The sequence below is a fragment of the Amblyomma mixtum genome, chromosome 5 (genome assembly GCF_055824585.1).
Source record: "Amblyomma mixtum isolate Tamu chromosome 5, ASM5582458v1, whole genome shotgun sequence".
Lineage (NCBI taxonomy): Eukaryota > Metazoa > Arthropoda > Arachnida > Ixodida > Ixodidae > Amblyomma > Amblyomma mixtum.
This window is the reverse complement of record NC_143016.1, coordinates 4,413,657-4,556,482: the sequence shown is the minus strand read 5'-3', so window position 1 is coordinate 4,556,482 and position 142,826 is coordinate 4,413,657. Positions and strand designations below refer to the sequence as shown.

General features: G+C 49.0%; 4 protein-coding genes across 9 annotated transcripts in view; 3 read left to right on the top strand and 1 right to left on the bottom strand.

Annotated features, from left to right (window-relative positions):
• LOC149341195 (uncharacterized) overlaps window positions 1-27,102 on the top strand; it is a 40,173-nt gene extending 13,071 nt beyond the window's left edge. For all 3 annotated transcript variants that reach the window (XM_089543125.1, XM_089543124.1, XM_089543123.1), the window contains exons 2-13: window positions 4,635-4,776; window positions 6,897-7,117; window positions 9,056-9,405; window positions 12,714-12,861; window positions 13,767-14,072; window positions 15,493-15,654; window positions 17,008-17,133; window positions 17,858-17,985; window positions 18,981-19,149; window positions 20,526-20,678; window positions 24,614-24,794; window positions 26,948-27,102. In XM_089543125.1, the coding sequence (XP_089399251.1) occupies window positions 4,770-4,776; window positions 6,897-7,117; window positions 9,056-9,405; window positions 12,714-12,861; window positions 13,767-14,072; window positions 15,493-15,654; window positions 17,008-17,133; window positions 17,858-17,985; window positions 18,981-19,149; window positions 20,526-20,678; window positions 24,614-24,794; window positions 26,948-26,964 (1,968 nt within the window). In that variant the 5' untranslated portion in view covers window positions 4,635-4,769 and the 3' untranslated portion in view covers window positions 26,965-27,102. The remainder of the gene's footprint in view (window positions 1-4,634; window positions 4,777-6,896; window positions 7,118-9,055; window positions 9,406-12,713; window positions 12,862-13,766; window positions 14,073-15,492; window positions 15,655-17,007; window positions 17,134-17,857; window positions 17,986-18,980; window positions 19,150-20,525; window positions 20,679-24,613; window positions 24,795-26,947) is intronic.
• Window positions 27,103-35,784: 8,682 nt separating this feature from the next.
• On the top strand, window positions 35,785-48,497 carry LOC149341194 (phosphatidylinositol 3-kinase regulatory subunit beta). Of its 2 annotated transcripts, none has more exons than XM_089543122.1 (5): window positions 35,785-36,066; window positions 37,193-37,243; window positions 40,366-40,499; window positions 41,474-41,514; window positions 44,416-48,497. In XM_089543122.1, the coding sequence occupies exons 2-5, from the start codon at window positions 37,221-37,223 to the stop codon at window positions 44,755-44,757; spliced, it is 540 nt and encodes a 179-aa protein (XP_089399248.1). In that variant the 5' UTR covers window positions 35,785-36,066; window positions 37,193-37,220; the 3' UTR covers window positions 44,758-48,497. The 2 variants fall into 2 exon arrangements, with proteins under 2 accessions (XP_089399248.1, XP_089399247.1); XM_089543121.1 differs by having other exon boundaries at window positions 41,471-41,514.
• A 6,414-nt stretch (window positions 48,498-54,911) lies between these two features.
• On the top strand, window positions 54,912-62,525 carry LOC149341193 (single-pass membrane and coiled-coil domain-containing protein 4 homolog). Of its 2 annotated transcripts, none has more exons than XM_089543117.1 (2): window positions 54,912-55,292; window positions 62,286-62,525. In XM_089543117.1, the coding sequence occupies exon 2, from the start codon at window positions 62,288-62,290 to the stop codon at window positions 62,465-62,467; it is 180 nt and encodes a 59-aa protein (XP_089399243.1). In that variant the 5' UTR covers window positions 54,912-55,292; window positions 62,286-62,287; the 3' UTR covers window positions 62,468-62,525. The 2 variants fall into 2 exon arrangements, with proteins under 2 accessions (XP_089399243.1, XP_089399244.1); XM_089543118.1 differs by lacking the exon at window positions 54,912-55,292 and adding an exon at window positions 59,401-62,215.
• Window positions 62,526-74,686: 12,161 nt separating this feature from the next.
• On the bottom strand, window positions 74,687-139,321 carry LOC149341192 (uncharacterized). Of its 2 annotated transcripts, XM_089543119.1 has the most exons (10): window positions 139,101-139,321; window positions 106,617-106,916; window positions 99,520-99,603; window positions 95,373-95,555; window positions 93,921-94,166; window positions 93,615-93,736; window positions 92,717-92,764; window positions 89,474-89,539; window positions 78,844-78,928; window positions 74,687-78,093 (listed from the first exon to the last, which is right to left on the bottom strand). In XM_089543119.1, the coding sequence occupies exons 2-10, from the start codon at window positions 106,794-106,796 to the stop codon at window positions 78,064-78,066; spliced, it is 1,044 nt and encodes a 347-aa protein (XP_089399245.1). In that variant the 5' UTR covers window positions 106,797-106,916; window positions 139,101-139,321; the 3' UTR covers window positions 74,687-78,063. The 2 variants fall into 2 exon arrangements, with proteins under 2 accessions (XP_089399245.1, XP_089399246.1); XM_089543120.1 differs by lacking the exons at window positions 89,474-89,539; window positions 93,615-93,736; window positions 139,101-139,321 and adding an exon at window positions 125,588-125,721.
• Window positions 139,322-142,826: the final 3,505 nt, after the last annotated feature.

Below are 142,826 nucleotides of genomic sequence, written 5' to 3'. Positions count from 1 at the left end.
TCATGCACTCTGCGCTGAGTGAAGCGGTTGCAGGGAACCTTTAGGGAGGGAACAGTTTGAAGCGAAACGTGCGGTCTAACGAGGCTACTTTTCTCCCTTTCCGAGCATGCGCTCTTCAGTGTGTCAGACTGTTAAGGGAAATGGCATTTATCTCGACGTGAATAGCACCAAGAAGACAACCTAAAAGGCGTCTGTGCGTCTTCCGTCTTGTGTTGTCTACTTCGTGGCCTTCAAGTCGAGGTCACGTTCGTTTCATCGCGGCACCGACTGCATGCAAGGTCATGGCGCTGCTGTTATCGCATTTCATTCGCTGACGAACACGTGTCTTCAAACCGCTCATAGGGTCGTAATGAGAGGTCACTATTACACCACGATAAGGAATTGAAGCGAATAGGCAGATAATTACGGTGAAGCCGGTTTTGTGACCGGGAAAATCTGCTGATGAGAGCTCTGCGGGGATGTCATTGTGCGCTTATTTCGTGATACACCAGTCTTGCTAAAATCTCGAGATTCGCCGCGAAATGTAGGAACTTGGCGGTGCGAAATGAACCGGGTCGTTGGTTTACAGGGGTTTAACGTCCCAAAGTGACTCAGGCTATGAGGGATGCCATAGTGAAGTGCTCGGGAAATTTCGACCACTTGGGGTTCTTCAACGAGCACTGAGATCGCACAGTACACGGGTCTCTAGAATTTCGCCTCCAACGAAATTCGACCGCCGCGGCCGGGATCGGACCCGCGTCTTTCGGAAGAGCATCCGAGCGCTATAACCACTGAGCCAGCGCGGCGGCTATAAACCGGGTTGTCTTCCCTGTGGTCTACCCCGTCATTCGTGCGTACCTTGTTTCTTCACCGTGACAGCGAGGAATGTAACGAAAGCGCGACACTTCTCCGCGAAACAGAAGAGAGCGTTACAATCAGCGATTTGGGTTCAGATCCCGAGTTTTGATTGAATCGCGATTTCATGGTCCGTAGACATATTGCTCCTTCGCGTATTTGGATAGCTGCTCCGGATCGCTGACTGGAGCCGTAAGATCTCAAAGCACAGATCAACTATATCGTCCAAACCAGAAATTTGGACGAAGGTGTAGATCAATGGAGCGAGGGATCGATATCATATATTGCATATTAGACCGCTGCTGCTTCGTGCGTGCAAGCCAAACGCAGTTAGAAGCATATTACAAAGCTGGCTGGGCTCCTTGTGCACGTTGCCGCGGCGATTTCTATGGGACATGTAAGACGGCGGGATTCCGTGTTCTGTGCACGCAGCATTGAAGCCAATTTACTGCTGGTAACTTGAAGACGTGATAGTATTTGAATTTTGGGTAAACGCGCATTGTTTGGAATGCATTTAATTGATTCATCCGCAGTGATTTTAGTGTCTGGATAAATTGACTCTGTTGGATTGTTCAATCATGCGCCTTGGTGGGTCATCTCACGACATATAACATGCTCTGGCGCCTTAGTGTATTGACAGTAAGAGGCGGTTGGGGTGATTATCAGTCGGAATCTAATGGCCCTGAAACCGCGCTGGCTGTATAATGCACGAAGCGCGTGTTAACATATTTTAACTTTTTTAATATTTTAACACCTGCAGTGTGATCATGCTTTGCGTATACCAAGCTTCAATTTTCCTCTTCCTTTTTCGTGGCCTTGATGTCTCCCAATCTGCAGCAGCCTTATCCAAGGATGCATCTGCTCCAGACTGGGATCATCCGAATGTAGTAACAATCGTGTCAGCGCGCTGTTGCTCGCAACGGGGCAGTGAAGCGAGCACTTCGCACCCGGAAGCTGCGCCCTGGTTCCCTCTTCCTCGTTGCCGCAGGTTTCAGCTGCACCGTAGCTGTGTTCGATGTGTTCGATATTGGGTTACTGCGTTCCTTCACCCCCCTCATCCGCCTTGGCAGAAGAGAAAAGAAGTCGCGAAGTATCTATCGTCTGCTGCGCTCGACATCTGAGGCGAGTCATGCCTCTACGGCGCAATGCGTGCCTTCGCTTTTATTGCGCTTCTCAGAATGGGCGAGTAAATTAGTTAGAATTCCGACTTTAAAAGGCACGATCGGCTCATACGGGGTGGACGAACTGACAACCTGTGCAGGCTTGGTACAGTCTGTGAAGCTTCGTGTGATGTTCTTCTTGTTCATGCCTACATCCATCATGCAGTTCTCATTGCGCATTCGTTTCAGGTTTGCTTTGTTTTAGCTTATGCTGCACATATCTACTGAAAGCTCGGACTGCAATCTTTTTTTTTTCTTCGCGCAAATTAGAAAGTTTTTTTCTCGTTCAACTCCTATGGGGGCTGCCTGCGTAAATGTAAATAGCACCTTCTTAGTATGGCTTCACAACCCGGCTGTGCACAAGCAATATTTAAAATTCAGTAGGCTGGATGCATTTTGAGGACCTTAGAAGCAACCTTTTTTTCTTTTTGGCAAATAATGAATGCAAGAAAAAACGGTTTCAAAACTGTTACAGAGAAAGGCAGCACATTTTTTTTTTTTTTTTTGCGGCGGAAGTTGGCATTACTGTAGGCTTTGGTGTGCAATCTATGCAGAGGAGAACATATCGTAGTGATCTAATGAACGATGAATGAAGCGGTAGGTGGGATCTTTTTCGGGCACTTAAGCTGTTTGTAGTCCAGAAAAAGACAGTCCAGTGCTCCGTCCATGCGATGTTATCCCAGGAGAGGTCTCGGATGTGTTTCGTGTTAGGATTTTCGGTCAGATGGAGAACAGCCTAAGTGGTACAGGAGCTGCGCAAAGGCCAGTAGAGTGGTGTTTTGGATAAGGATGACAATTAAATGCCCGAAGAAAAGAGAATGTGAACAAGGGTGGGGTAAGTGACTGAACAGTGCCGAATTTATTTATTTATTTATTTATTTATTTATTTATTTATTTATTTATTTATTTATTTATTTATTTATTTATTTATTTATTTATTTATTTATTTATTTATTTATTTATTTATTTATTTATTTACAAATACTGCTTATCCCAATTGGGATTGTGGCAGGAGGGCTTAGTAAGGTTAACAGAACGCGGTCAAGCATAATCGGAACATTCAACTGGTCAGCATGTTAAGAAAAACAACAAACGGTAAAACGAAAATACAACCGAGCTGTGACGGAAACAATCAAATAACACATAAAATAAGGCTAATGTCGGTATTATTATACAAAGAATAACAAAGAATAACAATTTGCAGTAAAACGTTACAACACCACCCGTAAAGAATGGCGCATTCGCGTCGGCTTAGGGAAAGACTGCCAGCCATTTAACATCTACGTGGCGAAAATAGCCCGCACCAGCGGCTGAGTGGATTTTGACTCTCGGATGCTGAGCTCAATTTCACATAATCGAATCTCAACCATGCTAAACCGCATTTAAATGGGGGAGGAATGCAAAAACTCTCGCGTGCTGTGCGTCAGGAGTGCACTTTAAAGAGCGCACCAGCAGGTCGAAATCGATCATATGCGGCGTCCTTCATCACCACTCACTGCAGCGTATATTGCAGCCCAAGGCGAGGCGTTGCACTGGATCAAAAAGTTGATGAATTATCGAATTACTCTGCTTCTCCCTTTCAGTCTCACTGTTGTTGCTAACAAGCCACCAGAAACAAAAAAAAAAAGTACGCCTCCTGCACTTCTGTGCGAACCATTGTGCGAACCAATGGGCGCTTACAATGGGCCACATATACAGGACGTTTAACCTAAGACGTGCCACAGTTTCTTAAAAATAGGCGTTTTGAGTTAGAAGAGTGCTTTCTTCGGCATAGCATTGCCAAGCGACATGTGCTATGTGCATGTGCTAACATAATTATAAAGTGCTTTCTAACTTCGCTAGGTAAGGCGTGACAACGGTTTCATCTCTGAGGCGTGCTTTGTAATAAATGACCTGGACTGTACATCAAGAATACAGCAAAGATGTGCTAACTAGCAGGGCTGGTTAACTAATATCGAATAACAAACTTCTAACTATTCCTGTTAGGTTCCTGAATTGTTGAGATGCGTGTAGCCCACCGTAATATATATCCTTACCAGTTTTTGGAATTTCGAAAACGTGGTTACTGTGGCCCAAAAAATTTTGGCTATTTCGACTAGTTAAATGCACTGGAGAGGTAGCTTTGCCTGCAAGCTTTTCGAAAGCGCATGTATTTTGGCGCGATGTAGGCAAAATTTGTTGGACCACATCGCCGAGAGCAACCACGTTTTCGAAATTCTGAAAACTGGTATGGATAGTACTTACGGTGGGCTACACACCTCTCAGTAAATAAGGAGCGTAACAGTATTAGCTAAAAAGTTAACTATTCAATATTAGTTAACCAGCCTGCTAGTTAATACACCTTAGCTGTATTCTGGTATACTACACCACTGGCAGCGCTATGCCGAAAAAAACGCTCTTCTAACAGAAAAAAAGCCTAAATTTAAACATTGTGGAAATTCCTAGGTGAAACACCCTGTATACGTATCTTCAGACCGGCCGACACATGTTCGGGTCGGGCGCTCCTGTGCCCGGGCCTACCTGTGACAGCGTTCTCGTAATCGCGTTCCCTTTCGTTCGGGTCGCGCACGTATGCGGCACCGACGGGCGCTCGCTCAAGAGCAGAGGCCGCGTCAAACCCGATCGTTCCCCTATCTGCAGGCGGCGAGCTGATCGGCTGGCGTCACTCCGGCGTCACATTTGTTCCGGCTGGACGACACCCCTGAAGCCGGGCATTCCCTCCTCTGCGCTGCTCGCCTGCGCGCTTCGCCCGCCAGGCTCCTCTCGTCTTGACCCATGCCCGGTAAGTAATACTCTTGTTTGTATATGTGTATGTGAGGTCGGAACTGTCGTTAGCCGCTATTCTCACTGTTCTGCTTTCACGAGCACTGCATGAGGTAAATCAGTAGCTGGCAACGGTGCCATGGGTATAGTCATCTGCTGAATTCTGGTAACTGCAACTGATTGGAGAGGGACAACGAAGGGAAGCGTGCGCTCTGGTCTAGTCTGCAACGAGCAAGACCGCAGTTATTGCCGCCGCGGTGGCTCAGTGGTTACGGCGCTCGGCTGCTGATCCGAAAGATGCGGGTTCGATCCCGGCCGTGGCGGTCGAATTTCAATGGAGGTGAATTTCTAGAGGTCCGTGTATTGTGGGATGTCAGTGCACGTTAAAGAACCCCAGGTGGTCGACATTTCCGGAGCCCTTCACTACGGCGTTCCTCATAGATTGAGTCGCTTCGGGAGGTTAAACTCCCATAAACCGTAAACCAATTCTTGATTATTTCAGACGCATGGCGGTATCTGTGAATAACATGTATAGCAGGAAAACACAAACGAAAGGTGCGATGAGCTTAAAGTGCAAATAAATATGTGATTAGGCGATATATTTCACACCCTTTGTAGTTATTCTTCTGGTGCATTCACCGAAGTAGAGTTTTGCGAATATTAAGTTGTTCCAAAACGAGTGGAATACGATTAGTTCCAGTAATTAACAATGAAGCTCGGGTGCATTCATTTTTAACGGCAGTTTTAATTTCACTTGCTTGAACATTGAACTTGTTGAGCAATGGACCAGTAAAGGGCGAAAGGCATTGTTCTGTCCAAGCGTGTCACATGTAGCAACATCACTGCCGTGTTTACACAAATGACATGGCTATCTTGTCCTTATCACGAAGGCAGCAAAGTAACGCGGAAAACATGTTGCATGTTGAAGCAGCAACTGCGTTTGAAATTGTAAGAAATTACATGCATTGCGGAGAAAAGGTGTACAAAAAACAAAATATGTTCTCATGCCAAAAATTTTCACTCTTTGAGGTGACCAGGAGTCGCTCTGTTTGCGCACCGACGATTCCTGCAGCCAATAGGAACGCTTCTCTGCCGGTTACCCGGGTAGCTGGTGCATTGCTGTCCGCGTTTTATCAAGCTGGTTTGTATGTCTGCAACAACGAGCGTTTGACAGCTATTTGTGCAGATATGTGTGCACATATGTGTGCCACTTTTTTCTGTTGGTCCAATGGCCGCACGTCTCGTGGAGCGTGGTAACAGACGCTCTTTTATCCCGGCTTCCACAATTTTTCGCGTGTCACCATACATGCGGAGCACAAGCACAGGCGCCAGTGTAAGGTTCCATGACAGCCTAGTCATATACAAGTTTCGTAAAAGCGTGGTATTCGACAACGGTGCAAGGCTGCAAATCTGGCACCAACATAGCAGCCGTCTTCACAGAAACTCAGTGACGCGCAGTGCACATATTGGAGCTGTGCATCTAATGCCCTGCGCCAGCGTCTTTAGCAAAGCATTACAAAAAGCTTTAGTCCTTTGGAATAGTTTTACCGCATTACCACCTGCCCTCCACGACTCTAGTGGGTGGAATTCTGCAAAATCGAATGCGCAGTCGCATGCTGTTCCACCAAATGCACTGGGTGCTATGTCATTCTCTGCACAGCCGACAACACGGTGCGCGATGGTGCTGGGTTGTTGTGTGCTCTTCGCTGAGCCTCTCTAACTTGTCAGCTAACAAGTACAGTTAAACGTCGTTATAACGAAGTTGAAGGGGCCCGGAGAGAACTTAGTTATAAACGTAGCTTCATTATAGCCCGTGTTGACCAAGCTTCCAATGGGAATCGTTATTTCTTCGTTATATCCATTATTTCGTTATAGACCGCTTAGTTATAACGAAGTTGGACTGTACTCGATTTTTCTGGAATATTTTATACGCATAGGTGGCTCAATTGTCGAATGGAATAAACGTACGAAAATGTTATGTTTGAAATTTAGAATATTCGCGCACCGCCAATAAAAAGCGAAATGGTATTATATGCACGTGCCCCGCACTGTGGCTGTTTGTTTTTTATGGACGTTTTATTTGGCCCCCGATCGTCGGAGCTGCCTGAGGCATCATCGAACAACGCTGGCGATTCGCAGGTCCGTGGCAGCGCACCTTCGATCTCATGGCGCCGACTCTGGGCGGCGGATCCGACTCTACCGGAGGCCATGGGCGCGAGGCGGCGGTGGCATCCGCAGGCGACTATTCGGTGACCCCCTTGTCATCGGCGGCTGCTTCGGCGAAGGGCTCTGTGAACCCGGGTTTCGTCGCAGACGAGAATGGGCAGTGCGTCGCCGATAGTGTGTACGCCATGGAAATGGTGAGTGACGGCTTTGGTAATCGACGCAGGCGGAATTCCAGTAGTCTTTAGAGTTATACACTTTGTACACGACTTCAAGGAAGGACGTTGCGGAATCCGAACTGTTCTTCGGTGGTGCATACGCAGGACGAATGAGATAACTGCAGGCCACTCACCCAAGAGACAAGTTGCACTAGAATACTCTTCATGCAAGAAAAACAAAGAATGGTTTTATTAACGACGCCGTGATGGACACTGACATTCAGCCGTTCTGACAGACATTCGCGGTGGTACCAGTCGTACTGGCCAGACAACGCCCTAAATAGCATCCGGGTCCCGCTATGTCGTGGCACCCCGAACTAGCGTCAATGCCCACTGATGTCCGGCCTCGTGTGCCTTCTACGGTGGCTGCTCCCTGCGTCGCGTCCCTTTTCCCATTCTGTCCCATTCCGCAGGCGCTGCCGAATTCCCGCTGAATTGGATTATGGTAACGGGTTGCGGAACACGCTGTGCCAAATCCCCTCTAATTATTGAGGATACAGTCCTAGATGGATCCTTGAAGATATCAGTGCGAAATACCTCCACTGTGCCGATTACAACACATGTACTCTCCGTTCATTTCAGTCGGATGGCCGCATGAATGTTTCTTGCAGCATTCTACACGTTCCTATTTGCCCTGTTACAGTTATCACACGGATCTTCACCTACACGCACGCATGCACCTTGTATCGGTAGCAGTAGCATTCGCATTTCTAACAAAGCACCGAACAAATAAATGTGCATGGTCAAGAGTCGCGTGGTGTATACTTTGGCACCTGGTAAGAGTTGCAGCGCGCGGGCGCTTTCCGCTAAAAGCTCCGACAAAAGAGCCGCATTCCAAAGGCGCGCTTCATTCCGGCCGTTTTCCGCTGCTGCCTTCTTTGCTTGGCGCCACGTCCATCGGCCGTCGAAGTGATAAGATATTGACGCTCCGATGAGCGTGATCTCCTCTCGGTAACATCGTGATCAGGGCCTTGGAGCTCTAATTTTATTCTAGATAAAGGCGTCAATGGCAGCGCGAGATAGAAATTTATCTACGACGTGATTAGGTGAAGAATGCCGTAATTCTTGTTCCAACTTTGAGGGTGGCAACGGGGAGTGAAGATCTCTATTTCTATTTTCCAGCGCGTCGTATACGAGTGCGCGAAAAGCGTGCCCCAGGCGCTTGCTTGTCAAGTGTAGTCAGTGCCAGACAGAAGGCACTTCCCGACTACGCTCATTAGCATCGCTTAGAGCCACTTTCTAGATGTAAATATATGAAAGGGCACGAACGCTTTATAAGAATAGATCGGATGACTGTCGAAATATAAGTGGGGCATGCCTTGTATTTTTTTTTAACTAGTTTTATCGACCACTTTAGTCATTTCCGAAGGCTGACCCGCTGCGGCTGCTGACTTTGGAATTTTTGCAAGCTTCTGAACATAAATAACGATGTCGTTTTTCGCGATGCGCGAGGCCTCCAAATTTCAAAGGCATCAATACGCCTTCGAAGGTTTATATATAACTGTTAAGGATGCGCGTGAGTACGATACCACCTTAGAAGTGCATTACCATCCATTATCGTTAAAAATTCCATTTTTCAGTTCAAGTATTTCTTTCAAGCATTTGATGCCCATTACACTATGAACACTATCACCAATATTTTTACTTATTTTTCGGTAAGCTACAAGAAACTCCTTTTTTTTTTTTGTAGTAACCCCGTAACACCACAATTACTCGCGGGCTAATTATTTTAAATAATCTTACTTTCTAAGCACTATTACTGGGTGGAAAAATCTCGCTGATGACGAGTACACGACGCAGAACTCGTTGTGTATGACGATCAGCCAACTGTTTGTTTTAGTTAGCCTTCCGCGGTATTTTCCTTGCTGAGCCGGCATATGAGTTTTTTTTTTTGTTTTGTGTCGCTCCACGCTGCAGCAACCTGTAAAGCCCGTGACCTCCCCTTCCGTCGCCGCCGCCTTCGAGCGTGTGCCGTCTTTCTCCGAGAAGGCCCCCTGGAAGCGGCGTCTGCCGTTCTTCCTCAAGGTGGCCGCCGCCCTGCTCTTCCACGTCTACCTGGCGACAGGCATCGCGCTCACGTGGAGCAGCACTCCGGACTTCTGCCACGACGTCAAGTTCCTAACGGTGATCACCGTCATCGCCTACCTGTTCGTGGCGTGGAACGCGGTGGCCGCGCTGATCGACCGCTACGGGGGACAGAGGGCGGCCGATGTACGCCAGAAGGTCCTCGACTCATTCACGGCCGCACAGCAGAAGCGCCGCTGGATGTGAGTCGTACGTTCCTTCCTTCTTCCTACGGCCGGCTTCCAAGCTGTGGGTTCCAAGCTGTGGGATTGAGTGGAAGCTGTAGTTCCGCTAAGTGACGGTGTGGACATTTCAGTAATGAAGGATACAGAACAAGTATAATAAAGTGGTAGGGTTTTAACGTAGTTAAGCCGAGTAGACTGCGTAAGCAATTCCGCACCCGTAGCTTGAAATGTTCTTGAGGGTGCCAAGGTCACCTTCAAGGTCACCCTCCCATTGGCGCGACGCACCTCCGCACTTACCCGAGCTTCGTCCGATTGGCTGCAGCTTGCGCGACTCCGAACTAACCCGCACTTACCCCGAGTTACTCCGAGGCTTCATACAAAATTCATTAATGGGACCGTGTTAAACAGTGATTTCGCGCTACAGGCGTCTCAGGAGTACGGCATACGATCAGCGCTAGCTGGTTCGCGAAATGATAGACGGAACAATGGCGATGGTTGCTGTGTTGGTGGGTTAAGAGTATAGTTCACTGTAGTTAAGGGTATACCCGCGGTACTTATGTGGAGTTGGAAATCCTCCACTATCGGACTCATGTACTGTATGTAGCGAAGGGTTATCCATCGAGAAGGCGTATTACTGCGCTTGGCTCCCGCTTTTTGCTCTGTGCCGTCTTTGTTTCTTGCAATCCTGATTGTGTGCCTGTTTTGCGGTAAGGGAAATGCGTGTATATGGGCATGACCGCATTGCATTGCTTGATGGACTCGATAGCTGCACACGTTGCTTGATGCTGTGGACTGCGTTTGATTGGTTTTGAGGGTGAAGTCCATGATTCGACGTTGAGGATGAATTCTGTCGTGGTGCAAGACGTTGAAGTGGAAGTCGGCAGAAAGTACGATTGGCGAACTGCGAGTGTGAACCTCGCGAATTTCAGGATGTTTTCCCGGGAAGCGTTTGTGGCACAGAAGGGGAGCTTCACCCATCAATGACGAAGCTGGCGGGATGCCCGACACCTTTCTTCCCTACTCCCCACCAGTATCCTGGAGCGCTTGGCTAAACCCGTCGGTGGATAAACAGCGGGCTCCAGACGAATAGGGGACCCACCTTCTAGGGTTTTAAACTACCACCGAAATTAATCTTATTGGCGGCGAACAAGACAGCTGGCATTGTAAAATGTGAAGCTATTCCGAACCCGTGCCCCAGAACCGTAGTGGACCGTGACATCACGTGATAGAGACAGTGACATCACGTGATAGAGACGGTGACATCAAGAGGCCGCCATGGTTTGCGATACTTTCCAATGGGGCACTGGCACAGGGTGGAAAGCTCAGCGGTTGGAGTATGGCATAGATGGTGGAGGCCTGTCCCGAGAGTTTCTTGTATGTTTGGGCTAGACTGAAAGAAAAATTCTGTATTAAAAAAAGCAGAGAGATGCTTGCAAAGGACGATTATACTGGAACGTATATCGTACCTGGCAAACGTTTATTGCAGAGGGCTGCAGAGTGCAGTGTTCAGTACCGTTAGATAAGATCTGCAGTTGATAGTAGTTGCTTACGGTTCCTATTGAAGCTGCTGTCACAATGGCTTTTCTGCTCTGGCGACTGGAGTAGTTGAGGTATCACAGTGGCGAAACAGTCTTTCTATAGCTGCACACAGAGCAGCAGATAACAATAATTGGGGCAAGGAATAGCGCAACGCCGTCGCTTACGTCTTTCTGCAGGCTTAGTATTATACTTCTGGGTGTAACAAGCGATAAAATACTAGCGGGACCTTTGAACACCAGTGCTGAACAGAGAACGATAGCACGGGACGCACGGACACGCCTTAACGCTCTTCGTTTTAATCTCTGCGGGGTAATTGTTCGCGAGTACTGGTTGGCCTTTGTTTTTCGGCGAGAGGGGCACATGCCGCACTGCGCATGATTTTATCGGAAAAAAAAACCAGGCGGGCATGTATACATGGATGAGCTGTATTCCCTTGCCATCCGGAGACAGACCATCTTTTGATGAAAGGTTGCCACGGGAACACACGAGTTCTTTTGGTCCTATTGGTACGGGTTTCGACGGCAACGGTAAACTGCATAGTTGATTATTGCTTTTCTGACCTGCTGCGAGTTTGTACGGAACAAGTTCTGTTTGGAAGGTCGCTCTGGGCGTACGCGTATGCCTTGCATGTTTCCTTCTTTGCTTCGCAGCATCCGAACGGAGGTCGCTCGTATAAAAAGTTCGTCGAGCTTGGCTGGCAAATCGCCACCAAGAAGTTTTTTTCTCTCTCTCTTTTTCCGCCATCGCATGTATCGCATGCAGCGACGTCGTCGCGTGCTAAAGCCTGAAGTGTCGGACGTGAAATACTGGGTACGGCATACGCCACAGAGGCAAAGGACATTGCGGAGCAAGCTGTGTTCACGTGTTTTGTGCACCTACACATGCGGCAAGTAAACGACATAAAACGTCGGTTTTTCTATCTTCTGCCTTTCTCAAATCTGGGTTGAAGCTAGGACCGCTGGTATGAGCATGCCTGAAATTCGGGTGTCACTCAGCCTGGGACAATAATGCAGAGGAGTCTTTCCCTATTTGCAACTCTGTGACGTCATAAGGCATTGAACGGAAGGCAGAGATGCTCGTTACATGTGTCAAGCATGTCCGTACGTATCTCTCTCTATCTCTTTCCGTCGCCACCTTTTCTTCAACAACGGGGAAGCCACGCATGGGCCTCACTTGCTCTCAGGAGGCCCATGCTTTGCCTACACTGCTGCTCACACGTGCGGTTACGAAAGTTACCTGCAGAACCGTAGACAAACGCGGAGGAATCGTATTGAAGAGAGGAACAGTCGACACACGTCGCCTGTCGTTTCTTGGTGCGTTCCTTGTACAAACTTCCGCAGCGCGAAAGATTTTATGTTGCGGACAGCCAACAGCCATCGCCACAGAATCATCGAAATAGGCGTTCGGTGACGCTACTCGGGTTAGTTCTGGTTAACATTTGCCCCTTCGGGCTCGTCACGGTAACTAAGGAGTTCTGTTCCCGAGCACGAGGTCGTCGGATCGAATCCCACCCGCGGTGCCAGTGAAGAGGTACTTGGATATTTCAAAGCTACTCTCTTGAGCGGCCGCCTCTGGGCGTTTGTTTTTATTGGCCCCGATGAACGGACAACTTTTGTCACGGCATGTCAAAACGTGGGCGAACTCTACTGCCGCCTTCCCTCTCCTTTAGTCCCCTCCGTCACGCGTGGGGTAGCCAAAGAGGCAACACGCCTGCGTCCCTTTCTTATTCTCTCTCTCTCTCTGGTGTCTGTACCAGTTCCTCTGAGGCCGCGTGCTGTTCATCGCAGGCGCCCTTGCTTGTGGCTGCTGCTGTGGTTGTGCCTGCTGTCGTTCCTGGTGTACGACTCGATCAACGATAGCTACCGGCTCATCTCGCTCGGCGGTATCGTTGTACTCATCTTCCTCGGATTCGTCTTCTCCAATGATCGCTTCAGGGTGAGTGACTTTTTGTTTTTGACTCAGTCCCGATCTTATCGTTTTACCGCCATGCAGAATAATCCTCTTAGAAAGTAATTACTCATTAGCATCCACCTGAACGCAGCCGTACGGCTACAAAGGAAAGGAACTACCACCGGTGAAGCTCTACCAACTTAGCTAAGTAGGGCAGGCAGAATAAAAAGTAATACGCTTCGTACTGACAGGGCGCTGACCATGTTGTTCTGTTGTGCCTGCGCCGGTGGCACGTGTGGTGCCTCCGACCAGCTCCGCAACTCCCGAGTCAACTTGCGTCGTTGAACATCAACGGCACTGTCGCATCAGAGCTGCACACCGTGCTCGAGCTGTAGGTTTGCAGTCAAAGCAGAAATTAACTTGTGCCAAGAAGAATGCATACGAATAAACTCGGTCTTCTCGACCTGACACCAGGACGAAGGGGTGGGAACGACGCCTGCACTGCGCCCCACCTCCAACGCTCTGGGAAGCGCCTGTTATTAGGCCTAACAGGATACTGACCTGCAGGTGAACTACTAACTGAACTGCAGGAGAACAGGAATTTTCGCTGACGTCGCATCACGGCACCGACGTCTTTAAGAGCCAGTCCCTTGACTATCAGTGCGAAAAAAGTTTTGATGGTAGCCTGGCGCTCCCTGGTCCATCAAAGTATACAGACCTCATTTCTGGCTGAAAGCTTCGTTCAGAAATGGGGAGAAAGTTCTCGACACGAATGCATCGTTTAAAGCTTTCAAAAAAACTTTATCTACAGCAACCAGCAGTATTGTTATAGACCAGGTTATTTCCTTTTTTTTTTTTTCGCGGCAGCCAATTACGCTGTTTCTGAGTATCCCGCCTATTATCGCCGATGTCCGCGCATGCGCACTGACTTGGCGCGTGTTGCATTCTAGGTGAACTGGTACCAGGTCATGTGGGGCCTGCTTCTCCAGTTTCTGCTCGGGCTATGCGTACTGCGCTGGAGCGTGGGCCGAGACGCGCTCCAGTGTCTCTCCAACAAGGTCAAGAACTTCCTGGACTACACCAATCGGGGCTCCTATTTCGTCTTCGGCCACCTCGCGTCGGGGTGGAACCTGACCGACGCGCTCGGAGGCCTCATCACGGCCCTGCCGAGGGGGAACACGACGATGGACGCCGATAACGCCACCATCGAGGTTATCGACACCATCAAGTCGCTCTCCCCCGTTTTCCTCTTCCAGGTGAGGCCATGCAAAATAAAGCTGTTTCCAGAACGTGATTACTCAAGTAACTAGCTGGAGTAGCATGCCAGGCTCATAACCAGGCAGACCTCTCCTTTATTCATGAAAGTCTGTCTCTCTCTCTCAAGTAACTAGCCTTTCGCGGGTTGTTGTCACTTTATTTGTCCAAACAGGACCGGCAGTGTTTCGACTGCTGACATGATCGAAATGTTTTCAGGATTTCAAGCGCTTGCTGGGTTCGATGAGCGTTCGGATTTTATGCGAAGCTTACTAGCCGCACAACCGAGCTCTTTCTTGCTGCGCCGCGCGCGGCCGTGTAGCTACCACTTGACCTACATCGGCGCACCACGTGATATAACGTCACAACAGCTGTGAAAGCTGGGGCTCAACTCGTGCGCTCGCTTGCGGACGCGCAGCCTCCATCGGCGGCTTAACTCCCGCTCCTTCCGCTAGGGGCGCTGACGTCACAACAGCTGTGAAAGCTGGGGCTCAACTCGTGCGCTCGCTTGCGGACGCGCAGCCTCCGCCGGCGGTATGCTTCGCATCCTAGGCTTAACCATAGGCTAAGCCAGGCCATTTTTCTGACAATTCAGTTCAGCTTTCAGAATTGAAGCGTTCACAGTTTTGCAGGAATCAGATAGGCATGTGAGCCTTGTACTAGTAATCTAGCGGTGTTAGGATGGGTAGTCTAAAAGGTTGGCATTGCTCGGAAAAAGACGAATGTGAGTTGACCTATGACGCGAAGAAATCATTTGAACAAGGAATGTTATGTGTGCGTGGTGTGTAAACTGCGGTGCGTCGACACAGTTTCGTGCGTGGATCCCGGAACCTATGCTACACCGCCACTAACTTCAATGCGGTGATTACGAAGGCCTTTTCGGTGCAGACGTCATGGGTTTGAATCGAGTGGCGGGAAAAAAAATTTAAACGCAATTTTCTCAGCCAAAGATGCTTATTTTACGGCGACAATGGCAACACACCCGGAAAGCGCCATAGAATCGACTTTTGCTAAGAATAAAAATTGAATGCGGTTTCCCTCAGTCAATATCCCCTTAATGTTTTCGTGTCAGCAGCGCAGCCTGTCAAGATGACGAGTTTTTAGCCTGAAATCGCATTTTCTACTGCCATTTGGAGGAATTCAAAATGCTCCAGCCGAGGTACAATAATTCTCATTTTCTTCCTGAAACGTTTTCTGCCATGTCACGCTACTAAAAAAAGTATTGAAACTGGTGGCATCTTGGCATCTTTGTCGATGGCCCATCAGATGGTCCGCCACCGTCGATCCCACTATAACAGTGTAGTAGTGCTAGCCCATCTTTTTTGTGTAGGCTGCCCTGTGATACGAATGCGTCTGTGGCTGACGTCTGCTAGTAAGTTGTGCGATGACGCTTGGCGCGTTTTCTTCCTCTTCCGGTCGCAGGCGCTTCCGGTGATATTTTTCTTCAGCTTTTTCGTGAACATCCTGTACTTCTACGGCATCATGCAACGGCTGGTGCTGGTGGTCGGCAGCTTCCTCCAGCTCACCATCGGCACGACCGTCTGCGAGTCCATGACGGCGGCCGCCAACATCTTCCTCGGCATGGTAAGCAAGACGTGCGCACCGCGGCAGCCAGGAGCCAGAATCGTGCGTCCGGCTCACCAGAGTGCACAGCGCAACAAAGGGACATTAGGGATAAACTGAAGCGGGCTTGTTTCATAAGCATGTGGTTAACTAGAACAGAAAACTGGGCAAGTTGGAAATATTCATAAGCATGCTGCATTGCCCTCAAGACATTTTTTTTTCTTTAGGTGTGGATCTCTGAGGCTAGGCTACACAGTCATTCATTTCCAAACAGTTATCACGGAGACCTTTTCTGTCTTCACATTACGATTTCGAATCGGTTGGCAGAAAAAAACAAACTAAAATTCCACTTTCAAATCCATTTTCTCAGGAATAAATTGATATTTTGCTGCCGAGCAAACATAAACGTAGCCAGAAAGAGCCGTACAGCTAATTTTTGCGAAGAACAAAAATTCGATTGAGTTGTTTTCAATGTCCCTTTCTTGTCTTTGTTAGGGTTGTAGTATTCGTTATTTTTGAGCGAGAGGCACTGAACATTGACAGGCTGCACATTGACTGGATTCGGTTATACGAAACACGCTCTCTCAAATGGAGCTCACAAAAGGGAGGAAATTTTGATCCTTGCCTCCGAGCTGTGGGACAAAGCGAGCATTGACCGTGACAGATGGGTGCTGAATTGATGTGGTCAAGATCTCAAACTGCTTCATGTTGTCCGGTCACGTCCATAGAACATCGCATGGAAAAGGCTAAGTGCGTTTGGGTCACAGTGTATTAGGTTGCTTTTTTCGTAAATGGTGTGCTCTTTCTCTTTACGCGTTACAACTTCAATGAACTTACCGTAAAATAATTTAGTCGGACGTATACCCCTGTGGTAGTGCGAATTCCATGCGACAGCTGGGGTGGTGTGAAATGTCGATGCCAATCGCAGTGTTTAATAACTCCAGGTGTGAGGTGCATGGCGCCTGTAAGATATGCGAGTAAGCTCTATGTGAATGCCTCGTGACGTCACGAGATATGTCTTTGTGCTCGCGCCAGTCAGTGATTTACATGAACAGCTAACCAGCATGGCGCGTTCTTTTCACGTTCTTGCCACTTTGTTTGTATTCTGAGTGATGCGTCGCACCTTTTGTGCTACAACGCCAACGACAGCTCCCCCGCATGAGCAGGAAATGTGGCCTCAACAGTTGTCGCTGCAAAATGCTTGTCTGACAGTGAATATATAAGCATTGCTGCTGTAGCACCTGGCGCCCTTGGGTACAGTGGCAGAGCCTGCAAAGTGAGCCATCAACAGTGGGCTTTATCAACAGGATGAACGTATGTCCTGTAGGCGGACATGCAGTGTAACTGGCGTACCGCGTGCATGTATTACCGCAGTCCGAGGCTCCTCTCGTGGTTCGACCGTTCCTGTCCAAGATGACGAAATCCGAGCTGCACACTGTGATGACCGGCGGCTTCGCCACCATCGCCGGCAGCGTCATGGCTGCGTACATCGCCTTTGGGGTGAGTATGCTTACTGCCCGCACATCTGTAAACTGCGAGCAACTTAAGAACATGTCTGCTGAACCAAAACCTGTGTCGTTTCGGTTAGTTGGAGGTCCGTATCGAATATTCCGAAAAGCAGCGCAAGGGACGAGACATCAAAGATTGTGCATCCCTGTTGCTGCATTCTGTAACTTCGACCCCAACTATCCAACTCGTGATTTTAATGAGCACTACGTGCATGTGCAGCTTCCATTGCATGCGTGTTTTCCTGGGGAGTAAAACTGTTTTCAATACATTTGTGCAAGCAGTTGCGCCTAGCGTTTGCCCTGTGTGTATGGACCCTTTTTTTTTTCCTGCTTCGGGCACTGTCCTATCTTTCCATGCCAATCAACCTGCTTCAGTTCCATCGCTTTTAAAACGTACCAAACCGCTATCAGAGCATGCTTATTTTCAGTTTCCTTTAGTGCGTTCTCTCTTGCTCTGCTTTCCGGAATATTTGATAATCTGACAGAAGCAAACCTGCATTTAGTTCAGTGACACCTACCCGCCGCGGTAGCTCAGATGCTCTGGTGTTCAGCTGCGGATCCCAATATCGCGAGTTCGAATCCGTGTCGCCGCGGCCGCATTTCGGCGGAGGCGAAATGCAAAGACGCCTGTGAGCCGTGCGATTGTCAGCGCCCGTTAAAGAACTCCAGCGGGTCGAAATTAATCCGGAGCCCATCCCCTATTGCGTTTTTCATAGGTGAGTCCCGCTCACCTGATGACAGCCTCCATAATGAGCGCTCCAGCGGCGCTGGCCTTCTCCAAGCTTCTCTACCCGGAGACCGAGGAAAGCCAGACGCAGCGTGAGAACATCGAAATGCCCAAGAGGTGAGTCTGCCGTAGGATCCGCCTGCTTACTGCGAGTCTACTTGTATCGATACTGCACGTTGTTTTAAATCAAGACGCATGTATGCTTCGATGGAAATAGTATGTACGGAAATCGTTTTTGCATACGTGAACAGGGAGTTGATATGTAAGCACGAGTGCACTTTTCCTTTCTGCTTCGCGGTGCCTGGACACAGGTTCATGTACTCGTTTCTGCCATTGCACGCATTTCGAAGTGTACATGATTTGGTTTGCTTTATGGCGTTTAACGTCCCAAAGCAACTAAAGCTATGAGAGACGCCGTAGTGGAGGGCTCCGGAAATTTCGACCGCCTGGGGTTCTTTAACGTGCACTGACATCGCACAGTACACGGGCCTCTAGAATTTCTCTTCCAAAGAAATTCAACCGCCGCGGCCGTGATCGAAGCCGCGTCTTTCGGGTCAGCAGCCGAGCACCATAACCACTGAGCCACCGCGGCGGCTCGAAGTGTAGAGTTGAGTTTACCCGGCTTATTACGCAAAAATGCCAAACGTGTGCACAGATGACCAAAGCGACCTCTGAAAGTGGCCGTCCTCGGCAGCTGAATTCTAATTAAAAGAGGCGTGTTGGAAAGTTAATTGTGCCAAGCTGTGTTCCGCTTCCGAGTTTTCTGGCCGAGGCTTCGTGGTTTACTTTATTTGGATTTGGAGTGCCCCCACCACGCGCAGTGGGCACGCAACCGAAGCGACCGAGACATAGAGGCTAGCAGTGTGTGCTCGAAACACCGAATGCAGAGGTCAATATATGTAGAGCCGCTTTCCTTCGGTCGAAAAGAAGGGTACACCACCGCCGAATGTGGTCCGAGCGCCTCTGCGGCCAGAGCAATCTATAGCGGTTCGAGCGTCTATCGGTTCATTGCAGGGAAACCTTTTGGAAACGGATGGTACCTGCTGTGTTCTTGCTTTGCCCACCAACCTGCGAGTGTGCTTATAAACGACGGCTTGTCTTTTCCCTCGCAGCGAGGAGAGCAACGTGCTGGAGGCGGCGTCCAATGGCACCGCCATGGGGCTGCTCATAATCGGCAACATCGTGTCCAACCTGGTCGGCTTCCTGGCCTTCATCGCCTTCCTCAACAGCACGCTGCTCTGGTTTGGCTCCATCGTCACCCTGGACTTCCTCACCTTCGAGGTGAGCGCTGCTGGCCGTCATAGAAGCTGCAGTGAGCTGTATTGGGCCCAGTGTTCACAACGCTATTCACTGTAGTAGGAACGACTAGTGGTTCGCCGGTGGCTCGGCTGCTGTTTTTTGTTCATTTTCGGGAGCGAGCAGCTCACTTGCGTCAGCCAAAAGAAAATAACCTGTGATTGCGAACTCCGTAGCTCTAGCTTCCGTAGCAATGGGGCGCTCTACTGCAATCTAAGCAATACCCAGGAGAATGGATTTGTGCTTGCAGGTATATCCATAGGCAAGCACGTAAATTACTGGTCCCTACTAAATGAACAAGGGACGGGAAAACCTCAGGTTGCTAGAGCCAACGTTTCGACAAGGGGACTTGTCTTCGTCTGGGCGAAGACGAAGACAAGTCCCCTTGTCGAAACGTTGGCTCTAGCAACCTGAGGTTTTCCCCTCCCTTGTTCATTTTGTGATCGCCAAGGACCATCTACCGCACCCTCTCTCTACCATGGTCCCTACTAAGCCATTTTCGCTGTCTGCTGCTACGCTGTGAAGGGATCATATAGAAGGCTTATTGAAACTGCATATTTTAAAGAGCTTCAGAACTTAAAGGACAGTGAAATACTAAATACTTGCAGTATTTAAAGCTCGCTTTCAAAATAACACCTCCCGAGCTCACGCAGTTGTTGCTCACAAGGAGTGACGTGCCTCAGATGCACTTTGAACGATTCTCCTCAACGGTGCGGTGAAGATATAGCTATTGTATATATTTTATGTGGTTTAACGACCCAAAGCGACTCAAACTATGAGGGACCGCAGTGAAGGTCTCCGGATAATTTCGACCACCTGGTGTTGCGATAAAATGTTTGCGATAAAATGTTTTAAGCGGAGTTAATGATTACACGTGCACCATCACTATAGCAATAAGTGTCAAGAGTGTTAATATAGGCGGAACTGGGTAGAGCGCTAAACTAACAAGAATTAATTAAATGGTCTTCTAAAGCGCGAATTCATACGTGTTCGAACGTCATCGAAAGCAAAGGAAAGAGAAAGTTCGGCGTTCGGCTTCCGAGCTGTTGGTCGCGGAATCGAATCCCTGCCGCAAGCGGCCCCGTTTCACTATAGGCGAAATCCAAAACGCCCGTGTGCTTTGCGATGTCGACACACGTTAAAGAACCTCAGGTGGTCGAAATTAACCCAGAGCCCTTCAATACGGTGTCCCCGTGCAGACTGGGATATTAAACGTCACGTACCGCACCATACTTTCCGGTAGTTCACCACTCTGTCCCATTGTGTCGCGCTGGTTTCCTCATCACGGCCCGAGTGTTTAGCTGCACAAACCTCGGCGCAGACACAGTTGTTCCATGCCTCCACTTTCTCTTCGTTCCCAGTGGCTGCTGTCGAAAATCTTCACTCCGCTGGCGTTCATAATGGGCGTGCCCTGGAAAGACTGCGGCGTGGTGGGCGAACTGATCGGCATCAAGACATTCGCCAACGAGTTCATCGCGTACTCGCAGCTCGCCACCATCGTCGACAAATTGGAAGTGAGTGCTAATATTCTTCGGGTGGAGTGAGAGCGCGCTTACTATCCACTTTGTTGATTATGCTTGCTGCGGTGGGCGAGAAAGCAATGCGGGGTGGAGGAAAAGGCCGCGCGGCAGTGAGCGCACACGTGACAGAACAATGGTGAGCCTCTGTGCTAACATCGAGCAGGCGGGCCTAACGTCCCGCTTGCTCATCGCCAGGTAGTGCGCGCATGACGTTAAAGCAGCATGTGTGGGGGTCACGAGAGATATGCGACTTTGTATATACAGTGCTTCTGTGTTGTAAATATGTGCAGTGGTCGCTCGCGCGCGGCTGTTATTCGGACAGTGCCTGGACAGTCGCACCCGAATGGCGCCGCAAACTTGTTCACCTTTTTTATATATTTTGTATATACTGTAAATAATGTTTAACCCATCCCTTGTCGTTTCTCGATATCGCTACCCTCTGTATTTCTCCTTTCTATCCTCTCTCTGTCCCTTTATTTCCATCGGACTCTTGCCGCTGCTGGAAACATCTTTTCCTTCCTTTTTGTATTTTTTTATTAGTAAACCACTATAGGCGAGGAGACGAAGTAAATTAGGAGATGCTGCCCGCTTTAGGCCTGTGTTAACGCTGGTATGCGGCCGCGTAGCTTTGTTGCCCACCAGAGGTGCCATCGGGTCGCGGAGAAGCGTGATCAGAGATCAGAGGTCACCATGATTCAGTAGCGCAAGCTAGAAGGCAGGAGAAATGCCTTCAGACTTGTCGCCTTATACCCGTGCCACACGCATGCCGCCGCGGTGGCTCAGTGGCTATGGTGCTCGGCTGCTGACCCGAAAGACGCGGGTTCGATCCCGGCCGCGGCGGCTGGAATTTCTTTGGAGGAGAAATTCTAGAGGCCCGTGTACTGTGCGATGTCAGTGCACGTTAAAGAACCCCAGGTGGTCGAAATTTCCGGAGCCCTCCACTACGGCGTCTCTCATAGCCTTAGTCGCTTTGGGACGTTAAACCACATAAACCAACCAACCAAACCGTGCCACACGCGCAAAAGAAATGACAGTAAATGCTTAAGGCCTTAAGTTTGTTAATGCCATTATTTTCGGAGTTGGTGCTACACGTCCACTTTTAATGCCATTATCGAACGTGACGATGACGATAACGCTTGCAAGCTAGTCAAAAGTTTCATCTTAATATAAACATTCCTAATGAGCAGACTATATCGGGAATGGTGTTCAAATGTAATGTAAAAACGATTTTCCAGAAAATACGGCTGTTCCTGCTTTACAAGTCGAAAAAGTAGCCATAAACTCGCATGTCAGCACATAAGTCGAGAGTACCAGTCAATAAGGCTGGTTAAAATGGCGCTCTTCGCATCGAAAATGCGGTTTAGGTGCCTCATCTGGCTGAAAATTAAGAATTAACCATTTTATAGTGGGCTAGGCAGTTGTAACTGACAAAGCTGCATGCTTTTCTGCGTGTGGAATGGGAACGAGAGTACACATTGCACGGGCGAATGAGTTGTGGCGAACTCAGTAGGTCGCGAATGGCAGTAAGGCTAATGCCATTAAATTTATGCATGTGGAACCGCACGAATGCCATTAAAACTTAAGGCAGTAAGCACTTAATGGCATTAAATCTATCCGTGTGGCACGGGTACGTCCGAGGTGACATCTCGTCAGTACTAAATAATAAGACTCTTCGGTGGTGTGATTCCAATAGTCGTAGCGCTCGCACTGTCGCTAACATCTTTGTTTGAGGTAACCTGTGCCTCAAAATGACTACCTGCTAGGCCGATCAAACGACCAAAAGCAATCTCTAGGCGTACATGCGCACTCACTTCACTTCGAGCGTTGAACATGTAACTACAAGCATGTGCACAGATACTCGAAGTAACGAAAGTGTGCGATTAACAATAAAACATTAATTCACTAGCCATTTACCAGCAGTTTTCATTTTGAAGCATGCTCGATCACGCAGTTCTACAAGCTTTACTAGCACTCCACTGGCAAGCGTGACCACCCCCCCTGCGGTCGCTAGATGACGTCAGGAGGAGCCCGGTTCAGATATCGGCTAGAGTCACTTCATCGGTGCACTCACCGAAAGCGGCACGCCAGCGTACCCCATCGGAGAGCGCGGTTGCGAAAAAAGCCGGGACGTTAGCGCAAACCGACTCAGTGCTTTCACTCGAGCCAGCTCGAGACACAGGAGGAGATCCGCGCTCTCTTCCCGCGCCAGGTGCGCCGATGCGCGGCTGCACGTGTTTGTCGAGTACGTGCTTAACGGGCTTTGACATTTGCTGCCCACCTACGCTATATTCTCTGGTGTCTTATCATGCGCGTAGTCTGCCCTCGCAATAACACATCCTTCGAAGTCTTGATTACACGCTCGCTCCTGTCGGGCGGATAGACGGGTCACATTTCATGCCTTTGTCTCTGTTACTATCCCCTTAACAGCAGCGTTCTTTCTAGCGCCCTCCTTGTGTCTGTGCGCATTTTTTCTCACGTGTGGGCTAAATAGAGCGCTCGCTGCTGTCGCAGCTGCCACTACATCGATAACAACTCGAGTGTACTGATAACGGAACATAATGAATGGCACTATTACGCGGCGGCCTGGCAAGTATCACGACAGCGTTCGGAGCCAACGTGACAGCGTGGAATATAGGGAACTGAGGTTGCGGGCACGGCATCAGCAGATAGTGCAGATATGATCTACTTTTCGAGCACTTCAATGCCTATGGTTGAAATTCCTTCTTAGTTCCACTTGAAACCAATCTAGCAAGGCCTTGGGCATCACGCACTATGCAGACTGTGCATACGCTGTCATTTCTGTTTGCAAAATACACGTTCTCACAACATTACTCAAAGCGTATGTCCGAGCATATCGTTGAGAGTACAGTCGTTGTCGGATGTGCAGAGCGTACTATAAGGCCACTCGACTTAAAAGCTCTCTTCCGTCGAAACAACTTAAAATTTCAACGAATGTACTGCTAAACGAAGATGTGGCGGAATGATTTTTAATTTTGCTCTTTATTTATTTTAGGTCGTTGAATTTGCGTAAACAGACACTCAGTATTTAGTTAAATTTGCTGATTTGAAATTTCGTGTAAGTCTTAATTTCCTGGATAAATCTCCGTGCATTCTTTTTACAGTCCTGCAATGTCTGTGCAAGTGATGAAGAAATGCTCTTATTTCAAAACTTTTACTCCACTTTTTAAATCCCCGGACATAGGACTAAGCGCGAATTTCTTTGGCTTAGCTAGGGTTCGGGTTTAGACTGCGAATAAGACAACACTAGGTAACTACACTATTTGCTTCGTGCAAGCGGGCCCTGGAGTCCGAGAAGTGGGCCGGGAAGGCGATCGAACCGAACACCGCATGCGGGAGAAGGCCGAACCATATCATACCGTACCATATTTCATTTTACTCTGGTCTTGCGAGCAAGTCTTCTGTTTTTGTGGTGCTAAAGCGCTGTGCACCCTGTCGCAGGGTCTCGTGATGGCAGTCACGTTTTACGAGCAAGCCACGTGAACAAGCGCAGCTCTTTCAGTATGTCTTTCAGGACCTCGTTGCGCACTGGGAAACATTTCAAAGGATGTCCTCCTGGAGAACTTCAAGGATGTTAGAGCCACGAAACAGAGTTAGCTATTTCTTTTTTCATTTCAAAAAATGCTGCTGCAGCTTCGCCTATGATAGCCTGTTCGGAGAGCTCCGTTTATATCGTCTATTGTCTTCCAGACGCCTGTACGTCGGTGTATGAAATGTGGTGCCATGTCACGTATCCATCAATTTACTAATGTTCTATTTGTACTCGCTGCTTATTGAATCCTGTCATTTTTGTATTTTAGTGCAACGTTATTGTGACGTGCTCGGAGCTAACTGTGACGAGGCTGCCATTGGCTTTTCTGGGTAGGCTGGAGACTGGCATTGAACAAGCCTCTGTTTCTTTGCACACGCAGAAGCGCTCCGTGGTGATCGCCACGTACGCCCTGTGCGGCTTCTCCAACCTGGGCTCCATCGGCATCTGCCTCGGTGGCCTGGGTGCGATGGCGCCGGACCGCAAGGGAGACTTCGCCGCGGTCTCGATACGGGCCCTGGCCGCTGGCTCGGCCGCCTGTTTCCTCACGGCCTGCGTGGCAGGTACGCACACGGCTGCTACACTGTTTGGTAGCACAGCAGGCGTTGAGGCATTGAATGTTCCGGCGCTCCTGCAAGCTTCATGCACGAAGTCCGGGAAGTGAAGCGCAATCGCGGAAGGGGTTTTACGGCAACTAATCAGTCGCATCGTGGCTACAACGCCATGAGTCGTGGGTCGATTTCTGATGGAGGGAACACTTGAGCTCATGGTGGACGGACGGCCCTTTGAACCGAGCCGGTGACGGGCGCTTATTAACGCGACAGCGTTAAAGGCCTTGTCCAGAATATCCGCCGTCGGCGTTGTCGGCGTTTCGAGTGAAAAATCACGAGCATGACTTTGGCAGGTGGCGTTCAGAGATCAACCTAGGAGGCACATGGGCCACCAAGGTCACGTGACCTTGCGGCGTCATCGCAATCTGCCCACCGCATAGTGAGCAAACTGCCCACCGCATAGTGAGCAAACTGCCCACGTCTATACACAGAAGAGGACTCTGTGGTTGTTGTTTTGAAGTGAGTGGCAGTGTGGTCTAGTTTCAAGGGTCCGCCCCTCCCTCCAAAAAAAAAACAAACAAAAAAACGGTGAAATCACCGCAATTTACTTGTGCTATCGACCGGTGATGGCGATACCAGTATTTCATTTGTTTTTCTAGCTTATGAAAGTTTCGTTTTCGGTGAAAGTGCTGTCTTTGTAGTTGGCCTGCATCTATAGATTACTGCGTTCTAACAACAGTTTGTCCTTAACATTATTGTGAAAACTGGCTAGATTTTTTTTCTATTTGGAATATATTGCACTGAAAGATATATCGCTAATGGATATACCTGGTGGCTGTATTCCTGATATGTTCAAGCACTACTTAGACGCAATTGTATGAAGGGAACATGTCAAAAAAAGGCAATCACTCGGAGGTGCCTGTAGATTACATTGACTAATTTCCAAGCATGGATCGGGGATCCTCAAAGTACGCTATACAATGACGCTTTAGCACAGACACAGGCGATAAAACCAAGAAATGCTGTGTAAAGTGAACGCCTCAATACTTTTGTAAGGCAAAGCCTGAAGCATGGGTTTGTTATTGAGCAAGAAAAGTTTGACTAGACGCATTAACGACTACTTAGAGATGTCGAGCCTTATAGGCCAGTTATAACGCCAAGTTGTAACGTGCCTGTGGCCCGCTGTTTTGCTTGCAGGGTAAATTATATAGCCGCGAGCAAAAAGACAACATGCAAGGAGATATAAACACCTACAAAAAATAAGAAGAAAAAAGAGCGGAGAACACTGCTCACCGGATCGCCATAGTTAGCACAAAAATCTTGATAAAAACTTGCTAAACGTAACTGTGAGCGAAAGTCAATTGTATACGCAAGCTCAACAAAAACTTCAGGGCTGTGACAACGTTACAGAAATGCGCAGAGAAGCTGACAATTCAGGAATTCTATGGCAATGCACTGCTAGACCAAATGCTGTCGAAAAATTGACGACACATTTTGTTCGTGTGTGTCTGTGTTATAGTGAAAATTAGTCGTTAAATTCTGCCAGCTGCTCTTCAGCAAAATAGGCACGATGGAACTCAGTGACGGTAAACGTTATATATACGCTATCGCTTAGGCAGCCGCCCTTATACATATGCTCAATAGACTTCTTATAGACTCTGTTGCCTTTCTATAAATATCTCTTGTCTATTCATACTCTATAGACAAGTCTACTAAAAGTGCATGGCCATAAATCTACGGATTGTCTCTATGGGCTGTCTATAGGATTTGTATTGTCTGTAGACTAGTGTATAGGATGTGTCTATAGAAATTGCATAGACTTTATTGACAAGTCTATGGACAATGAGCGCTATATTGAAAACAGTGCGGCATGTAAACCTCAACGCCAAGTTCAAAAAGCAAGTAACTCAGCTATGTGTACGTTCTGTCGCTCTCGTGTACTGAAGGCCACACGGCAGTGTGGCGGTATATGTAGTCAGGGGCTGCGGAGCACGTAGGGGCCAGTACTGAGCGCTATTTAAGTTTTCCAATGAGACGACACATTATTGAAGTTTTCATGAGCACAGTGGCTGTTTTGTGGCGACTGTATAAAGTGCCGGACTTGTACTACCATGTCGGTTCCTTTGTCGCTTCTCCTAATTGCTTGGTTCCTTTTTTTATTGCAGGGAGCCTGATCCCTTGAGCTGCAGTTTTGTCAAGCCCGGATGCAGCTCCAGAGAATGCAGCCTTTGGTTTTGGTGAAGAAATATTTAATTTGTAAATATGATGTACATACATTAGACTTATGCTGTAAATAAAAGGACATTTTAATCATATCAGGGACAGGTGCAATGTTTATTCTTACGCTAAGCTCTTTGCATTAAGGATTGCTCTAAAGGCTTGTTTCATCATCATCTACATAATTACCTCCACTGCAGGACAAAGGCCTCTCTCATGCCTCTCCATTTCGCCTTGTCCTGTGTCAGACAGCCAGCAAAATGGGCACAAACAGAAGCTGACCGAGGCGCTCAGCAATATTCTGGGCTGGTTCCTCGGATCTTCTTCGCCCTCTGAACTAGTCAGATGAAGTACGTACTTGTTTCTGGGCTAGCTATTCATTTTATAATAAATTTGAATGGCGCAAGGGAATGAATGCAGGAAGACAGAAAGGCGCTCTCTCTATTCCTCTTCCTGTGTTCTTTCCCTTGCGCCATTCATTTTTTTTTTTTCCATTACATCCGCCGAACTGACCCTGCGCCAACTTTTAGGCTTACCGTTCGGAATCCGCACCTTCACCCTAACTGACCATCGGCTGCCTTTCCTTATGGTGTCTTCGACTGGTCGTTTCAGATCGCTCTAGAGCGCTCTGAGATGCAGCCGCACGTTCGGCTGGTCGAAATCAAGCGCTCTGACTACATTCGGCTGGTTCTTTCAGAGCGCCCGCCTCCAGCTCAGAGCGCTCTGAGGCGCTCCGAGAAAAAAGTCGGAGCGGCCCCGAGATGTGTTCACGTGACAGAGCCACTTCCGCCGTTTCGCGGAGACGGATGCGAAGCCAGGGTAGCCAGGGCACATCACGACCGATCTGGCGAGGCATTCTTACGCATCCGTTAAGCAAGTTTTGGCGCTTTAAACGTCCCTGCTGTGTGGCTCTGTGAGGGGAAATGTCGAAAAGCAGACGAATCATTAAGCTGGGTACGCCGTCTGTGTTGCTGTCACATCTGGGGGCTGCCGCGGCATATCCAGAGTGGTACAACGGGACACTAATTTTTTATTTTTTCGACGCGAGCCGGAGACGAAGAACTGCTGGGGCAGCGATACAGGTTCAGCGGCGACGGCGGCGTGGGCGATGCAGACTGTGTGATTCATGGAGGAAGGAAAACTAAGGCTTAAAAAGTCGGGCCACTAGCAACGTTGTCGTTGTTGCTAAGAAAACTCGGGCCACTAGCAACGGCGTACGGCGTCGTTAGCGTCGTTGTTGCTAGGGGCCCGAGTGTTTCTCGGTGGCGGTGGACGGGCTTTCGGCACGGTGTGTTCGGCCTTGCGTGTTAGTCTACATGCCTGGCGTCGTGACGATACGCACGCATCTAGGATTGCTTTTAAATGCGGCAAATAACCGCTCATTTGATATTTTGTTCGTCAAACTTGGTGTCGTTACGCGGAGCGATCGATGCATTGAAATGAATCTCTCGAAAAGGTGGCACTCCGGAACCGCGCTTCGACACGCGAAGAAGCGTTGATTGTTTTGATCAGCGAACTTTCGCACCTCACCAAACAGCACAGAAACATGAAGCCGCTCTCGGCGATGCTGAGCTGCGTTTCGAAGGCTACACGGCGGGTGTACGGTAGCCCGAGGAGGATGGTGAGCTGAGCTATAAGCGGCGCGCAATGTCGTCTTTCTTCGCCTGGCGTCGGAAAAAGTTCACCGCACCTGTGCGCCGGTCTGTGTCTAGGTGTGTGTTTGCGGGGAGGGAGGTGTAGGAGTGTAGCGGCGAGCGGCGCGGTTTTTTTTATACCTTTCTTTTACTGAGCGCTTGCGAGCCGCGCGCGAAACCCGCCCCGTAGCTCGGTGGAGAAGGAAGATAGGAAAGCCGAGCCAACTTCCGGTTGCGGGCGGCTTCACCAGCCGCAGCGGCAGCGCCACTGCGGTGTGGCGATTCCGGAAGTTAGGTTAGTTAGGTCCTTTCCCTCCTTCTTGCGCTTTCGCTCTGAAAACTTGCTGACCATTCGGCTTGACCGGTCTCGCTGTGCGCTCGGAGCTAGAGCGGCTCTCACGTCGCCAAATCCGAACCGGATCGTGGGAGCGACCAGTCGAAGACACCATTAGTAGGCATGCTCTGTTCTTGCCCGTTCCTTTCCCGCGATAGCTTTACTACGTGATATACCATAGGCTATCAGGATGCCATCTGGGAACTGCTGGCTTCAGGCGCGTATATCGAGTACCAACCGTACTGCGTCCGCGGGGGACACGCAGATCGTCGCAGCGTCAGATCGAAAAAATAGGCGCATCACCGCAATCCCGTACGCCCAAAAACTGCTGGAGCAAAAGAATGGCCGTATTTTGAGGGTTTGCGTTAATTTTTTTTTTTTTTTTTGGGGGGGGGGGGCGCAGAATTATGAGCCTTAAAATTTAATGAAATAGATCAGAATGAAGCCAATTAAAGACACTTTTTAATAATATCAGTTTTGTTAAAGTGTCTCATTATCAGATTGTAGTGTAGGGCGTCTTCGAAGGCGCTGCGTCGCGGACGGCTAGCGGTACAGTCTCGGTTCAGACCAGAGGCAGCGATCAGTCCAGCACACGCACGAGCATCGGCACCGTTGTCTTCGCCGTCTTCTTCCTTAAGCCAGCCGTCGAGGGTTCGGGAGCCGAAGGCCTGTCTTACAACTTCCCCTGGGCGAAAAGGCGCCATCCTGGCGGCCTAGGGTGATGTGACGACGGCGGGGTCGTAGGATGGTTTGAGGCGGTCGGTGTTGGCAATTTCACGGCCTCGGCGACGATGGTCAGTGGACGGAGTAAGGGATTCGATGAGGTAATTGATGGGGGATGTCTGCTTAAGAATGTGGTAGGGGCCCTGTACTTGCTGAGAAGTTTGGAGGAAAGGCTGGGACTTGAGGAAAGAACCCAGAGCGAGACCAAAGAGCCAGGAGGATAAGTGGGAAGAAGTGCAGAGGGATCGCGGGTGTGAAAGACCGGGCAAGCTGACGGCATTCTTCGGCATAAGTGGCGGCTTAAGAAAGAGTCGTAAATTCAGAAGCATCAGGGCGGTATGGGAAAATGGTGTCCAGTGTGCAAGAAGGCTCAGGGCTGTAGAGGAGAAAGTATGGAGAGAATCCGGTGGTGGCTTGAGCAGCGGAGTTATACTAAGCATAGGTGACGAAAGGTACAACGCGGTCCCAGTTGCAGTGATCGGAAGCTACATACATGGCCAGCATGTCGCCAAGGGTGCTGTTAAAACGCTCAACCAGGCCATTTGTCTGCGGAGTGGTGGTGGTGGTGAAAAACTTTAATCAAAGAGAGCTTGAGGGTTAAAAAAAAAAAAATAACCCTGCTGCATGGTCGGTATCCTTAGTCCGGGACACCGCATGACGAGGCCCCGTCTCGCGCCCGCTTGACCAGAGCCCTTTAGGACTCCAGTGTGGAGCAGTTGAGGAGGGCAGTCTCCCATGCCTCTCGGGCGGGGGGGGGGGGGGGGGGGGGGGAAGGGGTAAGGTGAGGATTCTGAGTACATGCCCACACCATGTGAAAGATATCGCAGATCTCTCCACAGTGCGGGCAGCGCCCATCTGTGTTCGGATCGAAGTGTTTTGCTATTGCAGGACAGAGAAGGGTTCCTGTCTGCAGGCGCCGCAGAGTTCGCTCCTCCGCCTTACTCAGCCCCTTGGCAGGTGCCGGGTAGAGACGGTGGCTGTCGCAATAATAAATTAGGATTTCGCGGAACCGCAGAAGCGGTTTATGAGCTTCTGAGCCATGAGAGCTAGGATGAGGAGCCCGGTGTGTGAGCGCTCGGGCGGCCGCATCAGCGGCCTCATTGCCTCGTAGACCCTGGTGGCCAGGAGCCCAGATCACTTTTGTACGAGTTGGATCGGCGAGAGCGCGTCTTAGAATTTGCGAGGCCAGAGGTGATATTTCGCCTGCAAGATAATGTTCACAGGCCCGGCGAGAGTCTGTGATAACCGTTTTCGATTTTGGATCGGCGGCAGCGAGAGCTATTGCGACTTCCTCCGCTCGTGTTGAATTTGGGGCCCGAAAAGATAGCCCATCGACATTCATTCCCCGGTGGACTACGGCAGCCGTGAAGAATCCCGCGGGCGACGGCCCTGTGATGTCCACGTAATAGACGCCCTCGTTATAGCCATATTGCTTCTCAAGCGTGCGAACCCGCGCTTGTCGTCTGCCTTCATGTGAAGCCATGTCCATGTTACGCGGGAGCGGAGCGACCAAGAGCATGTGGCGCCACAGCACCGGGATGTTCTCCGTCCCCTCTGGTATGCATGTGTGTTGGATGTGTAAGCGGTTTAGCAGGCGGCGCCCAGGCACCGTCTGCGATAGCCGCGTATATTGGTTCACGAGGTGGGCCTCCCGCAACTCCTGATAGGAGTTTACCACTCCCAACGCCTTCAGTTTGTCTGCGGATGGTAGGCGGAGGTAGTGCGGTGAACGATGTTTCATTCCTGAAGGAGAGATTCAACAACTTCAGATAGAAAGGCCGGACCTCTATCACTCAGCAACTCTTCGGGAGCACCATGGCGAAGAATGATGCGATGGAGGATGAAGGATGCAATGTCGTGGGCTGTACCAGATGGTAAAGGCGACGTTTCGGCGCAGCGGGTAAGATGATCGATGGCGACGATGATCCAGCGGTTGCCGGCTGATGTGCTGGGAAGAGGGCCGTAGAGGTCAATGCCAACACGCTCGAAGGGCTGCGCCGGGCAAGGCAGCGGTTGCAAAGGAGCGGCGGGTCGGCGAGGTGGGTTTTTTCAGCGCTAGCATGCGGTGCAGGACTGAACGAACTTGCGCACATAATGGTACATCCCACACCAGTAGTACCGATGTCGTAGACGGGTGAAGGTATTCAAGAAGCCATCGTGGGCACACTGGGGATCATCGTGGTAGGAAGAACAAATGAAGGAGCACAGATGGGTCTGAATGACAAGCAGCCACTTGCCACCATCCGGAAGGTAGTTCCGGCGGTAAAGAAGCTCGTCTCTGATGGCGAAATGGCGGGATGGACGACGCAGAGCACGAGAAGGAGGTCGAGACGATTGGCCAGATAAGAAATCCAAGAGGCAAGCGATCCACGGGTCTCTCCGTTGCTCGGAAGCCATATCAGCGGACTCAAGCGTCAAAGAATTCAGGGCGGATATAGAAGGCACTGCCGCAGACGGCAGAGGGGAACGTGAGAGGGCATGTTTACGGCCGGAACGATAGACAACGCGGATGTCGTACTCTTGAAGTCGCAGAGCCCAGCGCGCCAGTCGACCAGAGGGGTCTTTCAAAGACGACAACCAGCAGAGGGTGTGGTGATCGGTGATAACGTCAAAAGGGCGCCCGTACAAGTAAGGGCGGAATTTGACGATCGCCCACAGGATGGCTAAACACTCCTTCTCGGTGACAGAGTAGTTGGCTTCAGCTTTTGCTAGTGTCCGGCTGGCGTAAGCGACAACGTATTCGTCAAAGCCAGGCTTGCGCAGCGCAAGGACTGCGCCGAGGCCGACGCCGCTGGCATCGGTGTGGAGTTTCATCGGAGAACGAGGGTCAAAATGACGCAGAATTTGCGGAGTGGTCAGGAGGCGACGGAGTGTCGTAAAGACTTCATCACAGGCTGACGACCAGGCTGAAAGGTCGTGGCCGGAAAGCGTCTTGGTCAGAGGGTCGATGATAGTGGCGAAGCTGCGGACAATGCGGCGGAAGTAGGAGCAGAGGCCGACGATGCTGTGGAGGTCTTTTACGGAAGTGGGTTTCGGAAATTCTGCTACAGCTCGCAACTTTGCCGGGTCCGGGAGAACGCCATCCTTGGACACGACATGTCCGAGAATGGTGACCTGCCGGGCTCCGAAGCGGCACTTTTTTAAATTGAGTTGGAGGCCAGCGTCTGCCAGGCAGCGAAGAACAGTCTCAAGGCGCTTTAGATGAGACGAAAAATCCGGTGAAAAGATCACAACGTCATTTAGGTAACAAAGGCATATGTGCCATTTAAGTCCGCGGAGTAGGTTGTCCGTCATGCGCTCGAATGTGGCGGGGGCATTGCAGAGGCCGAAGGGCATGACATTAAATTCATAGAGCCCGTCGGTTGTGACGAATGCAGTTTTTGGACGATCGGCCTCTGCCATCGGCACCTGCCAATAAACCGAGCGCAAGTCCAAGAAAGAGAACTCCCCTGCAGGCAGTCGAGGGCCTCGTCGATACGAGGGAGAGGGTAAACGCCCTTGAGTGTAATCTTGTTCAGACGACGGTAGTCAACGCAGAACCGGATGGAACCGTCTTTTTTATTGCGTAAGCAATACTGCGCCAGGCTTCGAGCCATCGCGTAGCTCCCGGCGGTGGCCACGGTTGACCTTCAGCCGCAGCGAGGTCAAACAGATGGAGCGTCGTTGCCATAGCAACCGTTTAAGCCGCGCTCCACCAGGTGGCAGGACCACCGCTGCGCCGCCGCCGCTGCCGCGCGCCTAGTCGCGCTCTCGACGCATGTGTCGGAATGTGGAGAGAGGAGAGAGGAAGCGGGAGGGAAACAGGGAATAAATACGCGCGTTTGCTTCGGGCAAAACAGTTGTTGCTTGCTTACGCAACTTGCCCGGTCTAACCAGAGCTACACCTCAGCTAATTTTCTTAAAGGGCCACTGCCCAGGGTCCGGACATTTTTGAAAAACAAGCCCACTGCATAGATGAGGCATCGAAGATAACCTCGGCAAAATACTAGAGCCATGCGCGCCCCGAAAAGCTGCGAAAATTCAAATCAAAGCCCGCTCGTTCTTTCCTTCAACAAAAACGGGCCCGGCCCACTACTCTGAACCCCGTTGACGTCATGGGGGTTACTTTCGCTGAAGGCACTCCATTGGTGCATCGTTCTGACTGACGGGAGAAGATTGGGCGTAGCCTTGGCGTCGCGTCGTCTGCACAACGCTTTCCGCAGCGCCTTCTGTTCTGGCTCATGCCTACAAACCCGCATGAAGGAACAAAAAAAAAAAAAAAACTGCGGAGGGAGCGTGCGGCGACAGCCTTGAACCCTTGCCATAAAAAGTAAAACTGAGGGAGTTGGTTCGGCCCCCCCCCTCCCCCCCCCCTCCCCCCCCCCCTCCCCCCCCCCTCCCCCCCCTCCCCCCGCCGTGATCACCTCACGAGACGCTCTGCGTACGCGCTCCCTTCTCAGATTTTTTTCTTCTATGCAAGCCCCCTAAAACAAGGTTTTAATTACTAGTGCAGCAGAGCCTTTCCCTCGCTCGCCCACTTGACCGCTCCGCACACACACCGCTTATCTTTCGTGCATCTTGCGTACGCCTTGACTCCAATGAATGACATATGCTTTGGAGCGGAGAAAAGACACAAACACACAGAACACAAACACGCATGGAGAAAAGCAAACGGGCGGTTGCCGGGTCCGCGCTTCGCCGTGTGTTTCGAACACAATCGACTTCCGCCCCTCCGCTCGTGAAACGGTGGGGAGGCCCAAAAGAAAATGAAAAGGTGGCTCGTTAACTGGGAATGACAAACAGATGTATGAAAGGATGCGCTCGCTAACAAGTCTAGGTGGTCGAGCCGATCGCGCCTCTCGATCGTTCAGTGTGCGGAGAAAATGCAAAAACCAAGAAAAGAATTCTATTGAAGGCGTGGCCATGACGTCGCCCTGTGACGCACTCCACAGACACCACGCCTCCGGCTTACATCGGAGAAGGAAGGGGTGATTTTGCCTTGCCGAGCCTACTCGACGAGGAGCGGGAGAGAAAAATTTCGAGGAGGGAATGGAAGGAGAGGAGGCTCGCTCAAAGTGAGGTAGAGAGTGTTTGGGACCATGGGTCAATGATGCGGCGCTCAGCGGCTGACACGTGGTACGGACGTTGGCGCAAAGAAACGCTGACACGTGGTTGCGCGGCCTAATGAAGTTTGCTGGTAGTCAAACGAAGCTGCAAAACGATGCAGGACGGCGACAAGTTGGGCCAGTTGGGTAGGGGTCAGAGCGGCGTCGACGGAACGTTGAAAAACATCGACAGGATACGGATTGGCGATGGGAACAGGCGTAATGGACTGTTAGTAATTTTAAAAATGCGCTTTCTGAGTTAACTAGAGCACTCTTTTCGGCATAGCATTGTCACTTTTTAGCTGTTAACTTTAGCTGATACAGTTAGGCTTCTAATCTATTAGCAGGCTTGTAGTCGACCGTAAGCAATATCCATATCAGCTTTTAAATTTTTGAAAATGTCTTTCAAGTCGCCGCTGCAGCTCTGATAATTTTGCGGACGCACACAGGCGAAATCGAAACTGCGCTCTCGGAGAGAGCGCTACCCAAGACTACGAGCGTGCATTGTACATACAGCGGCGCTGCTGCATCGTGCTCTTTTCGCAGATCTAATGGCACCGCCCATGCTAGCCCATGCTCCCATTCTCGGACCGGTCGTCCGGTCCCTCAGATCGGGCAGATCAGGCGCGCGCAGGCCATACGCACGCGCACGAAACGCACCCCCGTGGTCCACGATGGTCGGACTGGAATAATTGTTATTATTTATATGGGGCGGATGAGGGTGGAAGAAGAAATAAGTGATTGCGAAATGTTATAACTGTCTCCAATTTCTCCGCGGTATGGTGGCTACATATCCGCTGTTATCCACGGCCACGGCCGGTGGGCGCATGGTGGACGCACCAGCGGCCGTGCACGGCACGGCTGTCCACATGCTGTCCACCGACGTGCGTCCTCCTTTCGGCCGCATGACGGCGCCACGTTATTAAGTAGATGGAATAAAAATAAAAAGGGAGAGCCCGCCGCCCGGCGGTGAATCGCTCGACCACAGCAGCAGCAGGCACAGCAGAAACTAGGGGGCGCTGCTCGCGCTGCTCTAGTTTAAGAACGACCTGCTGTGGCGGGATTTCGTGGTGGTTCCGCCTATGCCGCCTGTTCCGCATTTGCGGGGCAAACCGGGGTGACCGGGGCAAACAGCAGCAGTCGGGCGGCCCAGACTTTTTCCGCTATATACTAGGTCGCCGCACCCAAATAATGGTCGTCATGGTCAATGTCACATCCTTTGCAGCGCCTGTGACGTATCCTGGCAGTTGACAGCGGAGCCCTTGGACTTCGGTTGACAGCTGCGGCGAACGGTAGGAATGCGTGCAACAGGTGTTAGATGTATACTCTGGCGCCCTCGACGCGTGTATGCTTTGAAAGAAGCTCATTGGTTCCTTGTCGTGATAAAGGGCAGTAATCATGTGTAGCTTGCTTGGGAGCATAGCGATGGAGATAGATAACATTTTTTTTTTGTTTTCATTTATTTTGTCGCGTTTCGTAGTCGAGTGTCAAGACTCGCAGCCTTTTTTTATATATGCTTAATGCACTGGAACGCTTGACGAGCGCTGAAAGTATGCAATAGCAACACGAATGAAACAACTGCGGTCTGATTCAGTTGAATGCTGCCAAGAAAAGGACATGCGAGAACGACGCGCCCCGTATTTGATTGTAATTGTTGACGTAATGCACTGACAGCGGGAACATTGGACCGCATAGCAGCAAAACTGTTATGTTATATGCGCTGCCTGCTTCTTAATCAAACAATGCACTATGGCGGCTGCTGTTCACATGCAAGCGTAGTCTGAGACTGGTTTTAATTTCTAGTTGCGTGCGTCGACTGTAGAAAAGTTTTCTGGCAGGTGGAATATGTGATCAGCAAAATTTCTTCCCGAATAACCTACCTTTCTTAACATTTTGCGCAATTTAGAAAAGTTTTGCAGCATGTGACTTTGGAGGTATAAATTAGCGTGTGAAATTGACTAGTCATTATTTGCAGCAAAAATTAACTAGAATAAAAGCACGTTTAAGCAATGCATCTGGCCAGCACACAAGTTCAGAAACAGCTTTATTATATATGGGTGTGTGGTTGGAGTTGTCTGCGCTAATCTTATTAGGGATTCGTAGAGTACTGGTTCTGCCTGGATCACCAAAATGGCTCTGAGAACAGCTTCACGACAGTGAAGGTTGCTTGCAGGGTCTAGCGGTGCTTTCTCATGGCCACTCATGTGCATGAATGAAAGTTTTCTTTGTGGCTGCTGTGGCTCCCTTTAAAATCCCGGCACGAAGCTTTGACTACGTTGGAATTTCTATTTAAGATTGCAAAGGGGAAACCACAAGCAGTATTTAGAATAGAACCAATCTTGTCTTTTATGTGTTAAGCTGTGCTGGTGGATTAGGTCATGTTAACCAACTAGCTGACAGGCACCTTTCTGCACACAGGGCATACCTTGGGCGTGGTGTCTTCGATATGGATTGCAAAGCAGTCAGTGGGTAAGTAAAATATTACCTTGGCTTCTTGGCGCTTGAAAACCCACTAAGGCTACATGGGACAACAAGTAAAAGTTGCTCTAGTGACAAGACAGTTAAATTGCGGCTAGCACATGTTTTTAAAAAGCTTATCGTATGAAATTCATAGGATAAAAACGTTCTTGACATGATATATGAGAACATATAACCAACTAGTTGACTTATTTAATTTTAACTAGGAGGGATTACATGCCTGGCACCAACATGGGCGAATTTCTATTGCCAAGTTAGGGTGCTTCGGGGAAGCCTGGTGGTGTACTAAGAGTAGGGTGACAAAAGCAGATGCAGGCGTCAGCATAAATGCCTAAATGTGTGTTATAGATCGTAGTACTGGAGGCAAAAGACTGGCCCTCCTAACTCCTAATGTTAATATGGCATGATGATGCAATACACTGGATGGAGCACTCTCAAGTTGTACAGCTGGAAGCGTTTAAAAGTGGTGTATACTGCTCGACTTCATTGCAGTGCCGATTTCCAGCAGCTGTAGAGACAGTTGAGGTAGTGACTTCATATATATAGGCAGGTCAGTTTGCTTACGTCAATCTGTGCGTTGTGGCAGCATGCAGTATATTCCACCTTTGCTCCTAACAGTGCTTCATACAGAAAGAAACATCACATGTTTGGACTTATTATTGGTATAAAGGCGTGGACAATACTTTGGCATGTAAATTGGGTTCAGGGGTGGACGTTTTTCTTTTTTGCTCTATGTGAAAACTGGCCGATGTTGGCACCTTAAAGTGGCATCAGCTGCCCCATTTCGCCAGTGAGTATGAGCGAAACAAATGGGGAGGTGCAAGGAGAGATGCTAGTAGAAAAGAAAAAAGAAAGAACAGGACCATTTGTGCATTAGAATATAGATTTCCAGATTCATGTTCACATAGCAATGACAAGACTATGTAATAACTTGGTTTGATACATGGCAGACAAGCTGAAAAATGAAACGAAAATGTCCCATGTTCAATTAATTCACATAGCTGGAAATGGAAATGGCACGTTTAAGCTGTTATTAAGGGGCTCACGGCTGCCATAGGAATGCCCAGACGAAGTTGGCACTGGAGTTGTTCTTCAGAAGTGTGTGAAAAGTTGTGCAGAATAAATGCAGAATGTGCGATTTTGTGCCTGGTGGGTACATCATGAAATTCCAGCAATGACAGCGTTTGTCTTCCTCTCATGATGCAAACAAGGAAGCAAGGAGGGACAGAATAGTAGGGTTGGTGCGGCCCTAGTGGAGTCTTTGGACAGAGACATGCAGATGCAAATGTGAGCTCTCAAAGAAGACTCGTTGGTTTAGGATAACCATGGAGTTTTGTTTCATCGATGGTGCTCTATAATCAGGGTAACTGTATAGAAGAAATTAGGTTCTAGGCAGATTTGAGGTGTTAAGTGCATCAAGTAACGCTTCGCATTTTTATATCTCAGTAGCACTTGTCATGCTGCCTTCTTATTTTGGTGGTACTTCACATTGCAGAAAGTTTTAATATGAAAGCGATGCGGCAATCATGACTAGCGACAAATTCAAGTGACCAGGCACAGTTATGGGAATTCTTGAGGGGCTGATGCTTGGGCTTGTTGGTTCATGATTCAAGGAAAAAGACTTGGCGAAAAAAAAAAATGACAAAGACTGAGAAAGACAGACACACAATGTGTCTGTCTTTTTTAGTCCTTGGCTTTTTTTTGCGCTACATTTTTCCCCTGAAGCTTGAGGGGCATTGCTACAGTCATTCGCTTTTAAGTAATTTTCTGTCTTGTCCAAGCTATGTTCTTGGCAAAAATGACACATTGCAGTCTTGGGACACCAATCTCTGTCTAGCTGATTTATTGTTCTCCTTAGTTTTCCTTCAGTGATTTAGCTCCTGAAAATTGATGAGGACTTATATTCCGTTTCATACATTGCATTCAACACTGCCAAAGCTAGTACGCTTGTTCATGTAGGCGAAGTCCGTGCCCAAAAAGTAGTTCGCCATACAACCAAAGTGAACACAGGCATATTTCATTGCAGCAGATCTCAAGTACCGTGTCTGCAGCAAAAATCTGCACTTTGTATTACCTCTTGCCTTATTTTCATCCTCATTCAGATTTCGAGAAGCAAAAATTAAATGTGCCGGTATGATATGCGGCTTGTAGGACGAATCGCTCTTACTCCAGCGGCGTCTCTGAAGTAGTACAATCAGGGCAAGTTACAGCCAGTGGACACAAACACTGAGCTCCTCACAGCTTCAACTGTGGTTTTCAACTCTACCACTTCGTTTTAAACTGCTATTTGTGTTTGTCCAAACACTCACCGAAGCTTTGAGGATTACGAATGACACATGGCAGAGTGATATGGCTTCACGGACGCACTACTTCCACAGCCTACACAGCATTTCTTGCTGTGTATGAAACTGAGTATAGTTTGAATTCTAATGCTCTCTCTTGAGTAACATTTTAGGCAATTACCATCGTACATCTAGCGTCACCCAAATGAAAAGGTCTTTAAACCTCCTGCCCCTAGCTACCCGCCGTAAGCACTTCCACATCTGCCTATTCCATAAGATTTTCTACTCCAATTTTCAACTTCGCTGTCGATGGATTCAACCGGCACCGTTGATTTCTCACCGTCGTGATCATCAACACAAGATCACAGTGCCTCATTGTAACACAGTGACATGTGCGCAATCATATTTTCCGCTAACCTCTAAAGAATGGAATTCCCTACCCGCATCATTAACTAGCATCACTGATTCAACTCAATTTAGAAGAAAAGAAGATCGCTTTTGTATTTTATTGTAGTGTTGTGTTCTCCACGTACTAGTATTGTTCTTAAACTATTTTATTAATCTGTTCCGTGTTAATTTTGCTCACTTCTTTTTATCCTGCCTCAGTTGTTCTATAGTTTGTATGAATTGTGCTTTTTTTATTTTTCTTGTTATCAACTGCCCTTCCCCTCTGAAATGTACTCTGTACCCTGAGGGTATCACAAATAAATAAATAAATAAACATTGAAAAACTTTTGTGACCATTCTTTTTCATAGTGGAAAATCCTACAGCAACACTGTGCTAAAAAGATGAGCGCTGCAATATCTGTAGCACTCTTGTGTTTCATGCAGGGCGGATGATGACAGCTGGAGTTGGGACACTGACTTTGAGGATGATTCAGGCTATGAGGTGCCACTGCAGGCTGGAGATTATGAGCCTGTTGGCTGGCCTTCACAGCACGATGCAAAACTTGAGACCAAGCCGGGTAAGTTGGCACACTGGAAGCTGATCAGGTGATCTGGCTCTACCAGTCTTGCTAGAGGGCATCCATGGAAAATCACACTTTCGTGATCTACATTCATCCGGGTAGCAAAATATGAATGGTTGCCGCAAATGCTGACTTACAGAGCTGTGGTCATCATCTAATTGTATACCAACCATGCGCAATTGGTGTCCATTGCTGCAGCGTATGTTTCGAACTCATCATTGGCCATGTTTAGTCTACTGCACCTGTCTCTCGTATTACCCCCAGTTACCCCTGTCCTGTCCCAAATAGTGAGCAGTAACTTATTTATCCTTCCTAAGTGCAAAGTTGGGTGAAGAGTCGTGATGGGATCGAAAATTACGATGGGAGGCAACTTCAAAAGCTAAAAAGTAGCATATGCTTGATGAAAAATGTGATTTGTTTTAGCTGAAGCCAGAACACAGAAGAGAATGCACCTGAAAGTAAAGCTAGGGCATTCAGTGTTCAGGAAGCGTGAACAGTGCATACGAAAAGAAGGGCATATTCACAAGTGGAGTAGATCAGCAAGGATTGACAGAATATGCAATTTCGCACGTACAGAGTGGCCAAGGTATGGGATGGGGGCAATTTTACTAATACCATTTTTATTCTACAGTAAGCAAATAAAAAATCATTGTACGCTGCAGCTTTGGAGAAATTAAAAGTTAATTATCATTGCTAAAATTTAAATATTACAGGAACAAGACATGGTCAATGAATACTTAACGCAAAAATGACAACAACCTAGTTGTGTCCTGAACCTGCTCTCGTTGATTCACTTAGCACCTTGGAACACCAAATCATAATGATCTAGCCAGATGAGCTGTAACAACTTGTATGCCATGCACTCTTAGAAAAGGACCATGGTATATGCTGGGAAGTTGCTTTACAGGGTCCACAAGGACCGTAGGCATATTTTTACTTCGCATCATTTTTTTGTTTTTCCACCTCAGCAGCTGCCTTGAGTCGTCCGCTGCCTCCAGTGCCATCCAACCCGGTGAGCAGTCGTGTTGCAAGGTTTTCTGGCGTGCCTTGAAATTTTACCAGCTAGCATGGGGTCTTGAAACATCAAAATCGCATGGCTTTGACTTTCCATAAAATGCCATGAAGGGCTGGCTTTACTTTGGAAGAACATCTAACAAAAATGATTCTTTCTTTGAAACACTGTTGAGTGTGACACTGGCAAAACCTGTGGCAAATTTAATATTTCAAGTTGTTTTCGTCACAATTACAGACTGCTAATACTGGTATTTGGTTGGAATGCATGCTTGGCTCCAGACTGCTTTGGCTCACCCACGCATTATATGTTTGAAGAAAAAAAAATTTGTGTCTTGTTTTGGTAACCGAAACTTATGTATGTGCATGAAGTTTCAGCTCTTAATTTTCATATGATGGTACTGCAGCTTGTAGCTGGCACTCCGCTCCATGACAACACTGTTGCTGTTGTCAAATGTACCACTTTGACTGCCGTGCACATGACCAAGCAAGGGCTGCAAAACATATGCTTGTCTTTCAAAGGAATGTGTCAGCGACAACGTGGTACCTGCGTGGTGGTTAGGCTGCCATGCCTTTTTGCCTCAAGCAAGCAACCGATAGAATGCTCCGCTGGGGTGACTTTCGCTTATCAGTAAGCTTTGTGCAGCCACTGTGTGGTGCCAGTAGTTTCCGTGAAGACCACATTGACAGCGGCAGACATGTAAACATCATCCCCAGCAGCACTTTTCAGAGCCATAAAAGTTAAGCCAGAATTAGAAATGGTAACGAAAACAGTCAAGAGCTAATACCAAAACTGAAACGCAAACAAAACGACTGAAACACGAGCACAAACAATAAAAAATGTTAGTGGCTGGGGAGGAAATACAGGCTTGGCCTATCAACACTTCCAAAGAGTGTTCTTTGCACTTTTAATCCGAAAATCAACTGCTCTAGTATTCTGCCTTCCTAGCGTAATATATCTTCGTTTTACAGTTTGCATTTCTTGTCCGCATTTCATTTGATGCTGATAGTACTGTACTGACCATAGGAAAGGTGAGCCTTGCATAGACGGGGAGAAAAGAAAATTTATTAGAGGCCCCTGTGTTGCATTTTTCACCTAGAAATGAGGGCCCTGCCATGCCGTTTGGCCACCAGCAAGAAAGGCGAGAGTGGTGAGCATATCTGCTTCAACAGCAACGCCCGAGCATGTGCTGAGCAGTTTAGTGCGGCAGCTACTGCAAAAGACCCCTTCCACCTTGGTTGGCCGAGTGGCCAAGCTTGCTGCAGGCGCTGTTGCCATAACTACATTGCTGTTTTGCCAAAGAATCCCAGTGCTTCTTTGCAAAAAAAAGTACAAGATTTCCGGCGCGCTTTCTGCTATGCAGTTAGCTCAGAGAGCTGGGGGCCTGTCCCATGTTTTCCTTCCTCCGTGTTCATGGATGAGGCATGCCTGCAGTGAAAACAGTACTAGCTCCCAGCCACATTAACACATCAATCCATGCATATGGCTTTATACTGGACCAGAAGCATTCTTCTACAAGCTTGTCACCATACTTTTGTGTAAACAGGAGTGCAGTCTTTTCAAGTCCAAGGTGTGTGTGCGACTGGAGCTAGCATCAGGCTGGGCTTTGGGTAAAACTGTTCCCTGCATGAGACTGCATTCTTCCTTGTGCAGAGGATGGTAACATTTCTAACAGTGACAAACTGGTACTTCGCAACCAACCTATATATCTGGTTAGGGCAGCTGCATGGAACGACTGAGCCACTCTTATTGCCAACAGAACAGCTCTTTTTGGCAGCAGGGCTGCCACTCAAGAAGGGATGCACTTGCCGTGGGTTCTAGTTTGAGTCTGTTTTATTTGCAATGGTTGGGACAGGATTAGAGATGGCAAGAGAAACAAAATATACACAGAAAAAGAGGATTGTGGGGAAGGAGTAAGAAATAGAAAATTCATTCTGAATAAAGGAAAGACACACTATTTCACTCTTTGTGGACACAAACTCTGCTGAAAAGGAAGGGATGAAAGAGGAAGCAAAGGAGATTAAAAAAATTAGCCCTAGGTTTAGCATTGCTAAGCTTGTTTTTTTGCAGGCGAACACCACAGCCATGTACATCAAAGTGTGATTGAGGTGTCCACTGCCTCAGGGAGCCAGTTATGCACCTTTAATTTCCTCAAAATCAAGGGAATGTAAACTTTGTCCTGGTTTTGAGAAAAAGAAAGGCACATAACTGCCTCAATTTGTAGGTGAATGCCACCGCCTACTCACAGTGTGATTGAGGTGTCCACAAGATTACCAAAAAAGATTGTTGGAATTGGGAATTAGTACTTCAGAGTAGATGCCAAATGCCATTTGGGCAGGAATGTCAGGGAGTGGGGACCTGGCTTGGGTAAGGGGACCCCAGTTCTCACCTCTATTGGATACCCTGGCTAGGAGAGCCGGTTATCTCGGCAAATGTCCCGTGGTTGGTATGGAAGCATGCTTGGAGGTTGTGCACAGAGCAAGTGCTCGCTCTTTGCAGAGCCTGCAAAGGAGCTCATCTCAGTGAGGATCAAATTCAAATTTCCACGCTGTCCCTCTCCCATCAAAATTCACAACCCTAACTGACAACCTTATTTCCCTTTCATGCATTCCACTCGCCCAATCTTTTCCCAGTGCAGAGGAGGGGAGTTTGCCGGGAAGTGCAGTTTGGTTTTATTGCCATGTGTCTAGTCTCTTCCCTTTTCACTTATATTTTCACCTACAGGTGTGCAAAACTACAATTGACCTCCACTGAATGTGTTCTTTTATATTTGGTACTGGTTTAAGCCCGTTGTGCTATTAGCGGTGTAGGTTAAGGCTTATTATTCAATCTTTTAAGGCAGCCCCCCAAACTGCCAAATGCCATCAGTCGTGTGCTTATGTGTGTGTGGTGCTTCTGCAGGACGACCATTGGGGTGGAGACCCATCGTGGCTGGTTAATGTGGAGCGCGCAGAGGCAGAGCGTCTACTGTCGGGTGCACGCGATGGCAGCTTTGTGGTGCGCCCCAGCCGTGGAGAGGCGCCCTTTGCCCTGAGCCTGCGGTTTGGTGGGCGCCCCTTTCACCTGCGCATACGCCAGCGCGCTGATGGCCGCCTGGCACTGGGCAGTGAGAAACCTCTTGAGCGCACCTTCAACTCCCTCGCGCAGCTAGTGGCGCATCACCGTCGCGAGCCCATTCTGCTCACCTCGCGAGGGCGCCCCGCAGGACGAACAACGCTCACACAGCTGGCTGCACCCCGCTGATGGTCTGCCAAAAGAGACTGACTCTTGCTGACTCACTGTTCTCCTCTCACAGTGCCAACACGTGTGCCTTCCAAAGGCCAGCTTTTCTAGGGCACGAGATTGGGGCGGAGGATTAAGAAGTACTTGTACTGCTTACAGCAGCAGAGGCAATAAGCAGCAGTGCCTTCTGACAGGTGTCAATGGCACAAGAGCTCAGTTTTGTGACACTTCACTACAGACTGCCTTCTTAACTGCAACCCATGGCTGCTCTCTAATGCAGCAACCTGCTAGGTGCTCACACAGCCTAGTTAGCGCAGCTAACATGTGTTTAATCCACCCAGTAACTCGCTGTGCCTTTCAGAACCAGTCTTTATTTGCTATACATTTAATAAGTACATCATATCATACTCTGGCTTTGTATGCTGCCATTCTGCAATCCTGCAGTATCTGTACAAGTGCAGTTGTGTCACAGTGATTATTGTAGCTGGCAGCAGTGGCAAGCAAAGAGATGCATGTACCACTTTGGCCAGTCTGCAACCACTGGTGCCTTTGATGTGAGACAACTTCTGTTGTAGGAAGCAATTTTACCATCATGGCAATTGCACTGCTCTCTTATTTGCACTATTTGCTCTCTACCTTTATAATCTCCAAGGCAGGTGTAGTCTAGCTGTAAAACTAACAAGCGTGATTTCACTGTTGGTCATGGTGGTTGCTTTACACCTTGTGGCAAGGCTGGCTTTGGTATCAATAGCCACGGCCGCTCAATGGAGAGCGCACTGGGTGCGGCCCGTCGCGTCGCCCGAAAGAGCCGTATTGCGCCTAGTTCTCGTCGCCACCGCTGCGGCGCCACCACTGCGGCGCCACCGCTGCGGCGCCACCGCTCCGGGACGAGTCCGGGCGGAGAGCTGTGCGCAGCGGCCGAGGCAGTGCTTTCGTTTAGGCGTCTGCACGGTAGGCGCTTTATAATTTTAGCCTTTCTGAGCTGCGTTTCACACATTATGGTGCTACCACGTGCAAGTTTGCTATTGATAGCGTGATAGTGGCATGTCACGATCACTGCGCTTTTCCAAATCGCACGTGGACTTGCGTTTACACCGAGAATCTAGGAAGAAGTGCGCTTCGCCGAGCGGTCACCCATTCAGTTACGGGCGTTTCAACCACTGTAATAACTTATTACTTATTACAGTCTTGAACTCGGGACAATGTTTCGGGCCACTTATTGAACGTGAACTTTCTGTAAACTTACGTTTGTGATCGTAACGTTCTGTATTATAGTTCAGCCTGTTGCTCCGTTTTCGCTGGAAATAGTTCCAAGTGGGTACCACCAAGTACGAGGGTCATCCCAAAATTAAGGTTTGCAGTTCTTTTATAAATCGAAAGATACGTTTATTTTAAGCAAATTACAAATCACTTAAAAGGGACACCATTCTTCTACTTTTGCACATAATCGCCGTTGCGGTCTATGCATTTTTACAGACGCTGGGGCAGTTTTTGTATGCTCATGTCATATCAGCTCGCCGCTATGCCGTTGAGGAATCGTTTGACCGCATCTTTCATTTCGTCATCATCAGTGAAGCGCCTTCCAGCGTGTTCTTTTAGCTTTGGAAATAAGTGGTAGTCACTTGGTGCCAAGTCCGGACTGTAGGGTGAGTGGCTGATGACGTCCCGTACAAACTGTTCTAGGAAAGCGATGGTTTGACAGGCAACGTGGCGGCGAGCGTTGTTCCTTTTCTGCGGAATCGCCCGTCTGAGTTTCTAAAGGGTTTCACAATAACTGTCCGCGTTTACTGTGGAGCCAGGAGTCATGAAGTTTAACAACGATACCCATTTTCGACCCCAAAACGCAGATGCCTTTGCCGGCAGACTGCGCTTGCTTGAATTTTCGCGGCTTGGGCAAAGATGAGTGCCGCAAATCACGTGATTTTTGTTTAATCTCAGGCGTGAAGTGGAATGTCTAGGTTTCATCACCCGTAACAAATACAAAAATGTCTCCGTTTCATCTCCAGAACGCGGATGGAATTCGCAGGAGGAGTCAACGCATTGTTGTTGATGGTCGTCTGTGAACATTCGCGCAACCCGTTTTGGGCACACCTTCCGATATTTCAACTTTGCTGTAAAACTCCTGTGAATAGTGCTTCTAGAAACGCCAGGAACCAATATGCAGAGTTTGTCGAGTGTGATCCTCCGATTTTTTCGCATCATTTCTTCGACCTTGGCGACTGTCTCATCAGAAATTGACGGTCTACCGCTTCTTCGTCGTGAATTCCAGTGCTACCAGCTGCGAACTCCCTACACCACTTGCGGAAGTTTTTAACATCCATGCAAGACTCTCCGTACAGTTCCATCAACTGGCGATAATTTTCGATTGGTTGAACGCCATTTGCGTGAACTTCGCTCCTGGCGGTAGCGACAAACGGGAGCTCCATTTCAAATGGTTGTCGGGCCAAGACTGATAGTCCCTTTCGCGCTGAGTCATGGCTTGTTTGGAAGACGGGGAACAATGAACACAGCAATATAGCGAGCAGCCACGCATAGTTTCCCTGCGGTCGCAGCCCTTTGGAGACCTTACTTTTGGGATTACCCTCGTAAATATACTACTGACACAAACAGTTGCAAAACAAACAACACAAGACAGCCAGTTCAAACAGACTCCAGCAGGCTCGGCCAATGTTTTGCGTTTTATTTTGAAGCCACGTGATGCACCGAAGGAATTCAAGCCTATTTTACAAGCGAAGAACTTTCCTCGAAAGCGGTTTATGAGCAAGTATGATTTTTTTTTCCTGCGTAAGATTGATGTTTTCTGCCCAATTGGTCAGCAGTGGTCGCATTAGTTTGGTTAGAAAGGCTTTACAGATGTCCTCGGTGTGACTGCGGTCTTCTCTCTCGCAAATCAACTCCGGACGTTGCTCAAAATAGGGAAGAAGGGCTGAAACCACCATGTTGCATAGCTTGCTGCTTCTGCGGGAACTCATGGTAACCGATCTTCGGATCTTAGCGTTTGTGGTGCACAGCGGCACGCAGCAGTTGTTGGTGTCGCATGCGCTTGGTGTCGCATGCGCTTAGGACGCTGTCGACACAGGCACCGATGACAAGCACGCAGAACTAGCTGAACCACGCGGTCATGCAGAGCAGTTAGAGCGAAAACACGTGCTAACACAGCCAGCGCACTCCTTCCGCGTCGTCTGGCCGTCCGTGCCGGCGGCGACTTGTCACGGAGAGGTGGCGCCCCCGCGGAGAATAACGGCGGAAACTAGAACTTCTCCCAATACGCGCTCCCCCACCCATTGAGGCGCGACGCGGCGGGCCGCACCAAGTGCGCCTCCATTGAGCGGCCGTGCAATAGCACATGCACCTAGCTGCTTTATGAACGAAAGCACTCTGTTGCATGTTAATCTCAGTGTGGAAAATGGAAACAACAGGTTACTTATCTCCGAGGCCAGCCTTTTTAAGAAAGGATCTCTGTGTCTGACTGGACTTGCTAAGGAGTACTGCACAGTCATCTGTTTTGATATGTGTGCACCAGGATTTATTGTCAGCTTTATACTTTGGCGCTAATTTTTGCGCATACAGTTGTCTTTGTGTTTTGCATGCTTGTTGGAAGCCTTGTGCAGTGCTTTTTGAAATAATGTATTTAAAAAATGTTTACAGTCAATGTTTTGTGTTTTGCATGCTTGTTGGAAGCTTTGTGCAATGCTTTTTGAAATAATGTATTTAAAGAATGTTTACAATCAATGTTTATTAAATATTGCATACTGCTGCTATTTGTAGGTAATCTCTCTAGCTCCATGCAGCAAGTAAAGCTCTCACCCTCCTTAGGGAAAAAAATTCACCCACCAAGTGCTGCCTGAATGGGACAGGGCATTCCTTGGAACTGCATGCTCCTTGGCCCACTGACTGGCCCAAAGGTGAACATGCAAGTTCCTGACTGCAGTGTAGTACTTCTTGAGGCAGTATTCTGTATAGCTGTTGTTCATGGTGTATGAGCGCTAAGTCAGATTACTTGCGTTATAACATGGAACCCAAAAAATGTTTATTCACAGCAGCAGGCCAAGCATATACATGGTCTGTTCTGAAAGTAGTAGGACTCATTTTTTTAAACAAAATTTATTCAAGAGAATAGTACAAACGATTACAATTTTTCAAGGTAGCACCCTTCCGCACCTACACACTGCTGCCACTGAGTTTTACAGTTTTCGTACGCCTCCAGGAACGCCTGGACCGGAATGCTGTTTAGCTCCCTCGTCACGGCCTGTTGAACCACCTCTACCGATCCGTGATGTTTCCCCTCGAGCGTCGATTTTATTCTCAGGAATAGAAAGAAGTCTGGCGGGGCCAAGTCGAGGCTGTAGGGTGGCTCAGGCAGCGTTTCCGCCATGTGCTGGGCAAAAAATCGGGGTCCTCATTCAGATGATGAAGAAGATCCTACCGGTTGGCCTTTTCCTCCTCTGACAACACTCCCGGCACCAACTTCGCGCACGCTTTCCTCATGGATAAGTTTTCTGTCACGATCCCAAAAACTTGGGTTTGAGGAATGCTCATGTCATCAGCAATCATTCTGATGCTCATTCTACGATCACTGTTAAGTAAATGTTTCCTTCGCTACACATTCTCGTTGGTCTTGCTGGTCGAAGGGCGTCTGAAGCGGTCGTCTTCCTCCACTCTTTCCTTACCTTCTCGGAAGAGCTTGTGCCACTCAAAAACACCTGATCTACCCATGGAAGCATCACCGTAGGCCTCCTTAATCATGTTGTGAGTCTCTTTGCCCGTTTTACCAAGATTTACTCAAAATTTGATCGCGTATCGCTGATCCAGTAAACGCTCGACGATTCTGCGTGACGAGACGTTTCGAAAGGGGTTCACCGTACAAGCGACCTCCTCTCTTCAACGGCCAAGAGCCGACTGCCGATTTTCCCCAGCATTCCCAATATCCCCCTTCAACGATACTGCACGCGCAGACCGCCTCTCGTCTGCCTGTTCGCCCAGGAAAAAACCAGTCCTACTACTTTCAGAACAGACCCTGTATGTGTAGAGGTGCAACCTTTTTTCTGTGGTACAGTCTCAAGACTAGCAGAAAAATGAGGCAGTGGCACCTACATCTCTCTCCTTAAATGGTTTTGTTCACTTGCTATAAATTCCAGCAAGGTGGCGGTGGGTGATAACATCTTCACACAAGTCCACGAGATCACTCGTGCAGGCTGGGTAGAGTGGTGCCTTCAGGTGGCCAGTGCAGGTTGGGCAAAGGCAAAGTTGGTTGCACAGAAGTTTCATCAGGTTTAGATTGTTGCATACTTACTTCTGCGTCTGCTGGCTAAGCTGCCTATTCCTGGACACTTCACACCGGGCAAGAAAGGAACCAGCCAGTAACAGTTTCGTTGCTACATGCCACAGCGATTCCCAAACACATACAACCATGGTCGCTGAACAGCCCCGAAGATACAACCGCTACCGCCAGCATCCTTGATCAGCACGTCTTCCCAAGTTGCATAGAACTCGGAGGGCTTGGGTTCTTCACCTGTTGCACTTTGTAGTATCCCTTGCCTAGAACTCCAAATGGCCTGGCAGTGATGGAAGAAATCATTCTGCCAGTCCCGCAAAACGAGTGTGCAGCTCTTTTACAATGAGTACATTATTTGCTTGAATGTAACACGATTTTTTTTTACCGAAAATAGAAGTTATAAGTCGCCCCTCACGTTGTAATGGAATATTCGCGTTAAAATCTATTATTACGCAAAGAAAAAAGCGCGCTATGCCGTATTTACTCGCACATTGGTTAATGAATCGTGCAGGTTCGTCCCAAACTCCGGGGGAAAAAAATGAATAGAGCATTCGTCGACCAACAGAAGCTCCGAGCCACAAATACCGATCAATACATAACGTAGCAGCGGCAGAGCAGTCGAACTCCTCCCCGGTGTCTACGAACTTGCGCACCGCGCGGATTCCATACATCGTCACGACGAAATGCCATTAAAATCGCGCGACTTCATGATGTCGTAAAGGCCTTCGTTTCGTACTGTGAAAGTGCGGCAGACTCCTTCAACGTTCGCAGCGCCACCGATGCCAGATGCTGAAGCCTATTTCACTTGCAAGCGGAAACGTGCGATATCTGTCGCCGCGGCGCAAAAACCTGCATGTTTCACGTGTTCGCGGCGGCTCAAGCGGCCAGGGCGACGAGGTTCTAAGTAGGAAATTTGTCGCCGCGACTCTCTGCTCGGTCGCCAAGTTCGCTTCGGGTGCACGGAAAGCTTGACGCTACTATTGCTCTCGAAAAGGCGCTCTCGCTACTTTTCTCGGTATTGTAGTCAAGGGTTCGACAGAATCCTGTCTGGCGAGGGGGAAGCGTAGTGGTTAAATCAAACATACACTCGCCAAAGATGGTTTTTAAAAACCGTCGGTATTGCTATCTGATGCGCTTTTCGGCGAAATCGAAGACGAACACGTTGCCGAGAACGGCCATCGACGATCAGGAGGCACGACTTGCCGCTCGGTGAGCGAGTGGTACAAGTTGAGTTTTTATGACGATGCGTCGAAAGCACATCGCCTTGTTTGGACGCGCGGGCTTCCAAGCACAGCCACAGCGGCTCCCAGGAACTTGAGACATGCGGAACTCTCGCTTTTCATTTCGAGGGACCCCCAGCTTGATTCGAACGGGCAACGAAGACCGGACGCTGGTCATGCTGGTGGTCTGTACCGATGACTATAGTATATCGACCCATCATACATTTGTGACTCTAGGGATCTTTCCATCAGTCTTGATATGAAAGCTTAATTGAGAAAGTACTCGGGCGTTGTGGCAATTCCAAATGGAAGACTCTGCTTGCAGTAACAGCCAAAGGGAGTTGTAAACATTAATTCATCACTCTTGTATTGCTCGGCTTAAGATTTAGTGGAAGCCGGGCCGAACCTTTCCCAACTCCATGCGCAAAGGTGCTTGTAAAAGGTGCATGGTCCACCGAACTGTCCTATGAGTCAATTAAGACTATAGTATGTCGACCCATCGTACATATGACTCCAAGGATCTTTTCCATCAGTCTTGACATGAAAGCTTAGTTGAAAGTACCCGGGCGTAGTGGAAATTTCAAATGGAAGACTCTGCTAGCAGTAGCAGCCAAAGGGAATTGTGAACACTTATTCATCACTCTCGTATTGCTCGACTAAAGATTTAGTGGAAGCCGGACCGAACCTTTCCCAACTCCATGCGCAAGGTGCATGGTCCACCGAACTGGCCTAATTATGAGTGGGTGCATCCCCTTGGAAACCCTGTTCGCACGCGTCATCTGGGGGCTGCCATCTTGAGCCGGTGACGTCTCACGCTTCCCAAGCAACACGCACACCTTCGCGCTCTTGCATTGAAGCATGAAAGAAATTGCGCTATAGTCGCTGGAAGTTTTGCTGTGACCCTATCCGATGCATATTCCTGTGAGAGCCCTTCTCTCCCTTGCTGAGGGAGCTCATCTGGCAGCCGCCCGTTGCTTGTATGCACAATAAACCTCGTCGACCGCTTCAGGTTGGAGCCTTCCTAGCGGCTCCGTGCCGGTAAGTCAACAAAACTGCCGCGGAGTGAGGAAGGTACGCGTCTGATAAAGCAGCTAGAGCTGGCTGGGCGCGCGTTGCGTAATTGGCGCCCAACGTGGGGCCGGCATGGCGTCGGAGTAGGCCCTTGTCCAGCCCGAGTCCCAGGATGCGGACATATGTGTCCGCACGTGCACGACGAGGCCGCCAGCGCATGGAACGCCCTTTGTAGCGCCCCTCAGTGCCGAGGGGGTTCGACATTCCCAAGCTCGTAAGCCTCGGTGCCCATGAACCGGCCGATCGACGCGTCGAACTGGAGCATAATTCTCGCTCTACACACGCTGTTTTCTCGCTCTACAGACGCTGTTGCTTCACTTTCCAGCCACAATGGGTCGCAAGCTCGGCCAATTAGCCCGTCAAGCACGCTTGAGCTGCACAATTTCGGCAGTGCTCCCGCAGGTCTCAGTTTGCAGCGCGTGAAACCCCTCTGCAATCATGCGTTGCGATCCGCCAGCGTCCAGCGTGTCACCGCGAGCCTGCTGCGGGCCCTGCTGGAAGCCCCCACGGTATACATCGGCTATTCAGTCCGTGCCACGGAGTTCTGAAAGGGTTGCAACTCCATCACTTTGTGGTGCGACTGGCACATCGCGCGAAACTGAAGACCATAGAAGCTGCACGATGGTATCGACTTTTCGGCCCCGCTCGCTCGATGGAAGGGTGGAGGAGGCGGCTCCACACAGAATGCCTCCCTACTACGCGCGACGCATGTGGCGCCGTCTTCAGGCACAACATATGATCGAATCTGCTCGCACGTCACGGCAATGCAAGAGATGTGTACCTCCTGGCCAGCCAGTTGGCAACAGACCCTGAGAGACGTACTGTTTCAACAGGTCCGCCCAGCCTTCGCCGCTGCCTTCGATGAACCGCAATCGGGACTTTGATGTGCTGGCTCAGTGGTTAGGAGCTCGGCTACTGAGCCAGAGTTCTCGGGTTCAAACCTGGCCGCGTTACGATGGAGGCGAAACGCAAAAGGAGCTCTTGTGCTGTGCGATGTCAGTGCACGTTAAAGATCCCCAGGTGGTCGAAATTATTCCGGAGACCTCCACTATACGGCACCTCTTCCTTATGTTCTCTCAATTCCTCCTTTATCCTTTTCCTTACGGCACGGCATCGCTGGTCGCCCCGAGGCGTAGAAGCTCGAGATTTTAAAAATGTATTGTGAATGATCAGCTCGCTTTTGAGGTCTTGTGAAAGCTTGCCTGACAGGTTACAAATAGTGTATCTGGAAATCTTTCTTTGAGTCTTCTTATTCAATTCAATTCAATACTTTATTTCCAACGACTCGTTGGGGGTCATGAGGCAAAAAAGCTGCCATTGGCAGCTTGAGGCTGCCTGATGCCCGTACAAGGCAGCAGCATATAGCCAACAGAAAATTCTGAACACATGTTCAGTTACACTTTCACATAAATTGACTGATCGAAACACATTCGAAACACATCAAAACACAGCAAGAAAGCATACAGAACGAAAAACTGAAAGGCAATGAAAATACAGTGAATACCATCAGCTGCACAAAAACTGGGATGAGGAAAAAATTTCACGCGTCTGTTTTCTATTACACGCGCTTAAGTCAAAATTTTCACAAAGTCAAAATGCCACAAAAAAACAAACAAAAAGTCAGCTGCCACATCAGCAAAATCAAAGAAAAGGTAGACTGAGGAAGAGCTGTTTTACAATGGCTCTTGCGATGTTTATGTTTGTTCGGCAGCAAAAGATGCATTGAATGCTGAGAAAATTGATTGAAGGACCATTTTCTTCCCGCTACTCCCTTCAAACTCGTGACGTCAGGGCCGAGTAGGTCTCCGTGATCACCGTTTGCAAGTGAATGACAGTGAATTGGGAAGCGCTGTCATGACATAACCGCAGTTTGCTTGCGAAAACGGCAGGTGGCGGCGATACATGTATTTTTTTCCCCTTTTTGCTCTCATAAAACTGCGTTTTCAGTGAAAGGAGCCTCTTTGTCGTTTGGCTTAATTTCTCCTCATTGTTCCTTTGTCCCAAATAACGTTTTCAGGGGCTACCTGCAACAGTGTAATAGCGTGTATATGTTTCCATTTCAATTTGTAAGATGCTCTGTATCAGACTTATGCATAAGTCTTTACATAGTCGAGTAACTAGCTTGCCAAAAATATGGAGACCAGCAATGAAACGGCACTTAACTCGCAACCGATACCAATTGAGCGACTGTGACGCGCGTGCATCGCATATGTGTTCATAACGCATACCAATCGTTCATGTTAATTGTACATGAGACGTACCTTGGGGGTATACGTGCTCCAGCGACATCGAAATATTGTCCATGATACATCTTGAAGAGGTTGCATAACGGAGCTGGAGTTCAGTCTGGCGTATTTGATAGACGCTCGCCGTTAATTTCCGGAGGGAAGTGCGGCTCAATGACCTAAACTGGGCGACTTTCGGAATCCCTGCGCACAGCAGAATTGCTGCGCACTACTGTCGGCGAAAGCAAAAAGAGAACTGACGTGACCGCAGGCTGGCCTCCGGTCCAGTGGCGTTGACCGACGGACGCGCACGACAACGTGATGCGCTCCGAACCCACCAAACTCGCGGCCTCAATGACGCCCGCTTTGTGAGTGACGAACAGCACAGCTGGCTTCGTTAAGTGGCGGCGCAGGCGGCGTGTGCTGCGGCCGTCGTCTGCGCAGTTTTCGGCCGTAACAGACAGCGTGTTACCGACCACTCCGTGTAACTGTCGCGTCGTTTGCACTGCTCCTCTAGAAGTCGCCACATTCGCCACACTTCGAACTCGCATGCGGTCTGCGGGCGCTCCGGACGGGCTCGTTATTCGCAAGAGCGCTTCCAGCGTCGTTTGACGGCAATCAGCCAGCTGCGCCACGTCGCATCTGCGCGAAAGTGGCCAGCGAGGTGGGACCTGCAGCTGCGCGCGCTCACTGCGTGCCACGCGTGTGTTGTGGAGAGAACTTTGGTGACTGACACATCGCTCTGCTTCGCTCCAGTTCTATTCGGTAAGCGCCGTCGGACCGTATCGCGCACTCTGCCGTCCACCTGCGGTCACTTATTGCCCCTTTCTCTTCTCTATTTTTTTTTTTTAAGCGATGGTCTCTCGTCCTCCGGTCTGCCACGTCATTAGTCGAACCCGCGACCTAATGCTCAGAACAGCGCGGTGGTTTACGTTGCGTATTGAACGCACATTTACTTTTTTCGGGCTAAAAGAAAGAAGCGCAGCAATGACTTTCCGCGCATCATATCTAATGTCCTGGTTTGTCTGATGCAGACGGTTTTAATCGAGGTTCACCGCCTCTGTTCGAGCAGGATATGTCGGCCAGCGCAGTTTGTAGATCCTCAGGTGCGGGAGACAAGCTCCGTCGAGGAAGTCAGGACAGAGTTGACGCATCTTATAAAGCACATGTGGTGGAACACCTTCGGAAACCATCATATTCCTGACTGCTGTCCGATGCTTCCGCAGTTGGCCATTTAAACGTCATCCCGTTCAGCCGATGTATAAAGAACTTACCAAGAGAGAGCAAAATCAAATACTACTTTGCTGTCGACAAACCTCGGAACATGATTTTGTTAATTGGTTCCTTTTCGCGTTATTGACCGTGCGAAACGTCTTTGACACCTTCCGACCGCGGGGAATACGAGCGACACGAGTGTCTCACTCTCTCACCATGCCGCGCGCTGTGAACAGATGACACTGATCCTGCAATGCATATCCCCGCGTTCGGCGACCGTTGAGCCATCAGAGCAGCCGACAACTCGCAGTGACAGTTTCTCGACACTCGCCCGCGGGAGTCTGAGGAGCGACCCCAAAGCAGTTGAGTGAGTGAGTGAAAACTTTATTAGCTCTAGATTCGGATTGTGTTCGGCGGTTTTGAGATGGCTTCGTCCATCTTGCTCAAAGGTCGGTTGCCCTTAGTCCAGGGCTCCGCTGGATGCTGCTGCCAGTTTTGCTCGCCGAATCAGACCTTCTTGGTCGACCCGACGATCGCTGGAGAGCACTCCCTCCCATTGCTCCGCACTCGGGCTTGTTATCACTGGTACCACGCTTATCCTCTGGCATGCCCACGTTATGTGGTACAGCGTGGGGGGTTCTTGGCACCAAGGGCATTTGTCATTGTATTGTGTTGGATATATTTTGTTGAGTACGTGTAGGTTCGGGTAGGAGCCCGTCTGTAGCTGTCTCCACGCGACAGAGTCCTCTCTGCTAAGGGAGTTGTCCGGTGGTGGATACCGCTTCCTGCAGCCCTTGTAATAATTTAGAATCGCCGAATAATCTTGGGGTACAGGTTCGTTCCCCTCGAGGTCGCCTACGTTGGATGCTCGGTAATAAGTGTACCCTCGAGCTATCCTGTCCGCCTCTTGGTTCCCTGTTACTCCCGTATGTCCCGGCGTCCATACTATCGTATGCCTGATTGGTTCTTCGTTTGTTTGTCGTTGTGTTATGTGGCCCCCAGAGCGGAGTATGCGGAGCGCTCTGTGCCCTATTCTGCCGCGTAGGTAGTTGCGGCATGCTGTTTGTGAGTCTGTAAGGATTTTTAGAGACCGTTTAGACCGATAGCCCTCCGCTGCCGCTAGAGCGACGGCCGCTTCCTCAGCCTCGACTATCGTACAGTCTTGTAGTGATGCGCTGGTGATCTCGCGTAGGGTTGAGTCAATCACCGTTGTTACCGCATTGCTGTTGTGCTGCCCCGCTGTTCTGGTGTATGTGGCTGCGTCCACGTATACCGTCGTTTCTTGGGGTGCTAATGTCTTTTGTAGGTATTCAGCCCTTGCCTCTCTGCGTGCTTTGTGTAGGTTGGGATCCATGTTCCGGGGTATTGGCGTTACTTTAATGTGTTGCGATATTCGTCCGGAATTGTTTCTGTCCTCTGTATTTCTTGAATTTGATCGGCGCGGCCCAGTTTCTTTAGGAGCTCCCTGCCAGATGGGGTCTGTTGTAGTCTGCGCAGTTGGGAGACTAGTTGTGCCTCTCTCAATTCATCGAAAGTGTTGTGTAGTCCTAGGGCTAGGAGCTTTTCAGTTGAAGTGCTGTGAGGAAGGTGGAGTGCGGTTTTGTAGGCTTTGCGTAGAATCACGTCCGCCTGTTGTACCTCACTCTTGATGGGATTATAGTAGGGGAGGCTGTATGTCACTCGGCTGACTACCAGGCTTCTGACCAACTTAAGTGTGTCCTCCTCTCGCATGCCATGACGTCTGTGTGAGATGCGCGTGATCATGCGGGCCACTTGTAGAGTGGATGCTTTGAGTAGGGCGAGAGTGTGAGTGCAGCGTTGGTTTGACTGTATCCACATCCCCAAGATTCTGATGAGTGTTTTTTCCGGTATCGACTTCCCGTCGAGGTAGACGTTCAACTTTAAGTCGTCGCTAGTGGGGACTGTGCGATTTTGTTTTCCTCTCCAAACTCTTAGGAGCTCTGATTTCTCGGTGGAGCATGCTAGCCCTCTTTCTCTGACGTAGTTCTCTACGCAGGTGGCTGCCTTTTGTAATTTCTCTTCTTTCTCTCCGAGCGAGCCTGTGTTGACCCAGATGGTGATGTCGTCGGCATACATGGCATGGTGTATGCCGTCGATTGCTTTTAACTTATCCCTACCTTAAAATAGTCGGGACGCACAGTTTTCAGTGTTTCCTCTCTTTTTAATTAAACGCAATAAGTTAGCATTGAAGGACTCTGACGTTAGTAAGCACCGTACTCGCCTGCTCCCTGTAAACAATTTACATTTGAATTTCTTCTCTCATGTCGTTCCAATTCCTTTCTCAGCAGCCAAACGACAGATGTCGCAAGTGGGTTTGGGGTCATGTCAGGCGCACTTTTAAAAGCTGCGATATGATCCCTGCTTCGTTGTCTTGATTCACTCTATGAAGGCCCAATCACACCTGCGAGTAGCGTAGCTCGCGCGATGATGTTTAAGCCGATTCGTCACATTGGGAGAACTTCGAACTAAGTCGCCAGCGATCTGTTTGCGGCGGTCGCTCACTGACCGATTTTTTGCCATCATATAGCAGAGTTCCTCAGCCAATCCGCGGCGCAGCGAGGAATGACACGACGACTAGTGACGTTTATATCCGGATCCTTGCTTCACCGGGAAATGCACGCTACGGCGCGTGGCAGCCGTCCACGTAGATCCCGATTTAGCAGCCGTGTCGTAGCATACACGCTGTTGTAGCCGCACGTGCACCTTGTGCTGCATACGCAGTTCATTTTTTTATTATTTATGACTTAAAGCGTTGTAGCTGCCTCATGGAATTTTCCACACAGGGACGGAACTACGCCATAATTTATTTTTTCTTTGTAGACCGCTGGAATAAAAGAAAACATGAAGCTTGTAAAGAGGTCGGCGTATTGAACTTATGATACAGACGATACATCAAGTGTGCATAAGCATGCTGCCTTTTTTATATCGAGACGAATGATGGTAGTAACTTTTTTTTTCTGATTGACTATCAACGATAGCTAGTTTAGTTTAGTTTATGGGGTTTAACGTCCCAAAGCGGCTAAGGCTATGAGAGACGCCGTAGTGGAGGGCTCCGGAAATTTCGACCACCTGGGGTTCTTTAACGTGCACTGACATCGCACAGTACACGGGCCTCTAGAATCTCTCCTCCAAAGAAATTCAACCGCCGCGGCCAGGATCGAACCCGCGTCTTTCGGGTCAGCAGCCGAGCACCATAACCACTCAGCCACCGCTGAGTGGTTATGGTGCTCCCCTTATGGTGCTCCCCCACCTTCGTCCTTTGGACACCACGATCTGCTTCTCCCGGGGAGTCACTCCTGCTTTGCAGGAAGGACTTGGCTTTTGGCATTTTTTTATTTCTTGATGTAGTGACATGAAATTTTTTGAGCACATTAGAAATAATTCTTTCTTTTTCAATGCTGTGAACCTTGTACAGGTCCAAGTAGGGTGGGGGAAAAGATAAACAAAGCAATACGAACAAAAAATATCGAGGTATATTAATGCGCAACGAGAGGCAATAAAGAATAATTTCAATCCTCACTTCACTTTATTACCTTAAAGACCCTCGTTAGAGGGTATTACATAAGGGGTGGGGCACACAGAAATGAAAAACAGAATGACTAACAGATAAGTTGTAAGTTATATAAATATAAGATTTTCACTCAGCAAGTACACGCGTGATTTTTTCCAGGAACAAAGATTGGCATGTGATAGCAATTCCGAGGAAAAAAATATTGAAAGAATACACTGCGAGGAAAAAAATATTAAAAATGACCACTCTCACAAGACTTCACTGTTGTACCGCCAGAAAATTGTTTTATAATATATATTTTCCCTCTGAATCTTTTGAAAAAGCTGCAGAGTGTAGAAAATGTGGCAGAAGGATGATTGAACACTTATTGAGTTCCTACTGGCTTGCTACAAGTCAAGGCATTGTTTTTTTTTTCTCAAATTGCGAATTTTGGTTTTTAATTTTTGCGATGCAGTGTCCGTTGAGATATCTAGAGTGAGAAGAAAATTGCATACGAGAACTTTGAAATTACCAAATTTGAAAAACAAATAATGCCTTGACCTCGCCGTCTCTCGTTCACTCTCTCTGGGCCTTCGAGTTGATTCGAGGCCTTCGATTTGGTCTTTCTCACAACTCGGACTAGCTGCTTAAAAGGGACAAAATACTCATTGTTCCTCTTTGGCAACATGCCGATTTCTCAAATTTTAGGGGCGCTAACAAAATTTCCGCATGGACTTTTGAATATGGATAAAGTATAGCTAGCAGAATTTTCAGGTAACGATTTTTTTCTTTGATTCCTTCGTTATTTGCACATTAAGTTGAGGTATAAAGATGACTTTTGCGCCGTAGTAAGTGTAAAATAGGTGAATCATGTTAACTAGTAAGCTGGAGCAGTGATCACCGGCGAGCACCGCAGTGCGTCAGAGCTGGTCACGTGTCATGTGCGTCGCTGAGTAACGAAAGGTATGCTGGATGCTCAAAATTTGTCGAGCCACAGCGCCGAGGGTAATCGCGTTTTCAAAATTCTAAAAACTGATATAGAATAACCAGCTAGACATCTTAGATTTTAACCAATTGAGCGCCGAACTGTAATCGTTAAAAAGTTAACTGTTATAATTTAGGAGCTAACAGTTAACACAAATCACTATAAATTCCTGGTGTCTACGAAGAAAGGCGAAAGGCATTAATACATGTCACCATGTATAATTTATAATCGACCGCTACGGCCGCTAAATTATTTATAATCGAATTTCTTTTTCGTGCTGTTTTGGTTTCAACGGCCGACCGATGACTGTGACGTTTATGTGTGGTTAGAGGTCACGGGTATGAAAAAACTGCGATATAATCGCTGCTTCTACATTCACTGTCATTCCGGCTCTTGTGGAAGGCTGGCTTCAGCACTGTACTGAATTCAAATGATAAAGCAGCGATTTTATCGGCGTTTTTCTATGCCTCATGTGACGTACAGCCACTGTTTGACGTCACGTTCGGCTGTTGAAACCGAAACAGTGTGACAGAAAAATTCATTTATGAATTATTTAGCGGTCGTATGCGAATACCACATGGTGATTAATGCGTAGTAGTGTCTTCTGCACCATTGTAGAGAATAAAACACACCACCAAAATTAGATGTCTGTACTCCTTTAAGGTCATAATGACTCGCTGGCGACCGTATATATTTAGATAATATGCAGTTTGCCTTAAAAAGTAGTATTACTGACGCACCGTCAGAGCTTTAACGTATGACTGTGCGTTTCGCTTGCCGCAGAACGGCAGTCAGGGCGTTTACACGATGTCGAGTGCAGGTCGAATCGATTGTTCGAAGGACAGAGCTGGTTATGCGAAAATGCGACTCGCCTTCCTCTCTCGTTCAAAGCTTCCACCCGGTCTTTCCCTCGATTCGACTCGCATTCGTCGAGTTCGTGTGAAATACAAGAATGCGGTCCTACACGCTCCTGCTCTTGGCTCGAGCGGCTGCAATTGCAGCCCTCTGTCTGCCAGCTTTTCCTAAATAAGGCGGTCGAAGGGCGCCGCCATATTGAACGCTGGGCTGCGGGAACAACTGAACAGGAAATAGTTGATGTTCCCTCACGCTCTCCCTACATCCAGCAGCCCCGAACCGAGACCTACTGAACTAGAGTCCTGCACAGATGGCGGAGTCTACTGGAGCAGCGTGCGTCAACTATCGCTAGCTTTTAGGCCGCTGAGGGCGCTCGGTTGCCCTGTTCGTCCGCTATGATCATCATCACCGTCTGCCATTTCGTGCATGCTATTTAATAAGTTTATTTTGTTTTTCTCCGCTAACTTAACATCAGCAGTGAAAATAGCCATAATATAGCGACTTTTTCCGTCCTAGAAGAGTATAAAAAGCGTTTTCCTTTTTGGCCGCTTTCTTTTCGTCGGCACCAGCATGTCTAGCGTTGATAAATGGATGATAATGATTACGTGGGTAAACGATAAAACTGCCTTGTTTGAAACAAGATAATGAAGGAGGCTATTTTCTCAACAACAGGTATTTATATTAGCGCCACACTGCCAGTAATGTTTCTATCCTAGCGGCAAAAGGCACGAACTAGAACATGCGCGCTGGAGCAGTGCCATCTGCGCAGGTCTGTACTTCAGTAGGTCTTGCCCCGAACGTTGCTAAAAAAAAATCCGGGGGAGGGGCGCAAGAGAGAAAAAGAACAATCACGTCCTCTTCCCTTTCTACTCTGTGCCTTTTCGTGCCGCGTGGTCCAGATGGCGTGCGCGTGCACGTGCACGGTCATTCTGCATAAACGAAGAAGACGACGCTCCACGCATCCTCCCCCGCAGAATAGCTTATCGCATGTTTCTTGCGCGTCCATTCTGCGGAGAAACGCGGCTCCTTAGCGGCCGCGCCAATCGCGAACCACGTGACGACGTCGTCGACCGAGTGACTGGGCGCAAAAGCGGAGCGGGTCGTCGCAGTAGCGGCAGCAGCGTGAGTACACTGCGCCAAGCGGCGGCACTCGCACACGTCCTCGTCCCACACGCTGCCCCCGTCTGTGCAGGAATGGGGAGCCGCAACAAGAACAAGCCCCGGCTGTCGCAGCGGGCCAAGCAGGAGCGCCGCAAGGACATGAGCGAGATCCAGGAGAAGATGTTCTCCGTCGTGGTGCCGGTCATCGTCACCTTCGCCATGGCAGTCGTACTCATCATCTACGTCAAGACGCGGCCCCGCACCGACCTCTGAGCGACCACCATCCCTGCAGCATCACGCCAATAAACATGCACGCACCCGCACAACCAAACAGCACTGTCCATGGCCGCGTGGTACCACTGCAGGTATACTCACCACATCCGGCGCGCATGCCGCCAGCGGTGTGATGTGGTCCCGCGCTTCTCGTCATTTTGAAACGCTGCATGTCACGCTGTAGATTCTGGTTGCTCCGACTTTGGAGAGCAGAAAACGGCGTTAAGCGTCTATCTGCCCGCGTACATTATTTGGTCGTTAGGAATGTGGTACCAATTAAAGCCTACCACCCTAGCCGTCCTTCTAGCCACGGCGATTATTTCTTTTGCGATCGGTTAATGTGCTCCTTCAGCAGCACTTAGCGTACCTTGCATGCAACTCGCCATCTCTTCTCAGGGTCAGCAGCGTGCGTCAACTTTCGTTAGCCACACTCACTGCGGCCGTCGCGCAGTGAGTGTGGGCATACCCGTCTGCGCTGTGTACGCGGGACGACCTGCGGATTGGCATTCTCTTCTCTAGTGAGCGCACCAGAAGACAGCGAGAGGGCCCGCACGTTGCGTGCCGCCGCATCTCCCAATTTTATCCCGACATAACATTGGCCTCTCGACGGAGGTACCCGGTGGACGAGGCGGCGATAGTGGCCGTTTGGTGCCAGTCGACCAATTCTAGTGCGCTCTGTATGTTCGCGAAAACAGCGCTAAATTTGTAGAGAGCCCTTAAGTGGTGTTCCTTTCTGCATCCGCATAAGTCCTCGTTGCTCGAAGATATCTATTTTTGCAGCATCTTGTCCTCCGTGCCATATAGGCTAATTGCAACTGAACTACAACACTTCTTGAAAGTCAGAAAAGAACTGTAGCGCAACCAAGACGTACACAAAAGAGGACCACACAGGACTCTCTTGTGTACGTCTGGTTGCGCTACAGTTCTTTTCTTACAACATGCACCATCTAGCCCAACAAAAAGTTCTTCTAAACCAAACTTCTTGAAAGCTATAGCTGAACCACGGCCGCCCGCGCCTCGGCTGTCAGCAAATCCAACTGCGACGCGACCTTCACCGCTCAGTCAACTGGACACTCCCTGTCTAACGCAGTCTTTCACTGGATATGTCGAGCGCCTTAATCCAGTACGAATACATTCGTCACTGTCAGCTACACGTCCATGCTGCAGACAGTATACCGTCTCCAGCTTAACCCGGTCCTGTGCTGGCCGTGGTCGCCCTATTCCCGCAAACTGCCTTATCCCATTCACCCTATCAATTCTATGCCGCCCCCCCCCCCCCCCCCCCCCGCTACATTTGGGCATCTATTGCCTGCCGTCTAAAAAACCGAATTCTTTTTCGACAGGCAGAGCAACGGGGCGCTAATGCATTCACTGCCGTACATTTTGATGTAATAGGCATCTACACGTTCGCGTTGTTCTGTAGCCCTGATTCTTCCAAGAATGCTGACATTGCTAAACAGCACTGTCTTTCGGACACTGGCACAGCAACGCGCCGCCTCGGTTTATGAGTGGCAAATGTAGCCATCGGCTCCCCCTCATTCTCTGTGTCACCCAACATTAGGGCTGACGCTGCGCTCACCAGCTGCTTTTACCGCATCCTGTCATAGCTGTTATGGCCTTCGGCCTGAGCGTATGGCCCAGCGCGATTTAATGCATGGGCAAGGGATGAGCAAAGACGTCTTGTCGGTAACTTGCATAACGTCGTGCTGAGACAGCATTACCAACGATCACACACACATGTCCAAAGCTCTGCACTGTTCACTTGTTACCGACAGCAAGCCACTTTCTTAGCCTGGCTGGTGGTGCGGCGCGACACGGAATCTAACGCAACGCCAGTAGCTCGGCAAGCAGCAAACTCCATTCGACCAGTGCCAACTCAGAAATGCGTTGCTAGTGGGCGACACTAACGGCAGCAACTTCTTGGATGGTCTGCAGCAGTAGCCTGCATAACCTTGCATTACACAACAGGAAAGTATATAATAGTTGCACCTTGCCAGAGCTCGCCCACGAGAAACTTGGAGATTAACGAACACGGCTGAAATTATGTCGAGGACTGCGCCGCCAGCTGTGGAAAGGAAAATGGAAGGAACGTAAGCAGAATGGGTCAGGGAGCAAACGCGAGTTGATGTCCTAACAAATGGCGCTTACCCGCACTGCGGGATCGGCCACCTGATTGCAATTAGAGATTTGTAGCCGGCCGTTAGTGATAACCATATCAGTTCTTAGAATTTTCAAAAACGCGATTACCCTCCTGGAATTACGGATATCATTTATGCACTAGTTCCTTTTTGGTGCTAACCTACTGCCCCCCCCCCCCCCCCCCCCCCTGGAAAAGTTCTGCGGACGCCATTGCACACGTGCAGCGTCACATTCTCTCGCAAGCGGCCCCATCCGTGAAGCGAAGGAGCTACGAATACTCGGTCTCTTCATTAATCAACATCGTAAGGCAGACACAACTCTTGCCAAACTCCGCAAAGTCGGCAACCAGGTGGGCCGAATGGTTCGCCGCGTTTCCTACAAGCGAGGAGGGTTGCGAAGTAAGGATGCGATGCGGCTCGCGCATGCCTTCGTAACTAGTCGAGTACTGTACTCGACTCCTTACCTCCGCTTACGGAAACATGACGAAGATCACTTGGAGGTTGTATTCCGCAAAATTTTCAAGAGAGCCCTCGACTTCCCGATCTCCACTTCCAACGCGCGATTCCTCGCGTTGGGGGTGGTGAACACCTATCGAGAACTTCGCGAGGCGCATCTCGTTAACCAATACACGCGTCTCGCCCAGACCGTGTCCGGTCGCCGCCTCTTGGGCCGGTTACATATCAGACATGATCACCATAACCATACCATGGAACGGGTTCGAGTGCCCGAACTGTGGAGAAGCGCCCTCTACGTTCGCCACTTCCGTCTAAGATGAACAAGGAGGACCATAATGGCCGGTGCCAGGCGCGGGCGGATGCCATGCACCGCCACTATGGCTCAAAGAAACACGTCTTGTACGTCGACATTACATGCCCCTACCGATCCAGGGGGGAATGGTATGGTACACGGCTGCAGTCATACACGAGGGAAACCAGGTGGACGGCCTCTCGTTCAGAGCGCCCAACTCAACGCATGCGGAGGAGGTGGCGATCGCCCTCGCAGCCTCCCATCCCGACTCTAAATTCATTCTCAAAGATTCTCGCGGAGCCTGTCGTAACTGAGTTCGGTTGGATCACTCCACTCGCTCACCAAATTTTACACCGCAGTACTCGCGACGGCGATCCAACTCATCGCTCAATCATATGGGTCCCCGGCCACAAAGGCATGCCAGGTAACGAAGCCGCCCATGAGGCAGCCCGCGCACTCACTCACCGGGCACCAGGGGTCCCTTGGGAGAACCTTAACCCAGATCACAGCCCTCTTCTTTCTTTTAAAGACATTACTGAACACTATCGTGCCGAACACCGGCGATACCCAGTTCCTATGAAAGGACTGGGTAAAGCTGGCGAACGAATTCTCCTCAGGCTCTTTACAAACACCCTGTTGTGCCTGGCGGTTCTCAAGCACTTTAATCCTTCTTTTGACGGCCGCTGCTCATTCTGTGGGGAGGTGGCCAACACCTTCCACATGGTTTGGGCATGCAGAAAAGATCCTTCTCTCCCCCCCCCGCCCATCACCCCTTCTCCTACCCGAGAGGACTGGGAGGCGGCCCTGCTCAGCTGCCAGGAACTATCGGCCCAACAGGCCCTGGTTCGGCGGACTTGTGCAGTGGTCATGACTAACGGGATCCCGGAATGAGGGTCTCCGCCTAGCATTGTAAGGGGTGAGACCCATTAGGGGCCTCTCCCCGAGCACCTCTCTGTATAATACTAAATAAATGCTTTTCACCACCACCACCACCTGCCCAGCTAGCGAATTAAGTGGCGTGGAGCGGGCAGCTCTGCAGCACGAGCAGGGCCGAGATAGCGTGGAGCGTGCGTCACGGTGTGTGGCGATTTGATTGACGTCGCTTTGCGCCCTCCTGCAGGCGCCCGGTTTTCGAAAGGCGCGAGAAATGGCTCAAATTAGTTTAGCCACAGCGGCGAGAGTAATCGTGTTTTGGAAGATTTATAAACCGATATGGCTACAACTGCTGGCTACAAATCTCTAATGGCAATCACGTGCCTATTGGTAATTAGTAGGGGTGTGCGAATATTCGAAATTTTCGAATATAATTCGAATAGTATATTTTTAGTATTCGTATTTGATTCGAAATCTAAGTATTCGTGTTTTTCGTACCCAGCCGAATATTCTATTGCGAGCACGGGCGTTCATTTCGGTCCGCAAGTCCTATAAAAAGAGAGAGAACAATATAGCGGCGCCCAGAGCAATGCGTAACGTTGGGCCATGCAGTAGCTGACTACGCTGGTGAGCTTCTTTGTGGCTATGCGTGGGAAGCTGGTATAGTCAGAGCTCTGCACGAAATATCTCGCAATACGTGCCAGTTCAGTGCCAAGTGAGAGGACATTTTTGTGGCTGGAGAAGTCGCTTCAGCTAGAAGGGAACTAACTACTTCTGCCTGACCGTGTGGAGCAGCCGGTTTTCCTTCACGACAACCGTTTATGTTCATCCCAGCAACGCGCTTTTGTACTTATGGCAAGCTAGCCTTAATCAATGCTGTGTACTAGCTATCTTCTCTGATATTTCCACTCTTCTATGAATAATGTTCGAGACTTTGATACTTTTTGTGCAGCCACACACATCTTTTGTGTTCATTTCATCACTGATAGTTGAACTGTGATGTTCTTGGGTGCTCAAATAATGTTTTGTAGTGGTTAAATGCATCTGACCTTTATTATTCGATATTCGATTCGATATTCGGAACCAAGTATTCGTATTCGAAAAAATTGATATTCGCACACCCCTAGTAATTAGTTAAAAAGGTAACCATTGGAATTTAGTTAATCATTTCAACAGTTGTGGTTGTTGTTAGTGGCAATTTATTATTAACAAAAATTAAAAAAAATCCGCTGTGGCTTAGCTTGCTTAAGCCCGGTAATTGCGAACGCAATATCCGTACGTATGCCATGGTACACCTGGTAGTGTAGCTGGTGGTGGTGCTTGTGGTTAGACTTGTGGTGATGCATCGGTTATATAATTCAAACCAATCCAATCCCATGCAATCCAATCCATTCCAATCCACTCTAATCAAATGTAATCTAATCCAATACAATGCAATCCACTCCTATCCAATCAAATCAAATCCAATGTAATCTAATGTAATCTAACCTAATCTAATCTCATACAATCCAGTCCAATCCAATCCAATATAATCCAATCTAATGCGATCAAGGTCAAATGAAGGTCAATGGTGGTCACCGGCCGCGGCACGGCAAAGGCGTGAAAGTGCAAGTAGTATTGCTTTCGCAATAAAAAGGTGCCCAGGCTTAGCTTGGTTAAGCCAAGAATGCGTTGCATATTGCGCGGTCTTTTTGCGCGAGGTATTGCTTGGCTAGAGTGTACTCTAGCTTGGCGGCACTCGATTTTCTCAGCAGCTTTTCCTCCGTGACGTATGGATGGATGGATGGATAGATGGATGGATGGATGGATGGATGGAAAGGAGCGCCCCCTTTGAAACGGGGCGGTGGCAACCGCCACCATGCTCAGCCGTTTTTTTGTGTGTGTGTGTGTGTGTGTGTTTCTTTTCTCTTTTCTTTTTTTCTTGTTTACTGTGTTTGCAATTCTGACCAAGAATCGCCATCATCTTTACCTACGGTTATTCCTCCGGCTGTCATGACGTTACGTCACGTGGTTTGGTGGCTGCCCGGCCGCGCCCAAGGGCTGAACTGAGTGATTGCAATATGCTACGCATAAAATGCAAAGAAAAGATGTTGCTTCTCGCGGCATCTGCCATCGAAACCTGAAGCACCTGAGCTGCATGCGGCCAGCGGGAATAAAAGGACAGGGAGAGGGAAAGAAAGAGGGGAGCGATAGAATAAAGGATATGGGAAGGCCGGCAGTATACACTATGTACAAATTATTCGCCTCTTTTTGGCGTCCGACAATTCCGGTATTACTACGCAGTGAAAAGCTTTTCTTTACATCAAAAACCTTATTTTTAAAAATTAGTTGCCGGCACACACAGACGAAGACCTGTCCTCGGCCGAAACGTCAAGTATATAGTATATCCTTTCCTATGCTTTCCAGGATATCCTATATCCTTGCTGTCTGGCAGACGAAGCTCCACCTTACATTCCGAATGCTCAGCCCGGCGCAAGAGCGTTTCCATGACTCGACCCAATGCTGTTGCGTTTGTAAAACGTCGGACTGTAGCTAACCCACTAAAAAAGGTTTTTTTTAGAGCGCAACTCTTAGGCGCCCGTTTCTGTGTTTCGCGGCGTCGCCGTCGTCCACTGTAACCAGAAGAGGGTAAAAGCGCAACCTCCTCCGCTCGTTAGCAAGAAAAAAAAAAAAAACAGCGCCGCGCGGACGGCTTTCGCCGGCGCGCGTCGTAAAACGCGGGAAAAGGAACCCCTTGTTCTCCAACTTCTCCAAAGGAACTGTTCTCCAAAACTTCGGAGATCTGTCCCTGCCTGTGTCGACTTATCATTTCACGTGTTGCTGGCGTAATTTAGCAGCTGCTGGTTGAGTGGGGCAGTCCATTTGGCCTAATTTAGCGACAGCTGCCGTTTCCTTGATGCTTTGTATACACGGCGGAATATGCGCCCGCAGAAAAGCAGCGACCTTGGTTTCTTCTATTCAAACGAGGGGCGAATTAAAATGTAGCAGCCGTGAAACGCCGACAAGATCTCTGGCGTGCATTTTATTAACGGTAAGCGAAGCGCCTTTGCCGCGCGCCTACTATTGTTTACACGCATTTTTTTAGTAATTTTCTGAACGAATCGGACTGTGATCAAGGCGCTCACAGGCCCGGGCGGCAATACCTGCTTTAGTCGCAAATGCTCATCACGAGAAAGCTCCCAGCCGTTCCGCTTCGGACATAGGGGCGACGGGAAAGGACGCACCAGCCAACAAAAACGCCTCCTGACGCCACGCTGTTTGCAAACTGGGAAAGGCTGTCGTTTCTTCCCTTCTACCCTGCTTTCGGGTCTGGACCTCGTGGCTTCGCAGCCAAGGCTAGACAGAAAGAGGAACGGAGTGACGCGCCACATAGCGCCGCCGTCTCAAGCCGGTTGTGCTTGGCCGTGCGCCCTTCCTCCTTCGTCGACGAACATCCTTGAGGTTCTTGGCGTTGGTTCTTGGCGATCCATGACAGCCCCTCACTGCTGAAGTCACGTAGGCTGCGTGTCGCATGGATTCACGCGCGAGGCCGGCACCAGACGTCGCCGCGAACAGCGAGAGCTCTAATAGCTTTACCACGTGATATACCATCGGCTAGTGCCTTCCATGCTGGCCTCAGAAGCGTAACCCGTAATCGGCTGTGAAGGAGAGGCGCCTAGCGATAGAGGAAACGGTGTACAGATGGCAGGGAAGGAATAGCCATAAACGGTAGTGCAGGGCGCCGGGGAGGAGTGGGTGGAACTACATGGCTACTTCGCTGCTTCTCGCAGCTGGTCGGAGCGGAGGAGTGTGCGCGGCTCGAGAGGTAGGGGGCTGAGCTGATCCGCGCGCTCCGTCAACAGCTGTAACTGCGTGGGTTGGCTAAATGGAAAACCCGTCGGGGAACTCCGCAGTTATAAATTCTCGCTACTGAGGTACTACATGAAAGCATAGCAGTCGGTTATCCCGTGTCTATACGCAGTCTGTTTGCCATGAATCCTGAGCAGGAAGACGATAGTGCAAGTACGGCGTTGAAACGACGACTTCACAATCGTGAAGCTCACGCCGATTAATGCGCAGGGCCTCTAAGCTTATCTCTACCAATTCAAAAAAGAATTGCATATTATGGACACTACTGCATTTTCTCTGCATAATCACGCATTTTACATTCACTTTCGAAACCGTTTCATGGGCTCCTTTTTTCATCAGCTGGAAAGCAGCACATTTTTCGGCAATTCCAAATTGTAATTCGTAGCTAACCGAAAACACTGTACCGTTCCCTGTAGCAATATGTTTTCGCCAGTCAGGCCGATGATGATGATGGGTAGCACCGAAACCTTACATTAGTTTCGTGTCTTGTTCAAACGTTGATTCAATGTTCTTATATATGGTCATTTCTTCCTAACGTTCATGTATGTTACAAATAAACGCCAGAATATTTTTACCCAACAGAAATTAAACATTTAAATAACATAAATTCAACATCCTCGAATAAGCTCCCCTAACGGTTCCTCTTGCCCACGCCTCCACGGACACTGTTTCCTCTTTCACAGTCATAATCATTGAGTGAAAGGCCACTCGACATACTTATAAAGCCCCGCTTTAACCAAGTCGCACAAACGTACCCGCTTGGCGTAGCGGTAGTAGGCTGTGCGCCGCTCGTGTGGCGGCGCCATCTGACAGTCCCGTGTGACGGCCAACTTTTTCGACCAATCCGGATTTTTCCGTCACGCCGACACCAGCTCTTCTGCGACTCGGGCCCTGCTTCGTAAAATGGTAAGGCAACCGAGCATGAGGACGTTCTTGTTTTGAAGGTACACAGCTTAAAGGGACAGAACACTGAAGTTTAAGCACCCAATTTTTCGCGGCGCAGCGGAAAGCTTGCAGTCTAAGGTGCTCTATTTCACACCGGATTTGTTAGAAACGCTGCAGACGATTTTTATTGAGAATTTTTCGTTCAGTGCACGCGCCCGTTTTTATGCTGCTGGAAACCGTGATCAGCGAAAACAATTGCATATTGTCAGAAGTGATGTGTCAAACAATAGAGAGATTTAGCGCCGCGGAGACCTACTAGCGGAAACGTATACCGGATTACTAGACGCTTGTTGCGCATGCGCAGTGTCCCCACCCTTGGCACTGCGCGTGCGCAGCAGGCGCCCGTTAAACCGGTACACTTCTCCGCTAGTACGTCTCTGCTATTCTAAACGGATCTAATAACATAACATAGAGTTTTAGTGCAGCGTAATTCGTTACCGTGATCCGCTGCCGCTAGTACCCAGGCAGGTGTGTGTGCTCCTCGGGGCATCCGCAAATTAATTCGCAGGTAGCTACCCGCGGAGGTAATTCACGTCAGCAGAAGGCTGATCATGCTACAAAAGTGATTTTAAAAATTTCAGCGTGCGGCAGAATCACATAATCTGGCAACGACCGGAAAGAATGCGGCGTCGGCACGAAACGCGCGCCGCCGTATCCAGTCCATTCTCGAAAGTTTCGATTTCAGCGTCTCATTCGTATGGCGCGTCTCGCGCGTTCTGCGGGCTTAATATGACTTCGCCTGCGAGGCGAAGTTATGATGCAAAATTGCCATCAAATAAGTGCTACAGAGTGGTAAGTGGGCAGCATGCAGGGAGACAATTCGACGTGAATGAAGAAAGCTATCCAGACTGCCGCAAGCCTGCAAAAATGCTGCGGTCGATAAGCCAACAAAAAGGCAGGCCTCGAGAATTAAGGCACGTTTGTGAGAGCTCTAGGATCGCCATGCGCACGGAAGCTGCTTCATGTGTGTATTTTCGTCGCACTCAACGACGAAGCGATCCTCAGTGTGTTTTTATAAAGCTTACCGCATTTTTTCAGCGCCGATTTTTTTTCGCGGATCTCGGAGGTTGCGCTCCACCGCCATTCCCTTCACCATCTTTTTTTTTTTTTTGGTCATGACGTCACAAGTTTGAATCGACTGGCGGTGAAATTAAAATAAAAATAAAATATTCAACGATAAATGTGTCTTTCGCTCCCGGACAAATGCATAGCCAGAAAAAGCCAGAGCTTAACCGCTTAACATCTTTTGGACAACGAAGCGAGCCAACTTACAACTCTGCGGTAGCATGCAGGTTCCCCACGTCAACCGAGGATGTGAAGGTCAACACCGGCGCAGTTTGTGAATGGTCACGCGCATTTCCCTCCACACCACAGGATGACCAGAGCAAATCCCTGCGTATTGCCAGTTTGTTTCCATTCTGTTTTCGCTGACAACGGGCCTGGCCAGCATGCATGATGCCCACAGAGAAATTATTAGGTTTACCGCTAGTGAGACACCCGAGAATTTATTCTCGGGCAAATACGGACTTATGGTGGAAGCTTTGCACAAATTACTCATATTTTGTCATAATGTAGCAACATGTCGCAGGCTTTGCCTTTTGGCGCAACTAGCGCAGCAATCGCATCACTGCGATGTTTATCTCGAACGTTAAGCTAATATTAATGACATTTGACATCTGCTAATTTTAACACATTAAAAGTCAGCATTAGAATGTTTACATGCAATGTTAACAGATGTTTCTGATATACTGTATATTATTTAACATTAATGCAATGTTGCAATGATGCATATATTGTTACTGCAACTTACATAACATTCTTACGTTATTCTGCATTTAGCCCTACCTGGGTAGACTTCTAGCGAAGCATGCACCTCTTGTGCATACGCGCACCGGTAGTGCCGATGAGCTGTACCCGCAGATGGAAAGCGCCCGGCGCCTTCAGGGCAATCGCGCATGCGTACACTGGGTGCTGTGCTAAAGGTCTCTAATACAGTAGATGCTCCAGTTGGCCCAACTGATGACGCTGCCCGCCATTTTTGCATTGTTTTCGTTACAGGACACAAATGTGTGCAATACTCTTTGGTTTGCTATTCGTGGCCTACATGACATAGTTTACAGTAGAGCTGCGATGTTTTCTGCTTGCTTCTCTGGTGCAAGCTGAATTAGAATTTTTTTTATTGTTTATGCCTGCGACTTTCTCAATAACAACCTTTGCATACTGCAATGAAAATAAAATGAAAAGTGCAATGTCAAGGTAGACAGGCAACAGTTAAAACCTCAATTACTAGGCAGCCACCACTGTTGGCAGATGGCAAAAATACTTGAATCTTTTTTTTTTTTTTGCTTTTATCTCAACACAATGAACTGAATTGTTTAATCACCAACTTGTATGAATACAGTTTCTGAAAATCTCGCCACATCAACCAGGGCGTGCTTGCATGAAGCAAACTATACAGGCTAGTTTCCTGTCTAGCCATATTCGCAGTCTAGACTTTCCATTTGTTTTAAGGAAAGGCGCAGACAACTAGGCTGCCTAATTTGCTTTATGCAAACCAGCCCAGTTCAGTCGAACTGAACAGAAGTTCACAGCACCCTTTGTAATTCAGTTTAAAAGAGCTTCAAGCAAGTCTACATAATGCCTTTTTCATACTTTACTGAAAGTATTACCACATTTACTCGCATATAGGTCGTCATTTTCTTCTGTTTAAACAGTGCTCTCCAAATCTCGGGGGTTTACCAATAGGCGCATTAAAGCCTCGGTGAGATGCCAACACGGCCACATATGTAGGCAAAGAAGGGAGAGACTGATGGCTGTGTTGCTACTGTGAAAATTTCCCTGTTCTGGCTGCCTCCAAGCCTTCACAAACTACGTCGGTTGTTAACATTGTTACACTGCAAGGGCTTCAGGCGCCTCTTCTCTTTCAACAGAGCCGTGCAACTGATTCTCAGATAATGCCAATAAGCAAGAAAAAAGCCCAATTGTCTTCATAAAAATGAAACTTCTCCCAGTTTCTCAGCCACACGACTCGTCACGCGAATGTGAGCGACAATTTTCGGCAGAATTCAGTGATCCATGGTATCACGCGCAAAGCGCAGAGAATTTGAGTGGCAGCACATGAGCTCAATGCCAGTGGAAAGTGCATCAGGTACTAAGGAGAGCAGAGAGAGCACCTTTTAGCGTGCAATTACAATGCCAAGCTTTTTGTGCGCCCGTGAAGGATTAATGCTGTTAACACCCGAGACACTGAATGTCGTGGATGTCTAACAAGAGTCAGAGTTTCTCATGCCATCACTGCAACTACAATATGTAGCGCTCTGTGCCATTCACCCACGTACACTGGCTGGTCGGAGCTTCTGCTGGTTAACCTAAGCGACATTTGAACCTTCATCTTTATTTCTCGCTTCCTGAAGTTAAGGTGTTGACCTAAGAGACACATCAAACAATAAGTGAGTAAATAGGGCAATGTCCAGAGCATATTTCAGTTGTTTGCTAAAGCACTCTGCCTTGGTGGGAGGCTGTTTTTGTACAGTGCGTGAATGATTATTGTCATACAATGGCGATGGCAGGCAGCCCACACGTGATCAGGTGGGTACTTCGGGGAAGACACTTTGAACTCTAATGAAATAAATAAGCCTTGCAAAAGTGAAGCACGGGGAAGCAGAGTTCAATTACAAAGGCAACTTTATTCGTCTATGAGAAAAACAGCAAACTACACTGAAGCACAAGGGAGCGGAAAAGACGAGGACGGCGGCATGCCCTCGGCCAACTTCGTTGTGGCTGCCCAAAGCAGAGAGGCAAGCGTCTGGCCGCTGGCTCGTCCCAGCCTGCTCTCGACAATGCAACCAAGCGGGCACTCATCAGTGTCGGAGGACACATTCACTCGTCAAGCAAGAAAGTGCTCAGGGCGCAAGCGCTTCCAAGACAGCCTGCCAAGGCAAAGCACCAAGGAAACTCCTCTGAAAACTGCGGCGGCATGCTCAAGTTTGCAGGCGACAAATTGCTATGCCATAACTGCATCTTTTTTTTTCTCCCATATATGTCGATATAATATATATATAATATATATATATATGTATGTAAAAAGATATCACATTCCTTTTGTCTTACACTTAACTAATAAACTTGGAGGAAAGTTGTGTGCCTCTGACCAGGGGCATCGTCATGAAGGGAAGCCCGGCTTGTGCCCCGACTAGACAGCACGCCAGACTTCCAACGCATGCAGCAGGCGAGCCCTCCTGAACACAACGTGGCGGCAAGAGACGCCAGCACTTTCTCTTTTCCAGCCTGTGGCAGCCCCTTGACCGTCAAAGTACAACAACACCGTGTAGACCGACGTCTGGAGGAAGTGTCACTCTGACTTGGCACCACCTCTAGCGCCAGCCACATTGCAGACATAACAGGACAGAAAATGCTACGTCGCACTTCGTCTGAGATACACAAGTGTACGGGGGAGTATACGAGAGGCTTTCCTCGTTGGCCTCTGAGCCCATCAGTCTAACCGCTGCCCTCTTCGACGGAGAACAGACTCAGGGACGAAACACGCAAACCAGACACATGCACATGTACCCAAAGAAGGAGGAGAACCAAACCAAAACTGCTACCATGTGGTGAAGGGAGCTTACAACAATGTAGGTTAGCCAGTTCAGTCAGAGTATAGCAATGACAAAGACTCCTGCATATTATAAAAAAGGCACTGTTTTACTGATGTTGCTCTGTTTTTTTCCACGTCTGTTTCTTGTGCTGGATCCGTTCTTGGCCGTCCACTTTATCAAAGAGACTACTTTGACTGGAATGAGACCCAAGCAGCCTCAAATCCTGCAGATAATGCAACTGGGGCAACAAGGTTTCAAAGTGCAACCAGCAGAGCCAATCAGAGCGACTACCCGGTGCGCCACTTGCAGCGCAACGCGGCAGGCATTTTGCAAGCTAAGGAAAAGGCAGACAATGTGCGAAGTAAGAGCAACACGTTACCCACTGGCCTTTCAACACTGCGTGTGTGTGTGTGTGTATGTACACAGGCGCTGCTGCAGAGGCTACACGCATTTTGATTTGGACGTTTTGATTCCCCCAGAAAGAACGGACAACTCCCCCTGCTGAATACTTGTCGACAGGTGCTGTGTTAGTGGGATGACCCTGTTCCTCGGCCAAATCAGGTTGCATCAGGCTAGGACAAAACTTGGTCCCATTTCGAGCTTCCCTCTCTCACGCCAGACAAAACGTGCCGGGAGGTCTCAGCCTTGGACAGCGCTGTCAGTGGCTGGACTGAATGAAGGATGGAATCTCGCCAGGCGCACTGCTGCTCTTTGGGCGCCTGACAAAATAAGTGCACTCGTGCGGATGTGGAGAGCCTCCCCGACAGCAACAACCTCACAAGAGAAAGAGCACCCAAGACAACTTTCTAAAACTGGAGAAGAAAACTAAAAACAGCGATATGATATATAAAGAGTACACTTTCAATCATAAAAACAACTTGACACGCACACACACAAAAAGAAAAACAATATGGCACAGAACAATAATGTGTGTTTACATAAAAATATAGGTGTACACCACACCTCTTTTTTTCTGGCATGCATATGCTATTGATCAACGACAATGAGGCTTGCATGCTTTCAGGACAAAATGAACTCTGCAGCGAAAGGAGTGCGCCTATATACACAAGCAGTGCGATGAGAAGACCCAATGCCACAAGGACCAATCCCACCCTGTGTGGAGGTGCATGTCTATAGCATGACGTATTACTGCTTGTGTGACCTTGTGGACAGTGGCCGAGAGGCCCGCTGCACCAGTGACTGCAAAGAGCAGCGCCCCTGTCTTAGCACCTAGACAAAAAGGCTGGCTGGCAACGCTAAGTAATGGCATTTAAGTCACAACCAAGGCCTGCTTTCCCTGGCAGGCCTTGTGGCCGCATGTGGGGACGAAAGAAGAAGAAAAGATTTGTTCAAAAACAGGTTGTCGGGCGACAAGCCATTGGTGCAGCGTCACTGTAGTCATTCATGAGGTCTTTGCGGAGTGGTTGAAGGCCACGGCTGAAGCAACAAACAAAGGGACCCCTTTTTCTGCACAACGAAATGCATGGGCTCCAAACGTGAACAAATATCAACCAAGTCAAACAAGGAAAGCACACATCAAAATTTTGCTCCAAGAGGTCTCCCAGACATTGATCGCTACTGCCTGGACAGCTTCAGACTCTCATTTCAGAGTTCAAAACATAATGTTTGCATAGGTGTGGGTCTGTCCACCCCTTTTCTTTCTTATGTCAAACTTGTAAAAGACTTTGGTCTTGGCATGTTAGTCATAAACAAAACTTTGCAATAACAATAGCACAGCTCTCCTTTCGTATTGTACCTGTGGTAAAAACTTTAGGCAATATAGAAGTAGCCTGTTACATTATGATCACTAAAGCTACAATAAAAAAAAAATCTGTTTAGTAATTACTTGTATGTACACAACAAGATTTGTTAGCATGCTCTTGTAGTAGCGTATTTCATCAAATAGTTACCCACAATGAAAAATACGATGTTAAAAGGTCTTATTAATTGCCCACGCAGAATATGAACATCAACAATTCATTAAAAACTTATCTAATTCATATGACGCTTTAAAAGCACAGTTGAAAACGGCCTCTTCTTAAAAGTGTGTCCGAAAACAAAACACTACATAAACACTTTACAGATATTACAAAAAATATATATATATGTATATATATATATTTATAATATAAATGTGTATGTCCATGGTGGTGGTGGTGGTGGTGGTGTGTGTGTGTGCAAGTCAAAATTCTGGAAAAGCAACAAACAAACAAAGAAGAAAAAAAGGACCTTGACAGAACAAATACTTTGCAGACCGACGTGTGCCGCTTCTTTTTTCCTCGGGAGTAGTCTTGCTTTATCGTCAACACAGCGCGAGCAACCACGGTGGGGGCCCCCAAGCCTGACTAGGGGGGCGCTGTCAGAGTGGGCTCAGGGACAGCGCCGGCACATGGTAGTACTTGCACAGGGGCCGTGCACAGCGGCCCTTGGCAGCATCGCGGCACACCGTCACCTTTCCTTCCACCACCTCGACAAACTCTGCACAGATACCGACGGGTTCTGACAACCAGGCAAGACCTTGGAAGCACAACATTACAGCCTCTGAACGAAAATGAATGAAACAAAAGTGGCAAATCAGCCAGACAGAATGTTTGTGCATACAGAGGAGGTTCTCCCACAGAGACCAGTGCATGTTTATCGTTGCACTGCTCTATAGAGAGAAAATCTGGTAACTTGGCTGACCTTCTATTGTATAATTTTAGCTGCACATTTGGCTACTTTGCACAACATCTGAGGTTTGCTGAGTACTGCATTAAAAAGCCTTTCAATCTTGGTTAAATGCACATTTCCAATGGCAAACACGATTCACAAAAAGACATGCAAATAGAGGCCAGGCAAACAATTGAAATCAGTAGACACAAATCCCCAGGAACCAATCACAATCAAGAAAATTTGCACTAGCTACAAAGTAATCTGCCAAAACAGAAAATGGCTTCCAGAATGACAAGGGCTATTCTTTAATGCTAGATTTAATGACTGTGCAGGCCATGGGCTGCCGCATGCCGCCTGTCTGCACCAGCAGCTGATGTGCGGTTTCAGCTGGCAGATGCCAATTCAATAAGGCACCCGCCTGAACGAGAAATGCCAACTTCCACTAAGCTATAGTGAAATGGTTACAAAGAAAACTTGGCCAGTCAGCTAGGCTCAAAGCTAATAGCTGAGATCAAATTCATCTTGGTCCGCGAATCAAACTTTGCACACATATCGCCAGTTGCAGTGGTTGCTTACCTTCAACAAGGTGCACATATCGACACTGGGGCCTCTTGCACTGCCCTGACTTAAAATCTCGGCACACCGGCAGGGTGTCCAGTAACTGGAATAACAAGAACACAAAAGGGCAGCTTAGTCATGCCTGTTGCTTTTAGATACAGGGTGGCATGTGCAAGAATGTTCAATCTTAAGAGCCACAGCACTCATCCTATTCCACAGAAATTCTCTCACATGAAGTCTTTCTCCTTCATGCATGGCACTGCCGTTTTGGAAAGCTTTGTGCAACAAGCTCATGTAAAGCGAAATTGAATGTGCCGGTTATGAAGTTTACAGAACAAAGGTTAGTTACGAGGGGGTCAACAACGCAAAGCACAATGCACAACATATAGTTATGTCTCAAAACTATCTTATATGGACAAAGAAGTATAAAGTAACTTAGCGATCCAGATTATCTTTACCATGCACCAAAATCTCTATGCAAGTACGAAATGAGGTCCTCTTCCATGGCATTCAAACTAATAGTTAACCTCGGCAGCTGAGCTGTTTCCCGTAGCATACAAAGTGTACCGCTACGCTGCCTCATCAGGCTCATGTAATACATCACCTGTCAAGTGTGGGATGGACAAAATCAATAAGCTATATAAAATTGAGCATTTTGTTCTTGGAAGAATTATTTTTAATGCCTATCAAGAGATTTTTTCTCTGCACACTAAGCAACAAGCTCTTGATTGTTAGTGCTTTATCCAACAACCACCGCCACTACATTCATGTATGCACCAAGAACAGAGGTACACAGAAAACGACTGAGTGCCTGCTACACAGTCGCTGCACGCTTCAGTCCTCAGGCGGAGCACACCTTGAGCTGATTGCTGCTATACAAATGAAGAATGTTGTCTCATGCTGACAACTCAACTTCCTGCTTGTAACGTTACTGCAGTCACCTTTAATTTAGCACAATGAAAATGGCGCATACAGAGCCATTATCAGAGCACAAAATCAAAAGCGTCCGGGGAGAGTTGCAAGTCTCCCCACAAGAGGTCCTGTTGCAGAAGGTGCCTAAGATAGGCACAAAGCCTGCCGATAAACAAAGCTCTGTCACATGAAACTTTGTCAGCATTTCTGCTTTGCCCATGAGAAAATAAGCTGTGAGAAAATTCAAGCTGTCGTGGCGCCCTTTCTGAGAACAGAGAACATGTGCCTGGCAAATACGAGGCTTGTTCAATAAGATTTGCCTGTAGGCCTGCAAATCCTGCAACTGATGGAATTTGAATGAAACTTGGGAATGTCCCACAGCAGTTTAGTCCACTGGAGGAGCAGTGCTGCCACAACAGAGGAATGCCGTTGACACCAGTGGCATCAGATGTCCATCCCCTTTGGGGGGCTCTGCGTCGCCACTGACAGGCACCATATCGAAAATTGATGCACCCCTTCCATTTGAATCGCTGCAGCCAGGAAGGCAAAACTTAATGAACAGCCCTCGCACATAATGTGCCATCAAAACATTCATTGCAAGCGGTTTCTCTGCATGCACAACAGCGTAGCATTAAACCTCTGCAAGCCCAGCCACTTGATAATCTGGACCGGATGCATGCCAGAACCACCCTGGCCATTTCTCTGAGCACCCAAGGAAGGCTGTGAGTACCTGACCATTGTCGTCACAGTATGCAACACTAGCAGCGTTAGGGGCAGCAGCGGCCACACCAGCAGATACCAGAGTGACAGAGGGCATCGTGGGTACTGGGGGGTGGTGGTGGTGGTGATGGTGGTAGCGGAAGATGGTGGTGCATGGGAAAGGGGGAGAGAGAAGAGAAAGAGAGACACAAGAGAGAGAGAGCCGTGAGGAGGAGAGCGGGTGCAGTCGGGAGAGAGAGAGAGAGACAGAGAGAGAGAGCCATGCATCCACAGCCACAGCCAGGCATCTTTTGACAACATCTTGCAGAGAACAAAATTCGATCAAACTCAACGCCTTCAATGCAGAAAGAAGCACTGCCGGTGTCCAATTAGTTAATTGTACGCAACTTGAATTTTAAGAAGTGCAAAAATGCTCTTGTCACATGCAAACTTAGTTATGCTTGCTTAGCTTACTTGAAAATAAAACACTACTGCGTATATCCTTCGATGTTAGACAACTTTTGTCAGCAAAAAGTAGTGAGCCCCACTGCAGAACCGACGAAGCGCACAAATGGCCCGCCATCAATGCCTAGCCTCAGCATGAGAGACGTATGAAAGCTAACAGAAAATGCGAACAAGTGGTCACCTGCAGGCAATTCTAGCTGCTGCCTTTGCATCGTGCCTCTCTCTAGAGTGCAGTCAATGATAACTGAATAAATTCAATAACGTACTCTTCAGTGCAATGAATAAGGATACAAGGCACAAATAAGCTGGAAGAAATACATGCAAAAGCAGTGATGAAAAATGCAGCCAAGCAACAGCTCCAATCTGAAATATGCCTAAACTATTGACATATTTTTATTTTTACAACACTATCGTGGTTTGTTAAAAGTTAGCCACAAAGGAAGGGCTGCAACACTGTCAAATTAGCCTGTAAATACTTTAACAGACGCACAGGATCAACTTGAAACTCACAAGTCACATTTGGATTGCTGAGCCACCTTATATTAAGTGCTACCATCGCACGTTGCAGGAAAGCGCAACATATTGGACTCACATCAGGCACTTTCCATAGCATGCTTTCCATGGTTGGCAGGGCAGAGCAATTTGACATTAAATAGGGGTGTGGCAACCAGTTCACATTCTATACTTTCTGGGCTTAATTCTTAAGATCCAAGTTTTGGGCCCAATTAGAAATAGGGATGCTTGCTGAGTGAACTGCTACCAGTTCTTGACCCAGAGTCATCCAACGGCACAAACTATTTTAGCCCCGTCATCTTTTGTCTGGCTTTAAAACAGCGATAGCAATTGGTGCACATGGAGCACGCAACAATTTGTGGAACTGAGGAACACACTCCAAGCCAGCAAGGTCAGCAATGTTTCTCGCAATTAAGTGGCGCACTACAGTTTTTTCCACAAAGGCTCAGATAGGGACTGCAACTAACAGCAACCCTCCCATGCTGTGCAGCATTTCATGGAAGTCCCCAGTAAGAGCTACTTTCTGCCACCTTCCCCTCTCCCCACATATCCACCACCTGCCTTGCCCAAGCTCAAAATGGCATGCTACATGGCTGCAGGAAACAGTACCCGATTCGTCAAGAGCTGAGAGAGGCCATTTCCTTTTGAGAGCTATTTTTTGACATCTTGGCCCTCTGGCAACCACTGCCTGCCCGCTGGGTATGGCCAAAGCAAGTTCAGAGAGACAAAGAGACAAAGAGGAGTTCAGCACTCAGGAGCTCGATGCGTGCCAAGGAATCGGCTACGAGTGCCAAGGACTCGGCCAAGGACACTGCAATTTTTCGCTGTTCCATCGCATGCTATATTGTGTTCATACTGTCGAGAATGTTAAAGCATAGGAAAATGGCATAGGCCTCCGCAGGCCCTTTTAGGATGCAATGCCGTGTGAGGAGGACCCACCGTAACCGCACTGCACTGTAAATAGACTCGCGGAGGCCCATGCCATTTTCCTATGCTCTAACAACGTCGACAGTGAGGACACAGCAAAGCATGTGACAATTTCTTGAAACAGGCACCTTTGCCCAGCTTCCCAGTGAATAAATTTGCCACGATACAAACGGTTTTTGTTGCCCTCACAGCTGAAGCCCAGCTAGGCAACATTTCTTTGGATCCGAGTGTTTTCGTCAACCAAAATGAGAAATTAGACAGGTCCAATCTCATTGTTCCAGTCAGAGTGGACACTTTCCTGAATCGTTCCAGCTAAGGGGTACCTGACCTCCCTGGTCCTGTCTGGACAGCACCTAGTTGGCCGATCCTGGCCGGAGATACACCTCATGCAATTTGATGCCAATTCAAAAGACCCAGCAGTGCTCAGTAGACCCCCTTGCGCAAAATAAACAATGGCCTCCAAGCACTAGTAGTACTGTCCCCATATGGCTCCCAGCTGGAACCCTCTCCCTGCAACCAGTAGGTTTCCAGCCTGATCCCAGCCCCAGCGTGGCACAGAGCTGTGCTGCAGCACGCACACACACACATACACAGCTTAGGCTGGGAGTCTCATGCAGAGCCTAGCTAAGCAGCAGGTGCCAGCATGGGGACAAAACAGCGTGCGGCTACTCACACGAGACAGGCACGAAGGGCTGTTGCATCTGTAAAGCCAGGGCTTGTTGGTAGGCTGTGGCACTGGGCTGGTACACAGGCACACCGCTCTTATCGAGGGCAGGGCGTTTTGTGTATGGAACTAGACCGGGCAATGCCTGTGTGCAACACAAAAGACCGGCCAGGGGCAGGGGTCAGGTGCCGAAAATGTGTCTGGGCGCGTGCACGCAGGTGAGCCAAGCACAGACTGAGTGCAAGAACACAGCCTCCTCTGAGGGTAGCACAGCATGCTCTATGCACTTGCGCCATGTGCACCTTCTAACTCCACACTCTAACCAATTACATGTAGCACTGCAGTGCAAAGCATCCCTGGACCAGCCTCCGACACTGCACGCGAGGATACAGCCTCCGGAGGTCCTCCAGTTCTGGAACAATCGCTAGTGGCATCAAAGCAAGCTGGAAGTTGCCACGCTCGAAACCAGTGAAAAATATCTGCATCCTTTTGCTCATGAGCAAAACTATATCCCGACACATTTTATTGATTTATTCTGTTGAAAGGACATTAAAAAATTATTGAAAAGATTTCATTTAAAACAAAAGCTTTGGTTTCAAATTTATTGCGGTTTTAGCTTGAAAAAATAAGGCTCTTGAAACTGAATAATATTCAGGCTTTCTAAACCCACAGTGTGACTGCACATTTCATCGCAACTGAGCACCACAACCAGCTGCACTGCTTTGGCCGCTATGAGAGCACCTCGAGTCCGTCGACAGATCAAAGTTAGAATAATGGCCCCACAGAAGGCTAGACCGCAATTACTAGTGTTTTTGTCAAGGTAGAGTTGTTCAAGTAGGGTGTGGACTACCTGCGTACCCAAGTGGTTTGCGGACACCGTGAACCTTCATCCCATGCTCAAAGATCCCGTGATAGCTGCAGCTGGAGTTTGCCCTCAGCCAGCAGTGCACATGACAAACTTAGGAACAGACATTTTTTCAAGGCAAATCTGATGCACTGGAGGGAAGTGCCAGGCTGGCCTTGAGGTGGCTGCTGCTTCTTGTTGAATGGGGGAGAGAAATTTGGCAACATTAATGCTTCTATAAGAGGCAACAAAGTATGCTAGCAAGGAAACAGTCTGTAGCCTTCAGGACAATGGCTAGACAAATACAGCCAGCACTTACTATTTGGCTGATCTGCTGTTTTCAAGAAGCAGGCTATTTCCCTTAAAGAGCAAAGCTCAAGTGTCTATGTGCCCAATGCCTGCCAGATGCATGCAACACTACATTAGTGGCTTTTTAACCTTTCATAAATCAAACTGGCCAGGATATTCAAATACTGCCCTGCGAGACGTACCCTGCAGCTGTTCCTCAAAACTGTACATGTAAAGAAGAAACAAGCCACAATCACTACACTGCCAACAGCAAGATATTTGCCCAGTTGGCAATGCACCGCTTGCTTTTGCGTTAGAATATTTGTGGACTTGAAATGTGCTGGACGCAAACCAAGTTATTGTGGATACCCTCAGAAATAATAGCAGTGAGACGAAATTCTGACGAGATGACGAAATTACGAAATTCTGAAGAATTTAAGTCTGCACACCTAGTAAGCAATGGCATCAGCTGGTTTGGAGCTTAAGCTGCAACAGCAAGTTGTGCTAGTAATGCTGACACTGTGAATGTGCTTGCATGTGTAGAGAAAACTATACTGCCGCAGTTTCATAGAACTCATTTAGCAGCATGAAGGTGGCACACACATGGTAAACCCGTGAGCTCATGTTCATCAGTTACTAAGCATCTAGCCTTTATCCTTGTACCCTGTCAGCTAGCTTTTGCAAGACTACACAAGTACAGTGCGACACAAAACTTGCTGAAATTCCTGGGCCTGAACTGCAAAAGTTGGATGTCATCCCAGCAGAAACTTAAATTCTGCTATGTTGGACACTTCAGCAAGCCCTTAACATGTTCGCCAACCAGAAAATGATGTGAAACTATAAATGTGAAACTTACTAAGTAGAATAGATGTTTCATAGCCAATTATAGCTCCCCTACACTTTGCCTGGGCAAACAAAAAGAAACCCATAATGGTTTTCTCAAAAGAATTCACCAACCGTACCAGGCAAAGATTTGGCAAATGATGAAGGCAAAGAAAAGTTAGCCACAGCACTCGTCGGGCACGAAAGCAACCAGCTGCTGCTACCTAATTGTCGTCATCAGATGCTCAGAGCAGAACAGAAGTGGGAAAACGTTCCCTCCCTGTGCGAGCCACAAAAGGCTGTAAAGCTTCTCTCTGCCTCAAGCAGAACTGGTGCACTTTGCCAGCATGCACTCTGGCAGCACTCAAAGTGTAAACGCAAGCTGCGTGCACAGCTTTTCTCTGACCAAGCAAAACAGCCTTTTGCCCAAAACGGGTTTGCTACTGATCCAAGCAGGGTTATTATAAAAGGACAAAAAAAAATGTCGAGAATATGAGCATCACAAAGTGAAGAGTGCTGCACTGCTGCCCAGATAGCATTCCCAAGCTTCAGAGAGAGGAAGACCGTTCTCACATGCCACAACCGCAAAGTGGCAACAACACAACAGGCTACTCAATCCATATGTGAAGTGGCCTGTGCACGTCTGACAAGAGCTGTTTCTTCTCCAAAGGCTGTGTGTTGAAACCTGGCCACCACCCAATAGACGTGTGCTTAAGTGTGTTGTCAGTACCTCCGTAAGAATTCAAGGTCATTTATCCAAGATAACCTGGAAACAAATGGATAGTTGTACTGCCTTTTTGTATTGTGCCCATCAATTTATTTTGAAAGTTGCACTTGCATCTTCATGGCTGGTGATAAGTGTATTGCTTGTTTTGTTACACAGGTCTTTGCATTACTGCAGTTGAGACAAGCTGAACATGCACCCCCTGTGTGGAGACTCGAATAACTGCAGCGCCTGTAACATGTTCACCTCCACCAGTGTTTGCCCTCAGCTTCTTTTGTACTGATGCAGGATGTGCTCAGAGTAGGCAATCCGGGTATTAAATGATGCATGCTCAGTTAGTGCACAATAAAAGAAGAAGCCTACCCTTTTATGCAAGCCAGCCTGAGACTACTTTTCGCTTCTGCATAACTGGCACTAGCAAAGCTTCAACCTGCATGCAGCCTACAAACTGTTTCTGCAGAGCTATAATGTTAACACTCCAAACTTGTACTAAGTGCTGATGCTGAGATAAATTTTTTTCCCCACACCCACACACAGAAAAAAGATTCGGCTTCCAAGGGGCCACAAAGTGCTGCTGTCCATGGAGCATAATACACCTACACTAGCACATGCCAAGGAAAGGTGCCTTCAAGCGAGGATGTGGTGTACATGTTAAGGTGTGTGATGAGAACAGTTCTGTGATGACAGCGGGCACTATGTACAACTGAGCTCATCAAATTCTTATCCAGAACCTGTAAATGTCTGAAATGTGTTTTTACAGCTGAACTGAGCTACTGTGTAGAACCTAGCAGCAACCTTCAAAACCCTCACGCTCCTTTCATTCCCTTTCAGCCCTTGTTACTAAAGGCCATTTCCAAATGAGGTCAGACAGCCTATAATAAAAGCTAGACCACAAAATACAAGCCAACATCGTAGCATCGGGCACTATCCCTCACGTGCCTAAGCAGCTCTTGGGCAGTTGTGCTTCTGCCAAATAGCAGCTGTAATGCTCAGAAATTACCTTCGCTGACAGAGTGAATGCAGAAGGGTCTAGAACGGGCAGAGAAGTAGCAGACCGATTTTTCGGACTCCAATGATTCGGACTAGAGCGATATTTCGGACTTCGCTGAGGAACCGGCATGCACCTCATAGGAACGTGTACATTTTCACAACCGATATTTCAGACATTATGGAGTCTAATAGTTCGAATTTTTAGACTAAAATAGACACCAACAATATTGTGGTGATCGTTTTTCAACCAAAAGTTCGTTATTTCAGCCTAATATAGATGCGAGTGGGCATCGCTGTCACAACAAACCCGTTCCCCGCCACCGTAAAAGGTGCCACCTTGGATTTGAACTGAATTGGCTCGGCGGGCGCCATCAGACTGGCTTGGATAGGCTTGGCTATTGGTTCTCCATTACATAAACATCAAATTTTTGCCCCCAGATGAAATATAAAAAACCTGAGAACAAAGAGCCCCTGACATCTGCTATACTGTGTGGTGCACTAGATAGGCAATACCGATATACCCCATGGCTGATACCATAACATTAACAGCGGAAGATAATTTATCGAAAATGACCCCCACCAAAATACATGTTCTGGCTTTCACACACTGCGCTGAGAGCATAGCTTGACAACATTGCAGTGTTCAGGAAAGAAAAGTACACACAGTGGAAAAACATGAGCAACACAGCCTACTTTATCGCCTCTCAGTCCTTCAGAATGCTTTGCAGCAGATGTGCATATCGCACAGGTTGTCCACATGAGCCCGCCATTTTCACTGTGTTTCCTCCCTGTGGATGAACCAACTGATATACCTACTTTGGTGTAGCAATGACATCAGCATGGTTGAATACATAGAGTTTCTTACTATTACCTAGAGGGAAAGCTGGCGGCGCTGCACTTCAGCCACCATGGACGCCCAAAGCATCATGGGGCGGTGAGCTACTTGTTGCGGCACAGTCGTAGTTTATCGGGAACACGGAGTGGCACTATTGAGATGTTTCATACCGAAAACGCTGTTCGTGTGTGCGCAGACGACTTTCACGCGAACGCAGTGTGCAAAAACCATAGTAGTAAAAACGCATAGACACACGACGCCAATAAAAGGTTTCACTTTTCCGAAATGCCATTAAAAAACTTCTTGAAGTATCTAAGCAACAACATTTTTTTTGAAGACATATTTACTTTTAAAAATGTGCCTGTTAATTACGAAATATTAGCTTTTATAGTGTTCAATGCTTGGCCAATAGGAGAGCGAGTCGTCTCTTATTTTGGGCAAACTTTGCACTTAAATGCTTTTCTGCTCGTTTGTTGCAATCATTAGACAAGATATTGAATGTTAGGACGTTTGTAGTTATCAAACAGCTTAATTTTTCTATTATTTTTTGGCCAAAAGTTGCAGTTCCGCAACAAGTAGCTCACCGCCCCATGATGCTTTGAGCGCCCATGGTGGCTGAAGTGGTCTCGAGGGGTCGCCATGCAAACTCCCATAGACGGGCTGCCAGCTTTCCCTCTAGGTAATAGTAAGAAACTCTATGGTTGAATAGATGGCAAACACTAAAGATAAACATGCATATGTGGCAAATAACTGCCGCAGTTGGTAAACAAGGGCCTGAATGCTCCCCCTCAGCTTATTGGTGGAAACCTGAGAGTAATCAGTGTGCACTGCCAGCAGTGGCATCTCCCAAAGGGATCAGCTACTCATTTATTAAGGTTGGGATAGCACCTTGTGACGCTGTTTAGAATAAAACGCCATGCCATTCTTAACAAAGTGGTGGCCATTACCAAAAGTAAACAATGCAAGCAGCACTGAATGATCAGTTCAGCCAACATACTGAAACAAGAACAAAAAGAGAAAAGCTCGCGCTGGTTCACAAGGAATGAGGCCAGTCTGCAAAAGGGCCAAACCTGCGTGCACAGCACCCCCACAACAATAGCGCCATTCTCACCCAGCACACTGTGACCTGCCCTTCGAGCACAAGAGAGCACATGCCTCCGCCACCCCCTTTGCGTGCCCCTCGGGGTATGGAAAGGGGGCTCCAGAGGGGGCGGCAGGAGAAGCATGCCACTGCTCGAGTGGTGCTCACCAAGCAGATCACTCAAGCGCACTTGAACTCAAAACCAAAGAGGGCGACAGAGGGCACACAACAGCAACGCGCAATTTTGAAAAGGCACTCTCCTTGGGGCGGCAGAGAAGCGACTACCTTGGTCGGAACCATCTGTCTGACTCAAAAGCTGCTCTAGGCATGTGCGAGAACTACGTTTCCAAGAGGGCATGCCTTGGCAGATTACACAGGCTGCTCACGGTTTGAGGTTGCCACAGAGCCTGCCCCCCTCTCGAGTGAAGCGAGCACGACAGCCTATCTTCTTCTGGGCGACCACCCCTGCAGCACAGTTCTCGAGAGAACCAAGCCAAGCACATGACGCCGCATTACCGGGGGGAGAGAGAGCGTGTGCGCCTCGCCACAGAGTGTGCTGGTGGGGAGGAGACGAGCAGATGATGAGAGCAGCCAATGCAGCACATGGACACACAATGCAAGTGGTGCCACGGGTTAATCACACACAACCCCAAGCCGCCAGTGCAAGAGCCTCTCTGCGTGCACAACCCGTGGGGAACGGGCGCCACACGCTGGCGGCGCAAGCAGGGAGCCCGGCACGTGCAAACGGCCCATGCACACCGGCCCCTCCTCCTCCCCCGGTGCCTGTCGCCCTCTTTGGTCCACACATCACAAAACCAGCCCTCTGCCCTCCAGAGAGGAGAGGCCAAGAGAGAAGCATGCAGAAGCTCTAAGGGGGAGAGTACCAGGACAACTTCATCTGCAGTCTCTCGGGGGCGCTTCTTGCTCGCGGAAGGATCTCCCAGGCCCGGCTAAATTAGTATGCAGAGGCAGACGGTTTTGTTTTTGGATGGCGGGTAGGCACAGCGCATGGCAGCAAGCAGCAATGCGTCGAAAAGGAACCAAAAATGAGGAAGGAAGGAGTAAAAAAAAAGAAACAAAGAGAGCAATCATTAAAAAGGTCGGCCAAAAACAGCATTCTTGTGTCTGTACACGCCCGGCAGAGCTGAGGTTGCACCGCCAGCCCAGGGACACGGCATGCAGGTACCGCATTTATGCACATCTAATGCAACCTCCTCCACATCCTCGCCCCCACAGGGGAAGAGAGCAAGCTCTCCACTCAGCCCGGAAGTTGGCATCACATCTGCATAGATACGGTACGACACCAAGGAACAGCATCACTGCTATGTGTGGCCAGCCTGTGCCAGCAGAGAGCGCAGGCCAGCCACAGTGGTAGCCTTAGTCTCCAGTAACACAGAATCTCATCAGCCATTAGGACGGAACAAGGAGGAAAAAAGAAGCAAGCATGAGCCTAACCAAAGTGGGCGACCAAAGCAAACAGAGAGCCCTTGCCTGCGAGAAGCTGACCACGTTAACAGCTCAAGATGCTCACAGTTAGGAGACAGTGCTTGCTGGATGCGTTAAATGGGCAGTGACGCAATTACATGCTCTCGGCCTGCCACTCTAGCCCCTCCCATGACTGTTTCGGCTCGTCTAGTTTGTTGCTAAAGAAAGTTTCGGTGGTCGCCACAAAGAGTAACGTTTCTCTGCTAGCACCCATACTGCCTGCTTCACCTCAGCTAGAAATCAGCAGTAAGACTAATCAAAGGCTCATTGTAACGAGGCCCGGCAACATTTCTTATTTAGTTTAAAAAGAATTCCCTGGAATTACCGAAGTGCCTCACAAGCAGCAACACTAACATTTCACCATGGCACCTAAATCTCATGCCTCCAGGAATCAAGCCTGCCCATAAAGACTGCACACAATAGCCAGTGCGCACAGTAGCCCTGTATTTACTACTGCCAAATTGGAACATCCTCATGTTACCACTTACTAAAAGTGATTCATTGCAGAATGTAGCATCAATACTTCTTAGTCTGCAATGCTGTGACTGTGGCTGCACTCAGTCTTTTCATAACTGTCTGATTTTATGGAACAGCCACAAAGACCAAACAGACCCGCAGGCTGATCAATCCGCACCATAGTGAGGAGGGCGCCATCACATGTCAGCATGTCTTCAATAAATTTACCCCAATGCCAGGTGCAATTGTCGGATAATGTCCTTTCATGTGACCTTTTGATTCCTCGGGGAGGGGTAACAGTGTACATTTTAGAGCCTCTTCATGTACAGTTGCCAAATCTGCATTCGTGTGGATTCCATAAAACTAGTTTTGCAACATGCGCTACACAATCCAACATTTTTATCCTTTACTAAGAATGCTCTGCTCCCAAACGAGCCAAAATATAACGGCTAATATCACAGGGTGTTGTAAGTAGAAGCTAGCAAGATGACTTTAAATGAAACCCATCTTGTGTTCCTGTGCTCTCAGCATTCACAATACACAAAACAAGGTTTTGACCTCAGATTCCACACAACATACTCGAAAATAACCTTTGCCCCAGACTATTATTATGATTCCCAAATAACTTCGTGATATCAAAACTGAGCTGTAATTGCCATACTGCTGAAATGGGGGGGAATGGAATATCAGCCAAGGCTGGTTGGGATTTAGAACAGCAACTGACACAACCATGCCAGTAAAATACAGCTTCATCCTCACGAAGCATTCAGCAGTTACAGCAGTCAAATGACATGAAGCCAAGGTGCAGAATCAGAAGTGCAAATGCAACAGACAAGACGACGAGACTGCCCTCCAACAGAAAGCATGCAGCCTGCCAATGCTCCTCATGGCTAGTCTGAGCTGGACACAGTTTTGGTGATTTTCAACTACACCACAGTTCATGGGGTCACAAAGCCTGGCTTCCTCACATAACTGGCTTGCACTGGCCCTCCATCAGTTTCAACAGTTATCAAGAGAGGGCGCATTGTCCATGACCTAGTTCAGACTCATGAAAAACTAGTTTTTGGCCTTAGCTGGAGGACCAAAAGCATCACTGGCACGAGTAGACGTCCTACAGTCTCTTGAGTAGTCCATCAAAACAACTTGCTGCCTACTGCTAGCCAGTGTTATTGTTTATAACGTCAAGACATGCTCTCTGTATCGGCACGTGTCACGTCTCTGTTGCCAAGAGCACTGCTTGGTGAGCTTGTGCCCACAGGGTAGGGTGACAGCAGGCCTGTCAGCTACTGAGAATAATCTTGCCCATTAACAACTGAAAGATTCCACTTTCACAAGAAATAAGACGGCAAAATTGTGATGGCTGTGAAAGTGACGCCGCAACAGTGAAGCCCAACCACCTACAGCTTTGCTTCCATTGTGTGTTCCTCCTTGCTCCGTCCTCTTCCACAAGGCAAAGTGGCAATCTCAAGGTAATGGGAAACACTCCGCGGCAGCCGAGCTGCCCGAAAGCAACCACAGCTCCACACATGAACATGACATACCCTAGTGACCAGAGGTGGCATATAAATCCAGACTTGTTCTCAATTGCAATAAATTTCCTGCCATCCGGCTTATGCCTCCAGCAAGCATGGAAATCATCAGAAAACTTGCCTTACATGCCCCCTAAGCTCAAAAAAAGAAGAAAGCAGCAGATCACGAGCACAAGCACAAGTAAAAGCAAAGGAGATTCTGTGCATGCAGTGAAACTACTGTTAAACTAGGAAAAAAGTTAATGGCACAGAATGTGCTAATGTGCTTGCACTGTTAGTTACCTTACACTGAGGAAAGCAGCAGTGCTAGGCAACAATGAAATGGGAAGACCTTCCCGCATGTTTTTCCAGTACAAGCTATACCTAAACTGGCAGCTAGATTTCAAGACATAGCTGCAGCTCTGCACAGCACAGTAAAAATATAGCACTCTTTGAAGTAGGCGGCAATTTATTCTTTAAATATATCCATGTATGCTGCCTTCCCGTACTGTCGTCGTTCAACACACTAGCAATAACAACAGCGGCAGAAAATCCACCACTCTAGTTGCCCATTCGATTGTGTTGCACACTCTGGTGGCCCCCCCTTAGCACTGAATGCATTTGCAAATAGGGACCCCCACACAATGGGCATGCCAGGGAAAAAAAGGGCTCAAATACCTGAGTGTACATTTGTAATCCGACATCGGTGCTTCCTCCCTCTGTCGCCTGGTGTGACAAACAGGGTTGCTTTGCTTAGGGCCCGCCAAGCACAGGGCACTGCCGGGAGGGCAAGGCCCCCCCCACAGCACTCTGCAGTGCGTGCACATGGTCCAACAGTACACATGCACAACCACAGACAGCAGCCAAGCGAAAAAACCTGTGCCTGGCACCTCTCACTTGCAAAGAAAGCCGTAAACACACATCTTGGTCACAGTACACACTGCTCACCCCTCTTTTCCAAAGACTACATGAGCAAGTCCTTTCCATAACACACCAGCGTACCTTTTTCACTGCCTGGAACAAAACCTGCCAAAGTAAAACTTCTGCGCACTATGACAGGTGTAGCAGCTAAGTTCAACAAGTGCATCTTACTTTGACACAGAGCCAATCTTTTAGATCAACAAGGCACAAACATTCAACGGAAACAGGCTGACATGAATAAATTAACTGTCTTGGCTCATTTCACAGTTCATACCTAGCAAACTAAGCACTTCTCTTCATGCACCACTTTACACCTGGCACAGGAAAGGCATGGACGCCAACCAGCTGTGTAAAGAAGGACGTTTCAGCTCCCAGCATGCGGGCCTTGTTCACTATCTAAGGAATCCTGGCTGAGCGGGCCTCTCTCACCCTTTGAGTCCCTCATACATTTATTTGGCATCCCGAAAATCTGCCATCGAAATCAGCAACTGATTCACGACATTTAACCTGCAACTTGCTTTGAGAAGAAGCCCGTTCCACCACTAGCCTTCAAATATAGCCTGCCCCTCCTAGTTCTGCTGTGGAGGTCGTCACTGACAGCGCCTGCTTCACTGCTGCTGAGAGACATGTGGAGTGCACCACAGCGGAGACTCGCCTACAAGCCACGCAAGCAAGCTCCTCTGCCAATGCAAGGGCAGCCGTGCAGTGTGCAGACGGCATAAGCAGCAACCTGGCCCTGACAGCAGGCTGGGCAGCAGGCCAAACAAAGCAAGGTGCCTAACGGAAAGGTCCCCACAACCACCCAGAGAAAAAGTGGCATCAACGTCCATGCCCTGGACGCACGAATGACGCTTTACGTGGCCCACAGAGCGCTCTTTTTGATACACACGAGAGAGAGAGAGGGCACGCAAGCCGGGAGAAAGGAGGAGAGGGCTGTGCCAGAGGAGGCGGCGGTGCCTACCATAGCAGCGGCGGCAGCAGCAGCAGCAGCGCCAGCCCGGCTCTGCGTGGCCTTGAGCTGCGCCTGCAGGTGCGGGGGAGGGTGGAAGTAGCGGCACTGGTCCCGAGAGCAGCGGCCCTTGACGAAGTCCATGCACACGGTGACCGCCCCGTCCCCGCTGTCCACCGCCACGTGCTCGGGCGGGTGCGCAAAGCGGCACTCCGTCTCGGGCCGCTTGCACGTGCCGCGCTGGAACTCCCGGCACACCTGCCCCACCACAAACAGCCACCACTCAACTCTCCTGCCACATCAAACGCCTGTCCCCTCTGGAAGGCCAAAGGTCAACAAAAAGCAATAGCTTTACTGCTTTCCTGATGGCTGATGCCCGAAATATGTTTCCCAAAGAGGCTCCTCCTGAAGCACTACAACAAAGCTCTTGGCAGGAAGAGCTCGCTACAGCTCTGCTGCAGAAAAGCAAAAGCAGTGGCAGCAGGAGCGTGCAAGAAAGCCATGCACAACTTTCCTCATTGTCCATAGTGGACCAAAGCACAAGTACGAGGCAGTCGACATGAGGTGGTCTTATTCACTAACCTCAGCCGGCTCATCCTTTTTTGCAAGTCACCAACAGTACCTTGCTGAGGTCACAGGGTAAGGACCTAACAGGGCAGAGAATGAACTCACCCTGTGTGAGCCCAACCAGAAACCTCAGAAGGACCAGCTGCTTTGTCAGTATTTTACTGCAACCATGGCACCTTGTGGCCTCAAGCTGTCCACTGCTACTTACTGGAAAGCATTTACTGAAACGTGGTCTTTCATGGGCAGAACCGCTTTACTAACACTGCTGGAAAGCCAGACACTGAATGCTGCAATTGCACAAGGAAACGGGACACAGCACAGGGGGACAATCAAGACACGACGCTCTTCCACTGCTGCGAGGCCCCACTTGTCCACCTCTGCTCTGTCCCACCCTTGTGCCACTGCACTCTTCCGCCTCTTCCTTTGTCCCATCCTTGAACAGCGACATTAAGCGGAACACTGTTCCTCTTATCTGAGACTCTCGGCTGTCCTGGAAGTAATGCAAGGCCGACAGTACACTTCCATAGCCTTTTTATCTTGCGGATTAAAAAAGAAGTGGACTACACCAATGCAAGACATGAAAAACTTTCCCAATGAACGCAATGTATCAGGCTGCCATGAACAGAACTGAAACATAGCATTCTTTGCTGGTATTTTTGTATTAGGCTAATGCTAAATTGCATTTTACATTTGCAGTTATTGAGTTGTTACCTTCTTTCATGCACAGTCAATGCATTGGCCTGAAAAAAAAACTGGAACTGTCATATATTTCCTCCTGTGAGCATTAGCTCTAAAGTTAACATTATTTTTTTTTGTCTAAACTTCTCTACTCATTTTGTGAGTAGAGGAGAAGGCAAAGGATGGCACCCTCCTGGAAGAGACCAGGGAACTCCTCACCTCCAGTCTGTCAGTGCGCGCCACTTTTTGCGGGGAAACAAGTGAAGCGGGTACAACGCTCAGAGGAGCTGTCACAGTGTCCGCAGTCATCATGCCGGGCAGGACAGGACTAGGTGTCAAATAGTGTCCAAATGAAGACGCCGTTGCCATTGTTGTCAGTGCTGGCATGTAGGGGTTGGTAGCCTGAAGAAACAAAAAAAAAAGACACGCAATCAGTTCCATGTACCCCTCAGAATTCCAAGGCAATGTGATTTCAGCCTGCACTGTAGAACTGGGCACATGAGTTTAAAGGGGCCATGACACTTGTTTTCCAAGCATTGATTTTTTGCTGGATCTGATTAACCAGATGCAATACTAATGCCATTCCTCAAAGCTTCAATTCATTTGATGTGGAACATTTGAAATGAACTGTCCTTCCACTGTAACCACTGGCATAGTAAAATATGTGTGCTTTGTTTTACCTGCTGCATAAAAGCACCTAGGAGGAACTGTGCTGTGCTGTTGACACACAACTGCTAGTAAACCTCCAACACAATGTGCAAGTTCCAGCACCCACTTGTTACAGAATTAGGCAACATTTTCATGGACACGGAAGCAGGAACTGGTGGCAAAATTCAGTGTCACAGAATCGTCTATTTGTATCATCCATGCATTATGAGAGCGGTCCTTCTTCAAAAGCCAAGTGCCCCTTGCGTGCGAAGCAACTCATACCATGCCTCCCTTACCAATGTGCACTGCTGAGAACGAGGGTAGTATTTGTAGAAACTGCCACGCTGTTGGTCCTCACACCATGAAGTCAATACCTAAAATCAAATTCTAACCTTGAGTCACACTCACAGCCCGAAAGAAGCAGTGAAGGCTATCAATGCCCTTGTTGCTGTATGCATGCTCTGTGAAAAGCCATCAAGCAGTGCAACCGAAGCAGTGAAACCAAACTGATATTGTCCTGGCATTTACATGCAGGACGTGCTCTTGCCACAACGCCAAGCATTTGTGCTGCAGCAAACTAGCCTAGAGTGCAGTCCATTAGCAACAGTAGTGCGAGGCACACAGGTGTGAACAGTCTGTGGCCATGCACAAGTTGAATGTGGAGTGCAAATGGAATGCAGCTCCGCAGCATGAGAAGCTGCGAGCCATTTTAAGTAGTAGTCGTCAGGAGATTCCGTGAATTTTAGCCAAGGCCCCACTTCCAGATGAGAGCATTAGTGCAGTGTGTGAGCAGCTTATTGTAGCCAGTGGCAGGCATCATCCTGAAGCGGTGTGTGAACATTCCAAAAAGGCGACTGCTGTTGAATAGAGGAGCTTCAGGGTCTCAATTTTAGTCGCTGATTCTGGAGTAAATAGCACATCCAAAGCACCTTAGAAATAGAATAACATGCTCCAGTGCTGTATCCTGGACTGTCTCGAACAACCATGTCATGACCCCCTTAAACAAAAGAAATCCTGCCAGCTTTATACCAGCTGCCCTCTGTACATGCACCCGAATTATGCTGCTCTGTGGTACTCTGCAATACACACTACAAAAAACTTTGATACACTCTCATACAAAATTGCCGTAAACAAAGCAAAAAAATTACCATGTGCAGTGTCAAACAAGAAGCATGGACAAATAAAAGCCTAATGAAGCATTTCCTCCCTAAGCCATTTAATCTGAGACTCCCATCTGCCTCATTTCAGACAGTAACTACTACAGGCACTTCTCGGTTGGGGACTAGCAGTTGCAGCAAGATGGGAATAGTTTTAAAGCCAGTAGTAGACATTCAAAGTTGATCATAATGCATTCATTGCACAGCCCAAATATTCAGCCTGATATGCAAGCCTCCACTTGTTTAATGCAAGGAACACTGTGAGAAACCCTTTTCACCTTTTCAAATGTGATAGTTCTAATTTACAAGCCACACAAGCATAACTGCAGCATGACATGACACTGTTGTACCTCATTCGCATATGCTTTATAAATTTTTAATTTTGTCTTATCACCAGCTCTTGAATATACTGATTCTGAAACAAGTTTGGGTACGAGCACCATCAGCACTTCAGAATCTTGGCACAGTCAAAAAATCTAGCTCACTTCAGGAAAAGCACTGAACTAATGGCAGCAACAACCTGGCAAAACATTATTACCCATACACAACTGGGGAACCTGACACAGGTTAACAGCTCTGAAAACTGAGAAATGAACCATAAGACCTTGAAAGCAAGTCCCAATATTTATGCTTCCCAGGAATAAGATCTCCCTTTCATATCTGTTCCGATGTTCCAAGCGTTTGCCCTTCAACCCTTAAATAAAAATATTAGTGTTAAAAAACTACTGGACTTTGCACAGGTTTAACTTGAAGTTAGGAGAGGACAGCTGGACTTCGCACAGGTGTCATTTAAAGTTGGGAGATGTGCTGTTCCTAATAACTATCACTACGGAGAACACTGGCCCAAACGCAGGGGTTACTCCCATTTTGGCCACCACTATTTTCGAAAAATTCGGCAAAGAGCAACAATGTTTTGTGTGTGTGTAATTCACCTTACATGGCACATTCTGCATGGTGCTGCTGGATTATGTCAGCTACCTGTGAAATGCGGCACAACCATGCCGACACTATGTCGATCCATTCAGACTACACCTAGTACTGCTACTATTCGTATTACACAGAGGCTTCAGCACTACGTCACAATGCCTCAGTACAACTAACTCCTCTTATGTGCCATGTGTTCTCAAAAGAAGGGATAAAAACACCATCTTAATGTTTCGCCCACTCTGCAAAAGACACAATGAGGTACACCCAACCTTGTGGCACCTGAACTCTACTGCAGTCAGTGTAAAAATGCTGCTTTCGTGCGAGGATCCAAATCTCAAAATCTCATTTCAAAAATGTGGCCCTTACACAAGTTTGTGCGGTACATTATGTTAAAGTAAGGCTACAGAGAGGTGTGTTATGATTCACTGTTAAATGCTTTATATTAAGCAATGATGAGTTATAATGCATTTAAAAAGATGTATAATGAAAAAGTGAAAGATGGTGGCTGTGCTTCAGTTCCCACAGATAAAAGGAAGTGAATCATTAGTGTGCAGACTCTAGCACAGCTTCCCAAAAACAACATACATACCTAGCCTGCTAATGCTGACCTTGCAAAATGTTCACACTATACAGAAGGTCTGCCAGCAAGTGCTAAATGTGTCTGAGGTATGGTACTTGACAATGATGCAATAGCTTGCACAAATTAAGTGAAATTTTGCAGCCACCTCCAGGGGGAATTGACTGGCCAGCTGCCAGTGGCACTTTCTGAGGGGAACTGCCTGGCATCGTCCTCCTGCTGACAGCTAATCTGCCAGCAGTGCCATGAAAGCCCCACACATAAGAGAGATGCCTCCGTCCTGCCCCTCCACAGCACAAGCAAGCTCCCCAGGACAACAACCCGTACAGGACACTGCCTATCTGCCTTTTGTGACCTCAATCAGCCTGCCCTGACCACAGACAACACACACACACACTGGTACGGCTCATGCACCACCTCTCCACTACAACCAGGGCCCCCTTGTGGTCCAGCCTCAATACAACCACAATGACACAGATGTGGGGCGCTCTTTTGATGCAACTATCTTTTTTCCTCCACTGAGAATCTCAGATTACTGTAAATGACCTAACTGCTGCGTTTTTCATGCTGAAGGTGAACCAAAACAATTCTGCAAAAGGATTTATCTGAGACTGGTGCATTGTTCTTGTCTACAACTAGAGATGGACCTCCTGTGGACGCATTCGCTTACAAAACAGCATGCACTATTATTTCTCGTCCCCTTGGGTCGTCATGGCCGACTCAGCCAGTGGGTGCACAAAGGGAAGTGTTTAAAAAGCAATCTTTCTTACTTGCAGGCCAATTTTCAGTACATTTTTTGTTTGTTTTCTGTCATGTCGAGCCCCTCTCCAGGAAATGTTTGGAACCCAGCAAAAAGCACAAAAGCCACCAGTGGTTTAGATGGTGTTTGTAAGCAAAATTTTGCTTTGAGCATGGAGAGTTTACAAAAAAAAAAGAAAAAAAGATGTTTAGGCCCTGGCAGAACCTGCGAATTCGGCACGCATTTGAATGACTTCCGAAAATGCCCTTTTGCGGAAAGAACAGCCATCAGTGTGCTTTCTGTCAGCTGATCACTTACTTCCATGGTCGGGGCTGCGAAACTGGGGCACGACATGGCGCAGAGCCATGTTCCTGCCTCTGCCGCGTTTGAAAGCTTGCACACCTACGGGAAAGATGGGAGCACTAAGGGCCTGCCACTTGTTTCGCAAAATTTAGTGCGGCGAAATATTCTTAAACTGTGACTCTAGCCGAATTTGCAAAAAAATCAGTCGTTAGAATGCCGCTAATTCTACTCTCGTTTCCCCACAGAGCTGCACCTCAGACAAAGCAGCCAAGTAGCCACCTATTGCAGTGGCTGAACTTTCAGTTACAGTGGCTTGAGAAGTGCTGACAGGATAATGTGCAACAGTCCAGGTGTATCGAAGCCTGCATTTGGCTTTCATGGTACACAAAAGTCAAGTACTCCAAAAACGAACTTGGCTGGGCCTTGTGTGAAAGCACACTAGTGCCACGAAAAATGTGCCTACCTTTGTCCTTGCTGGAAGGGGGCAGATCCTGCACGAGCAAGACTGCTCAAGGCCAGCACAGACTTGACAAGGAAGACTCATGCACTCGACCATGCAGGCTTGTGTTACGCAGTGCATTAGTGGAAACCGCAGGCTTACCAAGCGTACATAGCATGCTCCTCGAGGAATTAAACTTCGCACAAAAAGCAGCAAAAGGAAGCATGTTTCTCTCCTGAAATCACTTGCTCTCGACCCTAAGCCTATCAGCCTCGAGGTGAATGTGGACTAATCAGAAAACTGCCATGATGAACTGAAAGCTGGTTGCACAAAGATGCACTGTACCGGAACAAGAAAACATATTTTAGCTGAATGCTGGCATTTTCCATGGCTGTTCAGAAGGCAAATAACTCACTCAGTGCTGAAATAAACCTGACAGTGGCTCTCTGTTCATGGTGAAACTAATGGAATGCACTCGCTCAGCAAATATCAAGTGGTACAACAGGTGCCATATGAGGGACACTAAAGGGGAATACTAAGCCAAGCTAGACTGATGGAATGGCGTTGCATGATAGCAAATATGCCATTTTTACTGAAAACAGAGCTTTGATAAGCCTTAAAAGTGAAGTACATGTGGGCCCACCCCTCACAGATTCCTGCAACTGCACCTGGTGACGTGAATCCTTCGCAGGCCATGATCCATTCATCACTTTCTCATGCAACGCTATCTCGCCGTCAATGGGCAAGCACCACTGAAACATGGGCAAAGCCGCACAGCAAGCATAGCCGAGAATGCGCACAGCCTCATAACTAAAATAGCGCACACAACATGACAGACAGAAAGATGACACGCAAACATGAGCGCTCAGTCTTTCACTTTGCATACTGTGCACACAGCATGTGTGTAGCTATCGTACGCAGCAAGTTCAGACCCACAAGATCTCAAACGGCATTCATGCTTGGAAGTAGCACATCTGATTGGCCGGAGAGCCCCTCCAAATGCACACCACAAAAATGAATAACCTTTCTCGGCTCAGGGGCCTTGAATGTGGGAGGATACTGGGAAGTTGATTTCAGATTTCCTCGGCAATGCAGCCATCTTTTCATGCAGAAAAAAAATGCTGGTAGCGTTAACGAGGCTAAATGTAACTGCCTAGCATAACGTCTTGCATAGTTTGCTATCTCCCTTTAGTGTCCCTTTGAAAGTAACTGCAACACATGGTTTGCATCAAAGAAACTTTACTGAAAGACAGGTGAGAGGACACAGAGTGCGCCAGCATACAGCTGTGGAAAATCCATCCGGCTTGGCCACACCTCTGCACAGAAATGGCACAGCTCTGTTTCCTATGTTTTCAGGTAAGCCCCTCTCTGTCATGAAAAGAAGGCCACAAGAGAAACACATTGCCTATTCCTCAGAGCAGAAAGACAAACCCAAAACTGCCGATCAGGATTTTTGCACTGCTGGAACTGATCTGCCTAACGTGGCCACCCATGGGCCCCAACAACAGGTGGTGCATGAACCGGTTGGGCGCCAACAATCTACCTGGCTTAGCAGAGACTCTGTTGGCCCGCAACAAGTTGCTTCCTCACATGTGCTATCCACTCTTAACCCATGCTAACAAAGGGGGAGTGGGTGATTGCACTTTGGAGGCCTCCTGGCAAGCTTTGGGGCCTCCAGGTGGAATACGAGGAGCCCCTAGGAAAGCCACAGTGCGCTTCCATTCAACCACGAATAAAGCCCTCCCACTGAGACTGGCTGAGAAATTGGAGTACCTGCTCTTGGAAACTGCTTCAGTACCCTCCAAGCTAAGCCCAACGGGACCACAAGAGCATGACAGCCAATATTAAAAGTTTATGCAACGAGGGTTTGGAGAGGAAATTTACCTTTTCTGCATTTAGGGCGCAGAGTTCAATATGTACTGATCCAAACTGTGCTCAGAATCAGGATACATGTGAAGACTGATGAAATTACTAAATATTGTTGCACATAAATCGACTCTGAATACAAGACGACTCTCCCCCCCCCCCCCCCCCCCCCCTCCCACTAAACTTGCAAGCCCACAACAGCGCCACCGCGCACTCTTTGTTGAGTAGTTTCCCATGAGATGGCATTGCAGCACGCATGCTACTCAAAGCCAACGGTTGAAGGGGGGAAAAAGGTCAAAGCCTATAAAGCGGTGGCCCATACTGCCCTACTCACGTGCATGCCGCCTTGCTAACTAGCACCAAACTGAACTGCCAACAGTCCTGTAGTTTCAAATTTTGGGGCAATGCATGCTGTGGAGATTACCACAAGTTTGCTCTCGTGCCATTTTACCGCGCATCCCAGAAAGAGGTCACCAGCACAAGCGAGCTAGGCAAATAGCACGCAATTTGAATTTTCATTAGTGATAAAGATTTGGACACAAATCAATGATATTTTCTTGCACATGGAGTTCCATGCATCCTGCTAAGAATGGGCACTGACACGATGTGTGCATTGCCAACAGTTCAGCCGACACCACCTTAGACTCTGCAAACAGGTTGTTTCCACGTATGGGTCGACCCCCCCAATTTCAGATGGTGGTTTCTGTATACAAAAAAAATAGGAGGTCGACTTATATGCAAGAATATACATACAGTTTAGTTTTTTACTACTACTACGTCCTATTAACTTTTGACTTCCAATGTATGAGCACATTCTTTCCGAAGTTGTTTCTACACCATAACTAAGTTAGTGAGATTTGTTCAGCTGTTCGTAAATATAGCTCATGTCAGTATACTTCTTGTGCAACTAAGCAAAGAGACAAGCATGTTAACCAGAGACACTGAAATATGAGGTTCCATTACAATAAGGTAGAGCATGCATGAAACACGAGACTAAGTAGAGCAATGGATTCCATGCGACGGTACATCCATGCTTACACAATCACTAATTGCCAGATATACAGTCATCATACAGAGCTGCTGCGCATCACAGCAGAGGGTTTTTAGCAAAACTAAAAGACTTTTTTAAGGAGCCAGGCATCAATATTACTAATAACTAACAAAATAGATTCCAGCCCCATGGTTGAAGGGTCGCTAAGGGTGATTTCAGATCGTGCGAAGGGTGGCTGATTGACACCATCAATTTGCATACTTCTTCCTCCACTGGCGTCTTTCTTTGCAGTCACAGCACGGCTAACATTTATTCATGTTTCACACTTGTACACGTTTTGTTAATTTTTTTAATTGCCATAAAGCTTTTGTTGTTCTGTGTTTACTTAAAGCTTGCCCACAAAAAATGTATCAGTGAATTCTACATTGTTTAACATATAAGGCTGCTTCAAGTGTAGTGTATAACATTCCCACCTACTATATATTTCCTCCCTCAGATAAACACCTCCAATGTCAGCAAAAATACTCCGTTGGTGCAATGTATTTTCGGGCAACCTCCAATGTGGAGTAGAGTTCAATTAAAGAAGTAATTACTCATTAGCATACACCAAAGCACAGCCACATGGCTGCAAAAGAAAGCTATACAGAGTTTTCAGAAGTTCTGCAGTTCTCAAGAGAAAAACTTTTTGTGCGCTAAGTCTGACTACCTTTAGAAAGAGTGATAAATTTTAGAAAGCGACAATATTAACTGGCCACACTCCATGGCATTCATAAATTTATTCTAAAAATTGCCAGGCATGTCCTCACAATAAATTGAAAAATGGCAGTATATATAAGTGTGTAGGTTGCCTCTGTGTAATAAATAATATTTCTTATGATCCAATATAATTGCCAATCTGTTACTCCCATTCATCAGACAAAGACAAAACTATTTGACAAAAGATGTTGACCAGCCACTCTGAGAATGATCTTATCTGAAGTCATCCATTAATAGATAAGAAGCAGGTGAGCTCACTTGCCACTTCTAGCCCTGGTCTTAAAGAACATGATTACTCCCATTCTATAGCCACAGTATCATCCTTTCTCTTTACAAGCAAGGGTACGCACACATTTATCTGTGCACGGATGCTCATGCGGAATGTGAAAGTGCTCTGCACTCAATTTTTGGCATGACCCGTATACGAGGAATACGTAACAGCAAATCAGCTTGCACTTTCAGGATCAACACACGCCAGCAATCTAACTTGGCATTTTTAACAGAGAGAGAGTGGTAGTACAGCAGCTGATATAGCCATGGAGTATAGAATCGACGCAAACTAAGAGGAAACTGAGAAAGAACACACAGGAGAGACGGCTAGGAAGGATTCATTCCACTTTTCAGAAAAACTTGGAAAGAAAACGAGAAATTCCCGGCCATCTGCAAAATTTTTCATGAAAAAAAAAATATATATATATATCCGCTAGTTCAGCCATGACAGGCAGGGCTAAAGGAGAGCAGATGAATCCCACCAGTGCTCAAGGAAAAACCTTCTCCTGTACTGAACGCACACTGCTAAAGGCAACTCTTAAGAACTTGTCCCACTGAACATGTAAATGATTCACCTCAATAAAATTCACCAGCACACTTGTGCTGTACAAGAGGTTTTTCCTTTGGAAAGAAGTGTGACTAGTCAGGCTGCACAAAGGGACAGTGGTCAATGCTACAAGCGCGTCCTTCCACTGGCCGCCGCTAGCTTCAGCTGAGCTCAGGACTGGGAGACCTAGTGCCTCAGGCCTCGCATGGAACATTCCACAGTGCTATGCACAAGAGGGAAGATGTTTCTTGACCACATCTGCATCAACACCACTGCCAGAACAAGACACAGATGCTGCTGCATGCAAAATCCGGAAGCATTTCCTCATTGCTCTACAATGCTGTGAAAACATCTTTGCCAAGAGACTGTATATCCTTTGCAGAGTAATAATTTGCTGCTGATCAATAAATGATCACTATGCGCTGGTTTCCATTCCCCTAGAGAACCACGATGTGGCACAAGTTTCTTTAAGGTGACAGAATTTTCAAGAGGAGAAAGGCATGTGTGAGCTACAAGGCTGCTGGGCAAGGAAAGACTTCTGGAACCAAAAGCGACAAATGTGCTCACTTCCCATTTCACTGCAAACAGTGAACTTCATTACAATGGCAGCTATGGGCAATGCAATAGTGCACCCTTTCAAAGATTTTGAATAGCTGTCTAGAAGCTTCAAATAATGCTTTGTAATGTGAAGCGTGTCACAATGGCAGTATGCCAAATTGCAAAATTCAAAAGCCACATGTCAAAATCTCTCTTACTTATTAAAGGGCAACGCTCTGGGGGATTTTTGGATGTCCTATGTAGATGACCTTATATTTCTTGGACCTCATCTCAAAGCCGTAATAAACCATCATTCAAAACATCAAAACAATTTCAAAACAGCAGTTAACGAGAAATTGGGCTGTACAGTTGATGGCAGTGCTTCATTTGACTCACAGTAGGTGTCATGAGGAGAATCAGTAAAATTTCTGTCTGCATGACAAATGGCTAAAGCGACAATTGTGTGCAACAATTCCATTCGTGAAATGTTTAAAATGACTGAAAACAAACTTGGTATTTTGCTTGGTATTTTACTGCTCAGCAAGCATAGGGCAAATGTCAATGAATGGAGAGCCTGCAATGCCATATATGCTGGGTTTCCCACTGAAATCACCCCAACTGAGGTCAAAACGAGGAAGTTTAAAATCCATTTGTGCTGAAATAATGCACAAACCGTCAGATATTTGATAGCCCACCGCAAAAGTTTTACGAAAATGTTTGACTGTCAAAAACCCTCCTGAGCTGCCCTTTAGGTGCAATTTCGGCTGGCCTTGGCAGGGCGCAGAAAACTTGATGGCACAGCTCTGACAGCCTGCACTGAGCATGCTGCCTCATGTTTGTACACTGCACATGCTGTCAAACATCAACACTTCACACAGTCCATGCACACGTTAAAAAAAGGAGGGAAAAGGTGCTCAGCAGAAGGGCAGGGCAGAAACAGAGACAAGGGTGAGAGCTGCTATGTTCCTCCTCAGTGCAGGAATTGAGCCCTGCTAAGCAGAGTGGCGACCTGCACACGCAAGCCACACTACACAGTACGCAGCTTTCATATCCAATGGACGAGTAAGCTCACTTTCATCTGTGAGCGGTAAAAGAGCTTGAATATTCCGGAACTGCTTGAAACAAGTTTCACACGAGCTCAGAGACCAGTTAAACAAGCCAGAGGTGCACAGAACACATTGCTGGCAGCAGCCTATCCTGAGAACTCTGCAGCACACATGACAAGACAGCATTCTGCGATAAGAATGCTCATGGTTAGTTTCAGAGAACTAAGCCATTCAAACAAACAAGCAAAATATAAAAAAGGCTCATGCATAGCTTTTATTTTTTTTTTTTTGAGCTGCCGGAAAATGTGGCTTGTTGCTGTGACGGCAGAGCAGAAAGCAAATTCCTACACAGAGAGGAGGAAGCCATGCCAACGATCATTGAGCGCCAGTAGCACCGCAGTGCCTTTGTAGGGAGAACAGAGCCAAAAGCAGGAAGACAAGGAAAATGCTTCAAGCTTGATGGTCAGCGACCACATGGTGGCCATCATATTTCCAAATGGCCTCAGAAGGCATGCTCTAATGATTCTATGCGGCCAATCTATTCATGCCAATACCGTGACGTCAGTTGGCGCAGAAGGCCACCATTGGTCAAGAGGACCGACCATCTCAGATGAAAGCAGTTTCCTCGAGAGCAGTAAGGGTACACACAGCACTTGTTACCTTGGCCGAAGCGAGGGAGCTGTTGAAGAGCGCGTAGCTTTGCTGCTGCTGCTGCTGTTGTTGCTGCTGCTGCTGCTGTTGGTGCAGTTGCTGCTGCCTCTGCATGTGTCCCAGGTACCAGTAGGGACTTACCACGGCCGCAGTGGGAAGCTGTCCAGGAAGCATGGCCTGCAGTGGCATCTGCTGCAGCAGTGCGTTTTTCAGGGCCAGGTGGTTGCGGCCGTTAATCAGCAGCTGGTCTTTCAGGTGCTGTGGTGGGTGGAAGTACTTGCAGGGTGGCTTCTCCCGGTTACAGCGACCCTGCACGGGACGCCAACAAACGGGATAAGCCTTCCAGAAGAGGCTACCACAGGAGGCACAGTCAGACATTTCTTTCACAGGGCGTTCACAGAAATATGCAAGTTCCACTGCTGTCAACACGTGGCTGCGTGCAGAAACTTTCCCACTGCCGACAAACGACAATGTTTAGCTTACTGCATACAGGGAAAGCATGAGCTTTATCGCCTGACAACTCTTCTGCATCTGCATGCTTTTCAGTTCCCCTAATCTCACCTTAGTGAGAACTACTAAAAACAACAATGACCTCAATAAATATGTTTCAGTCTTTATAAAAGCACGAAAGAAAAGCCAGGAGTCAAGCCAAACAAGAAATTACAAAAAACCAAAAAGTAGAATAAAACAGTACTCTGTTTATGGTATTGCCTAATTCGTCCTTCATGGCACATAACTGAGAAATGCCAGACCACACACTGTGTACAACGACATTAGCAAGAAACCACACATCATTGTTTTTGTCTTTAACTGCACGGCAAACACTGCTGTTCCTGACTGAAGATTGAGACTCCATAGTTCTCCTAGGAGACTACTAGTTCTCAAATTTCACACCAAAGACATGAAATGCCAACAAAGGTGAATAGAGGGCAGTGAAGGCATAGGACAGCAATAATTTGACAGTGTTAGCAGAAGCCTTTGTGCTGCCGTAGACATAATCCAGTAACGACCATGACAAGAAACATGCCACCCTCCATTGGTTTCATAAAAGACAGTATAAGGCACTATTAACTGTGGCACCATGAGCCAAACTTAAGCACAGAAAGAGTGTCACATGCCTGCATGTAGCAGGCAATTCACACCTAAGCAGTAAGATGCCACATGCCTATCATTTTGGCATAAGCTGCACTACATATGATGTATACAAGCACTCGAGCTTGACTTGTGCGGGGGACACAAATCCCTCTATACATGAAAATCTCGTTACCGAATATAAGGTTGCATTTTAGATAATTATTTCTGCTGCTATTTTCGGCGTTCGGTTTCGTTTTTAAATGGCAAGGAAACAGTGCGTGCTCTGCAGACGCTACGGCAAGATGCAAGATTTACCGTATTTTCCGGTGTATAAGACGCGGATTTTTTTTTTTCAAAAATCTTGCTGATGCGTCCTATACAAGGGTGCGTCTTATACGCTAATTTTTCGTGTTTTTTTTTTTTTTTTTTGCGAGTTCAGAAATTACTCAGGCTCTTGTTCCAGTTTTTTTCACCGAAAAAATATCACTACCAATGACGGTTGTAAGACGGTTAATATTTCAGTACGGGGACCGCCATGCGCCACTTTTTTTAAGTGAAAATCATGAAACGGCGGGGATGACGACTTCCGGGATCACAAACACGCGACCGTTTCGGAGGCCCTAAGCAAAATTAATGTGAAATGCCAAGAGATGGCGACAATCACGCTTCTCGCCATTGTCAGGACAAGCCAAGACAAGCCGGCGTTGTTTTTTAGCGACCGTTTTGCAACTTTCTTTGCTCCGTTTACGTAGTGAGAAGAGAATGTGTCAGCCGCGTTGCCTCCAGAAATGGGAAAACTTTTTGATAGCACTCTCGAAGATGAAGACTTCGAAGGTTTTAAGTAGAAATAAAATGTTGTTATAGACATATGGGAGAGCTCTTTCGTTCTTTCTTTTTTCTAAAACGTGCGCGGGTATGGCGTGAGTGTTGCCTTTTTCGATCACTTAGAGTTGCTTAAGAATTTCTCACAGGTATGGTGAATTTCGCGATGGTTGCGCAAGCGTGTTTAATTAAGCCTCACTAGCCTAACTGGGTAAATTGGGGTGCGTCTTATAAACGGGTGCGTCTTATATACCAACTTTTTCAATGACAGCCTGCATATATGACGTGTGCGTCTTATATAGGGGTGCGTCTTATACACCGGAAAATACGGTAGCTTCCAGCCGACCGTGAGAGCTGTGCGTCAGCGCCCCGCAACTATGCGGATTTGACCAGTGCTAGTCATGCGACAACCGCGCATGCACACGCCCACACCGCTCATGGCTCGGCCAACCCCGTTGCCGTGGCAACGTGCCTTGAACACAACACGGCCGCGACTCGTCACGTACGCGGCGCCTGGGCCGGACCTGAAGCGGAACCGACGATTGCGGCACTGCGACGCTCTGTCGTCGCTTCCGCGCAAGGTTCGGCAGCACGCGTTACCAGCTACCGCCTTCCAACGGCGACCTGGGCAGTCTGCAGCTGAGCGCCACAGCCGGCTCGACCCAGATCAATCAATACATTCGCGCGTGACCCAGACTAGCTCCGCCGCGCGCCCTCCTGCGCGCAGCGCACAGAACGCAGAGCGGCACTCTTTACGTGCTCCAAACGAAGCACCGCGGCACATTCGCGAGCTCGGCCACTGTCACTGCTCGGAGGTGGGCAAACGGTAATGGTGCTGGATGAACTAGTGCCAGGCAACGCCACCACAAACACGATTCACGAAAGTTGGCACTCGCATGGCCAGAAGTGTAGGCAGCCCCTCGAACGCAGCTCAGACCTTTCGATCACGCTCACGGGCTCTTTGGGAGCACGAAATCGCTTACGATGCACAGCAAAAGACTGCGCCGAGTGCAGCAACAGTCGACTTGCGCTAAATGCGCAGAACGGCTAGCTCGACGCGGGGACGCGGGCGTGGCGGGAGACTCCGCACGAATCCGCACACCGAAGCAGCCCAGCAAACCCATCCAGGCAGCCGCCCGCCACGTAAAGTGTCGCCTTGCCTCGTTTCGCAGTTTTGGGCTATGCTGTGCTCGTTGAGCAGCGAAGTCGGGTAGTACCAAACGTTTTTCTTTGCTTCGGTCAAATGCGGACGCACTGTTCTCGTTTTCCGACATTTCCCGACAGGGGTATGTTACATGCTGTAAACGAAAATTCCCTCAAAATGACTGAAAAATCCCCATTTCAGGCCTCTTTATCCTACAGCAGACTGAAAACTGCAATTTTAGACAACTAAGGTTCTTAAAATTCCCCCAAACTCCATAAAAGTTACCTTTTCGCCACACTTTCCGCCTCAAATTCTCCCGGATGGAACGCCACTGCGCAACATCGAACAACCTTCGAACTACCAAGCACCATGGGTTCAGGCGGTTCACGCTTCCATAAAGCATGCCCTATAGGTGTCACTGGTGAATTTCATTGGTGAATTGCAACGAAATTCTGGTGCTATGTATGCAATCTAAGACATCTATAGTCATAGCGGTTTAAAAAACAAGGATATGTTAATTGTTGACGAGCATTAACTGCATGAACAGAAAATAAAAAGAAAAAGAGCTCCAAGAGATGGCGCTAGAGGAGTGCTAGTTCGATGACCAACGTTTAGAATAGAACCACCATCACGTGTCAAGTTTTGAATTAACGCAACGTTCCAATCTCGCACCTAATTGCTATAACTGACACTTTCCAAATGCTCTGTGCCACCCAGGAAATTATGTAACTTCCGGTCTGACCACTTCGATTATTTTGCATGTATGGCAACCAAAGCGATAAAATAAAATGCCTCGCGGTTTAGCGTTGCCAAGCACGAAATATGGTGCGAAAGCACGGTTTTTTGCAGGTGGAAACCACCGCATACCTCAAAGAGCGAATGAGGTGTCCATGGAAGCCAGTTATGCACCTTTCCTTTCCTCAAAACGAACGGAGTCTAAACCTTGCGCTGGTTTTAAGAGAAGAAAGACGCCGCAGATGGAAGACGACGACGCTCTGCAATGCACAGCGCGTGTGTGCTGCAGTTTCATCGAGTTCCACGGTCCCTGATCTCGTGTTCAAATTTGCACAGATACGGGTTTAGTGTTAACACGAGGCGTGTTCGGCTGGTCTCGCGTAGCGGCCTTGCTTCGCGCCGCCGCGAGTTAAACACCCAGTCGTGATATTATTTTTATCGCAGGGACAGTTCGCCGTCGGAACATGGAAGGAACGGGAGGCCCTCCTTGCGTCGCAGGGCCTGGACACCCAACCTTCGCTGTGTGAACCGGGGTGCCAGTGCCATGGCCCTACGTGGCCTGGAGGCCTGTGCGATGGGCCTGAGCCCTTGAAGGGTACAAAACTCGCTAGCTCAAAGTTTTTCTATCCATCCATACCAGTCGTGATAGTGACGATTTCTTTTCCTGCCTCTTCTTCTCTATGCTCCCTGGGTGCACATACAAGATATGATTTTGCTAGGCTATGAACCTCCGGATCAGTGCTTTCGCACTAAAAAAAAAAAAGAATGTGACTGCCCTGCTTGTGCGAGCATTCGTCGCGCATCACGTATGAAGCATAGGCTGAACTATGAGCGTCCGTTCAAAAAAGCGTCCCGCACTGCTGGCTGCTTCCGAGATGGCGGCCCATTGCCAAGACCAGAGAGAGCGCTCTCCTAACGAAAGCCTGATCGAAAGACTGCGAACCAGCAGCGTATGGTTAACTCACGCGAATAAAATTCGTAACGCGAAAGAAGACGCACGGAGGACAAGAAGGGAAACACTTGTTTCGCGCTGCATGAACCTCACCAAATAGCTGCAGTCTGGGAACGAGCCCCCACTGAGGGGTTCCGACGACCATACGATAAGCGGTTCAAGACCGTCAATAACTTCCTCGCGACAACAAAACCTGGAAGAGGAGGGGGTCTTTATTCGAAGCCGCCCAGCCAAACATTCGGCTAGGGCCATCTGCCACGTCTGACTAAAGCCAACACTCCCAAGAGGACGGCGGGATAAGGAGAGGCAATGACAGCGTTACAGGAGTATAAAATGTGTTCTTTAATGATCTCCGAAAAGTTAGGTGCAGACAAAGGGAATGTTCAAAGCACCGGTCTGAGTCGCGTTGTAACTTTTGCGGGAGCAAAAATACCATGATGACGGGCGTCCCGAGGGAAAATCGCCAGCGACAACCAAGCACTAGCTTTAGCTTGTTCCACGAGCAGACAAGCTCGCGGCAGCACTATCACGAGCCCGGGACCTGTTTCCAGCAACGTCCTGCGCATGCGCCGAACATTATCGCCCGCCATTTTCGCGAGGAACGCGCTCCTTCCTGTTATTCCGCGACCGGCGCTTAAATGCCCTGCCCACGACGCGACCAACTGCGGGACAATACGTAATTCGAGTCCCGCGAATATGTGCACGTGGTCCCCCGCACGCACCAACCCCAAGCATGGTCCTGTTCGCAACCGTCCTTGAGTCTAGGGTTAAACGAATTTTGGTTTGGTTTATGGAGTTAAACCGTCCAAAGCGGATAAGCTATGACGGCCGCCGCAGTGAAGGGCTCCAGATAATTTCGATCACCTGGGCTTCTTTAACGTTCACTGACATAGCACTGAACATAGGCCTGCAGAGCTGAAAATGTACTATACTGCTGCGAGGCAGGTGTGTATACAGATGGCTCACGCACGTTTACACCACGGAAAGTGAGAAGACTTGGACAAAAGGTTCTCATAGCGAGAGCAGTAGAGCTTGCATCAGCACCGAAAAATGAAAAAAAAAAAAAATCATAACCAAGCATATATCTTCAGTGCAGGTCCAACGCACAGAGCAAGCAGTAACGTAGGCGCCCTTTTCTCCAACCCAAGCGCACGACACGAGAATGCGCATCAATATGCTGGCGAACAGATGGGCGGCTTCCGGAGCAGCCGGCCTGCTATTTTTTATTACTTCAGTCTGTCAGCTAGCAAACGAGTTGCTGTAAGCACCGCCGTAGAAACTTACAATGCTCTTTTGTTGAGATTACCGAAAAGAGCCTTCCGATTCCTGCCACTCAACGAAATACTCCTTTCAACACGAAGCAATGTCGAAGCAACAAACAGGCTGCGGTAGCTTCCCGCACCTGTTCAGCAACCGCAGTTCTTGTTTTAAAACCTCCAGAATGTTTTCTCATAAGCAACTCGCGTCACACGTGCCAACCCCCGATAAATATGTATCAACATCAGTCAGCATCGTTCTTGTCGCCATGTGAAGCAATACCACTCAAAAGCAAATGTACTGCCCAACTGTTTTAAGTGGTAATTGTAACCGTCATAATGTGGACGAACTAGATCTTAATTACACTGCAATCAATAGCGCAACTGCCATACCAGTATGTCCTGCTGGAACATTAAATTTTCGTTCTGCGACGCAAACGAGACGTGATTAAAATTATCTGTGTGCATAGCGTGGGGCCTGGCGATCCATTAACGTCGAAGGTAAACGCCGAAATCGTAATATTTGATATTTTAATCTGCTCCTGAAACACTCCTTTCGGTTCGACGATGTCGAAATGTAGCGGAGATTTTCTGCAGCTGATATGAGGCGGCAACCAAACAGGACGCTGCCTTTTTTGATTGACTGGGCTTGGGCTTGACTGACTAGGTTCGAACTTAGTTCTTTTACGCTGATGGAATGAGTACAAAACATAATACTCAAAAGAAAACATTCGACAGAAGTCTGTCTGGTTGGGAAATTTAATGTTAGGAGAAGGTAAGTGACGCCAACCAAGTAAAATACAGGAAAAACACGACGTTTCGGGACCGGCTCGGCCCCTTCTTCACGGTGTGACTACGGGCCCGTAGTCACACCGTGAAGAAGGGGCCGAGCCGGTCCCGAAACGTGTAAGAAGGTAAGTGACGCCAACCAAGTAAAATACAGGAAAAACACGACGTTTCGGGACCGGCTCGGCCCCTTCTTCACGGTGTGACTACGGGCCCGTAGTCACACCGTGAAGAAGGGGCCGAGCCGGTCCCGAAACGTCGTGTTTTTCCTGTATTTTACTTGGTTGGCGTCACTTACCTTCTCCTAACAAAACATAATACGTCTGAGTAGTGTAAGCTTCTCACGTGGAGAACAAAAAACACTACGAAAACTAATATGCACAACACTAGGGGTGGCATTTTTCATTCTGCTTCAAACTATCGGAAAGGCGAGCGCTGGTCAGTGGACCACGTATTCCTCAAACGAAGCCGATAACTCTGCTATATGCCGGCGGCTGGAGACCACGCTTGTGGAGGTGAAACAACGCAGCGTAATTTGCACGACGTTATCAAGCTTGTTATATGAGTCTTTGCTTGTTGGGATCTTGCTCCCAAATTCGGACTCATGAGATTGTTATCATTCCTGCGCATGTAATCTGCTAACGTGAGAGCGCAATTATCGCCGCAGAAACGGGAGTCGCGCTTTCTTTCAACTGCCGCCCGTACCCACTGGCGCTTGGAACCAAGCACAACGCGAAGCTCCGCCTAGGGCAGCACGAAAGGCGCGAAGCGAGTGATGTTTTTTTACAAAGCACGGATGAGAGCGCTGTAATCGCGGCGCATTCGGGCGCACGGAGCGCGCTGTCACATGGTATTTTTTAAATTCCGCGGGCTTTCGTTTTTCTCGAATAAAAACGCCCACGCTAAGTCTATCTCGTTGGAAGTGCATGAATTGGACAATACTTGTGGAGCTCCACTACTTTCCTATTGACGCCTGAACGTTTCAAGCTATATTTATCTATATTTATTTATCTCGACAAATTATACAAATTGGACAAGCGAAAAAAATTTTACTGTAACTTTTGATAAACCATAACATCCATGCGATTTCAGTTCTGAAGAGCGCTTAGGTTTTTTTTTTTTTTTTTTAATCTTGGTCCAAGTTAGCTGGGACACCCTGTATATCTTCAGCTGGCGTCGAATTATGGGCGAGGCCCTAGACGCGCGTGATGCGGACAACGCGTTGATAGCATCCGCCATTAGCAACAGCAGAGCAGGTGCATTGATTAAAATGTCGCAGTCAGAGGCACGCATCGTGTTTGTTTTTACAGACGTCCCGGGAAACAGTAGCGAGCTTCCCCGGTGCCAAGAAAAGCGCCCTTGGCTTTCACCGTCGCGGGTATACGGCACACAGCAGCGCGACACTTTGGCCGGCTTCCAAAGCTAAGCAGATGGGATGGCTTCGCGGCGGAGCACGCTGTTTCCTCATGTCACACCGGGAATGAAATCGGACGGTTCGAAATGTTCCAAGCACACTGTCGTGCGTTTTGAAACTTCAAGCACGGCCTTTCGTCGCGCTATTAATAAAACGAATCGCAAGCGACTCGCGTGCTCCGAGCGACGCCGTAGTGGAGAGCCCCGTATTAATTTGGCCCATCTGGGGTTCTTAACGTGGGCCGACATCGATCCCACGGTACAAGGGCTCCTTAGCTTTCGATCCAGGCGAAACGCAGACTGTTTTCGCGATGTATAGCGGTGACACGAGTGATACAGCAGCCGCGAGGTGTGCTCGTCCATCCGCCGCAACTCCTTCCAACGACGGAACATTTTCCATTCGCAAAATTAGTCCCTGCCGCCACCATACGATTCAGCCTCACTGCCTATCACGATCATCGCCGCCCTGCTGTCGGAGCAAGAAAGGTCTGCCACCGTCGTTTCCGAACGTTACAGTACGTCGGAGGGCCTGTTCAGTGCGCATTTCCAAGGGAAATCGCCGAATTTCTCGCCAGCTCGGCACTCCCACTTTATTACAATATAGCGTCGTTCACCGTTTGCCTCGTGCGGCACGACAGCGCATGTCAATCCGTGTACATACGTGCAGAGCTAACCCTTTGTTTCAACAGCTGAATAACAATTTGCTCAACTTGCCCCGTCGAAAGCAATTTCTAAGACGTGGGAACATTACACATTGGGGGAAGGGCGGGGGGGGGGGGGGGGGGGGATTACCTACAGAACGTTTTTACTGTTCTATTTGGGTTAGTCCTAAATGAATTTTTTTTTCCCACCAAACGTAGAATGTCAACAAAACTGTCCCTCATTTCGTGGCAGACGTGTGATAAGTGCAACCATTTCAAAACTGCGCTGGCATCCATGCGTTTTGGTTGACGGAGGCACTCGGCGACAAAACATTAGCCTTAGTTAACGAACAAGCGCTGCTTTCAACTGTTCGAACTACTTTACTGTATAACAGTGCTCTCTGTTTCCGAGCACGATTTCATACGCAAGATTATAAAGAGCTGGCGTACTCCACGACATGCTTGCGCCTCTAACCACAGTTGCGTTGTTCGTCACGTGTAATTCCATTTGTCCATTATTCATCGACGCTAGGTGACAAAACCATGCATCGTATACCTATGCACACTGCAGAGATCATACCTGGGCCTCAAGTCGAACGCACGAGGCGTATTCGAAGAGGAAACCGAAAGATCAGCATCCACCCCACCAAACTGGCCTAGATCCTTCCTGGTAATATCAGGCTTTGATCATCACCAAACATTCACTACAGAGCTGCGCAACCGTGGCCTGCGACCGCACTGAATTATGACATATCCCGGTTGAAAGTGATAGCCCGCTTCAGAAAGACGTGGTTCGTTCGCCGAAAGTAGTTTATAGTGTTGATGGTTGCAAGTTTTAACATAACGTGTAAAAGTCTGCTGAATCACGCACGAACGACGGTGTGCTGCAGGGTGCGAAGGAGCTCGCCGATCGACAGCGCGCCTCGAGTCATCCAAAAGCTGACGCGTCCCAGTAAATATCTGGTTCGCTGCTTGTGCCGTGGGATGGCATTGAAAAAGCCAGTACTGCCACCGCCACCACGGGACACTTTCGCACTGTGGGACCCTGTCGGAGATACCGGTGTGAGCCATAGTCGCAGTGCGCCGCTGGACGCAGTTTCGTTCGCAGCCAGCGGTGCGACGCCGCCCATCGATCCGCGTCGCCATGGCACCCCGCGAAACGACAACACCTGCGGAAGCCGGCCTCGCCCGAGACCTAAAGAAAGAATCTGCCGCTTACGTGACAGGAGGCATCGGCCGAGTGCGGGACGTTTCCCGCTCTAGGCTGCAACCACTGATCGGAACGCAAAGATACCCTATAGCTGAAACAGCCCTGCAGCTCTCGAGACCACGGGAGCGGCCAAAAACGTGTCGCGGACACGCCATCTCCATTTTCATAAAGCGAGACCCACTGGGCGACATCGCCTGTCGTACTTCCCTTCACCCGGGTGTCCCTCGTCCACAGATGTGGCCTTTGACAAACGCGCACTGTCCTCTTTATCTGGCACGCCAATGTGTGCGACTCTCGTCTTCAACTGGCCCTCGTTCCGGGGCGCTGTTGGGCATTATGTCCCCGTCAGCGTGTACGACGACTGGACACTTAGAACCTTCGGAGCAGTAGAGCGCCGACGCTTGCGGAGGCACCGTCACAAAGTGCGCCAACCGCCGTGGGACTGAACTGAAGGCCTTTCGAAGCACTCTGAGGCCTAGAAAGCAGTAGCTGCCACTTGTGCTTAGAATAAGCATTCCCAGAGCGAATATTTGTGCGCCTCGGGGAGTGAGAAGTCGCCCAAGAGCGTCCCACCGGGTACAACGACACTCCTGCGTTGCGCCGGCCTCAAAACCTTCGGCCCGATGCCGCCCTGCCATCGGCTCGAAACACAGCCACCGTCACGCCCACGCGCAGCTTGCACGCAGAGTGTAGCAGCTACTGTGCGCCTCACGGACCCTTCGCAAATAGGTCAAATCCGCGGCTGGCATCGGGCGTTTCAATGCACCTAACGAGCGCCGGCACCCCAGAAGCAGCTGAGCGCGCGGATTCTCATGTTGTTCGTGCAGAAATCCTCCTCTGAGTCGGAGCCGCCACCCGTGTTAGCGCCAGCCTTACACCCGTTCAACCTTTTCGCGAGCGAACCTTGCGAATGTGGCGAGAAGTAAATGTTTGCGCCTCCCATGCGCGACACGCCTGTGTCCGGTCTATTCCCCGTGCAGAGATAAAAAACTACGCCTGTTTGCGCACCACTCTCCGGACACCTTTCACGGCGGCTAGGGTTCGCCCCAGCACTCGCAGAGTGGTTCGGCCTCGGGCTGCATCCCGCGCAGCGGAGACACGAAAAAGTTGCCGCGGTGGCGCCACCTAGGTTTTCCTCAAGCGCATAATGAAGGCGGTGCGCAAAGCCCGGCAGGGGCCGCCAATCCGTGGTTGCCTTGCGGATGAGTTTCGGAAGATATTTGCGAGAAAGCTCCTTATGCCAGATCAGCTGTACTCTCGTCCAAGAGAGGCGGGCAATCAGGGCCCTAACCAGGAGTTCCCTCTCAGTCACGAGCACGACGCACCTGCGCGATTACAGCGGCCATAAAGCAGACAAGATACACGAGTGCACAGCGATTACGGCGCCAGGGCGCCAGTAATCGCAACCGCTGCAGCGCAAAAGGCTGACAGAACTGAGTCACTGGGTGCCGCTGCTAGGGCGATAACGCCTCGAGTGTCGTGTGGTGGTGCTCTTGTGGGAACCGTGCAAGCCCCAAAATTCGGAGATTAGCCAAATGGGCGATGTAAAACGGGCCGCACTGCACGGGCCCGAAGCAGAACAGGTGGGTTGTATAGTTTCCACGAAGGCTGTGGTAACTTGTCTCAAAAACATGGAACTCGTACCTTGACATACAGGCAAGTTATCGCGCCGAAGAATGCCGCGGCGGTGACGCTGTAGTTGGACCCAAGCGGACGAGCAGGGCGCCGCCATGCTGTCAACGCAACCCGCAACACGACCGTATCGTGCGGGCGCAAGACGTGGTTAGAGGCCGTTGCCGGCTGGAAAGCGCGCGCTTTAAAGGTTGTCGTTTCCTCACAACAGGGGCCTCAGCGGCACATGATGACACGGCGAGGGTCCGGTGACAGTGTCAACGTGCACCTTGCTGCCCACGATCGGACGTGAGCTCCGCGACGTGCCGGGTTCGCGCCGGCCTGAAAGAAACAGCCGCGGCGACGAGGGGCGCCGGAGGAACGTTATTCACCAGGCCCAGCAGGATGGGTCTCGCCGGACAGCGGCGACCGAGGAGCGGCTGTGTATATCGAGCGCGGGGCGCGGTCGCCGGCCACGCCCGCGCGCACCTAATGAGGGACGGGGCGCCATTGTGGCCTGCTCTCCCCACCGGCGCCGCCATTGTGCCCGATTAGCGGCGTTGCGCTTTCGACCGTCAACCCGATCCGCGGGAGAGTTCATTGATGGGCGAGCAGCCATTCACGCCGCTCAAAGGGCTCCCCCATGCGCGGTGAATGACCGCGAAACCCAACGGACGCCAACAAGCCTGCTCGGCTACAGGCCCTCGAGCGCCCTTGACGCTTTCTCGCAAGAAACTTGATTCGAACGACCGATCAGCCCTCCCGGATCTCCCGATTCTCGCACGCTCCTCCCGGGGGACAAAGCGGCCCCAGTTTCGACGACGTCGGGGCTTAACAGCGCAGCGACTCTCGCCACCGGTGTCGTCCTCGGACAACTAACGGCCGCTTCGCAGCACCTCGTGCAGTGACTGGGGACCGGGTATCGAGGGAGCTCTACCTGCGCTATGCCACCAACAAAGGTTGGACATCCCCGGGGGACACGCAACGTGGGGATGCAGGGAAAGGGAGAGGATTTGCTGGGCGACCACGCCTGCAGCAAGTGGGCTGGTGGCGGGGGTAACAATATTTATTAGGCTATAAAGGGACAAGAGGCATGCTTGGATCAGCCTGTAAGGGAAGGACCGGTCTTTACAAGCACTAGGTGGAGGTCCCTAGGTTGGGACCCCAGTGGCGGTGAAGACGATGACCAAGTGGGGGCTAATTTTCTCGCGAAAAATGCGATTAAAATTGAAACAATCCTGCGCAAACAAACAATTCCCGGGACATTGTCCCTACAAGAGGGCCAGCGGGGAATCGTCGTGAAGCCGCCGGGGGCGCTGCGCCTCGAGGCAGAAGACATTTAATACGCTCTCTTCTCTCACTGCCTCCTTTGTCCCTTCCCATACAGCGCGGTTCAGGTGTCCACCGAGATGCGAGACAGATACTGAGTCATTTCCTTCACTCAAACACTAATTTTCAAGGTAACGGAGACGAAGCTGAAGACACCGCACGAAAATTGGCGCATATCTTAAGTTGAGCTTACTCTAGAGGGATGTTTTCAGCTAGACAATTTGAAGCCTTCTGATGGGTTAGTCATGGCACGGCTTAACATGAGAATAAGTTCGAAAAGCACGTTTCAGAAGCGAGAGACCATAACACGGACGCTAATCACACAGACGCCTTATTTCCACCATACCACCAAGCACTATTCATGCTAACGACGTCCTTGAATCTCGGCTTTTGAATGTTTAAAATGGTAGACGAGATGCTGAATGTTTTACGCAGGCGTGTCTTGCACGAATACGGAAGTGCTGCACACATTAATGTACGCGACAAAATAATAGTAACGAATGAGAAAAGCAAATATCTCATTTCTTAAGCAGTTTATAGTGCACCTTACTTCATAATTCTCTAGGAAAATAATTAGCAAATACAGATTAGTTCCGCACAAACACGAGAGCGAACAGTGAAACTGTATTTTGCTAAAAAAACATTACCAAAAAAGAAAACCGAATTATGGAACTTTTGTGGAGATAACTAAAATTCACTAATTATTTTACTCAGTTAACACAGTCCGGTTGTTAGTGTCAACGGAAAATCAGAAGGCGTGGAAACAACAATGCCATAGGAGTTTTTGAAACGAAGACAGTCGTTCTGTAACGTTCTGCAGCGCGAGGAAATCGAGCACTTTTTCTTTTCTCTCGCACAGAACGGAAATGAGCTCATGCATCAGGCGCAAAGGAAACTGGCTGTTGTAAACACGTTTCCGCTGATGACGTGTTTGCAGCGCCTACGAAGCCCAATAGGAACTGCATGCGCCGTTTTACCGCGTCATGCACATGCTGTTGCTTCCGCGCGGGACCTTTTTTTTTTTTTTTTTCAGTAACGCACTAAGCATGGGCCAACCATTTTTGCCGACTTTGACAGGCGAAAATAGGGGAGGAGTTCGCTGCATGTATTCATCCACGACGTTTCCTCAGTCAACAACACGACGAACCGCGGGACATTATCTAGGCGTAGTGATAGCATCTTCTAGGCCCTCGCAGAAGCACACGATGTCCCCGCACACACCAGCCCCATGAAAGAAGACGCGGAAACAGATCAAGTGCAGCGCGGAAGGCGTGTCCACAGATGACTCACCCCTATCTGCTCTGACTAGACGGAGCCAGCGTTGCTTGTAACTACTGGCCGCAAAATAAGCGCTCCGCACCATTCTCAAGCAATCTTCCCAGAAATGATGAGGGGGGGGGGGGGGGGGGGGGGGGGGGGATTTCGGCGACCCGACCAACGTACTTCGCCTTGCGGCCGCTAGAGGGGTGCGCTAATGAAAAAAAAAAAAAAAAGCAGTGTTCCTGTATATGCTCCCTGCGGGAGCATTCCCAGCATATACAGGAACACTAGAAAAAGGTCAGTTGCGTGGTCGCTGTTTTTGAGAGCGACGGAGCAAAAGAAGGTGCGTGCCGTGGTACAATGGAGCAGGCGGTTTGAATTCGGCACCGTAGCCATAGCAACATGTCATCGGCGGACGTTGCGTATGCACCCAGCTTTATGGGCGCCTGATGCGCATAGTTTCGTTTTCGCGCAGAAGAAAGCGCCGAATTTCGACAACTCGCAAGGCAATGTCTTATCCATGGCTTCGAAGACCCCCACGTATATCTTGGTTGAATTTTGATAGACGTTGAGCTATTTGATTTTATTCGCTTTCAACAAGTGCCAATGGTGCGGTGGTTAACTAACATGAACCACCACTTTTCTAATTAGAAAGTTAATTAGTGCAATTCTAGCAAGCAGTTTGTAGCTAAAAAGACTTCTTTTCTGTTCCGAAGGAATTCTTTAAATGTTCGCTGAAGTACTCGGTAGGTATGAAGCAATACGAGGATCGTGAATGTTTCCGCAGCTGAAATCCGAACGCGACGTAGTGCTTGAAATCAGTCGTGCCATAAAGAATCGAGATTAACTACATAACGGCTGGAAGGCTGGCCTCGATCTCTCATCATGCAAATACAACTAACAAAGCAGCACACGGGGATATGAGTTGCTCGAATCTTGAAGCACGCTACTGCTGTGTTGAGCCTTCTGTGGGAGAGGACTCCACCGGTGGGGTGACCGGGCGAGATGTCGGGCCTCTCGGATGTCGGATGGTGGCCGTCGAGGCAGAGACTGGTCAAGGATGAGAAAACTTAACGGTTTATTCTCATGGCAGAAACGAAAATCGGAGCTCTCTAAGCAGCACGGGACATGCAATTTTATACGCTTAACGCCGACATATCAAAAGAACACGTGACATTGGTCACCACTGGCACATGAAGCTGTGTCCTTTCATATCCTGACACATCTGGGAGAGTGTGTATGCCCGCGTCTTTACGGGCCACCTGACTCACGACGGATCCCTGTAAGGCCGCCATTGTCCGGCCGTACCGGGGTGAACGCTTCTGGCTTAGAGGTATAACGCTGTGCGAATAGTACTTCTCTGAAACCGAATCGAATATTTCCGTGTTTATTCCCTACTTGTGTCAATATTCGTTTTCCAGCGAAGTGCTAGAATAGCAGAGCTATAAGTCACAGGCTTAAGGCTCTAAAAGTCGAAAGACGCAACGCTATCTTCTCTAGAGGACATGTAACTCTAAGTCAGTATATTAACTATGACCGTCGTCTTATCCACATAGGAAAAGTACCTTTTGATACTTAGCGAGAACAGAGAACAAACTAGCGCCAAATTTCACCTGGCGGGAGGGACCAGAGCTTCAGCTAGGGCCTCGGACACCGACCAAGAAGGCAGGCTTTGCAAGACCTGGCCGAGCCCTGTCGCGTCGCTAAACCTTGAGGGTCATGCATATAGTATATGAACGCCACCGCACGAATGGATCACGTCGCGCCGCTGAACTTTGCTTTCTGGAGAGTTAGATTGCGGCAGCATGACGTTGTGCGGCGTCTCAGTAGGCCCCGTTTTTTAAACAATCATCGAAAAACAAACTGTGTGCCCTTATTGAAACTTTATAGCCTACTGCTCGGAAGATATCCGAACTTGAGAAGGGATTCGATTCGTTTCCAATAATTTTGAGTGTGCACAATTATGCTCGATCAGCAAATTGAATAGAAGGAAATTGGATTCGCTATTCGAACATTCGCACACCCCGACCGATTAGGTCCCTGGCTTCTTGCGAACCTCCGTATGGCAGTAGAAAAAAGCTTGCAGATGCCGATACGAAGAAAACGAGATGTTCCACGGGCTGCCTCTACGTGTTACAAGCGGTCCACCTCGTGGGGCGCACGTTGTCCGACAGCTGCTAACCCTACTGCTGGAAACTGGTAGTTCGTCCAATGCTGACTTTCCACTAATGATCGCGCGGTCCTCTTGCGAAACGTAACGACGCCAAGCACAGAGCAAAACGAGAAAAACTGATGACAAGTGATGGGCAGCCTAAACCTTAATGTACTGGTGAAGTAAAAACGTGGGACTTTTCGAGACGGGCGTTTGTGGAAATACGGGACACCTTTGTCCTCTGTTCTGCCAGCCTCATCACCGAGGCAAATGCGAGAGCCACCTCTGGGGAACACCTGTGGGCGCGCTCAACATGAAGGAAGAAAAACATACGATGGAACGTCAGATGACAGTTTTGAAGCGTGGTCATAAAAAATAAAAGGGAGAAAGTCAACTTCCACCCCCACCCTCAGAGCGGGCAGCGCATTTTACTGGTCAGGGCCAACGTCGGACCAACGACATGTTTAGAGGGAGACAGAGGGGTGAGAGAAGGACGCGTAGTTCCTTTCCGATTTTTTTTTTTAGACGCCCTCCCCGCGCGCCGCCACGTGTCCTCTCTCCCCTCGGTGCCTTTCTCTTCTACCCTTCTTCTCTACCTTCCTTCCTCTTTCCCGCGTCCCCGTCCGGAAGAGGGAAGCACGACGGATTGACTACTATGCGAAACTCCAGTGTACCAGGCTAGGGCTGCAAAAAACGCGTACTCAAACAGAAACAGCTCCGAGTTACCCAGAAAATTGCATGCTCCGAGGGCCCGCCCCAACGCACCGCCGAGACGAAACCCCTAAATCGGAGAATCGGACAACACAAAAATGACGTCCGGTCAATGAACACAGAAAGCAACACCCTCGTGGAGCACCCCTAGCGCGCCGACCACAATACCGCCTGCGAAGAAGTGAAGGAGTATTGGCCGTGGAACGTAACCCGTTCAAAAGGCATCACGTCCAGTCATGGCACATCCGGCTCACAAAGCCGACTGTAAACAGAACTCCTGGAACGCTTCCCTCCGCGCATGTTATAGCCTTCGCCACGTGATAACAAAGGGAAAGCGAAGGCCGCTTCCTCGTGCTGCTGCTTGCCGTCCCTTTCAGTCAACCCTGAAGAAGGTACGGAGATGTTCCGTAAACGTAGGGATTTAGTAAAATATATTATGGGTTGGTGTATTTCTCAACTTATATTTAAAATCAGACTAGACGAACTTCCGTCGAAGATGCTCTCGATGAAATCAATACTGAATACAACACGACCACGGAGACCATATATGTGTCCAGATATCGAGGAGAGGTTACAGTAAGCTCTCCTGAAGCCCTGGCTTTCGGAGATAGTAACGACGAAATTAACGTATCAACAGTAGAGACGAGAAGGCCAGAGCACTAGTGGAATATATGCGGAAAGGAAAAATTGCATCAACCGTCATAGAAAAAAAAAATAATACCACTTAGAACACAGGAAGAAAACTGGTGAGGTGTGTTTCTGAAGACTGCGCAAGGAATCGTGGGAAAATCGTGTGCTGGAATACTACCGGCTTAAATTTTCTTTCACTGCTTGCCAGTTTCATAGCAGTTGCCTTACATGCTGACATCGTTTATTCAACAATTGATTTGCGCTGCGACATCGCTGCTTGTACTACGTCTTCGCATGACCAAAAGCCTTAGCGCTGACTTCGGAAAGGCAACTCAACCACAGCTTAGAATGGTAAAAAAACCACAATACAGCCGAAAGATTATTTCAAAAAAGTGCAAACTACATAACTTCTGGAAGCTCTGACATCAAGAGCCCAGGAAACGTTAAAATTGAGCATGTCACTCTATTAGACGCAATGATTAGTGAGGACGGAGCAAATACTAGATAAGGGTTAATATTTTGCACCACGCCGAAAGGAAGGTGGCGCCACCTCACCGCCTCGATTCGAAGGAGATGCCAACAAAAATTATCCATCCCCGATTTGAGCGCATAGTCGCCTGAACTGCGAACATGCTTAATAATGATTTCGGCACTGGGGCAGTAACTATGCGACGTTCAGCGAGAAGCAGCGATGTCGTCACTGGCTGCGGCGGGCAGCCGCACCCAGTGACGTCACGGAATCCACGTCCCTGGGACGCTCGGCAGAGGAGGAGGAGCGCGCATGGCTGCATTCCTTGAGCAACGCGATGCTCGGGAGGGCGACACCGCGGGCGAGAAGCGGCCGCACGAGGGCGCGTCGCAGCAGCGGATCGCGCAAGCAGGAAAAGTTGCGCCTTCGATGACGGAGCCACCTCATGGCGTCGTCGCGCGACGGGCGGCCGCTAATGAGACGCGTGTCGCCGAGGAAGCGCCCAAGGCCAGTTACGCAAGCTTCCGGGCGGTCGCCCAAGGGCGGCGGAAGCGCGGACGTCCAGCGCGCGGCTCCGCAGCAGCGATGGCCGTTTCCCGAAATACGAAAAGCGGCCCGGCGGCCAAAAAGAGGCACGCGCGCGTCCGCAAGACTAAACAAGTCGGGGCGCGCGAGAAAGGGGCGGCGGCGGCCCGATTTAGCAGCCGCCTCCGCGCGACTCGGTGACACAGCGCGGGGCTAAAAACGTATCGGTGCGGGCGATCCGTTTTCTTTGGCGCGCTCACCTTGATGGAGTCGTAGCAGGCGATGACCCGGCCGTTCTGCACCTCCACGTTGGGCGGCGGATGGGCGAACTTGCACTCGGCGTCCTGGCGCGAGCACTTGTTCCGCTGGTACTCGCGGCACACCTCGAGCTGCAGCCATCGCGAGTCCTTGGCCGCCACCAGCGAGGCGGGCGCGGTGGCCAGCACGAGCGACGACGCCGGCTGCGGCTGCGGCACCGACGTCGGGCTCGGCGGACTGGGCGGCGTCGCCACGCTGGCGGCTGCGGACGGCCCGACCGGGCCCAGGGCTGCTGCTGTTGCTGCTGGTACTGCTCCTCACGCGCCGCGCTCCGCTCCCATGCGACGACCTGCGACACACAAATTACGGCACGCTCTACAAACAAGCCCAGTCTCACTCTGGCCTGCCCCCCGAGCACGATCACCACCGGATAGGTGAGATTAGCCCGATTCACCCGCATACAGGGACGCCTATACGCTTATCTAGTCAATTTCTAATCGGTCGCAAGAATGGGCGCCGCTGTTTCATTCCGCGTAGGCTGAGCACGTGCGTTTGCTTTGCTAGCAGCACATGTTGGACACGGCGACGCTGGTGGCGCCGGTCGTTACATCAATACTGAAAATTTCGTAACAGAAATGTCAGAAGCCGTGACCTTCAAGACTAGAGGTGTCGCCACTCAGCGACGCTTTTCAGAAACGGGTGCGACGCGCACTGTGCCAACATGCAGGCGCCGAATGTGGTCGCCAACTTTCTCAACTTGCGAATGCCTTTTACACTGGGTCAATATAATAAACACATACGCCATTAAGAAAGCGCGATTAAAAACTGTGTCGTCTTCTACACTGGATCAACATACCCAACGCATGTGCCATAAACAAAGCACGATTAATGAGGGACACCGGAAGAGCCGCCGCCTATCCTTCTACTCCCGAGGTCAGCCGTACGGAGGCTCTTGCGCGACGCACTGCCACCGCGGCTAAGTGCGGCAAAGTGAAGCCCCGCTATGGGACCATACACCGACCTTGCTTGGTTGGCGTGGGTTGCCAGCAGCCATGCGCACTTCCGCTGCCGACAAGCTGGTTCGCCCCGCGTCGCTAGGACAGTCGCGTGCTATGCGGCCGTTCATGCACTTCGCTCACCCGCCGTTCGTGTTCTCTGAAGACAACGAGAACTGAACCGATACTCGTCAGCGGGAAACTCTCCGCGACTGCGTTGCGATGACAGGGATCATGGCAAGCGAGAGGCTCAAAGGGGGCCACACAGGCGCCACATGTCCTTCGTCCGCTGCTACCTGCTCCTCTGCATGCTACGTAGGCAGAGCTATCTTGCACTCAGATGCCGATGCACACGTGGACAAAACCGCGGCCCTACGGGAGAGCCGCGCGGCCGGCACCAGAGAGCGAGAACAGCCCAGCACTGTCACTCGTGGTAAAATAATTACAGCGCATTCTTCTACACCGATTCACGAAGGGCTCCGGCACGCTCGTTCAGTCTGTGAGCCTACCAACTGCCCCGCACGTCTGTCCTGCAGAGTTATTCGCAGGTGGAAAAAGCACGTAAAAGCTGCACGCATCCGCGCTGGTAATGGAAACAAGTGCTTCCAGCGATTGATAAGAACGAAAAAAAAAAAAAAGATTACTATGTTGTCGAAAACGGCCGTTGCAGTCTCTCGAACCTGACTTTGCCAGCCAACTTGCATAACACATTTTCTGCCCCACCCCTCGCGGGAAAAGGTCCTGGCTACGTGCCTGGTGGCAGGGCATCATGACGGCGCATTCACTCTATCCGTCGTCCGCACCTCACGCAGTAGATTTTTAGATCCCGCCACAGGGAATCCGCAGAGAGGAGGTCACGAATGCGAGATGGTACAGCGGAGCGAGGGCGCAGGTGTGAGGGGGAGCGAGCCAGTTGCAGCCTGCAGGCCGTGTCGTCAAGCGCTCCCGTGGACGAGACGCAGGAATGTCCGCAGTTCTGAGAACTCCCGCACAGCATACGGCGTCTCCAACCGAGTACGCACCAAGCACGGCTGTGGGGACCTCAAGCAATGTGCGCACTACGAGAAGTGACACGCACGTGACATGGCCCGCACGTGCTGGCTGCCTGCGCAGCACCCCCCCCCCCCCCCACCTCTTCCCCTTCTCCTCGCGATTGGAAAAGCGGCGATAACAGACCCTGGTACTACACAAGCGTTACGAGGTGCTCGGGACCGGGGAAGGAAGTAGCGAGCCCGTCAATAACCCGCGCACTACGCACGGCTAACGCGAGGCCACCAGGCATCGGCGTCGAGGCCTCATGTAAGTGCCGAACAAGCCAAGAGAAACCTTATTGATTCGATAGAACTGGCCTCCACTGGGTGCAGTCGCCAGTTCAGGACCTGGAACTCGGAGGCAAGCGATTCCGAAACTTTGGTCGTAGCCACGTCGTAGCTGCCTGTGGTTCCCCAACAACCTCGCGGCGTTACCATCGGCTTGCCCCTCTATGCAAGAGGACTACCTCATTAAGTACACTCCAATTGCGCGCTAGCTCTCAACGAATATCGCGCTATATCGTGTCATACCGCCGCAACCATGGCGTCAGTCGCTTTACACCTTCCTCACAAGCTAACCGAAAAGTCCCCGAAATCCTTAATAAACACTGAAATGCAGGCCAATACGACGCTCGATCACAATATGGAAGGCGCTAAAGTTTCTCAACTCGCTCAAACACGAAAGCTCCTCGGAAATCAGGCTGCACACAGCCACCATGACGGAAGTCGAGCGCGGAAGGAGTGCCAGCCGCTGAAACGGGAGGGTTCCACCGCTCTTTCGCGCTGGCCCGTCTCCGGCCACTACCGAGGGAGGCGCTGCTCCAAAGTGGCAAAGCTTTCCTCTGTGTTCGCCAAGCCCTTCGCTTTCAGACAATACTGATAACGTCCTTTCTGCTGAAGCCGTCGTCTGTTCGACACGCGACGTCTGAGCTACGGGCGCAGACGTTTCATCCCTCGAAGCCAGCGATTTAAATCGCCCTCCAGCGCTCCGTTATACAGCAGCGCTCGCCAAGAAAACCGCCTCCTCCGCTACGCGATCGAAGCACAGCCCCCTCCTCCTTACCGGCCGACTTTCGCCCGCAAGCATCGTGGCTTTTCCCCACTTTAAACACGACGTTCACATGGCTCCGGCTGAAGCCAGATGTCGCGGCCGATTTCAGCTGAACCGAAATCTACGCCAAAGGCCTCGCCCACTATCCGACCCGAACACTGCACAGCGGCGCACAGACTTACAACGGGCCCCAAAAAGTATCGATCCCCATTGAATCAAAACAGCTCTGATTCGACCAAATCATTGCTCTCGGCCTAATGAACTCGTGCCTTTAAATCATGAACAATGATACCGTTCCCCAGAAGGATGCCAAAAAGGCATGTCAGCCACCTCTCCCAATTTGACCCAACACTCGGAGTACGCTAAATGGGCGGATTCCTCCCTAGGCAGACAAACTAATGTATGGGGTTGAATAGAAGATGAACAAGTATACCTATTTGAACAGTTATACCTAACAGTAGGAGAAAAAGTGCCCTAAAAATGTACGAAACAGAGCATAGAAAATTGTATTCAAATTACAGTTCCAATGAGAATGAAAATTATAATTCTTGGAGAAGTGACACCCCTTTCTTCAGTAGCACCGAGAAACCTCAAGTTCAACTTGAGCAATGGGAAGATGTCAATACAAAGGACATGCCAAGTGACCAGAGATCCTACAAATGCATTTGAGAGTAATCAGTGCACAAACATTTTACAAACTGCACACAAAACACAGTTCACATTAAAATTTAAACTACATATTTCTTGAAGTAGCAATACATACAGAATTTCCTTTCAAGAGCTTGAACTGATAGCTATCATGATCAGAAAAACAGGGTTGTTTAAAAACTCTGGGTTTTGATATGTTAACTTCTGTGCACCATAGTCTGCATACACATCTTTTCTTTATTGCAAGTTTGGTACTGCATATTGTGCTGATCCAAAAAAATTATAATATGTTGTTTATTTGACGAGTGTTCCATAATGTGATGTGTCAGGCGAGTACATGAGTGTTGCATGTCTTATGTAGTTGTTGCAGAGCTCATGGTTGTTTATGTAAAAGCTCACTTCATGCAGAGTTGATTGACTCTGGAAGTGCACATGCATAAAATAACAAAGTTGAGCAAGCTGGTTTCGAATATACATAGTATTGCAAGACACCAAGGACAATAGACTAGAAGACGGGACGAGCGTTAACACCAAGAAAGTGAAATAGTGCCCAAAGTACTAGAAATAAAGCTTAAAATAACGGAAAGTTAGGCTAGTTGGTTTCGCATATTCATAGAAGTACAAGAAAACAAGTACGACAGACTAGAAGCTAGCAATCGTTCCATCTTTACTATGTATATGCAAAACCAACTAGCCCAACTTTCAGTAATATTAAGCTTAATTTCTAGTACTTCGGGCACCATTTCACTTTCTTGGTGTAGTGGCTGTCCCGTCTTCTAGTCTGTCGACCCTTTTGTCTTGAGCTACTATATGTATGTGCATGCTTTTATATTTGTTGAGTCTGGATGCTATTATTTCAACTTGTTTTAATAGTATTTAACTGCTTTGGGAATGTTTAAATGTTATAAAAATTAAACATTAAGTTTATCTGCAATTTCTGAGAAACATTAAAAATGACATTAACAACACTCAAATAACATTTAACACAAATAAATATAATGTATTTATAATATTTCAGTGTAACCTTAGACATTCGTTGCAAAGGCACATAAAAATGCAGCAATATCCTACAGGATTTCATAACTATATATATATATATATATTATTTTTATGTATGCAAGGCTTAGATGCATGTTAAATAGTTAATGTGAATCTATAACCATAGTATTTTAATTATTTAATTCTATATGTCTGCTGAAAAGTGGAGCAGAGTGGCACAAATAAGCCACCTTTTCAATAAGGTGCACAACTTTTCTTTTGTAGTATGTGCAGGCATTTTATAATAAACTGCCTCCTGTTGTTCCCTACACCATAACGAAATAATGATTTTGAGAATGGTCAAGTGTATAACATTGCTGCTTTTTAACCAAAAAGGCAAGTCTCGGCTTACAAATAACTTCAATAGGTCACAAGATCTCCGAAAGTTATCAAAGTGGAGTGAGCAATTTAGGCTGTCTTAGGCCAGAATTCCGAGGAACTCGTGTGATGCAACACGTTTGATTGCATCACAATTTTTGTTTCAATACAGTTCTTTTGAAAGAAAAAATTATGTATCAACTTAGTTCGTTTTATATTGAAGTTTATCTGAAGTTATCACGGTAGACCTGTGAGTCATATGTCTGCTTTCACTTCAAGGATAAAACAGTCCTTTTCAGAAAAAAGAAGTGTTCGTGTCGCTGGCATATAGAGATGTCCACGCAGTTAAGAAATAGTGGCTCAGACATAATTCCCTGGGAGATACCGTACCTTATGTGGCTTATGCCTCACTTAGTCTAGTTTACGTATGTATACTCAACCCCAGTTGTTAAGTAACAAAAACAAGTAAAGGAACTGATAACTGACTGAAAGTTGTCATGAGATTATGGTAAAAATGAAAAGATCCTACCTCATGTTGTAAGAATTTACCACTATAATATCCATAAAACAAGGAGTTATAACTTTAATTTGGCATTAAAAATTCCAGGTGAAGTGACATCCTTGCCATTATTTGAGTATCCCCTATGTGATCACATCTTCGTAAAATACTGGTCTTAAATTAAGCGCACATACTTTTTTCTTTCAGAAGTGCTCGTCATATTTTAGTTTGCTCCCTCTCTATTGTGCCCTTTGATAAAAAGCAACATTCTGTCCAAATCACCAGTGAAATGCTCTGGGCTTTTCTAAATAGGTTACAGAGTATTGCACTTCTTGTAACCATTGTCCACTAAAGCAGTTGTCGATGAGGCGCAAGTCATTGCACAGGTTTCATCCTGTCTTTTCCGCTAGCACTGTGTAGTTCCTGCACTAGGCTCCCAATTCCGTAGTGAGAAAGCAAACGAAGCAAATTTGTAATGGTCGACAGTGTACGATCTGAAGTCACAGCCACTTAAGGGGAAGCCAATTGAAGCCTCTGATTCTAAGAAGTGGACATCAAATTTTTTCATACACGTAACCCTTTGATATGCTATCAACTGCAGGCGTAGAAAGACCTCCAGTTTGGTGTTTTCACAGTTCCACACATTTTAGTTAGAGAAGATAATTTGTGCCGTTAACAGTAAATCCTCTCAAGTCCGCCCCATGGATTTCGATGGTCCCACAAAAGCCTTCTGTGCCACCTTTCTTCAGCATTTTTGTCAATGATCTCACAACCTATGTCTCAAATATCTGAACATTTATCTCTCCAATCTCTTTCACCATGGGCTGATTTAGGGACCCCACCCATTAACTAAAGAGTTTTAGATAAAAAGCCATGCTGAACCTCAATTTTTGGCAAAAAATTCCAGGAAATACACAGTTCAACTGCGACTGCCCCCTCCAAAATTAACTTATAAATCTGCCCCTGCATTTTTTTCCTTTTGTTGTCCTCCCTATGCACAGTGTAGCCAATCAGTGTCATGCCTGGTTAACCTCGCTGCCTTTCCTTCCTTCTGTCTCGTCAATGACATTGTTACAGACTCTGATACTACGTACTCCATGTATGCAGGTGTATGCTGGAGACACAAGGCTATTCTTAACATCCAAGTCTTGCACCGACCTAGTTCTGAATGCTAATTTCATGGTTCCAATCCCACGTCAAAGGTCTGTTCATAACAGGCTATATATTTCCTCAGAAAAAATTAAACAGCTACATTATACCTTATGAGCACTAACGCTGAGCTACAAGGAAAATATACAGCTATAAAAATAAACTTGTACGATTAATAAAATGTCCCGGCATGCATTTTAAAAGCAACATGTGACAGTACTGTCCTTACCACCAAACTTTTACAGGTTCTGGACCTTTCCCACACATCACTGGCTCATTCACGCTGCCAAATATGAAATTCTCTTTTCTCCAGCCACGTGAAAGTGGTCATCCTTCAGAGACCTTCATTCAGTCATTTTACAACCACAGTACACGCCTTCATATGGTTCCACGAAAGAAAAAAAAGCCTACGCAAAATAACTGATTACCGAAGCTCCACTGCTCCAGACCACTGACGCTCGGTTCTGCTGAGCGACGCAATCGCAATGTGGGCGCCGCCAACAACGTTGGCAGGACGTGGCGAAAGCACGAGGTGTGTTTTTGATAGAAGAGTTCCTGAACGGACGGTGCGTCCTTCCGAACACATCGTTTCCCGCGTTTCTCCCAGTCTTGGTAGCCTTGTTACAAGCCTTGACCGTGAGCGTGATCGCAGCCTGTCTGGGCCACTGTGTCAAAATGGCGTCCTCGGCTTCCGGAAGAGTTAACGGAGCCACTGGGATCTTTTTCCGGTTGTTGATCCAGATACGCCACGTGGGAGGGCAAGCAGGCCAGAACCACGTAACGAGATGTGAACACTCCGCGCTTCGGGAACCCTTGAACGCAGTAGGCGTCCACTGGCGGCACTCACCAACAGAGGCAGCGGGTGACAAGCAAACAGCGTTTCAAAGGACCGCCTTGGGGCCAGCCGGGCAGGGGCGCCTTCCGGGCGGCCGAAGGAGGCCGCGGCGAAAGCGGAAACGGCTTTCGCTGCCCGACAACCGGTTCCGAAACGGGGCCACCGAGCAACGACGGGGCGCCCTCCGGAGAACCCCCTCGTGACTCGCCGAGCAGCGGACGGCGTTTCCCGCTGCATGGTCGACGCTTGCGCCAACCACGTGCCAGCTGAAACTGCTAGGAATATCATACAGCTGTTCTTTTCGCACACACAGACACGAGCCGTTCTCGGATCCCTTGGCCCCCCCCGCCACGGTGTGCCGTAGGAGAGGGAACGCCTCGTGCCGAAGATTGCACTGTACAACAAGCCGGCCTCCCTTGGACGTCGAGAGGAGCACCAGGCAGCTTCGCTCTTGGCCTCACCGCTTCCCAGGACCGCAGCACTGTGTGTGTGTTGTCTCGTTGACGCGGCATTCCTTCACTCGCTGCTTGGAGGGTGATACGATCATTTTCCGTGGTCCGCCCCTCAAGAAAAATGAAAAACGTTACATAGCGAAACTGAAAGATTCAGGCAGCCTGCCGTGATGGCTCAGTAGTTAAGGCACTCGTCTACTGAGCCGGAGTACCCGGGTTCGAGTCCGACTGCAGCGGCCGCGTTTCGAAGGAGGCGAAACGCAAAAGGCGCCCGTGTTCTGTGCGATGCTAGTGCGCGTTAGAGATCCCCAGGTGGTCGAAATTATTCCGGAGGCCTCCACTCCAGCACCTCTTCCTTTCTTCTTTTACTCCCTCCTTTATCCCTTCCCTTACGGCGCGGTTCGGGTGTCGACCGAGATATGCGAGACAGCCACTGCGTCGTTTCCTTTCCTCAATACCAAAACCAGGCTGGTCGCTTAAACCCGCCTCGCTACGAAGGAGGCGGTCAAGCGTATACTATAGCTATGTACCGCTGAAATTCACAGCATCTTTTGGAATTCCGTTCGCAGACCAAAACGCGCAAGGCTGAAATCGACGCTCAAGCGACCGAATGGCACCATCGTGGCACACCCGTCTCGTGAGTCTGGCGGGGATTCGCGCACCTCCCGACCTTGGTGCCTCATCTGGAGTTTATGCTCCGTTTCATGAGCGCGCAGTTCCGGCTCTTGGCGCAGTCGTCGCTCGCGTTCACGGCACAGTTCTCGAAGTTCTCCGAGAACCATGCTTTCAACAGATGCTTGCACGTGCTTTAAAATCTATTCCAACATCCTTCTTCCCTGACTCGGTATTTCCATGGCGTTCGTACTTGGCACCCTATCAAGCTTCGCATCGCGGCGAGACCCAATCTTCTGCCAGACAGCGAGCCAACGAAGTGGAAACAACAAAGGGGGTGCTGCGCCACGTGGCCCGCGCCAGGAAGTCGGTGCGGTTCATTCCAGCCATCCGCCCGGGTGTCAGCCGTGCGGCCACAAACTCTTCCGGCAGCTGGCCCAGAGAGGAGACACCTCCGAGGTGGCACCGGAGAGAGCGGTGGTCCTGGAGACTGCCTCTTGGCCGACTGCCTGAAGGGGCAGGAACACGCTCCATCGGTTCTGCCCTTCTGGTCATGCTCGCCAAGCGAAACTGGACGCCACGTGTGCGCCGTGAACGGAATGGCACATGGTCACTCCTGATATGCTGGCAATGTGGTCCTTTTGACTGGCCAACGGGGATAGCGACGTAGTCTTCGGTTCTGACGTGCTTCAGAGAGGGTTGCCTCAACGCTGCAATGTCTGGCTGTAGGCAGAAAACGGCTTCTCTCGGGTTGGGCTGGAGGCAGAGAAACAGTTACGCACAGTGCGTAAACGAAGAAATCGTGGCAAAGCCACACGACCGTTTTTTTCCTTGCTCAGGCGCGTTAAAAAAAAAAAAAAAAACCAAGACGACGCACGCATCTAGCGACGGACCACGCATTCGCTCGCTGCAGTCCTTATATAGTTCCAACGAGTGCCCACTAGTTCGAAGCTACCCCGCTTGCTTCTTGCCGTTGTTTATGCACGGAGCATTACGCACGAATACAGACACCTTGTGCAATCTGAAACGGCAAGCGTAAACATGTTGTATCGACGACGCGCGTTTGCACTTGTGTTTAGTAACGTTTTGTCTCTCTTTATTGCCAGTTTATGATGCCACCTGTTACACATCTCTTACACTTTAAGATCAAAATTTCTACGGTCTACTGTGCGTGAGCACGAGGTCCTAATGCTTCCGTCACTCCCGTGTGCTGTGCGATGTCGGCGCACGGTAAGGAACACCAGGTGGTCTAAATGCGGAGCCCTCCGCTACGCGCCCCTCATAGCATATGTGCTGCTTCGGGTCCTAAAACCACACAATTTACAATAGAGAATTTTGGAATAGGGTGACCGTATTCTAAAGGTCCCCAATTTCTTTTTATGCAGCACTGCGGCCAACGTTCTGCATGCCTGTTGAGCTCCCAGGAGATGGAGATGAGCCCCAGTAGACAAAACATGCACAGAAGCACGTTAACTCACTGCAAATTAAGCATCAAAGCACACCAACATTTGTGGCGTCGACAATACATTTTCATATCAATTGACCTGACAACAGCATCAAAGATGTTGTGCGATCCAGAAACAATCAAGGCATCGACGGCATCGCCTAATCGCGAGATGCTGGTCAATAAAGTATTCTGTCCGAACTGAAGAAGTGCAATTGCTTATTTTTTGGCTTTTATTACCATTTCCTTTCAGTTACATTCCTTTTCTAGGTCTATTCATCGCCATAATCCTTTCTTTCTAAGTTGTTTTTCATGCCATATTCTATTCAGACACCACACTGTGATACAGTGATAGGAGGAATATGTTTGTGTGTAATGAGGGGATCCTGTGTTTAGTGCAGAGATTCACACTAATACGACGATGAGGAATGGCTCGCCGCGGCACCGGTCTCTCCAACAAGGAATTAATTCTGCTCAGGCCGGCTTCCTGACCGGCATCGGTCGCTCCAGTGAACAAAACTGCAGATCGATAAACGCGCGTCGCAGTGCAGCTAGGTTAAAATCGCTCGCACTAGCGGAAAGTGCACTGGCGACGGCACTGCGCTCATCGACAAGGAAAAGCCCCACGGCGGACGACTGATGCTTGCGCAACTAAAAAGGGCAGCGCCTGGATTTTCCACACGTGAGGCGATCTCTACATAGGATTGTTTCCTGGCTACAAATGTGCAAGACTATTTGCAGAGCGGCGTACATAATTATCCAGTTTAGCACTGAAAAGCAACCACCCAGACATGAGAGAAATAATCACAAAAACGCGCCCCTTGTGAGGCACGTTTGAAAAGCCGATGTAGTACATAAATGGTCCGCTATGTGGCGCCATATATAAATGCTTAAACTATCGCACAGCAGCAGTACACGCGCCTGACGCGGCCGATTCTGAGCCCTTCCTGGCTGGCAGTTTTCACGAACGGCGTTTTTTTTCTTTTTTTCGGGCCATTTATGACGCGATTGCTCGTATTCTGAGCATAATGTTTTAGACTAGGCATTCTCCCTAGCGTCGCGCAAAACTTGGCTCCAATGTCGCGGCCTTGCTCCTCAAACTTGGCGGCTGCTCCGCCCACTGTGCTTGCGTCATAGCGTGACGCCATCCGGAGGACTCCCCACCGATCCAGACGTCACACGGCCCAAGAACGCACTTGTCTCCACAATAAGCACACATTTTGAAAATTACGGCGAATAAGGACAGGAGACGCAGGGGCACATGTGTCGTGCCTCATTTTATTCTTCGTTTGCGTCAGCACAGTTTTTTTAAATACTGTAAAAGACTTAATTTTCGCGAATCGCCTACACCTCATTAGGTCCTGCGATAATTCGGGCAAATGGAGAGCTGAGGAGCCTATCACCTCTGCTTCACGAAACACTGAGCTTGCGAATAATAAGACGTTGACAGTATGCACATGAGCTTCCTGCGGGAGAATTAGTACTTTATTTAAAAGTAGCGACTTCACTCGGCCAAGCCCAATGAAAGACAGGGCCCGCCCAGGTGACGTCAGTCAGCCGCTCTACGTCAAGTGGGTACGGCGGCTGAAGACGTCCCGAGTGGTGTCGCCCTGATCGGCTGACTGCTGCAAGAATGAAACGTAGATGGTAGGACTCTAGCAGAGCTCTTACAGCTAAATGTTCATAACCTACCCAAGAGATTGAATACGTCAAATTGACGATCAATATAGCTTTAGGCTCCCTTAAGGTGGTCATTACCGACAGCTTTTGATCGAGGCGGCGCGCGAGAGAGGTAAGTGATCGCCGACATGGAGACATTTTTATAACGTGATCGCCGACCCAACACTTAGTGAAGTGACGAACAGATAAAATGGGTGCAGTTCTACCTTCGGTTTTCGCATTGCTTCTTTCCACGTGCTTCCCAACGACACGACTGTGCTTATCCGAGCACGTGGCCAAATCTCGTGCACGTCTCCACGGTTACACGCGGGCGGCCCATTTGTGAAACTTGAGACTGCGAAGGAGCAACGCGATTCCTGCCAAAGGCGGGCAAAGCCGGGAGAGAGCCCTACGCAAATATGCACGCCATGCCTTCAGAGTGGCGATCGCTACTCTTGCCATGGCGCATTTCCCGTAACCTTTATTTTATGGCGCACATGAGCTAGTGAGAAATAACCTAGTACAGTTGCAATACACAAATCTCGCGGCACATATACATCCAACCGATCATCACGCACCCGAACAGTGAGTTACATCCGCTGCTCGAAACCGGCGCTGAATGATGACACCGTCACGCGCGAAAATATCGCTCGATGTCAAGACCTTTCGCAGCCACCGATCGAGAGCTCAGTCTGCGCTGGCTGACCGTCCAGGATGGCCGGCCTGATGCATCTCGAGGCGGCTCTGTAGCGAGGCGCTGGGAACGGCGCCAAGTGAAAACAAGAAGATAGCCTGCTTTCCGGTGTCGCCCACGCGCGACGTGGCGCAGGGTTTCGCAAGCCCTCGCCTTGAACGGGGAAATGCGCCAAGCTGGTTTGAATTTTTCGCAACGGTGCCTCCGTGACCGGACTGGCAGATGGCGCCTGAAAGATTGTCTAAAGGACGGCACCGCGCCCAGTGGTGGCCGGAAGGCGGACCTTGCGCGACATCCGCTGAAGCAATCGGAGCCTGCACCGAGACATTTCTGGCTGTGCGTGGCCGTACTTCTCTTTTCGTTCTGTCCCCTAGCCACCTACGAGAGAGCCTTTCGCCCAGGAAAGCTCGGACGCGGCGAAACGCCCGTGGGTGGTCAGACAGTCCAGTCTGACCCACATTCCGGACCATGCAAACGAGTCCGGCAACACTGGCTCGAGCCCAGCGCTCACACTTGGCTGCCGTTCAACCTCGTTTCGTTCTCTCAACAGGATATCTTGCCAAGAATGAGTCGCAGCTGTCAACTTTTGCGACGCGCCGATGCTCCCTCCGTCGGAGAGGCCGGAAGCGCGCGTGGAAAGTGCGCTTTCTCCGCTGAGGCCGAGGGTAGCAACCCGTCCGGCCAGTCCTCGAACGGGAACGACGGGCGATTAGCCCAGAAACCGGGCTCCGCGAGGCCAACCCACGCGGCCGGGCCGCCCGCCAGCAGTACCACGATAAGGACCTTATCGGCAAACGGCGCGTTCGCCGTCGTCGGCAAAGTGTACGTGCAGGCACAGCGTGGCGCGGAAGCCAGTTCCGGATCCTACTCTGAGTCATTCATTAGACACGCGAGACGGCCGCGCCGCCGCAGAGGCTCCATTTCCTGACAGGGCGCGCAGTTGGCGACGATGGCGGCGCAGCTAACGAGCCAGCCGGAAGAGCCTCAACCACGCCCTTTCTCGCCACGGAGGCAGTGGACGCGCCCTTCCTTCGGCCGCCACGTGCTCGCGACAAAAAGCTGGGTCCCCCGCGCATTTCTGCGCACTTACCCAGGCGTCGTTCCCGTCAGGCGCTCATCCACGGAGGGCCCCGCTAATCCGTCCTAGCGTCCGGCAACACAAGCACACACACTCGGCGGCCCACACTACCGACGCTGGCGGTGGCGGCGATTGCGGCGGCGGCGGCGGCAGCGGCACAAGCGAAAGCCCACTCCTCGCTACCGGCAGCGGCGGCGCGCGACTGGCCCGGGACGCCGAGGAGGGCGCGCTGGCGGACGCGGGGGCGCTCGCGTCGCCTGCCGCTGCGGGTTGGGGGAGAGAGCGCCCACCGCTGCGGCGCCGCCGTTCGCTGCGCGCGCGCGCGCGGACAGTTTGCGGAACCCGGGAGGTGCTAGGCGGACCGGGCCGTTCAGAGGCGCTTTCCGGGACGGTACGGTTTGCGCGAAACTCCAGTCAGGGAAGCTAAGGCGAAAAAATTCACGCGGCCGAAAATAAACCGAAGGGTAAAATTTCAGGCACTAAAAAACGCACAGGACAGCCAGGAGCGTCGCTGTATTGCAACAACTAGTTGTTTCAGTTAAGACCATTACACCGTGGTTAATATCACCGCAGCGTGGATCTCGATGGGAGTGACCGCGCATGGAGATGTACTCGAAGCCTGCGCTGCGGGCACTGCGTTTCGTAACGGACCACCTCCATAAATGGAGCTGCCAGCTCGCGACGCCGTGTACAAGTACCACCTCTCCCTGCAAACGCGCTTGCGACGTTTTGCAGGTACGGGCGTTCCAGTCAGGGTCAACCTTTTTCACAGGGAAAAAAAGCTCTTCAGTTATCTAAGCGGGACGTTCTTGAGACGGTCACTCGTTGTCCATGCTGGCGTTCCAGGAGTTGATAGCGCAGGGCCAACCACCAGCAAAGCTTTACATGAAGGAGAAACAGAATCGCTTCTTGCCGTACAGACAGAAGACGAGGTCAATGCGGGCCTTAGCCACCACTTTAATAAACACATGTGCTTCTCTGGAATGCCCGTATTCCCTTGTGGCTGCGGCTACCGGGCAGAGACAACGGGTTTTTACGCGCGAAAGCAATGCTGCGGGCACGTCTGCATCGAAAGTTATTTGAGCCGAGTCCGAGCGTTTCCCCATTTCACCTGAAAGTGAGCGGCCGTCGCGGAGCGTCGAGAGGGCCTCCAAGCGATGAAAGGAGCTCACGGCCAAGCGAGGCCTCTCCTCTTTACGTGGTAGCGCTTCTTCCTCGCCACATTACAGAGGATGGCGAGAGGACAGGAGTGGGTCAGCTAGAAACGCTCCGCTAATCGTTACAGCACTGACGTTACGAGCAGTCAGGAAGGACTCGTACAGAAAATTTTCCGTTGGCAAGCGCGGCACCAGAGCCTTGTGGGCGTCCATGTCAACGCGGTGTACGCTTCCTCGTGCACAGCTGTACGGTCCAGAGCGAAGCTGTGTATCACGCGCGGTAGTTGCAATTATTGTGTTCTATCCAAGCGACACTTTGTCGCCTCTTCAACAAGCAAGTTCGGAGCCACTTGAGTGCACATTAGCGCTACTCGGTACCCGAATTCAAGAAGTCTGCGTGCACCGCTCACTGGGAATATCCCATTCGAAGAGTGAATTTACACGCGTCCGTCCCCAGGCAGCCCCTTCTGTGTGAATTTACACGCGGACGTCCCCAGGCAGCCCCTTCTGTGCGACCTGCTGACAAGACGAGTGCTGATTTCGCTCGGTCTCGTTCTCTCCACGCCACCGAGTTTCGGGGGATCTTTAATGTTGAGAAAAAAACAGCGCAGGAACAGGGACACAAGAAAAGAAGACGACGGGACAGGCGCTGACTAGCAAGTGAAGGTTTATTGCACGGAACACGAAAACATATACTCTACAAACAACCAGGAGCACGCATGATCGACGCCAACAACACTGATTAGATGTTACAATCAGCCATGATCTTCAAGAAACGATATCTCACAGTCATGAACAAGGACGGATGGAGTGCTTACGCATGTGTCGTGGTTTTTCTGAATATGAAATGCTTTGCTAATTTCCCTAGTTAACCTATCTTTGTTATTGTACAAGACCTTTGTGTCGTTAAGAAGTGAAAAACATTGTTGGGAAGCAGGCGCGGAGGCGTTACTATTACATTCTTTGTAGTGCAAGGCTAGGTTCGAGGAAGGGGCCCCTTTCAAAGAGGTGTTATGTTCACGCAGGCGGGAATTTAGGCATATTCCCGTCTGGCCTATATAGTTCTTGCCGCACGTCGGAAAAAGTCCAATCATGCCAACCGCATGCCGCAGGATGTTCCGGATGGTGTCATACAATTCAGCGTTTCGTGCAGCATATACTGACTAGTTAAGTTAGAGCCTAGATGGCGGCAGAGATTCCAACCGGCGACCTACAATTGGGTGCTGCGTATCATGCGCGGTTCGGGTGTCCACCAAGACAAGTGAGACTGTTACTGCTTCATTTCCTTTCCTCAATATACCAATTTTCGATTTGTGTATATATACAACCCTCAACTGTAGCCACAGGCTTTTGTATAAGACCAAACAAGTGTCACCGTAGCGAAAAATCTTATCCGCCAGCCCATGCAGGTTTCTCGCTTTCATTTCATCTATGGTGCCTAACAATATGCCACTGAATTTCGAAACAGTGCAGACACCCGACTTTTGTGAATCAAAAATTGGCAGTGGCTTAGCTCGGCTACGCCAGAATATACGTAGCGAAAGCTAAGGCGAGCGCAACGATGAGGCAGGCGGTGTGACGTCATGCCAAGCGGCGGCTCCGCGACGAGGCGCGCGGTGTGACGTCATGCCAGATGGCGCGGCGTCCACCAGCTGTGGCGGTTGTAGGCGACGGCTCAAGGTCGGTCTCTGTGCCTCCTCGGAGCACCGCCGCAGCGAAATCGCAAGTTCGTGGCCAATGTAGCTTTCGCTGCAATAAGGTATAGCCTCATAACGGCAATAAGTCCTTCTCATAAAAATAGTTAATTTGAGAAGGATTTCGTCGGCCGTTCACACTTATCCCGAAAAAGCAAGATCATCCTTATATTCTCCGATAAAAAGCCGGACACTTGCCACAAACTCGTTTGCGTGGGATAGAATAGAAATAATCTTGGACATCGTTGCTACTGGCAGCCATGTACAGCCTCTCCGATTCTTATTAATTGGAGGTCTACCATCCTGTCCGAATTTGGCGCTTCAAATCAGACCTCGAGGCTAAAAGAAGGCAACTGCGATTTCATGCAACTCAGTATTTCCAAGAATAAAAAAAAACGGTCATATAGTGTTTACCCATCAGTTAGCGTGTTCAGGCCCGCACTGAGAAAATATCGAGAGCTTGTTGCACGGGAGGCGCCCTGTCAGCAAAGATTATGTTATCCTAAATAGAAAAGAAATCAGTGTTACGATAGATCACAGCCTAAAGATTAAAGAAATTTTTGCCCGCACATCTGTTTATAAGAAGTCGTTTTTTCCGTGCACTATCAGTAAATGGAACCAGCTGCGTCCTGACATTGTTGAAACTGCTGATCGTGCAAAGTTTGTCGATGCACTTAGTCATTACGCGTAACTTTCTTCATTTTTCCCCTTTGTGTCTACTGATTGATTACCCGTGTATGTTGCGTGTGTTTATTTATTACTTTGGAGCAATTATTGATTGCCCGCGTTTGTTTCTTGTATTTGTTATCACTCTGATGCTTTGAAATGGGTTTCTATCGTTCCTCAATTCTGCAATGCCCATCAGGACAATGTATTTGATGCCTGTA

What these genes read in the sequence shown, in the direction of transcription:
- LOC149341194 (XM_089543121.1), top strand. Translation starts at nt 37,221, where the DNA reads ATGGATTGCAAAGCAGTCAGTGG. An exon ending in GATTGCAAAGCAGTCAGTGG is followed by an intron (nt 37,244 to 40,365) that starts GTAAGTAAAATA and finishes TGTTTCATGCAG; the next exon opens with GGCGGATGATGACAGCTGGA. An exon ending in AAAACTTGAGACCAAGCCGG is followed by an intron (nt 40,500 to 41,470) that starts GTAAGTTGGCAC and finishes TTTCCACCTCAG; the next exon opens with CAGCTGCCTTGAGTCGTCCG.
- LOC149341193 (XM_089543117.1), top strand. Translation starts at nt 62,288, where the DNA reads ATGGGGAGCCGCAACAAGAACAAGCCCCGGCTGTCGCAGCGGGCCAAG.
- LOC149341192 (XM_089543119.1), bottom strand. Translation starts at nt 106,796, where the DNA reads ATGCCACTGCAGGCCATGCTTCCTGGACAGCTTCCCACTGCGGCCGTG. An exon ending in TCGCAGCCCCGACCATGGAA is followed by an intron (nt 95,556 to 99,519) that starts GTAAGTGATCAG and finishes TTGTTTCTTCAG; the next exon opens with GCTACCAACCCCTACATGCC. An exon ending in CTTGCTTGCGTGGCTTGTAG is followed by an intron (nt 92,765 to 93,614) that starts GCGAGTCTCCGC and finishes TTGTCACACCAG; the next exon opens with GCGACAGAGGGAGGAAGCAC.